The 144,179-nt window shown below is 39.8% G+C and overlaps 1 protein-coding gene across 7 annotated transcripts; it reads right to left on the bottom strand.

Annotated features, from left to right (window-relative positions):
- Positions 1-22,582: 22,582 nt before the first annotated feature.
- On the bottom strand, positions 22,583-122,950 carry mtss1lb (MTSS I-BAR domain containing 2b). Of its 7 annotated transcripts, none has more exons than XM_051941237.1 (16): positions 122,235-122,950; positions 95,495-95,556; positions 94,870-94,943; positions 50,541-50,625; positions 49,525-49,616; positions 48,367-48,441; positions 45,934-45,942; positions 41,969-42,126; positions 40,527-40,634; positions 40,332-40,429; positions 38,973-39,246; positions 37,985-38,059; positions 34,769-34,924; positions 34,100-34,282; positions 32,254-32,434; positions 22,583-31,729 (listed from the first exon to the last, which is right to left on the bottom strand). In XM_051941237.1, exons 1-16 carry the CDS (start codon positions 122,319-122,321, stop codon positions 30,858-30,860), a joined length of 2,589 nt encoding a protein of 862 aa, XP_051797197.1. In that variant the 5' UTR covers positions 122,322-122,950; the 3' UTR covers positions 22,583-30,857. The 7 variants fall into 7 exon arrangements, with proteins under 7 accessions (XP_051797197.1, XP_051797209.1, XP_051797203.1 ...); XM_051941249.1 differs by having other exon boundaries at positions 38,973-39,120; XM_051941243.1 differs by having other exon boundaries at positions 32,254-32,419; positions 122,235-122,949.
- Positions 122,951-144,179: the final 21,229 nt, after the last annotated feature.

Raw genomic sequence — 144,179 nt, 5'->3', positions numbered from 1 at the left:
TCTTTGCATTTTCCATGCCTCATGAGCAGCCAAATGCCTGACAATTCTTTTTCACTGGTTTATTACCCTGTAAGCACTTTGAATTGCTTCTGTGGAACTGTGCTCCACAGATGACTTGCAGCAACAAATCTGTTTCCAGATAGGGCAGGATTTGGATGCTGTCAGTTTTATGCATCTCTTCTGTCAAAAACTTCATTTGTATAACAGCATCCAATGGCCATTTACTGATCTAAAATATTTTCTTTAAGACACCAGTGTACCTGTATGTTCAAGACCCTTTAAAGAGTTCAAAGAGGTGTTGATAAACCTGAACAACAGTTGCACCAAGAGTGTGACAGAAATGTGTGTCCCAGCACTGATAAGGAGCCTTGTTCAGTGTTCAAACCACACCATGGCTCCAACTTTTTTTGACTGATCTTTTAGTTAAAGTGAGTGAAGTTTACAAAACTGTGGCTGCCACACTTCAACAGACACATGGAACAACAGATTGAGAAATTCAGCAAGCACAGCATGCATGTCTTTACTCAATTAATTTGCAATTAATCACCCTAATTTATTAATTTCATGCATGATCCACGATGATGATGAATAGGAAAAGCACAAATGCATGGTAAAAATAGCATCTGGTCAACCTTTTAAGAAGAACCCTGCCCCTCACCCCACCCTTCTCTTGCACCCTATACACTGTACTGAAAAAACAAACAAACATTATGCTTCTGAAATAAATTTTTCACAGGTATTAAAGGTGTTGTGTATAACATTCAGAACCATGGATGTCTCTGGAGTATTTCTAATGAAAAACAAACAGGCATGTCAGTTACTCTCCCCAACCTTCCTTCATGTTTCATTTACAACCAGAGAGCCTACAAAAGCTCAACCGTAACCATCAGTCCACACTAGCCATGTAAAATGCTGTAAATAGCTGTAGCAAGTTGTTGATAATATCTTCATTTGACCTGTCTTTCTTTAATCTCTCTCTTGTTGTGGAATTTCATCGATGCCGACAGAATGAGGAAGCAGACTCAGAGAGAGACTCGGATGGCGTAGGTTAAGAGTGAGGTTTACTGACGTCAGGAGAAATGACACCAACAAAGCAGCAAGCAGTGTAAGCAGTGCCAGCATCAGTTGTGAGGATTCTCTCTGACCTTTGAGTAGATATTGTAGTTGTCTGTGTGTGTGTGTGTGTGTGTCTGTGTGTGTGTGTGTGTGTGTGTGTCTGTGTGTGTTTTGTTTTTTTTGACACACGTTCATTGTGTGTGCACAGAAGCAGACGCGTGGAAACAGAAACGCACACAACAAAGCACGAAAAACAAAGGAGGAGAAGAAACAGAGAGCTGCAAATGGATACATTTATGTTCAAAATCGTACACCTTTAAACACATCTCACAGTACTGACCACCTTTGTAATACACTAAAATGTCCTTCTTGTTCTAACAGTCAGCTTCTCACCTCAGATTCAACTTGGTAATTTGGGTTGTTGCCGTTGTTCTGAACGACCATTTCTAATTTTACAGTGGAATCAAAGTTCCCCTTGGCAAGATCTTGGTATTTTGTCTGCCTGATAGCCGATTCCTTTACTTCCTAATTCCTTCACTATCAAGAAGTTATATAGGTTTGATGATAGTTAGAAAACTGAAATAGTTACAAATCACAGGTAGGACTCAAACACAGGAGCAGAGAGTAGAGTTGATAGGATCGATAACAGAGAAATTAACTGGAAAGGGATAGTGGGAGAAAGGGTTTATACTGGGGAATCCTGCAGCAGCAGGGAGGAGAGAGGATAATGGATGGAGCTGGAGTTGATGAGGAATGGTGGAAAAGCATGGCAGACTGAGGTTGCTTGGTGGTTAGAAAGCTGTTTTGTTTTCAGGTAGGGAGAATAGCACCAAGATGGGCAGGCAGGAGCTGATCCTGGGACACGAGAAGCCGGTCAGGAACAGGAAGCACTGTAGAGCAGAATCATTTGAAACAAGCTGTAGTTAGTCGTCAAGGTGTTACTGTTGCTGTGGTTAAAATAACAGTCTGGTGAAGAATGGTTTGAGAGCGGAGAAAGTGCAATCTGATAAAATGGGACTTAATATAAATAGAACTTCAGATACATTTTACATGTAATGTCTGCTCATTTGAAGATTTTCACCTGTTATGTGGCAGTGAAATGAAACAGTGTGAAAGTCATTAAAAATGCATTGTGATGAGACTTGTTGTGACATTATATGTTGTATACTGTATGTTATTTCTTCATGACATCAGGCTGTTACTGTACACAGATGAGCCACAGACAGCCACACACAAACAGACGAGACCCAGGGATAATTGATAACGAAAGAAAATATTTGCTAACCTTGACCATGACAGATATGATTTCTTGAAGATAGACAACTTAGGTTTGATTCTTTTACCTGAGGATTATGGTTAAGGTCAGAGGTTAAAGCTCGTGTCCGGAGTTTGAATCGGCAGTGTCTCCCAGAACACTGTTGGTCCACCCTCCTCTGATTTCGCCCCTTTATTTGTGCATGCCGCGCAGTACCTGAGAGAAGTGCCCCGGAGTGCTGCAGCATCTTGCCTGTTTTTGCCGTTTTCCACTCTTCTACATTTAGTACATTTAGTAAATAATAAAGGAATTACGTTAGAATGCTGTATTGAGTCTAACTTGTCCTAATACCAAAATAACATGAATCTGCTAGGACGAACGAGTAAAGTTTCATATGTGATTACACTCGTGTATCCCTCTCGATGACGTTGTTTATCAAACTTAGTGCATTTACACGTGTATATGGTTACATTGTTTATTTATTTTTATCTAGAGTTTCAGAATTGCATGACTCTCTGACGAAGAGTATGTCCCAGACGCCCCAAATCTTCCTCCAGAGGTCGGGCATCTAAACGAAGCGTCAGGCGGGCTATGGAGGCCGTGGTCGGGGAGCGACGCGAGCACCCCGAGCCAAAAACGTCCTGCAGTCTCTTGCCTGACAAGCCGTGGATTGGTAACTTTTCTGGAAGTTGCTGATCCCTGATGCTCTCTCTTCCACAAGCAAAACAAATGTGCGCGCGGTTGAGTAGTGCGTAGCTCGCCCACCTCTGCATGGGCTTGCTTGCTGTGCGTGTAACCGTTGATTGACAGCATGACAAAGCCTGAAGTTCGAACTTGATTGGTCGGCAGCGACCGGCGCTTTTTGGACTAACATGGGGGTCTATGAGAGGAAGGCGGAGCTCAGGAATAAATTTTCATATCGCGTCATACTAACATATTATAGTATCGAACTAGACTACCCACATTTAAGCTTTGTTAACAATGATACATAATTTGAAAACAAATGAAACTCCGGCTTTAATGTTCTGGTTGGTCAACTATGTGAGAGGCGGTTTTGTTTATCATCAGAATACTGCATCCATTTCTATCCATCATTTTTTCCACTGAACATCAACCAACAGTTCCCAGCAACTATTTTCCAGTTCTGTCTAGGGCAGGGGTCAGCAGCCTCCAGCTTCAGAGCCGCATGCAGCTCTTTCATCCTCTGTGGTTCTTGTAGTTTAGAAAATAAATGAGTGTTTATTTCAAATTTATTTTATTTTAGTTTGTTGGTTTTTAAAAGGTAATTCTAAATTTGAACATTATGATGATCTCGTAACATGAAAATAAAAACGTTTTAATTTTTTGTCAGTCCAAAATTTGCTTTACAACTGCTAATGTGTGACACCCGCCGACATGCAGTATGCATTTGGAGTTCTGTTGATCTTCGGATCCACACATGTATGTGAGCAGGTCTTCTCCAACATGAACTGCATTAAACAAAGACATTGCTTACAGTCCTGTGTGAAGATGAAGGTGATGTCTTAGAGCCCAGATGTGCAGACTCTATGTGCTGAGGTTCAGGAGCAAAAATCACATTAACCAAGTAAGATAAATATTAGTGGTGGGACATTTAAAATAATTATCTAATTAATTACAGGCATTGTAATTAATTAATCACATTTTTGTCAAATAGCAATATTTGACAAAATAAGAAAAAATTTTCAATTCAAATAAATTTTGGCTGATGACTGACTTGATGAATAGACATACGTCAACTTAAACAACAAAAATGTTTGTTTCATTTCTATTCATCTGGAATTTCATGTCTACTACTTTCACAGATTACTGCATACTCAAGTCCAATTATAGCTCTTATATTAAACATTTTATAACTTTTTGTAACTCAGACACTTTCAATCTATATATAACAGAAAGAAAGTAAACACTGTATTAAAGAAATGTCAGATTCAAACTGAAAAGTGAAAAATACTCTGCTAACAGCATTCAGAACCAAGTGGTTTGTATTCAGATCAGCTTAAGACAGAAATATTGCCAAGTGTCCTGACAGGATGGTGGTAATATAGCAGAAAGGTGAACAAACAACATTAGAGCGGCCATTGGAGCCGAACATCTATTAGACCGAGGTCTATCAAGCCAAACAACTGCTGATCAAATTCACAATTCAGTCGACAATGGTCTTTCCTCAACTTTTCTGGGCCTGCCTTAGCGACCAGCAACTCCAGATAAAATCATTTACAACTTTAAGCATGGAACATATTCTGCTCTACTGTTTACCACCAAATGTCAGTTAATTTGTGCTGTAAAAGCCCTACACATTGTTAATGTCTATCCATAGGTGATTTTTCTTATCTTTCCATTCAGATTTGTTCTCATGTAATGATTACACAAAGCTCCATCCAACTTCTATTTGACTGCAGTCTCATCAGTAGGTTAAAATGCATGTGTAAGTGCTTTAATAAATATGTTGATCTGAATTATTTAATACCATAGCAAGGAAATGCTCAGAATTGTCATTATTAGTTATGTAAAAAATAACTTCTTTATATATTGTAATAGTTCCACACTATTTTTGCAGATTATTAATTTCCATACAAGTAAGTTTTGTATATACACGTATACACACTGTATAAGCACACGCAAAGTTTTAGGCACTTTTGAGAAAATGCCCTTGGCCTTTTTTTAAATTAAGCAGTTTCGTTAACCTCAAACAAAGTGCAATAAACGAAACAAAACAAAAAACAAGAAAAAAAGAAAAGAAACAAATCAAGTCATTTGGTATGAGCATTGCCCTTAAGCTGTATGGGCCCGAATATGGGTCCGCTGGGGCCCGCTGAAGTTTACGGCAAAAGCATTTTTAGCTGCAAACGCGATCATAGAAACACTATACATCCATGAAAGCTTAGAGTCTCATGAATCGCCGGTATAAACCACTTTCAGATGTCATTACACAGCGGGTAATATAAACACATTTCTCCAAACAAGCAACAAAAATTTAAAGGACGCTTCTCACCTTTGGACGCTCTTTTACTGGTCAAAGATGAATATAATCCACAAAAACCGGCCAGAATCCAAGCTTCGGCATCCAGAGAATACTAGCAAGTATAATATTTTGTCCAAACATGTTTGAAATAAAGTAAATAATCCACAATAGCTCGGCTCTGTAGTGAGCAGCAGTGCGGGCATGGCGGCGCTGTGGCGTTTCACTGTATTCACTGTATTTATGTCCATATTTTTATTCAACATGCAGAGATCCATGTGGTCTTGGATGTAAAATGGCGACTGAAGTCTTTCCTTTATGTTTACACCGCGTTTCAACCAATCACGTGACTCTGGCCGCCTACGAGCCCGAAACGGCCAACCGTAGCCGAGACCGACCGATCTGGACCTACCTATTTTCGTCAGTAAATTCTGAGCAAATCACGTCGGAGAAAACATTTGACTGACAGGGCTGATAGCCAATGAGCCTGCTGAATAGCAGAATATAAATAGAGCCTCTGGCAGCGGGGGTTGTGTGACATTTCACACGTTGACTCTGGCTGCAGAAGGAGCATCTCTGTCTCCCTCTCTGTCTCCCTCCCAGTATCTGCGTCCAATCCACACAGAAGTGCCTTTTTTGAGTTCTTTATCAGTTTTTGGAGTGAAAATAATGTGGAAACGGGCTATAAAATGAACATATACCATTTTTGCCCAGGGTGTACAGAGGGGTGTCCAAAATTGACAGCGCCGGGCCATAAAAGTACACAATACATGTGTGAAACACTCATTTCTTGTAAGTATGCTCTGAAATTTTGACCTGAACTATGTAAGACCCCGCGGCTCTTGCCTTTTTGTGTTTCAAGCTGTCACAGTGCTGCCACACTTATTTTCAGGTGTTTTATTAGGGAAAAAATTTAGGCGAGAATAAAATTCATCCTAATTCAGTGTGTTTTCCAACATAAAATACTCTGTGCCAGTAGCACCTAGAGTAATTCTGACTGCACTGGGTGAAAATTCAGGTTGTCAGCTTTCAAAGGAGACCACAACCATGCATGTACTCCAAACAGTTCAAGAACAGCATTCAATTTACTTTCTGTACATCTTCAGTAGAAATTTCAGGCGAAAATTGACAGAAGCTTATTAAAGCAGGACCACCTCTCCAATGCACACATTGCATGTACATGTACATTTTATTTCAAAGCACCTAACTGGTCGCTTTTTCCAAGCTGCAGAATGAAATTGGAACTGATTAGGCTCATCTCTGATGGAATGTAGTGACATAAGAATCTAACAGCTATAGTGTCTAAAGCTTTGCACCAGTACTATATTTAATCGGGTTAATTTGTTTTCATTGATTTACAGTGAACTTCCCAGCAAGACAGAAAAGTTTCATTGAACTTAAAAGCAGTTATAATTTCAGATTTATTTTTTTAAGGGAATTTGATTCATAACTGATCAGCCTAAAGTTCTCATTCTAAAAATCTGCCAGTTTTAGTGTTTTCATTATTTGCTGAACCAGAAGTTAGGGTGACACTGGAAGTGTGACACTGCATAAATGAAAGGGAACTATTTTATTAGCAAAAGCTGAAACAGAATCATTATGCAGATAGTAGCTATTCAGACCAAAAGTGAAGGCTATTCATACTTATGAATGTTCAATGAGGAGAAACCTAACTCCAGCGTAACAGCAAAAGACTTGAAGGAACTTTTACAGTGGTCTCAACACCTCTGTTCATAAGTCTACTATTTTCAAATCATTGTTCATGGTGATGCAGGCCTCTGTGATGCCCCACAATGATTGTGTGGGAAAAAAAGCCATTCAGACTGAAATGAAACCTGCATGATAACAGTGAATAGGGTTGTACTGGTGGGACATACTGATATGGATCCAGTATCCAGTGAAACAATGAAATTCAGTCAGGAAGTCCAGTTTGGATAACAGAATCTGAAGCCTTCTCAAATACAAAATCACTGCAAGTGGATCATAATACTTAGTTTACAACTCTAGAAAATATTAGTCAGTTGTGAAATTTCTTCTTTTCTTTGAAAATGAAGGCTATATAATCTTGAAGTCAGACTGATCAGCCAAAGATTTCTGTTTCTTCCGAAGTTGAGCTTGAGTCGATTTCTTGTTTGATTTCTCATGAAGTTGGGTCCCCATGGTTAGATTTCGATGGTAGTGTATCCTCCTCTTGTGCAGCATATTTTGGCTACACTTTCTACTTCTATATTTATCCGTCCATTATCTATACACCACTTAATCCTCATTAAGGTGGGCTGGAGTCTATTCCAGTTGACTTAGGGCAAAGGCAGGGGACACCCTGGACAGGTTGTCAGTCTATCACAGGGATACTTCTGCATTTATGTGCTGGATAAAAGATGAAGCTAGCTACCCTTTGCAGAGACAACACATCAAAACTATCAGCTAGACCTTTGAAATACTGACTACCAACTGAAAAGGTCAACAAATCAGAAACAAAACTAAGCCATTTCAATTTCTTTTGTAAAAAAGACAGTTTTGAGGAGGGGAATGGTCAAAAAGCTAAGACGACATCTCCTTAACACAGTGATTCATGTGTGCTTGGTCTTAAATAACTGGCCAGTTCAGTGCCTTGCTCTGCTTTTTGTAAGGGTTCAGTTCAGTTCAACTTATTTTCCAGATCAGCCCTGATCATGTTGTATGTATATTTTAAAAGTCAAAAGCCTCTAAAGCATTATTCATTACAACAGCAGAGTGCTTTTCTCCAGTTTCATCCACACTGTCGTGCATTTTGTCAGATATGGAGATGTCTTTAAACCTTCTTTGATCTTTCAGAAGACAAAACGGACATCATTAATGCTTACTGTCACTTTCTTGTTTTTCCACCATTCCTCCCTCATGCTTCTTATGTCCTCCCCCGGGCTTCCTGTGACTCCCTTATGTCTTCCTCTGTCTATGTCTGCTTTCCTCGTAGATATTTCCTCTTGTATTTTGAAGTCACTCAAGGTTTCTCTTCCTCCCTTTTTGTCTGCTGTTATTAATTTCACCTGTGTCTTGTCCCCCTACCAGTTTGCTATGCTTTTAATCCAGCCCTTCTCCTTGTCAATTTCCAGTTTGTCTGCTTTTGTTCTTGAGTCCTGTGTATTTTCCTGTGTCTCCAGAGGCCAGTATGTCAAAGCAGGATTTGTGGTTAAGGCAGTAACTTCAGCTTTAACTCTAGATTTCAAGACAATGATGGTGATTCACTTCTTTCAAGGGCACATCACAAGGGCCATTTATGCTGAACACCTAACTACCTACTGACTATCAGTTCCCTTGGGAAAGTGGTTTGTCAAGTTGCAAGTGTTTTCAAAGCCATTTAATTGTTTGTTATATCTGTATATAGTGATATAGTCCTAAAACAGAAACTAATTAAGATACTAAAGCCTTATAGCCTATTTGTTGACATTTACAGGAAACCTAATTATCAATGTGAATGTTTATATTTGTTCTTGCTCCCAAAATGATTAAACACTGCTGGTGTTGCAGGTAAGTGTGGTTAATTAGAACTGAATTCATTCTCCACATCACCATTAAAATTGTTTTTATTAATTCACTGACATAATTTGTTTATTTCTGCGAGCAGCATAAAGGGGTTACATCTCTAATTTTGTTATACAATCTTGTGATACATGACTGTAATTAAACTAAATATTTCATTTTGAATAAGAAGTCTACATCAAGCTATTTAGAACTGATATGAATAAGCCTTTTATTTAGGCATTCACACAGTCCACACAGTCCGTGTTTTTTCTTTCTTTTTCAGCTTTCATTCCTGCCTTGGCTGCAGTAGCTGTGTTGCTTCGAGTCTGTTTTAAATTTTTTAAACGTCTCATTGACTGAGGATTGTAATCTGTTTTGCTAGTAAGAAAAATGCAGTTCTACATCTTACCATTTTTGGTTCATCAGCTATTACCAACACCAGCCCTTTCATAAAAAAAATAAAATAAAATTTGCTCTTACCCAGGTTTGGAAACTCTCTGTTGACTTGCTGAGTTGATAACCAGGTTTGTGTTACTGGGTAGTGGGATGGGATCGCAGTTTTTAGGTTCAGTAAAGCCAGAACAACACATACTCCATGTATGTTGAATCTAACACCCTCCTGGTGTCACAGGGTTTCAAATATTCAGTCAATCTTGTGTGTTTTTTTTTTAATTAGTTTTTTTTTTCTTGTTGCTTTTCTGGAATTGCTTCTCTGGACTTTTTGTTACGTCTTCCTGTAAGTTTATTGAAGTGGCATTTTTGTTCACTCCTCCTGCCCTTGTGTCCTGTGTTCGGGTCTGCTTTCTTAAACTAACACTAACTGTACTAACTGTTCGAGCTGACTACTATATAGACCCTGGACAGAGTGAATCTGCAGAGCCCTCACTTGTTCAGGTGCCCCACAATAGAAACCTGAAAAGGTCATTTGAATTTTAAAAGTTTGGCCTCTGGTTTTAAATGTCCCATGGACTTTCAGCACCAGCTTAAATGCCTAATCAGATTGGAGAGCACACTCTTATCTAGACCCTGGCCTCTGGCATTTCCAGGCAATGCTAAATGATTATGTGACTGAGAGCCCTAACAGCTTACAGGTCATCCTGTATTCACCCAGTTAGCTTAGTATGAGGCCTCCTGGCTCTCAGCCCGCCATTTCAAGCCAACCTCAAAGGCTGTTTAACAGCTAGTCGGAAAGTCTTCACAGTGCTCCTGAACACCCCTCTCTATATTGGACCAGTCTGCCAGTTCCAGCTAAGTCAGCTAACTGCCAGCTTCCTATCAAATCTGCTGACCTCCTACCTGGCTCTGCCCCTAAATTGCATGTGAGACTAACTTTTCACACTGGCTACACTACTGCGCTTAACTTTTGAACCAGCACATAATTTTGTGCACTGAAGATTTTCCACCACACCCTTTGGTGCCACAATCGTAAGCACAAGTTGTGGTGGTATGAAGAGAATGCCATGAGACATAGATCTTCACTTATTTCTACTTATTTAATTTTTCTGACAAAAACCAATGAAGGAAAACCACAATGTAATCTGCCCTCAGTTGTTTTTCCATAGCAGCAAAGTCAGGCAGGTGAACTGGAGCTACAGATAAAGTGGCAAAAAGACAGCCAGAGAAACACTCACACAGAGGGCTGATTAATGATACACAGTTAAAACCAACAAGGGAGGAGCAGACGATCAAAGGAGGCAAAACACTCAAAGGGAGGAAGTAAAACAAGTTTAGACCATAGACTGTATATATAGTGGACATAGCATCTGGCTCCAGAACTGAAGCCAACCCGGAAGTGTCAAAAACTTGCAATATCCTGCCGTCCGCTAGGGTTGGCTCCAAAAAGCTTTTTCTCCATAGACCCCAATTCATTTTTGGAAAAAATAAAATTTGATAGACTGATTTTCTACAGCTCAGGATTTTTTTTCCCGTTAGTTTTCATGGTCAAAATGAGAGATCAGGTGGCCGATCTTAAAATAAATCAATACTGAATTTTAAATAAATCATTAAAGTTGGCGGAGCCAGGGGGCGTGGCTATACTTGATAGACAGCAACAGAAGCCTCTGCGGTAAAACGTGGGCGGGATAAGAGAGTCCTCAGCCAATCCTGCACCTAGTTGCTCTCCAGTCCAGTCTGTTTGATGACGCTTTTTACGTCACTGGCTCCAAAAAATCCAAAATGGCGACCAGGAAATAGCAAAATCCGGGCTTCATTTTCTCGGCGTTGAAAACCAACGGGTGACGTCACGGTTAGTTTACACATGGTTTAGACACATACATGGATCATTTCAAAATAAAACAGGAAGCCAACTGCAACCAAACCAAAGACCACAACACTGCCTGTCTGTCTGCACTATCCCTGGGCTGTGTCTGTTTCTAGCTCCCTTGCTGTCATTTGGCTGTCCACTTGTGCCTAACTTATGTGCTCTCACTTAGCTGGTCTTTGGTCCCTCCTCTCTGACACCATCCATCCAATCAGCTAACCAGTCATGGTCTTGACTATGTCTGTTTCAGCCCACCTTTGTGTCTTTGCCTCGTTTTTGGTCTACTCTGTGAACTAAGACTGTTAGTCCAAATTTTGGAACCCAATACAAGTTTTATTTTTTGTTTTTTTAAATGTATGCATATTTCACACATTGTGCATTTCAAAGTGCACAGTCAAAACAGATGAAAAAGTACACAATGCAGAATAGAGGGCAATACTAAAAACATCGGCTGAATTAGTTGTAAAACGGAGCAGTAAGTTTAACATTTCTGTGTTTGTTTGTTTTTTAAAAAAGGAGCATAGTGTCAGGTTTGGTTCTACTTTTTCTTATTAAATGCTTGTTCACTCTGTTTGATCTCAGAAGCAACAAGTCAGTCGTGATGGGTGGCTTATTGTAAAGGCAACTATGGGATGTATTTTCACTTTAAATCAGTGGGTAAATGAGCAGGACTATTTTAAAACCAGTTCAGTGGCACAGTGGGAGCACAACTGGAGGGTGGTGTTCAGCTTTCATGGTCTTTGTCAGAACTCTCGCAGCAGTTTTCTTTAGGAGTTGTCTAACAGGCACAGGCTTTTTGGGAGGAATAAACTTTTTGGAGATAAAAGCATGAATGTTTCTGAAAGGACTTATTTAATCATGCAAGTCCTACTATATTTAACTTATAAATGATTTGTAATGGTATCTTTTTTTTCCCACCCATTGAAAAGATAAAAACAAGATATATTTCTGAAAATATATTTTTTTGTGTGTTGTATTTTTTGCACAGTGATCTGTGAGCATCCCTTCTGCTGTTCTACTGCTGTGTGCAGTCATGAATGTGATCATATTTGCATGAAATGTGCATTGTGTGTGGGGTAAGTCATCTATGGGAAAAGTAGACAAAGCTGAACATGTCCCTTTGTTTAAACAAGAATTGTATGTCTTTTCATTGTCCAACAAACAGGTTTCTCTGATTATCCATGTGTTTTTGAAGGACATAGCAGCTGAAGTGTCGGGATCTGAGATAAATTCCATTTACCAATACATCATTCATCAACAAGAGTCATTCTATAGTCAGCATAGACACAGACCTTGATGTTTTGATATTTTGTGGTTTACGTAACAAGATCTGAAGATGCACACATGTTTGTAAATGTCTGCAAACCATTCATGATGCTAAGGGCTCAAGCCTGCAGAGGTTGTTGACAGCACTCTTACTGGGCTCTCTTTGCTTTTATGATGTCCTAGGCCTCAATAATGTATCTTTTTCTTGTATGTTATTATTATTATCTGTACTGTTAGCAAAGGGAAGTTATTTGGTAATTTACCAGACAGACCAGTGAGCCAAATATTAATGAGGAGGCACCCATGTTTAAAATTTCAAGAGTTCTGTGTAACAAGTGTGTAACCACCATAACCACCTTAATGTCTCTCTGGTATAGAGCCCCATTGCCATCCAAGAGGTTGAAACACATGATGTCATGTAGTAATAAAGTACAAGTCAGCTGTTTCAATTGCTATTGCTGACGTTGAAACAATATTATTGGTACTTAGTCAAGAGTATTTTGCCATTTTTGTTGTTGTTGTTGTTGTTATTGATTTTCCTTACAGACAGCACGTAGAATTTCATAGTGAATAGTGCTATGAATACCTGTAAAGCAGTTGCACCCACTAGCCTAAAAGAACACCCATTTCATGAAATGATGATTTAAAGGCAAAAAATTATTAGGCCACCCTTGTTTTCTTCCATTTCTTGTTCAGTTCAATGCCTGGTACCACTGAAGGTATATTACCTGAAGAATACAATGAACACGCAAAAAATGCAGCTGATTACATAATACTTTATGTCCTATTTGGCATGATTAAGCTTGACAGTCATTTATAATACCAAGAAAAAAACAAGCTGAACATCGTACTACCAAATTGCTAGCCGGTTGCAGCAGCACACATCTTTCTACCCCACCAGATGACCATGCACTCATCCGTTCCTGTGTCAGGAATCGTTGTCAGACCTCCAGGGACCTTTAAAAGGAGTAGGCACGGTCAAGAAATGTGAATTGTTCGACAAGAACAGTTGGAAACCAACTTCTTGAAGCTCGTCTGAAGTCGCACAGGGCACAGAAGGAGCCCTTCATCAACAAAAGGCACTATCTTGCACATACAGACAAAATAGAAAACATGTAATGCCTAAAAGCACTGTTTTTGGCAGTACAATGTCATACCTGTTGATGTAAGAACTTAAGTGATTTTGGTTATTATCAAGAAAAGCATGGAAAATGGCTCAATATCAGCTCTTAAACTCTTCTGAGTTATTTTTGTTATCATTATATTTGTCCAAACAAATGCGAGAGAATACAATTGCAAAGAGTCATAAAAGCTAAAGAACTATGCTGTGGGCCCTCAGGAAAAAGCCCAGGCCTGTTCCAACCACTGAAGATCCACGATCTGTTTTTGGAGCAAGTGGAGAGTTTTAAATATCTTGGGACAGAGATTGACACCTGCCTGTCCTTTGGTCAACATGCAGAAGGCACAACAGTGTCTCCACCTGCTCAGGAAGCTCAGTTCTTTTAACATCAGCAAAGACATTTTAACCCTCGTTTATAAATCACTCATCGAATCCATCCTCACCTATAACATCTGAACCTGGTTCAGCTTCCTCACCATCAAACACAAAACAAAATTCTACCAAATAATAAATCAGGCCAGTAAAATCACTCAAGCAGCCCAACCCCACCGTATGAACTGTAGGAACGCTCAGTGATGAGGAAAGCCACCCTCATCACTAAGGACAACTAGCATCCCCTCCACCACTCCTACATGCTGCTGCCACCCCCCTGGCCACAAAAAAACATTTACAAAAACTTTCATCCCCTCTGCAATAGCTGCTCTTAACATAAAATAGACTGCACTGTGTTTTTAGCGGTTTTCGTTATTTTATGTGCTTTACTTGTTTTTAATGTGTGAGGGCGTTTTCAATGTTTGCATTTTTTTTAATTTTGTCTTCCAGGCTGTGACAAAAGACGAATTTCTGTTTTTACTTGGAACAAACAATAAAGTTATCTTTTCTATTCTATTCTATGCAGGATAAGAACCTCAAAAGAGTCCAGCCACTGACACAGGAACATACTTGTTGAATCATCGTGAGGCTGAGTCAGTCCTGGAGGCTTGAGCATTGCTGTCAAACATGTTTAATCCAAAAACGATCCCAGAGAAACACGAAAAAGAAACCAAGGTGTTCTGAGCGTGTTGTGACTTTGATGAATTAACGCTGAGAACTATTTTATCGCGCGTTAATGCAATTTTTCAAAAAAAATATTGTTTTAACACACTGATATTGTTGTTAATGTTGAGGTTTTGATGCTTATTGTTCAGAGTCAGATTTAACAAATGCCACTGAACATGCTATGTTTTGTTAGCCCACCTCTGATTGGTTCAGAGTCACCAGTAGTGAGTGTGTGTTGGTCTGTGCTGGTACTCCATACACTACTTTTAAATTCATTATTTAATTTTCCACATAGCAATGAAATTTATCACAATGAAAGACACAGCGCTAAATGCAGGTTGGAATTATCACTAAAGGACAAACTGTACAGTTTTATTATACATGTGCTACACCTCACTGTATTAAATATTTTGAGGGAATGCAAAGGATTTGAATTTTGATGCAAAGTTTTTCCATCCAGTTCTAGGGGTTAAACCTAGTCATTTGGTTGTATCAGTAAACAGAGACATTGCATAAAGTATTTACATAGCATTTTATCATGAAAGAAATACATATGGTGTAAATGTACACAGTTATACCTAAATTTGTCTTGAAATATCTATTTAACGCATAATACACAAATCACTGTTTTGTTCTTATTAGAAAAAGAATATCAGTGACATCAACAAAAGCTGATTGGAGTCAGAAATTAGCAAAAGCTCAAGTACAATCAATGAATGAATGAGATTGGAGGTGAGGGTTAGACTTACCACCACTAATGAAAAACATTCACTCTTTTACACCACCTCGTAAAATAGAGGTCTCATAAGGCTTAAAATCAAACTGCATAAAGGATTTTGCACTAATCTCAACAAGTTAAGTTATTCGTCACTCCACAGCAAGACAAAGTGTATATGTTTGGAAGCAATTTAGCGCTGTGGCTACTCTCACTAGGAGTGGGATGCCCAGCAAAGAAAAAAAAGCACTACACAGAATGCTCAATGAGGTAGGAAAAAGATAGATTAACAGTCAGTGCTTGAAGGAATTATTGAAGCTGGTTAACGTCTCTGTTCATGAGTCTAACATATCAAATTGCATGGTGCTGCATGCCTGAAGTTTGAAAAGGAACATCACTGAGACAAGGGTAGAGGTGATTCAGTGCAGGTGCCCAACTCAAGAGTAGGAAAAACATAACATGTTTATGGCGGGTTAACTCCACTCTATCGTTCTGTCTCCTGTTTGTCTCCATACATACCCAAATGTAAGAGGCACAGATATCTAGCTTAGATTTATTAGTAAATTAGACTTCCTTTCATCATCAACTGAGAAATGCTGGTATGTTTATCTCACCCCAAGCATTTGACCTTGCTTCCCCTCGTGAAAAATGGTTTAGAGGTCATTATCCATCCTCTCATACTACGAGGTAGCTTCTTTTTGACAGTGTTTTTTTTCCTGATCAGAGTCTTGCGTTCTTTATTTAGCAAATTCTGTATCTTTGATGAAATTGCTTTTCTATCTCTCAGTGAACAAATCTTGATGTATTGATCTTCTGATGGTGCTCACTTGTGGTCTGTCTGATCGTGCTTTGGCTGCAACTGATCTAGTTTCTGCAAAGTGTTTTAGCGTGTCACTCGCTGCCCTTTTGACACCTTCAGTCTAGTCATGAATTGATGTGAAGAGCACCCTCTGCTGCTTCGAATAATTAATTAATTTGTGCAATGGGGAGAACAAACCCTGACCAACTGCCTCAGTGAAATAAAAACATGGATGCAAAATAACTTTCGACAACTGAACTACAATAAATTAGACATAATAATCATCGGCCCCAAATCCCTCACAAAAAACACTGACAACTTCACCCTGATCATCGACAACTCCACTCTGTCCCCGTCACCTCACATCCCTAATCTGGGACTCATTCTTGACAGCAACCTCACCTTCGAAAAAGACATTAACCAGATCACCCAGACCGCCCTCTTTCACCTCAAGAACATCGCACGCCTCTGCAACTCACTCTCCTTCCCTGCTACTGAAACCCTCATCCATGCATTTATCACATCCTGAAGTGACTACTGCAACAGTATTCTTTAGGGTTCATCTTCAAAAGTCCTCAGTAAACTTCATTATATCCAGAACTCTGCTGCTCACCCTTTACCCACTCCCACTCCCGTGAACACATCACCCCTGTCCTCTAAAACATCCACTGGCTCCCTGTCCCATAATGCATTCAGTTCAAAGTCCTCCTGCTGACCCACAATGCTCTCCATAACCAAGCCCCTTCATACTTCAGAGATCTGCTCCACCGCCACACTCCTTTCCGCAGCCTTCGTTCATCTGATGCAAACCTCTCCCTCCTGCTCAGAACCAAGCACTGAACCTGGGGGGACAGATCCTTCTCCATATCTGCCCCCATACTCTGGAATTCCCTGCCACATTACGTCCGTGACTGCACCTGACGACCTTCAAATCACTCCTCGAAACTCACCTGTTCAGGACTGCTTTTAATACATAATACAAACTTATTTTTATGATGTATTTTGTGATTAGTTTTTATGATGTTCTTCTATTTTAATGTTTATTGATTTTATATGTAAAGTGTCTTTGAGTGTTTTGAAAAACGCTATACAAATCAAATGTATTATTATTACTTTTATTATTATCATCATTAACTGGTTTTGATTTGCTTGTTGACGGGATTGCAGCTGGAGGTACTGTGGGAATAAGGCACATTTTGTGTGAAAGCTATGGTCCTGCATTCATGTGGATGTTAATTTGACACCCCTTCACTCCAACAGTATTTCCCAATGGCAGTGGCCCGTTTCAGCAGGATAATGTGCTCCAGCCACAGTGTCAAAATTGTTCAGAGACTATTTCAGGAACATGAAAAAGAGTTTGAGGTGTTGACTTGGCCTTCAGATTCCCCAGATATTAATCAGAGCAAGCATCTGCTAGATGGGGTAAAGGAAAAACAAGTCCGATCCATGGAGGCCAAACCTCACAATTTGCTGAAAATGAAGGTTCCACATTGTGTTCCTTTTCTACAAAATTATACAATTAATATCTCCAATTTTGTTTTTTCATCTCAACATGTTGCAAAAAATGTTTCATTGTATAACTGCTGGTTTTAAGCCTGTCTTAAATGGGCTGTTTCACTCTGGAAACCAATTCGCCACTGCTGTCCTCACCCCCTCCAGGAAGAAAACTCTCTCTGCAGTTGACCACACGGCTGCTGACGCTCAGAAACTGGGACTTTCTGTTGCTTCCAATTTTCTCTCTAAGTAATCATTTGAGATGAAAATTGGCAAATTCACAGTTGTTTTTAACTTATGTGCTTGCTGAGTTTGTCAGACAACATCTGGTTCTAAAATCTGTAGTACAGCTGTGCAGAGCTGCTACTTGGGAAAGAGCTCTGAAGTGACTGCTGGCTAACATACACTTCTAATAGTCAGATTTTCAGTTACTCGTTTATACTCAAAACAGAAAAATATGTAAATGACAGTAGCTTATATTGAGAATCTGGCTGTATTAAAATGCAGTTTATGTGAGCACAGGGGGCAGGAGAGAAGCAAACAGATGGAAGCTGAGTTTAGGTTGTACCGTGTTGCACATCAAACAACAGGAACACCTCAGGAACCCATACTACATTTGCATAAAGTTTTCAACATATCTTAGACCCTGTCCACACGTATCCGGATAAGTCTGAAAACGCATATATTTTTCTCTGATTCGGCCTGTCATTCACACGTAACCGGAGGTTTTTGGTTCTGAAAACGGAGGTTTTGAAAACTCCGGCCAAAGTGGAGATTTGGGAAAAACCCCGGGTATGTGTTTACGTGTGGACAGACATAACCGGAGTTTTAGGAGCGCAGACGACACTGCCTGCGACAAAACTGCTGTGACGTCAGACATGCGACCTTTGTAGACAATCGGAGCAGAATGGACGCGCTCAAAAGTGTACTGGTTTCAACAATACTACAGGTGCTTTTTGCTTGTTTGATCTTAAAAGCTCATTTACTGCTTCACTTCGAAGAGCATCGGAGAAGGAGGACTGCTGTGACTTCCGCTATTTTGCACCTGACAACCATTCCACGTCCTCGGCATGTTCGACGCGAGAGAATCCGCCGCCGCTCCGGATACGTGTAGACGGAGATTTTTGTAGAAAACGGAGACGTGTGGCTGCAGATTTTTTCCTAAACGGAGGGGGGCGGATATTCGGTTTTAAAAATATCCGGATACATGTGGACATGGCCTGAATGTCTCTCAGCTTTACAGTTTACACAGAGGTCTGGCCTGTGAATATAACATCAAAGCTAATGGTATCATCAGCCAGATCAGCCACACAACGCACGAACACTAAAGATTTTCTGTTTGTTGTAGTGAAAATAAGAGTTATCCTCTGGGTCTTCAGTTCTTTGGGTCCTTGTGTTCACTTTTGCAGTCAACAGCGGATTCTTGGTGAGCTTTGCTAGTGGCTGAGACATTTCAGAGTTAGCAGAAGCAGATGTGGAAAGTGAACAAATCTAGTAAATGGCCAGTCAGCTACTTCTTTCTGAAAGACTCACTTAAAAGCAGGGGTCATAGAGGGGCATAATTATCCAAAGTTTCCCAGGTGTAAAGTCTCATCTGGGTTTAAAGCTGGGAGACTATCAAGCTGTGGGGGGCCTTCAGGAATACATAAACATCTTTTTATCTTTACAGCTTTTACATTACACCTCTAAGATTATAACAAGCACAAAGCAAGATACAAATGGATTTTCACCACATGGAAAAGTTAAAACATTTGCTGCTAACATCTTGGTGTATGATATAAAAGGACACCTTCAATGATCTGATGGAGTCCATGACTTCTTTTTGTTTGTTTGTTTTGGTGGCACGAAGGGGACCTACACAGTATTAGGCTGTTTCAATTACTATAGATTAATTTTTCTGTAATTTAAGGATATGTTTGCACATTCAGTGCAAATGTCAGCAGCGTAGGTACATTTAATTGTATGTGTCTGTAAAACTTGCAGTCATGAAAGTATGTAAAGGATGAATTCAAATGATTTGCAACTTAAATTTAAACTTGAGTCAAGGATAATTTAAAAACAAACTATAAAAGTAATAGCAAAATTGGACACAGATGTATCAGTTATCCTCAGTCTCTGTGCTGCTTTCTGTGAACAAAACACAGTGTCACAAAGTCTTTTCAATGTGTCATGCAGCAGTTCACTATTAGTGCTGCTAACACTGAACCACACCATTTAAACATTTAATTAGACGTCCCAGTATTAGGACAGAGCAGCAGAGACACACTCCCACTCACTTCACTCATGCTTCAGCTGATGCACACACACACACACACACACACACACATGCACGCGCGCACACACACACACACACACACGCACACAAGCACACAAAAGACAGTATATCAGGCTTACAGTCTCAAGCTGCTGTGAGTTTGAATGAAGCATGTCTCCCTCAGATTAATTGTGGCCCACTTATTTTTAATTAAAGTTCTTTGTGTGATTCCATGTGGGTAATGTGGGAGTAGGTGTTAAGTAAAAGAAGTCTGTCCTTGTTCTGTCAATGCGCTTTAATCAAGACCGGCTGACAAGATTTGGCTCAGTTAACCAATATACCATTCACTGACTCTCAGAAGATGATGGTCTGAAGCAGCAGCTTTTTCATGCTTTTGTTGGAAATTGAACATCCATCTCCAGAAAACCACAATAAAGAATAAAGAAAAATGTTTTGTCCGTTTTTTGAATCTACAACTCATTTTGCGTTTGATCGACACATTTGATTTTGTAGAATTTACTGTATTCACAGAAATAAATGGATTTTGTTTATTCTTTAAGCAACTTAAAAATGCACAAATTTCTAAGATATTTAAGCCACCTGAGGATGTCGTAAAGCTTGCTGAGGAAAGTGTTCCCTGTCTGCCCGTTTGACTTCCTCCGCAATAGCTCAGGTGTCTGACATACTTGCATGCATGTAGGCAGGTATCACCACTGCTCCATCTGCCTCAGACTCGCTTCTGTACGAGTGAGTTAAAGGTCTTGGGCGCCCCCTACCCACATGCGATAAAACACATCTATTTTTGTTTTTTGTCACCTTCTTTCCTCCTTCATTAGAGATATCCTACTCTTCGTCAGAGGCAATATTCCATTAGTAAATTTTCTTCCACTGAGGTGTGGTGAGGATCTGGTTAGGTTTCCTTAATTTCTGCAACCTACTCAGTGTTTGTGCTTCAAGATAAAACTGTGCAGGCTATTTCCAACACATTTGTTTTTTCAATATGACAAATACATTTTATTTGTTAATCATGTAAGCATTTCCTGTCCTACATCTGAACTATTTCTTGCTTTTACTACCCTTAGCTCTCCAAAGTAAACTGTGTTCAGTTAATTCTTTAATTACTTAAACCTGATATGTAAGTATACTGGTAACTGAACACTGCTAACACCAGCGGTTGCCAAACTTCTTGACTTTTAAATATTTAAAGTAAAGCTTGCAACTTCATCTCAGTTCCAGAATTGTCTTTAAGTTACCACCAATTTAACCAGAGTCACTTTTGACATAGTTTTGCAGACACCTGGACATAAAAAAATAGAGCAGAAATGTTCTTGCAGTATTTCCACTATATACAGCGCAGGTTTCTCTTCAGTGGAAACAGATCTATATCTTGACAAACTACAGACTTTAAAAGCACCCACTTGCTTATGCAGTTAGTTGTAGTATCTCTTTTCTTTTTTCCAGCTGAGGCTACAGTATTGGATGGCAAACATTTTCCAGGAGAATAAAGCATCATGAGATTTTCTAGCTTCCCAAGTTGGATTTTATTTTATTATTTGCTTTAATCTGGTAAATTATTTGTGTTTATTGAATCAGGATTCAGGGAGTGGAGCAAACAAAGTGAATTTCTTCTCTTCCTAACTTCTCTAGGGGAATGTTTTTCATGTTCTTGTTCTAGTTCTGCTTTTGCATGATCTGACTCATGCGTATCACAAAAATTTGAATCATCATTATTAGTAGCAGCAAGTGCATTTTTAATGGCAAAGTTGTTCTTATGATAATCCTTCAATATCAAAAACATGCTGCTCTGAACCAAACATCTAATCCAGCTGCAGTTCCATCCTGCCATTGTGAACACATGCTTTGGTAAAATGGTGAAAAAAACTGTCCATAGAGCATGTAGGTTGTACTCTGTCTCCCACTCACTGTCAGCTGAAATAAGCTCCATCCCCCATTAACCTGCACAGGATGAAGTGTGTATAGCTGATGGATGGATGAAGATTGTTGTAAAAATGTTCTTTTGTGGTATGTACAGTAATATTCAAACCAATCAAAGTAATGACTGATTCATAAACACGTCATAGGGATAATGGAGAGGTAACTTAAAACATCAGGAGACATTAATCAAGTTTTTCAATATTGTAAAATGGTGTCGCTTGTTTTCATTTTGATATCCATAATATTTGCTTTCTTTGGTTGTTATACTAAGTCAGACACATACACACACACACACATATATATCCATCCAGTATCTATACACCGCTTAATCCTCTGTAGGCTCGCGAGGGGGCTGGAGTCTATCCCAGCTGACTTAGCCAGAAGGCAGGGGACACCCTGGACAGGTCATCAGTCTATCATAGGGCTACATATAGTATACAGACAATCACACTCATATTCACACCTCAACGCAATTTAGAATCACCAATTAACCTCAGCATGTTTTTAGACGGTGGAGAACTTGGAGAAAACCCACATTGCACAGGGAGAACATACAAACTCCACACAGAAAGATCCCAGACCCAGGCCGCGACGCGAACCGGGGATCTTCTAGCTGCAAGGCGAAAGTGCTAACCACCATGCCGGTGTGTAGCCCCACATATCCCAGTAACACTGAAATGAAATCTCTGCCTCACCATTAATAGCAAATAGAATCTGCACAGTAAAAGTATCAATGTCTCACTGTTCATAAGTGAAGTTAGCCTCTCTGTCTCTAAGTGGCCTTTAGAAGGCATACAGACAGTTCACTGACCCATACTCAGTCATGTCTCAGTGTACACTTTACTGTGTGGATAGCTGAGGACCTTGACCATCTCTTAGGAGAAATATGACCCACTTTACACAGGAGCACACAGTTTAAGTACAACTTTTATTAATACTGGAATCATCACAGTGCGTTTTGTTACATTAGCAGTGACTAAACTTAACAAAAAAGGATCAATCTTACAAAAAGGAAGACAGAAAAGAAAACTTTACCTTCAGCGACAAAGGCAAAACAACCTTGGAAATCCATTCACAATAAATTAAAGAGCATAAGTGGGGGAGAGAAAGAAGAGAGAAAGACAAGACCACAGAGCCTGCAGGACTACTCAGGAGGGAAGAGAGAAGCAGAAGATTGTACAGTTTGTACAGAGAGATGAAACAAGTGTTGACTCTGTCACAATGTTATTCTGTGAACATAATAGCCCCATAGAAAATGCCTCTGTGGTAAGTTTTGAAGCGATTTCATTGTGGAGTTCAGATGCTGGCTGTCGAGAAAGAAGATGAGAGCAATCGAGCAATACCAAGAAGTGGAGTACAGACAGTAAGACATTCAATTTAGTTTCAGTGACAGTGGCACCAGGAGGCCACTTCGGCCACTCTGTTCAGCATGGTTGTATGACAGGAAGTTGCAATGTGTTACATCAGTGAACTCTCATGTGGCTTCGGAGAATCTACCTTGGTCATATTAGCTTTGGATGAGCGTGTGGACGTGTGTGTGTGTGCATTGTGAATGTGTAGTGGATTCCTTCAGTATTAGACAGCAGGAAGGATTGACAGATTGTGTGTGGGAGGAGGGAGGAGGAACAGTAGGGGTCTTAGCCACGTGTCTTTGTGCACACATGCTCACACAAATACACACACACAAGGACAAAATTCAATATAACTTGGGCAGATGGCTAAAAGAGTGGGTTGTATAAGCAGCAAATGCATGATGCTTCTTTTGGTCTGATCATAAATACAAAACAACCTGTCCTTCAATGGCCAGCACTTTAATTTTCCCTGGATTAATTTTGATAACTTTAAAAAGCCGACATTCAAAAGTCTTACTTAGGACAATTGAAAGTTTGTGGTGCGTATGTGTATGTATATATATATATATATATATATATATATATATATGTGTGTGTGTGTGTATATTGAATGTACCAAATTTATAGGGGAGACTTCCACCACACAAGCACAAGGGTTGTACACAAAATGTCCACATACGTTTCTATATGGTGTATTCATGCTGCAAGGAAAAGCTCGCAGTAGTGGGAGTCTTCCAACCTCCTATACATTTCAGTAATCAGGAAAACTGATGTCTATTTAGTCAAGAAGTTTACTGGCTAAATGAAATTCTCCATAACTGAATGTTTCATCCATGTTTAAAAGGCAGTCAGATGTCCTTTCATATCCTACTTTTAATTCCTTCATGCTGCAGCTGGAAACAATAAAATGGCAGTCAATTGACTGCTGCTTCTTCTTCAGTCTTTACAACATTGATTTAAAAAGCTACAGAGGGAGTATATCAAGCAGTCACTGGAGAGTAGCTGATTACTGATTACTTCCTATGCTGAAAACTAAAGTCTTGACATTCTGAGCCTGTTTTAGTTATGTGCTTCAAATGAAGCTTTGTAACTTTTGAAAGACTAAGATTTTTTCCTCTTGAACTGAAATGTTGAATTCATGGGCAACAAAACAAAGCCTTGCAGAGGATTTTGCCATTGCAGTCTTGCATGTTCTGGTTTTACAGAGAGATGAATATGTGTTATTGGCAGCAGCTGTAACCACATTAAGCCCTGGGATATTTTTTTTAGATTACATTTTCAGATAGTCAGAAATATCTCTCTGAGGACAAAATAAAGAACCCTGGACTTATAGATTTCAAATTGGAATTTTGACTCACTACCTCACATAATTTCAGAATCACCAAAAAACTTTAAGGTGATTATCAATCATTGCTATATATTATGGACTCTAATGTAGATGCCAGTGCTTCTTTATCATTTACATACAGTTTTCTAAAGATCCTACAGATCAGCAGGTTTGTTGCAGAGGCAAAGAAAAAAAGGCCCACTGATACTTAGACATTGTAGGCTTCTTTGACAGTTCACTGATAAACCATCAAAGTAATGCAGGCAGCCTTTGAGATGATGCCATAAAGATGTCTTAAAAATCTGATCAAAATTAATTAAAATGTAATCTAGCATTCAGATGAAGCGTTAGGCATCCATCTGCTACCTTTGAAATCAGCTACTGCGTACGCGAGGGGAGAAGTTTACCCCAGCTAACTGTCCCAATGCTTTGAACAACCCACCCAGGACCCAAAGTGATACCGCCCATTAGCCATTACCACACACACATTTGGACTGTTTCACTCATGCACACTGACACACAGCTTACTGACACACAGAGAGTAGGGAGGGAAGAGAATGAAGAGGAGTCGAATCATACACAGAGCTAAGTGTGTGTTCACTGATGACTGTGGTGAAAAGAAAGACTTCATCAGAATTATTTTTCATTAGCTTTGATGGGCTGCGAGGCACAGAGAGAGAGACCAGCCAATGGTACTCCCACCATGACAAGCATTGTTTTATTTTTTGTCAGCTGCACAGTACCCCTGGGTGTATGATCAGTGGAAGCGGATGGAGGCTGAGGGGCAACGTAAGCAAAGAAAGAAGGAGATAATCGAAAATGAGAGGGACATAGAGGTGTAAAAAACAAACAAACAAAAACATGTGGATTAGGGCAACATTTAAATTCATTTTGCCAACTGGTCAAAGAGTGTTGAAAGGCGAATTACATAGCTGTTAAACTGGCAGTTTTCATATACCTCCAAGCTGTTCACACAGTGGTGCTTTTGAGTGTTCACATCTCAGTCCTTTTGCAGTTATAATTAAGTCAAAATTAAAGGAATAGCTCAAGGTTTTGGAAAATGTTTTTTTTTAAAGATTCTTGTCACTTTCTGACAGTGCACCCCACCCCCAGCTTTACACCACTGCTTGTAATTTTTACACTTTAATTTCCACAAAATCCAACAAAGACAAACAAAGTGAAAGGTGTCATTGAACTTAAGAGGTCTAAAGTTTAGATTTCCCTTTGCCTTTTACAAGTTTTATACAAAGCTAAGCTAACCAGCTGCTGGCTGTGGCTTCACACTTAACGTACAGATTTGTGAGTCACGTCAATATCCTCATCTAAGTCTCAGGTAGAACATGAACAAGAGTATCTCCCAAAATTTCAAACTATTCCTCTAAAATTTGAAAGTCTGTGCAAGCTCATAATAGTCAGATAGATAAATAGCTCCATGAAAAAAATGTGCTATGTTCCATTTGTGTATTAATGAAGATGTCTGGATCACACACCACCCTTGTTTGGCAACAAGATATCTAACAGTAAAAAAAAAAAATGCAGTAATGTCACTGAAAGCTCAGTTTTTCACTCTTTGATTAGACCAAATTATAAAATTATTGTCATAATACCACTTTCTACAACGTGTTATCCACTCCAAGCCTTAGTGAGAACTTTGCAGTTGAGGAAGAAGGGGTTGCTTTGTGTGTATCCCATGTGAATGTGCATGTAAATCTGTCTATGTGCCTGTGTACGTTACTACAGAAGCCAGCTGCCCCCACTAGCTGGCAGGCCTACTTTTAAACACATACACTCATAAAATGGTACATATTGACACTGTAGCAGAGTTGTTATTTCAGCTTGTTCAGACAGTTAGTTCAGTACACAGTTAATTCAGCATGTTAAAAAAAAACATTGGTTAGATTTTTTGTGCTGTTAACTGGGTATTTTAAAGGAAAATAGTGTCACACTCTTCCTATAGCCATTCATCCTCTTGCATGACAGGACATGTGCAGTTAAGATTGTGTAGACTAACTTGATGTCACTCAACGTGAAAAGCCTACAACTTTAGAATCATTGTCTAGTCCTGAGTTGTTATCCATCATCTGGAATTAAGCAGCAGTGTCTGTTCTGCAGGGCTTTAAAAAAAAACCTAATTCAAGCATTCACTTACTGTAAATAACTGGCAGTGAATTCAATTGTTTTAATTTGCTCTTCAGTCAATAAAATGCAGCACATGCACATTCAGACGAGTGGCATCAGCTCTAGCTATACAGATCTCTAAAACTCCAAATGGTACCATCAGAGCTGTGAAATGTGGACTAGCTTCTAGATGGAGAACTCAAGCATCCAACAGCAGACAAAACAGTGGTATTTTCCTTTATAATACCCACAATGGAACATCATTAAGAATGTACATACATGCACACTACCCCAGTATTGCTTTCTGACAGTTTAAACGGGAAACTTCATTCAGGTGTACAAGAACAAAGTTCTGACATTGCAACAGTTCAAGCAAATCAAACATGTACAGTTGGATGCCCACCTTCACCTTGTAGTACATTCAGCATATGCATGTAGATTTATGAACAGTGTGACCTTGACAGGTGGTCCTAGACAAACTTTTCAGGTGAGCATTTTCTCACCCAAAATATGTTTTTTGGGGGGGACTGAAGTCCAAGCCCACTGCTCTCCTCTTCCACCCTCTCATCCAGTCAGATTCAGCACACAGCAGCATGTAGCAACACACATACAGTAGTATCCCCCTAGACAAACAAACATAATACAGCCCCTTGCTGAAGCAATATTTCAACAAAAAAATTGTGCTCACAGAGGGTGACATTGTTAAAAATAAATTGCAAAAATTCTCCTCTCTATCTCTTTCACTTAAATCATCCTAATGTTCTCCTTAAACAGCCAAAATGTGTCTAAAACAATGCTCTATTCAAGGCAAAAAAAATAAATAAGTTGACAAAAAGAGCATGTAAGAGAGCTGATGTCACTGGCTATGTTCAAGTCACTGCTAGAAGAGCGTACAGACATGTTGATGAAGAGTTCACTAGCCTACAGATCAACAGCCAAACAAAGACACACTCACTCTCGGCTCACACATCCTATATCCATATGTTACACAGCTTAGTAATTTGTGTTACAACTGGATTATTTTTTTTTTGTTCTTTTTACAGTAATTAAAAGTAAGACTAAATATTCAAACAGTACTGTAGAAGGGGAAAAAACAAACTGAATATTCCATGTAATATTTTCTAACAAACCTTTATACCAAATCTGTGCGCCTGATTCTCTTTTACAAGTACAGCACATACAGTACATAGTATGAACAGGCAGTGAAATGCTTATTCCACACCTCATTTCCTCTCTCTGCCAACTTCTGAAGTCTGATTCAATATCTCTTGCATTGTCATCAGTGAGCACATCAAACCGGCCTCACCTTTCCTCACATCTTAGTGTTCATAAATAATCCTTTCATACAGCCTATGCTGTGTCCTGCGCTGAACTGGGTTATTTGCACTGAACTGAGCCGAACTATACCGCGGTGGTCTGGTGATATTTTATTGTTTAGGCAGCAATGTTGTGTTTACACTATAAAATAAAAGAACCCGGTCACTGTATATACATTCATTTTCTGTGACTGGATCAAATGCTGGTCTTATTTTTTTTATGTGACACAGCTCATTTATAAGCAGTGTTGGGCAAATGACTTGGAATCTACAGTAAGTTATTCATTACAGATTACTCAGCAGTAGTTACATCGCTTGTTACAGTCTGTGTTGTACATAATCTGGCTCAAAGGTGCCTTTCAATAACTTCAAAGGTTCCACAGCAACACCTCACATCTGTACACTGAAGGCTTGGACAAAGGCAAAGCTTCCAGAAGCTAGCTGGGAGATAAGAAAAGGAAGTAAGACAACTTTGGAGATACCATAAAGTGCAGACTATCCACTCCGCAGCAACTTAAATCGTCCCACCATTGTCTGTCCTCTAACTTGTAGACAGGACATTGATGTCAAGCCCCCATCCAACCTCTGCTAAGACTGCAAACATGTTGACTTCCAAATTGTTGATCAGTAACCGCAATGTAAACGTTGAAACTGCAATCCCTTATTCTTATTACTCAGCAATGTGTTTCTGCCCAACACTGTTCTCTCCATGTGTTGTATATGTTTTCTGTCTGTGCTGTTTTAGTATGATGATGAAAACTAATGTGTAAAAAGAGTTAATATGGAACAAATGACATTGATTCTTCTCCAATTTGCTTGCCTGTAATGCAAAACTGTACAGAATTTAAAGGTAAGATTATATTTTCAGATAGGCTGGTCTGCTTCTCTTTGCAAATGAACATGAAGACTCCAGAGTATTAAACAGAATTTGGGGCATTGGAAAATATTGTCCCACAGCATTCATTGTTGAAAAGCACATAAATCCCACTCAAATGTAAGTATCATAAGACCAAATAACAACTGAACAGATTTTATAACTCACTGTACCTCTAGAGCTATTTTAAAAGTTTTGGTGGTATTTTTTTTGTAGGTTCTGACATTTCTGCCTCCAGCCCAATGCAGCAGAGCTGAATAGAATTCCATTTGTTGCAATCACAGTATTGAAAAATGAAATTCTGGAATCCACTAGTAATGTGTCTCGGCTTTAACAGCGTTCCTATTACTCTCTGCCACCCATAGAATGTGCTCAGCAGTTTTTGAAGGTCTATTACATTTACCTCCATTGTCGTGACGTTGAGGCAAAAATCTCAGAGGCAGATATTTTAGGTTGGACAAATAAAACTAAAAGTATTTGCATGACTGGTGAAAAATGTATTTCATTTGTCATTTGAGTAAGCCACCCTTTGAAGCATGCATCAAAAAAATAGTCTGACCCATTGGTATGGGGTATTTTTGCATTATGTGTTCAGTCCTTCAGTGCAAACACATCATAAAAAGCTTTAGCGCTATTCACAATCCACAGCAGGCCACGGCTTGTAAGCCTTGACACCTAACTCATTTTCAGATAAATATTTTTGCTCTACTTTCAAATTCCACCTCTCATTTGACCCTTTACTACAGTTCAAACAGCCTTTATCACTTCCTCTTAGTCCCTCCCCAGCGTCTTCCTCTTTCACAAATGAAATCATTTCCACAGGACACAGTCTTAGGCAGCCATCTCTCTCACTTTCACTCTCCTTATCATACAGTATGACTACAGCAACATCTACTGGCTATTGTACATACTCTACCCCCTATCAAAGTGCTTACAGTTTTCCTTCTTATTTTTTAAATTTTTGTAATCCATTCACCAGAAAGAGACAGGGACAGAGAGAGACACACGCCGAAACCGGCTAGGCATGAATTCACAGTCGATGTGTAATTTAGCATTCCTGATGATTGCCTGAATGAAACAAGGGAGAACCTACAATCCTCCATCAATCCGCTTCTTCGAAACAAGAAAATAAAACACATTTATTGCTCCATTTCTGATTTTACATTTTCTCTCTGGTTCTAGAAAATATATATGAATATATCTATACGCCTGGATTACGTCTCGTAACTTCTCGTACAGTGGTAACAAGGTAAATGACGTCACAATATAAACAAGAAAATACACACACAACACACAGCAGAAAAGCCCTGCCCTCATTGGGTAACCAGCTGTCCTGCAGCAGAGCTCTACCCACCCCCCTCGCACACATACACACAATCAATCACATGTACCCACACGCTCACATTTTACATTTGCCCACATGCATACACATGAATGCACGCACACGCTATGCAGAGAGAGAGAGAGGGGAAGGGGACACTAGCACGGCTCAATGCCAACAGTATTTTTTTTAAAGACTCTTTTACATGAGGATGAACCAGAGATGCCCTCTGGCTTGTTAGCTCCCCGTGCTAATACCAAAACTTCAGTTCAGTGGGCTAATAAGTACAGTGTATGGCTGCTAAGGCAGCCTGGGTTCAAATCCAGCTGGTCACATGGCATTCTGACCCCCCTCTCTCTTTTGCCCCCACCAGCCCCTCCTTCGGAATCAGTCTTTCATCTGGGATCAGACAGTCGAGTGAGTTGGAGAAGAGGATAGGGAAGGGTGTATGTTGGCAAACAGAACAGAACCCAGTGTTTCTCTCTTTCTTTGCCTCTTTTTTATATTATCTGTTTTTCCCACAAGTCTTTCCATCCCTGGGTGAGGGTGTATAGAAGACAAACATGCGTCCAACACACACTAGTTATAGTGGCCTGCTAGGAGCCTGTCAATATTCAGTATTTAACTTTTTATTGTCAGCATGGGTTAACATTATTAATGTTATTATTATCATTATATTATATATCATTTACTCTAATGGTGTCTTTAAACATCTTTTTTTGTGTATGTTTTTGTTTTCATTCATCTTCTGTTATATTATAGCTTTCCCTACATGGTTAAGTTTTTGTGTATGTACTAGGCGGTTGGGTTGCACCACACCAACACCTGACTCCCTATTGGTTGACAAGCATCATCCTCTTTCTGCTTTTTCCCCATTCACAATATGCGTGGAGCTGAACGGTCATTCGAGACAGTTTTGCGGAGGCGGACTCCTCTCCTGATGGTGGTCAGCATGTCACCAGACCCCTCTGCCCCCTCTGTCCCTGTCTGAGAGTCAGTGGGGCCAGTTGGTGGCGGGGCTGGGTCATCTGGGAGGGCAGGGAAAGGAAACTGCCCCTCTCCCAGGGCATGTGCACTGGCTACTAACTCGCCTATCTTCTCCACTAGACTGTGTCGATTGGCTGCGATCATCTGATCCTCCTCTGATCCAGCTCCTGAGCCTGTTCCCATTGCTAGGCCCCCGTGCTGCTGGGCATAGACCTCTAATGCAGCCCCTGATCCCCAGGCGGTGTTAGGCAGACTGAGGCGCTTTGGTGATGCCTTCACAAAATCAAGCGCTCCCTGTGCATCCTCGACTCCAGCGAAGAACACGCATTCCTCGCTGCCCACGCGGACAGGCACGCCCCCTCCATGTCCTCCACCAGCATACCCAGGAGAGTGGGAGTCTCCAGGAACAGTGGGTGTCTTCACAGGCACAATGGGTGGTCGGATGGGGATGGGCCCTGCATTGGACAATGTGCGTCTTACTCCTGGTTTTGTAGACGGCGTCCGACGGATGGTGGCAGTGCCTGGTGTCCCTGATCCACCCCCACCAGATCCGCCAGGTTGTCCTGGTATCCCATGAGCCCCTGGACCAAGAACCCCACTGGGCAGTCCGGCTGTGCTGGCTGGCCTCTTGGTCTGGATCATACGCCTGTAGTTCTGGGCGATGTTAGAGTGGCGAGGAATTGTGGAGGACTTGTCAAACTCTGTTTGTCCATCTGGACCTTCAGCATCACCATTCACTGAGTAGCAGTCATAATCTGAACCTAATGTGAGAATAAAGAGGTTACAAAAAACAGATAAGCAGGTAAGAAACAAAATATATGTATATAGTGATAACTATAATGGATTAATACAGGAATAGTTCAATTATTTTGGGTAGAGGAAGCCATTAGTTGAGAGGCAGCAACACATTAATATTTTTCAGTTTTATCTTTATATTGTCATCCTCCTGCTGCTGCCAAGAAAACTGTCAAAATACATCTGTCATAAACTGTCACTGCTGCCTGGGTGAATAAATGGATAATTTGCATTATCTGATTTGGGTAACACTACACATTAAGGACAGCAGTGCTAGTGGAAGTGATGGCAATAAAGCATAAAACTATGGAGAGACTGTAAATATCAATTTAAAAAAATCATGATGCCTTCCCTTAATAGCTTGCTTTTCTTGAGGTGATGTCAAAAATAAGATGATGAATGTGACCAGGTGACATGTAACAAAAATGTGCATCCTGGGGTGAACGTGAATAAAAACTGGTGTGATAAGTATAGCAGACTGGAATTTCACCTTGTGAAGGAATCGTGTCCTCAGAACAGGATGGGGTTGTGGTCTCTGTGCTATATCCACTGGAGTACTGCAGGGAGTCTCTGCTGCTTTTCTGCTGCTCCATACTCAGTCCCCTGGTCAGGACCATGGCCAGGTCACTGGCTGCTGGGGAGACCTCCTCTCCATGCTGTAGACACACAGACTGCATTGGAATGATGTTTGATTTACTGTTTGTTTGAAAACTTGGGATTACTGACTAAAGATGATATATTTATTGATTATATTCATGATTATACACTGCCTGTCCAAAAAAGTTGCCACCTAGATTTAACTAAGCAAATAGGTAAGAGCCTTTCATTGAATAATTAATGCAGTGATGAATGTGTCTCAGCTGGCAAAAACTTATTTAACCCTAGCTGATGCAGTGAAGAGCTTCTCCTTTCTTAAACAACCATGTTGTAAGACATATCTTGTGGTCATAGAAAGGATGTTCATCTGTGTGAGAAGGCTGAAATTATTGGCCTGCATCAAACAAAGAGAAAACAACTAAAAAGACTGCAAATGCTACTGTAACTGGGTTAAGAATTGTCTAATGCATCATTAAAACCTGGAAGGATAGTCATGAACCATTATCTTCAAGGAACAAATGTGGTCGGTCATGTGATCTGATAAGTCCAGATCTACCCTGTTCCAAAGTGATGGGCACATCAGGGTAAGAAGAGAGGCAGCTGAAATGATGTATTTATCATGCCTTGTGCGTACTGTACAAGTCTGTGGAGGTTAGGGTTATGATCTGGGATTGTTGCAGTCGGTCAGGTCCAGGTTCAGCAATGTTTTGCGCCCAAAGAATGAAGTCAGCTGACTACCTAAGTATATTAAAAAGTACCAGATCTTTCCATCAGTGGAGTTTTTCTTCCTGATGGCTTCGACATGTTCCAAGATGACAATTCCAGGATTCATGGAGCTCACATTCTTAATGAGTGCATCCGGGAGCATCAGACATTATTTTCACACATGGATTGTCCTCCACAGAGTCCAGACCTCAGCTCCACTGAGAATCTTTGGGATGTTCTGGAGAGGACTTTGTGCAGCAATCTGATTCTTCCATCATCAATATAAGATCTCTCTAGAAAAGTAATGCAACTCTGGACAGAAATAAATGTTGTGACACTGCAGAAGCTTATTGAAACAATGTCACAGCGAATGTGTGTCGTTCTCAGAGCTAAAGGTGGTCCAACAAAATAATAGTGTGTGCTATGTCTTGTTTTTGTTTTTTGTTTTTTTTTTTTGGGGGGGGGGGGGGGGGGGGGGGCAGGCATTGTATTTAGTTTTAAACACAATGGGATTATGCTGGAAACAAGGAGAAACATGCTGAGATGTTCAATTAAAGTGCTGTCTGTCTGAAACCAACATTGAATTTCTTAACCCCTTGATGCACAACATGGGTCAAGAGACACCCATTTTCCATTGTATATGGTTCACTGTTGACCCGTGTTGTGCAACAAAGGGTTTAAGTTTGGATTTTGTCATAACTTCAGTGGCAAAATATACACAAACCATTCTTGGGTTGATTTAATGCTGTTATTTCGTGTCATATTTATTAAAGTTATTTTCTTTAAGGTATTTTTAACTGTCCACCTAAATCACCAGAACCACTTGTGATTGTATCTTTCCTTCTTTATAACCTTATAATTATTTTTTGACATACTCTGTAACAGTTGGAAAATGCGTTGCTGTGCCAGCAGTTGATTACAACGACTAGCAAAGGCTGTGACTGCATAATCCATACTTTGCATATATTCATGCATTGCTGTACAACACTCTCAGAGATTTGCTGTTCTCAGCCTGCTTGTCAGTCTAACACTACCTTGGCAGCGATAGTAGCTGGTGTCATCCTGTTTCTCTGGCCATCATCAGGGTGTGATGGCCCAGCATAGCCTTGGGAGCCTGGGGATGCTTCGCTCTCCCTCAGCCTGTCAAGAGGTTCCTTTCTCCTTTGGACTGCCGCTGCAGCGACGGGCTGCTCATACTGACCTGCTTTGGACCAATCCTGAGGAGGTGAGTGCAATTAATAAACAGGAAGAAGCGGGTAGGATTAACATGAAACTTGTCCAGTATCCAGCAGTTTGAAGCCCTTCATCTGAGTGCAGAGACAGGGGGCCTTTCTGGGTGGGCAGAGCCTGGGTGCTTGGAAAAGTGTGTGCAAGTCAGTGTGTGTGGGCTGGGGCCTTTTAGAGCGTTTGAATGTGATCATGATGATGACTTCGACCCTTCACGGTTTTGGCCAATCACCAATTGGCAGATTGCAAAACCAGTCAAACAGGGGAAGCCAAAAATAATAATAAATATTAAAAAATGCATGCACACACAGCAAGTGGGATGAATATTTTAGGGAAGCAAAGCAATGTGGTTATGAATGAGTTAATCAGGTGATGAAAATTAAAAGAAAATAAACCCTATGCATTAACTGAAATTTATTAAACAGAAACAGAAGAAAAAGTGCAACTGAAGAAATGGAAGCCAATGGAGAACAAACCTTCCACATAGGAACCTTTGATGTGGGAGAGGAGGAGCTGGATCCAGAGGGGCGTTTATAGGGTGGGGACGCAGGTACAGGAAGAATGACAGAGAGAGGCCTGGTGGAGCCAGAGTGAGAAAGAGCGGGGCGGAAGGTAGCGAAGGACGAGCCAAACTGCGGGACGAGAGACATAGTCATGTCATCAGACAATGAAAAAGCCACAGAGAGAGAGAGGCAGCCAGCTATGGGACCACTGGGCCAAACACATGAGAGTAAAAGCCACACATGTAAACACACACCTACAATAGACACACACAAAGTCCTCAGCGTGAAAGTGAAGACCAGGAACATGACACTATGCAAACTAAGAGTGATTAGTGTGAGAACTAAGTCAGTGCATCTGGAGAGCCTACATTTAACAGCTACCTGATATGTTTATGTTAGAACGATCATGGAATGAGTTAAAGCAGACCCAATCATGCATTTTAAACTGTGAGTGATTTGATTTGACAGTTTGTGTGATGCATTAACATTTTTATTTATTTCTTTATTTTTTTGTACTTGGTAATTTTGTGTCTGTTTTCCAAAGCCTGCTTCTAATGTGCTGGTGTAAAACTGTGAATCATAACAGGTTTTAGTACTGGTGTAACCCTGTTGCAGCTGTCTCATCCATTTGGTGTAAGGGAATCATGTGTAGATCCCATGGAGGTGGGGAAGGTATGGGTAATACAGAAATAGGTGAGACATCTCTAGTGGAAGCTGGTATTGATACTGGCAACTGTATGAACAGTGCATTTCTAAATCAAGGTGCAGAGAGCCGTGCCATTTAAATGTATTAAAGAAGCGGTGGTGTAGTATTGGTGTTTATGTCAGCAGTCAACTACAAACCAGCTTTGACGACATTTTCAGTTAAAGTTAAGTTACAGAATCCAGTTTTACTCACGGTGCACGGACAACCTGGAATAACCTGCAGAACTGTCAAAGGTCTAACAGCAATTCAGATTTCTAATTTCATCCTATTTTACCTGCAGCTGCTCTTGTTTTAGCGGATTCGTCAATTGTTGCATTTTAAATGCTCGAAATAAAGTTTTACTCAAAGCAGTCAAACAATAGTTTAGTGAAATTTCCATTTTGCTCTCCACTGTCATCAGGAGAGAGCATTGCAAATAAAATTTATATGTTTCAGCAAAACAAAACAAAAGTGTATTAAGTTGTTAAAAACGGTTTAAATTTGAAAACTGTTGAGTTTGACTTTTGGGTAGATGATCAAACTTAGTGCAGAACAGATGGCGGTATCTTCTGATGCAGAAATATCTGCAAGTTTAAACTTTCTAAGGACATTGACAGTTTTTATTATTTTACTAACTTTGCCTTTTCATAACGATAATGTCGTTGTTATCCAACTTTCAGATTTGTGCGCCTGCATCTTTGACCTGTCTTAGAATATTTCTGGGAACACCATATGTCTCTTATGCACCCTAAATTTAAATAAATTTAGCCCGATATAACAAAAATATGTGATGCACAGAAGAGAATAAAAGTTTCCATGATTGTTTTGCAGCTCCCTTGTGGTAGTTGTGCCAGATTTTGCCAACCAATTGAAGTGAGATGCAAAATCTGTCTTGACATTGTCACTCAAATTAGAGAAGGATCACAGATGGCTGTGTTCACTGTAACTGAAAAGGAAGGCTGTCATATATGCAAGCTGCTGTAGATGACAGATGCTGCTTAAAATAAGAAATGAATATTTATTTTGCCTTGCGAGCATCATTTATAGAGTTTTATTTCTGCAAACAGATGTGCATACCGGTCAAAGAAAGCGCGATGAAAGAGAAAGAGAATAGCTCTAAAACATAATTAAAAGGGATTTCTAATTTCGGAGGCATTCGTGTGGGTGCGTCTCCACCAACTAACGACACACAAAAAGCGCAGGATACAAGCTTTCCATGCTTAGTGGCTGACCTGATGTGAGGGAAGATGCAAATGGCTGTAAATCTTAAAAAAAACAATGCACCATTTGCCATTGAACTGAGGAGGTGATTCATGATTTGGAGCATACAGCTGTTTCCATGTGTCCTCGTAGATTAATTGTTGCATTAAATGCTGTTTGTTTGTTTTTAAATCTGAAAAGCATTACAATGCATTAACAGAACAAATACTCATGTCTGATTGGTGTTTTTCTCACTGCTCTCTTGTTAAGTGAGTTGATGGTGTTGGATCTGATATTGACTGATACTACCAAAAAGCATTCTCTGCTGGAGGGCCCATTAAACATTCTGAGAGCTACTAATGTCAATTTTGTTGCAGCTTTGTCTCAGCATTCAGAAGTCAATGTCTCCTCCTGTTTTCAGAATTCAATGAAACTATCCCAACTCCTGCTACCTTGGTGAATGCTTTTTTTTTTTTTTTTAAACAGCATGTGTTCTATAATTCCATTCTGACAATGACTTTATGCCATCACTATATTCACAAAAGTTAAATTTTACCAGAAATGTATTTTTTTTAGTTTTCCTTCTTAGGAGTTTCAGAAATCTACTAAAGGAGACAGCAGTCTCCTCTAGTGGATTTCTGAAACTCCTAAGAGACAGATTTTTGGGTATATAAGCAAACTTTCTGCAGAACAGATGGCACTATCTTCTGTGACAAAACTATCAGCAAGTTTCTGTGGACACTGATAGATAGAGGATTAACTGCTATTAACCTTAAAGTCACAGTGTCAGGCATCAGCAGAGCTGCTTTTCTCACTTCAACTCATCAATTTATCTTTTTTGCACAGATGACAGACCCGACAGACTTGACGGCCCAAACCAAGAGAGCAAAATCAAAACTTGAGAATAAAACAGAGGTATTGGAGACATTCATTTTAGAGATCACTGACATCATCAAATTGTTTTACAGCATTAATATCTCAGATTAATGAATCGGAGCCTGCTGTGTACAATTTACTGATCTTCAGTTTTAGTTATGTCTTTCTATTTTGCTGATCCTGTATGCACTTTATAATAAAATTTGACTATACCTGGGCTGTTTAGATGTCTAAATGTTAACATTCATGATAAATTAATAGCAATTATTTAACTCTCAGTTAACTCATTTTAGAATTGCGTTTATACATTATTAAATAGGTCTGATTATAAAGGTCAATTGATAACCTATTTTATTTGATGTAGAATTCTCATTTGGTTTCATGTTTCACATTGTTGAGGACCTATGTTGTACAGTGTGGATACTTACAGTGGTGGGAGAACTGCATTCACTGACTGACTGGCATGTTTCTGAGGCCTCTGATGATGCTGAGCTGGATGATTTCTACAACAGGGAAGAAGAAAAAACTCAGTTTTTAGCAATTTGTTTCTCTAAAGCAACCTAAAATGCTTTCCAATTAAAAGAAATCCATTTAGAAATTTATTTCTGTCTTCTTCTTTTGCTTCTTTTTTTATACTTCTTCAGAGGTGTCACTTGGCACATGGCAGGTTCATTGAACTGTTCAGGAGTTTATGGTGTCTACAGCATCTGGAGGGTGTTTTATGATTGCATACCTGTCACTGAAAGACAATCTATCATTTCTTTCAATACTGAAGATGCACAGGTTCCTGCCATGACAGCTCTGCTTCACCTGCAACATGTAACTGAAACAGCGACACACACAGCAGATTCTGTGTCTGCTGTGTCTTTCAGTCTGAATTTCTTCTATCTTGGGCCTTTTTTTAAACTCAGTGTACAGTTGTTGATCATTAGACCATGGCCCCTGTGAAAAAACTTGTTAAGCAGGATTTTCACACACAGTTTGTGAATTTGTGTACATAAACCCAATGCATATACATATGGAAGTACACTACTGTCCAAAAGTTTGGGATCATCCAGACAATTTCATGTTTTCCATGAGCACTCAAGCTTTTATCCATGTGCTAACATAACTGCACAAGAGTTTTCTAATCATCACTTCAATTGCTTTTCAACACGATTTGCTGACACAATGTAGAAATAGAACACAGGAGTGATGGTTGCTGGAAATGTTCCTCTGTACCCCTATGTAGATATTCCATTAAAATCAGAGAATAGTCATTTACCACATTAACAATGTCTAGACTATTTCTGATTAATATGTCATCTTCATTGTAAAAAAACAGGTTTTCTTTCAAAAATAAGGACATTTCTAAGTGACCCCAAACTTTTTGACTGGCAGTATACATGTGGAAGTATTTAATTAAAGTATTTGTACCTGACTTGTGATGTCTGAGGGCATAGGTGAGGGAGGCTTGGAGTAGATGTTAGCATCCTGGGACACGAAGCCTGAATCGTGGGAGGAGACGCTGCTGAGGCGGTGAGCAGCGATGCCCCCCGGTGGTGGAGGCTGGTGTGGCAGGCTGCTGCGGTAGTGATAGGAGGAGGAGGTGGGTGAGTGAGGCTGCGAGCCTCCACCGCCGCCACCAATACCAATACTACCACCTCCCCCTGACGAGCGGGAGGCACTACTGTGGGCGCTGTTCACACTGCTGTTGGGGGGAGGGAGGTGTAGAGGAGCAGGGGGAGGGCAGAGTGATGTAGGCGTGAAGAAATGTGAAGGAAGGATGAAAGTGTTGATCCCCAGTGTGGAGTGAAGACAGCATTTAGGGAGAGACAGCATGATTACAGGGATGTGTCAAAGTAATGGTTTGATTCCAGAAGAAGTTAAAACAAACGACAGGAGGTGTTGGTGATGGTTAAAGGTAATAAATTGGTGATTGGAGGAAGCATTGAAAGTGAAAGATTTACATGACGGGTTGAAGTTCAGGAGCAGTTGACAACAAGTCGTTGGTTCATCAGGTTAGCAAAAACCCACAATGCAATGATGCAATAAAGTCACACAGCAGTCACAGTTAAAAATAGAGACCCCGAAAATGAAAGGAAACCAGGTGAGCAAACACCCAGCGCCAGAGAAAGAGGGCAAATCACATGAGTGCACACAAACAAGATACAAAAAATAGAATAAAGACAAAAGAAGAAGATCCAAGTGCACAGTATGGTGGTTGTGATGAGGGAGAAAGGGAGGACGAGAAAAGGGAAGAAGGGAGTAGACAGAGAGTGTGTAAACTCATGAAAATCCAGGGCACATCCACACACAAAACACAATAAGCACTGGAGACAAAAGGTTGTAAAGTTGCATGCTTTACATGCACCCTCTTACACAAAATGATTGATGCACATAAGTGTTTTCTTTCAAGACAAAGAACCACAGAAATCATTTTTTTGTATTCGTCTCGTAGCATTCATTTTGTTATCCATAGACTCCAAATTCGAGGATGTGTGTATTTAAAGATATATGCTGCAGAGACATCAGTATATCCCAAAATTGCATATTTTGTTTAATCTTTTATTTAGTGCATGTTTTCTCTTTGAAAGCTGTGGTTCAATATCAGAGGATTCTACTGAGCTGAAGATGACTGATCAAGCAGTAATGATGGACGGAGACGCTGACATCACAGTGGAACATAAACATCAAGGAAGGCTCCTCTTTCTGATACTCCATATATGAATCACTGCAGAGCAGGCAGAAGGTGCTGGTTGTGTCTTGCACATGTGTGTATTTGTGTGTGAGTACCTGCACATGCTGCTCTTACGAGAGCCAGAGCTGCTGGGGGATGATGGAGGGGTCTGATAGGACCAGCTGTAATCTGAGCCCTTCAGATCCTTAATCACCTGAGTGAATGGCAGCAGAGCGCAGTCAATTGACTTTGTTTATTATTTGTTAGTTTCTTTATGAGATCTGCATATTGTGGGTGTGCATGCTTTGCACCTGTTCACTAGCAGGGGGCAGTTTGTGAGGATCAGTTGTCAGCACAGTGAGGTCATCAATGATGGCCTGGAGGTGGGTGATCTCGCCCAGCATGGCAATCTCTCCATTCTAGAAGAACAGGATTGAAAAAAATGCATTTAATTGGTAAATTTAACTCCCGGTCTTCCTGCTTCTTTTTTCACCTCAAAGTCTACAACACACAAGCAAGGACTCAAGGACACAGCACAAACATGGCTACAAGTAGAGAGGATTAAAAAAAAAACATTTTGTTCAGTATGACACAGTTAGAATGGTACAATTCATAAAAAGACTGAAAATAAAATGTTTACAAAAACTGAACGAAATAAATAAAATAAAACATGTTTAATTTTCCCAAGACTCTGTGCATGTCGCCAAGACCTTAAAAAATTATAGTTCTACATATTACAGATATTTTTTACTTCCATTTTAAATTTGTCTCCATATTTGTCTCCAATCTGCTCTGTTTCAACACAGAACTGCAGTTCAGCTGCGTATTCCCTGACTTATGGTCATATGAATGGTTCCTTGGTAGTGCATAGGAATGCAGATGTTTTGGGTTTTATTTTTGGTTTGTTTGTTTGTTTTTTAAAATAATCTAGTTATTGCAAGGGCTTGACGGCGGCTTGGTGGTGAGCACTTTCACCTTGCACCTCGAGGATCCCTGGTTTGCGTCCCGTCTTCCCGGGATCTTTCTGCATAGAGTTTGCATGTTCTCCCTGTGCATGCATGGTTTCCTCCCACAAACCTTCCAAAGACATGCTGAGTTTAATTGCTAACTCTAAATTGTCTGTAGGTGTGAATGTGAGTGTTCCTCTATATGTAGCCCTGTGATAGACTGCTGTCCTGTCCAGAGTGTCCCCTACCTTCACCCTAAGCTGAGACAGACTCCAGCACCCCCACCACCTTAATGAGGACTAAGCAGTGTATAGATTATGGATGGATGGATAGGTACTGCAAATGGGGATTTTTTGGCAGTTTTTTATGAAACATAAAACAAAGCAATTTTGATGAAATATTGCAATTTCTGCATTGAATTTGATTAACTTTCCCAACAAAACTCCATATCACACATCATTTATTGAAAATCTGACAAATAGTTGTGCTTTGTTTTTTCAGTTTCTGGCTGTGATAAACTATATAATTTGGGTGTTGTATTTTTTAAAGTTTTTTAAAGAAAGATTGTTGATGAAATATCACAAAAATACCACTTACTGACATTCTTTGCCATAATAATAAGAGCAAGAAAATCTTTCCCTGGTACATCTCTTGTTTAAATGTCAGACTAAGACACACCTATGGTAAACTTTAATTTTGTTGCAGAGCAGCTCCAATAATAAACTGCCACAGGTCAAACTTTGCTTCCTCCGTTATCTAAACATCTGTCCCTCCTCCCGTCTCTCCATTTCACTACATGTCCTCACCACAACCGGCTGAAGGAAACCAATGAAGGTGCAGAAGCGACCTCTCTCCTCCACCAGGGCACGGCGCACTGCCTGCTTCTCTGTTTCCTCCATCAACAGGCACATGTCGGTCACATCCTGCATGGCGCTGTCGAGCTGGGGCTGCAGGTCCCCTCGTCCTGGGATGGCAACGGTACAGTCGTGATGAGACATTTAAAGAACTGAGACAGCAGCAGCATTTAAATGTTCTCATCAGAGTAGGCAAATGAAAAGAAAAGGAGAAATAAAGACGGAAGTGTAGATACAGTATGTTTATAAAAACACAGGCATTAAAACATAATTTGACTTGATTGGATATCTGTCCATCAATCTTTGCTTTTTTAAATACACTGCTCCATCAAACCACTGGCATAGATTATGGAACTCCAACACCAAACAAACAGCAACACCTTGTTCGATGTTTCTGCTCTGTACAAGCTGTCCCTAAAGTCTGTACACATGGCTAATCTTCTTAACTATATTTTTTTGCTCCACAGATTAAATATGGTTTTGTCAAAAAAAAAGAAAGAGTTCAACTTGTACTTATCAGTGGACATGAAGGATGGACATATTGAAAGACAGGTTTGGGGTTAGGGAAGTGATTTTTTTTTTTTTGGCTAGCATGAACTTTAGCCACGATCAATTCTTTTGTTTCGGCTAATACATTTGTTTGTCCAGAACGAGGTTTGTCCGTTACATTGCCCGTTTCTTTAAACCTTTCAACCACCTTTGCCACCGTGGAAAAGCCAAGTGGAATCCTCTTGGATGATGTATACTATACTACATCTCATATTGGATAAATAGCAGTCAAATTGGAATTCAGAGATCATTATGTCTTTTGAAATTTGACAACAAGATGATTCCAACTAACGTGTACATATTTATGTGTACAACAGCATGTGTCTTTTGTGTGGATGTACCGTATTTTCACGACCAAAAGGCGCACTGTACCAAAAGGCGCAGTCTCAGTTATGTGTGCCATTACTGTATTTAAAACACACATAAGGTGCACCTGATTATATGGCGAGGGTTTTATATACAATCCACGCCCACACTTCCCCCTTTAACGTTCTCATGGTGTCCTCTACTACGTCGGCCTTACAACAACACACACAAGCATACAAGTGTGCGTATTTAAAAATAGAGCGGGAGTAAAACTGAGTTTGGTATTCACATATTTTTTTTTTTACCGGTAATCGTCATCAATCAAACCCATGGAAGTCCTCATCCTCTGTTTCTGAATTGAACAGCTGCGCTAAACCTCCATCAAACATGCCAGGTTCACTTTCTTCACTGTCAGAGTCACTTTCCGTGCCGTGCGGCGCCTCTGAAATGATGCCGGCTTTTGCGAAAGCTCGAACAACAGTGCCAGCAGACACGTTAGCCCAAGCATTTACAATCCATTCGCAAATTGTGGCGTAACTCGCCCGGCGCTGCCTTCCACTCTTAGTGAAACTGTGGTCTCCATCGGTCATCCATCGCTCCCACTCCGCTCGCAGCCTTACTTTGAACGGCCGGTTCACACCGATGTCCAGCGGTTGGAGTTCCTTTGTCAGGCCTCCCGGAATGACAGCAAGCTCAGAGTTCATTTGCTTCACTTGTTTTTTCACATCGGCTGTGAGATGGGCACGCATAGAGTCACAGATCAACAGCGATGGTGATGCGTGGAAAAAACCACCTGGTCTACGTCCGCCTTACAACAACAACAACACACACAGGACGCACTGCACCATAGGGCGCGCCGCACAATTTGAAGAAAATCTAAGACTTTTATGTGCGCCTTATAGTCGTGAAAATACGGTAGCTTTATTACAGCAGCAATTTATGGGGTGAACATGTAAACTGTAACTTCTCTGTGGCCTCTCTTTGCATCAATGAAAATTTTGTCTAAAAAGGATGCATAAAAAACTGATCATGATGTGTGAGTACATCCAATTTTCCTTCTCTTTCGTTATGTCAGTCCACACCCAACATAAGGACAGTACAGAGCCAAAACACAAATAACGTGTTTCTGTCTTTAAAACACTACTTGCTGTAACTGCACAGCGATCACATGATGACAAAAGGTAAGACATAGATACATAAGTATGGGGTAGAAATCTGCATATGATCTACAGCCTAGGGAAAAAAAAAAACATGAAATACGGTGAATAGAAAGCAAAACATGAAATAACTCTTTGTAGTATTACAGCATGCAAAAAGTCAGCGGAGATGTCAGCAGTACCGGGGTTAGAATGAAAGAGAATAAGGGAGGAGGGGGAGCATGAGAGTAGAATGAAAGCCTGCGGCATCACTACGAAGTTAATAGTAGCAGCTACAGAAGTCATGCAGGAGTCAAGAAAGAAGTTAAACTACATCATGCATTGTTGAGAGTGAAACCACATGACAGCTAACTATGAAACTGGATAAAACTCTAAAATCTGTCACCAGGAGACAAAACCTGAGCTGAAGCTTGTTCAGGGAATATTTCAGCTCATTTCCTAAAAAGTCATGGTAGCTGGTTTCATTTAGTTTTTAATTGACATACCTATTACATGACCTCCAGTTAGGGATTATAAAACCAACAAAAAGCTGAAATTTTGTTGGTGTAGAAAACTGAGCTACTGTGTTTGTTGGTAGAATATGTCTATTAGAAGCAAGGCTGGATCCCCCACTGGGCACAGTGTGCAGCTCTTCAGGAGCCCAAAAGCAACAGGTTCATCATGTAGCAATTAGTTTGTTGTAAAATGATTAATTACGTTGTTAGTACATCTACCACAAAAGCACATTTTAACCTTTAAATGTGGAATTTTAATAAGTGCCAAACATTCCTACAAACCCTGTTTGATCACTGGGCTCATAAATAGAATTCTCATCATCCGTTGCTTCAAGCATGTCTTCATTTTAGGAGTAACTGACATCAAAACCTCCCAACATCAAAGACAGTGCTGCTCTACTTGAAACACCAGCACTGTAGAAAGCAAACATAATGATACTTTATCCTTTTGATTGTTGCAATTTACAATATGCCTCGCTCAAAATGAGGCCAAATAGTGTTGTCATTTGCAACCTGCATATTTTTGTCTAACTATGTTGGATTTCTAATAATAAATAAATGAATAAATAAATAAATAACAAATTTTCATCAATTTATATACCACAGATCAATAAAAAAATGTGCTTCAAAGATTTAGATGAGTAAGATGAAGGATTCGGGCAGGATATAATGTAGTCCTCGAGTCTCTGAAAATCACATAGAGTATGTGTCTGATGGCTTAAGTTAAATGGCAGCAGCCCTTATGCTCTCATTATTCTGGCAAGGAGGAAGAGCCTCGGCGGGGTTATACATGACCATCAGCATATGTTTGTCTGTTTGTCTGTCTGTCTCAAAAATGAACAAATCAACAAATCTGTGTTTGGATCTACAGATTTGTTGAAAATTTCTGTATCACTGCAAGATAGCGGCACAACGTCACTAACTTTGACAACAACTGAATACTATGTCAGGTGCCTGCTGACGATCCTGATTGCGATACAAACTACTAATCGAACACTGCAGACTTATCGGGACTTATCTGTTGGAAATCATACAACGACTGAGCAGCCTTGGTGGAGTACTGCACTCTCTGAGTGCTTTTTCTTGCCATTTATGTTTTTTATTGTGTTATTGTGTTTCAAAAAAATAAATGTAGGCTATTTTAGTTACCACAGATCAATAACTCATTACAAATGACTGCAATGAATGCACAAAGAGGTTAATCCAGCCCTCATCAAGTTCACTTTGTTTCCCTCAATTCTATTTTCATGATTGTTTCATTACATAAAATGGTTTCTTAATTTCACCCCCAAAACCTTTTCCATGACCTTTATTTGACAAATTTAATAATATCTACTGTTTGCAGGCAAAGGTTTGGACATTTGAGTTAAAAAAGGAAGGTGATTAGGTAGAGCGACAGGCTGATACTTACCCTGGATCTCTATTACAGGGGGACAGAGAGACGGTGGCGGTGAGGAGGGGGAGACAGCAAAAAAAGGAGCAAAATAAGGAGAAAGAAAGAAAGAGGGGGACAGCGAGAGACAGGGAGGGAGAGAGCAGAAATAGCAGAACTCATTGTCAAGGTTAGTACAAAGAAGCCATCTCAAGACAGCCACAGTGCCACAGGTTAGAGCAAAATAACACTGCTGCAACCAAAAATTCAACCAATAATACTACCAAGCATCAACTGCAACAGGGCTGACCAGACACTCATAACATAAGAGCAAAGTAATCACACTGATTCACTGTCAACTACTTATATAAGTACATTCCCATATTTTTTCACCATAACATTTGCTGCATTATTCGTGTTTCACAAAATATTCTGATAACTGTAATTATTTCATATGTATTCAGGCCTACAGTCATAGAGTTTGGACATATGTAGTCACTCAAGGGTTTTCTTTTCCTCTTGTTCTTTCGTACATTACAGAATAACACTGCAGACATCAACACTATGAAATAATAGAAAATAAAAGATTTAGAATTAGACTGTAACTGCACCTTATAAACTAAGCAGGGGTTATTTTTATGGACCTTTTCAGTTCGTATTAGATATGAAAATGAAATAACAAGAAAAAAAAGGTATGTTTTATGACTTTTTATTGTCTGTGAACACAATTCGAGGTATGTCGTGTGTGTGTGTGTGTGTGTTCCTAAATGTTAAGGTGACAACGTGCAGTTCACACTTGTGCTGTAATGGAAGTGATGTGAAATGTTCCTGGGTCTGAGCAATTATTTTTAAACTTCAACAGCATGCACAATCAGATATGAAGCTGATGTTTTCAAATACTGTCAAATTAATGGAATGGAGTGCATGTATGAAAAGGGCTAAGCTCACAATTCATGTGGTGTAAAAGAAAATAGGAAAAAAAAATGCATATACATATATACACTACCATTCAAACGTTTGGGGTCACCCAGGCAATTTCATGTTTTCCATGAACACTCATAATTTTATAACATCAACAATATTAACAGCAACAGTTCCTTAGTTTGTAATAAAAACGAGTACACAGCAGTTTTTGCTTCTGTCATCTATATGGGTGCACACATTGAATCCAATGTCGCCACGAGCAAATGGCTCTGTTTGACTCTGTTTGACATAATCTATGCTATGGAAAGAACCGCTCAGTTACGTATAGACAAATAAAGGTGCAGGATTACTTTAAGTCATGAAGGTCAGTCATGAAAGTCAGTCTGTTTCAAGCCCACTGAAAGTTTCGTCAAGTGCAGTCGCAAAACCATCACATGCTGCAATGAAACTGGCTCTGATGACGACCGCCCCAGGAAAGGAAGAGCAAAAATTACCTCTGCTGTGGAGGATAATTTGTTTTTTAACAGGACAATAACCCACAAAACATCCTCAGGCTGCGTGAGTGCTGTCAGACCGGTAAGCAGAGTGATGGAGTGCTGCATCAGATGACATGACCTCCACAATCACCCAACCTGAAGTCATCTGAGCAGGTTTGGAATGAGATCATTTCCTGAGTGAAGACTAAGTAGCCAGCACATGCGTGAAATTTTTTTGGGGAAAAATCCAGGTGATGACCTCACGAAACTGCTTGAGAGGATGCTAAGAGTTTGCAAAGCTTTCATAGCAGCAAGCAGTCAGTGTGTTTTGAGGACAATTCAAACAGTTTGAAAAAAAATTACATTATTTACACTATTTTGTGCTTTTTATATAAATATCCATGTTTTATTTTATAGTTCCCATGTCTTTATTTATGTTCTGCAATGTAGACAACAGAAAACATGAAAAAAAAAACCTTAAACTGTATTACAAAGTATTTAAATATCATTTATTATTAAAATTAATTTGAAAATTACTTAACAGACATTTTGTATTTTTGCATCCATCTGCCTGGCAACTGGATGAAAGCTGTTCCAGGAAGAAAGCAACAATTATTGGTTGCTGCCTCCCTCAGTAAAGTGGTTCAGGACAAATGAAAAATGGGCTGCAGTACCACTGATAACCACTAGATGGCAATGGAAACTTACAATTCATCTGAAGTCTTAACACATCTGTCAGTGACTCAAGGTCCTGCGTGTGTGAGCTGATAATGTAATCACTGTACTGTGCGACTTTTATCATGGATGACAATCAGAAACAGGCCACAAATGTGAAACTGTTCCTGTTTCAGGTGGTTTTGTTTATAGTATTGTTGTTTATTCACTTGCACTACCACCGACATTGGTAAGGTCATAGAAATAACAGCTACAGCTCAAGATACAAAATAAACACCAGTAATACCAGTAGAACTGATGACGTCTGAGCAACCTTTCATACAAAAATCTGACTTTCTGTTTGTTCTGTCTAAAGTGCAAGGAGTCTAAGCTTGACTGTTTGACTGCTCACTGTTACCTTTACGAGCCTTCTTCTGCAGCTTCATGGTGTCAGATGACTTCTTCTTGATCTCATGGCGTGACCTCTTGTACTCTTGAAAGAGGATGAAGAGAGATACTTTAGCAAGAGGAAGGTAAAGCACTCGGTGTGAACTCCTATCATCTTGCATTTCCAATACAAACTGAAATAGAAAGTCTTCCAGGAGCTGCTACATTGGTTAAGACTTTACATTACTTGGACAGAAACACAGAGTATTATTGAAATATTTAATTTCAGATCAATCCTCCCTGTCAGTCCTTAACTATGGAGAAGCCACATTCTGCATCATCTGGGAGCAATGTAAATCTTTATGCAATGTTATCTAGTAATAATAGTCACACAAATGCATCAGAATGTAACAAGATGGATTTTTCCTTGTCAAGTAAACAGCAAAACAAGTTAAATTGAAGTTTTATGAAGGTTATGGCCCACTCTAATTAGTTTAACAGTTAACAGTTAAACAAGTGAAATCTAGCATGAACACTTGTAACATTAGCATGTAAGATACCACTTGTCACCCTGCTTGTATCCTATAGCTGCTTTTCATGACATGTGGTTCAGTCATCATGTTTCAATAAATAATTATGTGATAATAAGAACACAAACACAACAACATTAGTTAAGTGCTCAGCCTTTCCAGTGTTATCCAGTCTGTGTCAAATGATGGCATTAAATATACTTGCAAGTGCAGATTCCTTGCAGTTTACTTTGTAACATAAACCTCTACAGTTCATCTCAAGATTGTTGTGACAGTAACATTTAACAGCTATAAATCCTGTATCACAGTATTAGAAGAAGCTGTTCATGGTGTAAGAGTCCAGTGTAATGTTCTTGTATTCTTCAGTGCAGTGCTTTTTTATAGAGTGAATAGATAATGGGTCATGATGGAAGTAGTTCTTTCGAGATTAGAACATGATTGTTCTGACTAATTGACTATTAGTTTTTCAGCAAGATTATACTGATCAAAGAGGAGTCCCCTCTTATCTTATGTCAGACCTTTACAGTGGTCACAGAGCAGAACGGTAGCTACTCTTTATGTGTATTAAAGCTACTTCGGGAAGGAGGATGTAGGGCTAAAACCTGCAGTTTTCGCTGTGGCTTCATGAATTAAACTCATAACCTGTGATGTGTGTGTACCTTTGGCATGATCCTTATCCAGCTGGTTGGCTGTCTTCTTCCAGTCTTCAATCTTGTCCTGGAGAGGAGTGATCAGACTCTCCATCAAAGCACTGGAGAAAAGACAGAGATTCAAGAGTGAGACACATGACTTATAAAGCAGGCAAGACATGATGCCAACAACAGAGAAAGAGAAAATGGATAAATAAATCAGTCTCATTGAAAATCACTCCTATGGTGCATATTTCCTCTGTGTGATGTCTTGATGAGACTGATTTAGTCTGAACAGAAGCGACCCCAATATTCTGACCTCCGAGCCCCACTGAAAATGAGACACAGTACAGATACAGTATATTTCTGGACTGAGATTGTTATATAAATTCCCTTCATGTATTGTTCCACTTCATAATTTTAGTATCTGGATCACTGTCCGTCTCCCTATGCACACATGTGCGATGTACATGGTCACATGTAAGATAAATGCAGGATTATTGGAGTATGTATGCATACCGTATGCACACAAACACCAGAGCTCTAAGCTTGATTCAGTCTTCAAAAACCCTTTGTCATTATCACGACTTTAGATCATCATCATCATTTTCATCATCATAAATGTAATAGCTTTTGCTATAATAGCTTCTGCTGTGGAAAAGTCATTAGAAAGTATGAAGAATGAAGGAAAAGGCAAACAATGGTTGAAAACAGACTCTTGGTGAGGTTTCCGGAGTGGTCTGTGTTGCGTGCCAATGCTTGTATTTATTTACAGTCATTTCAATATGTACAGACAGAGTAGTGTTCCTAATGGAATCCATACAGCTGAAAGGAAAACCTCACCAAACATGTGTCCCATCATATTTCATAAAACAGGGTCAGCCTTAGATGGAAACAGTCATGAGGTTTACCATCTTATGACTCATGAGAAACCCTGATGAATTGCAGTGTAAGATCAGCAAAAGAAGTAAACCAGGCAAAGGAAGGAGTTTACAGACAAAAGGAGTGTGAGGAAAGGGATTGAAAGTTGAAATTAAGTATCTTACTTGGTGAACTGGCGAAGTTTGGCCTCAATGCTGCGATGTCTCATGCACATCCTGGTCAGAGCTGAACCGATATCTCTAGTTGCCCCTTGAAACACAAAACAGTCAGAATCATAATGTGAAACATGCACACACATACAGATGCCTCACATTCACCACAAAAGGCTCTTTTCTGTTCCACATACATGCAGATCACCAAGCTGTGATCAATATTTACATTAAAGCTGTTAGTGTTCTCTATAAAGTAAAAGCGTTTTGTCTTTCAAACAGTTGAGCAACTACAGAGGCTTTTGTATTAGTTTACATTCAGCCTGTATTTACACAAGACCCCGATTTACTTCTTGCAGACGTTACACACACTCCCAGTTTCATCCAAATAAAGTAGTGTCTCGTGAGTGTGTGTTTGTGTGAGAGCCAGAGCTCAGAGACCCAGTTTCGTGAGCAGCTAACCTGCTGCTGTAAACACCCATCTATTTTAAGGTAGTAGGTCTGTGTGGAAAAAGCTGACCCCAGAGTTTAAATCAGTTTAAGTGAAGGCAGACACCGCTAACTTCCAAACAAGGTGCTCAGAGCTGCTGCCACCACAGTACAGGTGGAAAGCAAACATAAGAAACGCGATTATAGATTCACTCGCATGCTATGTACTTAGAGACATTCTAGCAGAAGTGAGGCTGACACAGTATACAGTGCCCTGAGAATACCATAATCACTACTGCCACTGAAATGTACACACTGGAAAATTCAGATTAAACAGCAGCCAAATGGGATTTCCTCGAGAGACACTGTTTATCATGAGGGCTTACACAGGCTTACACAGGAAAACGTGCGGAGTGCAGAGGGAGGAGGGGCGTTATTCCAAAATGTTATGCTCCAGATTAATATTTTCATCCAAAACTGATTCAGAGTATGAAAAGTGACTTATATAAGAATTTCAGAATGAATAGGATGTCATTTTAAAGGAGAAAAAGCCACGATCAATTTGCTTTGACAACCTAAAAATTTTGAATTTGCCATAAAAGTACTTTATAACTAAATAAAAGTGGACATTTATTTAAATGGGAAAATTTTGTATTTATGCTCCCACTTTGGGGGTTATCACATAAATGCACATACAGAAGATGTGCATGGATTTTCCAGGTCACCAGCGGATGTATCATATAATAACTGATCATGCTCTAACCATTCCTTTAGTTAATGTCGGTCTCATGTGTTCCAAGTTTCTGCTAAAAAAAAACTGCACAGATTGTTACTCAGTCAATGAATGTGGCAGAGTTATGGAATGAACAGCTTACATACTTCTGTCTGTCTGTTCGAAAAATTATTCAAAAACAGGCTAATGGATTTGGATAAAGTTTTCAGGGAAGGTCAGAAGTGACACAAGGACCAACTGATTTGACTTTGACAGTGATATGGCTTATAGTCTGGATCCTCGGATTTGTTAAAGATTTCTGTATCATTGTAAGATAGCAGCATGGCGTAACTATGACAACACATGAATGCTCTGTCAGCTACGCGTTGACAACCACATGATTGTGATCCTACTACAAATCGACTATTGCGGACTTATCCAGATGTATCTATTGGAAATTATCCAAGGAACAACTGAATAAATTGTGGAGGTGTTTCCGCAACCTATCAGTTCCCACCACCCACAACATAGTTAGGTCACGCGATTCGGTATCCATACACTATGTACACATGCATAACACACGCCTGTGTTTAGCCCGAGGTCATTTTGTTCGTGGGTACATTCATATTAAATAACCACATTCTGAGTTTCCGTGATTTCTGATCATCAATAACTAATTAACAAATGTTGCATTTCTACAAAAAAGCAGCATTTCTGACAATGCCATAGGGGGAATGAACAACCTTGGCAAAGTATTGTGCTCTCTGAGTGCTTTTCCTGTTCAAATTGTCATGCCTATGAAACATCTGGAACATTGTTTTAGACACTAATGATCCTTGAATGATCGATCGAGAACTGCGGTGATCCTCCACTTTCACCTAGTGCTAAAATCTGTTATTTCTGATCAAATACTTGCTAAGTGGCATTCCAGTCAGCATCTGCTGTGCTTACCATTTAGTGATGATAAGCAAATGATAGCACACTAAAATGCTACCTACGTAGGGGAGCACAAACGCCACCTGCTGAATATCAGCATGTTAGCACCATTATAATGAGCAAGTTAGCATGCTGACATTGGCATTTAGCTCCAGCAACTGCTGTCTCTAAGCACAGCCTCTCAGAGCCACTGGCATTGCTGCAGTTGTTCAGTCACCTGATATGAACTTTGTAAAAACCAACAGAACATGTAACAAAAAGAATTCCAGTCACTGTGACAGGGCAGCAGAAAACTGAAATGACCTTAATTTATGATATTCTATCATCACAGTAAATGCAGTTAGGTGCTCGAACAAGAGGAGTGAATCATTATGCTCAACCCTGGATCAAGTTCAATATAAATTCTCACTCAGAAATGAAAATTGAATGAAATTATTAATATTTAGCTATGATCAGGAAGCTATGGTTTGGGAGAGGTTTGAATTACAGGTATAAAAAAATGTAAAAAAAAAAAAAAAATAATGATGAAACACAATCTCTAGATTCCTGGATCAAGTAAGACAACCTACTCAGCCTTTATTTCCTGCCTAAATTGCTACTTTAAAGTACAAACTAATACCTGCTCTGGTACACAGCATTGTAATTGCTAAAACTATTGACTACAAATGGCTGTATTTGATAGAACAACATAGCTTTTTGAATGCACAATTATTGGTTGACAAAGACAGAGACAGTGACAGTGTTGTATGTAGTGTGTTGGTAAACTATGCATTATCTCTTAAAGTGGATTTCATGAAACGCAGCTCTGTGTGGGATTTATTCTGTTGTAAATTTAAATGGAGCAGCCCTGTGCTGCCTGGACTGATCGCTCTGGAACGCCTTGCTCATGAGAACCTCAGTGGTAATTAGTATTGCTCATTTAATTTTCCTCATCAGCCAGTCTGCAGATTAAAATTAGCAACTTTTTGATTAAAATTATCATAAGACATATACTCCCATATGCAGCCACATACCGATGCACTCACAGATACACATACACTTCCACTGTGCTGTTCACATCGAGAGAGAAGTCCTCCATTCATAATTAACAAATTCCTCCCTCACGCCTCCTGTTCTACCCGGCAACCATTCATTAAAGCAGAGCCACCCTCCCCCAAACACACACAGTCATAGACACAAACACACATACTTAGAATATACAAGTGTACTCCATGCATGCCGATCAGCTGTACAACTGAAGCAGTATCTTCAACTGTGTGTGCTGACAGTGTAATCTATTCTCAAATCAGGGAGTGGATCTTGAAACTGACAGAAGGAGAGAGTAAAGCTAATGAAGAGAGTGTGATATTTTCGGTGGAAGGGAAAGGATGATTTGGGAAAGAAATGAGAGAGGAAGAGATGGAAGATAGATGAGAGAGCATGAGGACGAGAGGGGTCGCCTTGCTCATTTTAATGAGTTCACTGCTGGAGAGAGAACCATGGGACTGGAGTTACAGCCAAGTCTGTGCATGTGTGTGTGTGTGTGTGTGTGTGTGTGTGTGTGTGTGTGTGTGTGTGTGTGTGTGTGCGTGCGTGTGCGTGTGCGTGTGTGTGTTTGATCTCTGCATTTATGATCTTCTCTTCCTGTTTGTCTGTTATTACCAGACTTCCAAGACTCCATAGGACATCAACAAGTAGATGAGAGCACAAACTACTTACATCTGGAATACAGCTACTGTGTGTGTGTGTGTGTGTGTGTGTGTGTGTGTGTGTGTGTGTGTGTGTGTGTGTGTGTGTGTGTGTGTGTGTGTGTGTGTGTGTGTGTGCCCATGTTTTTGCTATATTGTGGGGACCAAATGTCCCCACCACTGTAGGAAAACCGAAAACTATGTCACTTGTGGGGACCTCATTTTGGTCCCCACAAGTTTAAACAGTGTTTTCTTGGCCATGTTGTTGTTACTGAAAAAAGTAAAAGTGCAAAAACGTTTCTTTAGGGTTAGCCATTGTTTTGGTTAGGGTTAGGGTTTGGTCAACTTTAGGGTTAGGGTAAGGGTTAGGGGGTAGATATGAATGGGAGTCAATGGTAAGTCCCCACAATGATAGAAAAACATAGTATGTGTGTGCGTGCATGCATGCGTGTGTGTGCCTCCAAAACAAATCACCATTTTTTTAGCACTTTGCTTGAACTAAAAGAGGCCCAGCAACCCTCAAACCACGCTCAGCCTTGTTTGAAGGCCATGGTTCAGTTAAGGCTGATTAAAATAGTACAAATACAGTATGTCTGTGATGCTGCAATGATATGGCATAAAGAAACAAAATCTAGGACCTGAGAAAGGTGAAACAGATCGAGTTGACAGGCCAACAAAAATGTGAAATTCAACAGCAATTCTTAGTCTCCTGGAACCTGAACATTGCAGCAACCACTTCACACGTGCAACTGTCAGGTTAAGCAAGTCCCAGTCATGAGACTGTGATGTAAATCTGTTTTAGAAATGTCAAAATTAAATCTGTAATGAGCTTTTCTTAGCTAAAACATAATATCAGTATGTGGTTGTTGATGCTTAAAGCTGCAATCATCTACAAAAAATGTATAATAACACTTGATCATGTGACTAAATATAATGTCAACCCACAGAGAAACTTCATCATCTCTGATTTTGGAGTCAGCAGCATTATATTTTTGATACACAGTCATGACTCTCATCAGCACTATTTCCAGACAAAGCAGGCAGCTGTTTTCTGTCAATGTGCTGAAATGAACTCCCTATTAGCCTCTACAGAAGGCAGACCAAGTCAATTATTAGGTGGTTAAAAGAGTGGAGCACTTAGCAGCTCTACATCTAAAAAGTTCCCTCAGGAAAGTGAATATTGGACTTGATTTCATCAAGTTGTCACACTAATGTTGCACTAATGTGTCTGCTGGATGGGTAAAAAGGTAACTGTTTGCCAACAAGCTCACTACAGTAACTTGATGATATGTCAGTGTTTTCTTTACATCTTTTATGTTTACTGATCCTAAAGTGATCAGATTAGACAAGATATTTGGCACAATGACGGAAATTTATTTTGAGCATAACAAGACAAACAAACTGATAACATTCATACAGTAATGTCATTCATACTAGAGTTCATCATCTTCTACTTATCCCTTGGAGTCACTAACCAGACAGGAGTAGCTAATATAGGAGGTCCTCAGTTTACGACATCCTCAGCCTATGGTGTTTCGTTGCTATGTCGGAAATGGTTACGGGTGGGTCACCGATGTACTACGTACGGCGTTTTGTCATTCCTGGTTACATGGAACTAGTTGACAAGCGGAGCGGGCAAAAATGTCATCACGTGGCGAGTGGAGTGGACAAATACGTCATCATACGGCACTATAGGACAGCTGTGTTTACATTCGCCAGTTGTACGTTACCTTGAATTGTGCTACATTCTCTAACTTTTTGCCCTTCATTATGGCTCCCAAGGACAAGTCAGACTCTTCTGATGGAGATGGCTTATGGCGAAAATCGATTGATGTCGGCCAAGGACTCCTGTAATTCTAGATGGACCATGTGAGATGAGTCCAGAGTCATGTTCCTTTTCAGTTTGAGAACAGTTTGACCAAAACTCAAGTTAAAACATCCATCTATCCTTTATCTATACACCATTTAATCCTCAATAAGGTCACAGGGGGCTGGAGCCTATCCCAGCTGACTTAACGTGAAGGCAGAGGACACCCCAGACAGGAAGCCAGACAAACAGTCACACTTGCATTCACACCTAAGGACAATTTAGAAGTACTAATGTATGATTTTGGACTGTGGGATTAAGCTGGAGTATATGGAGAACATGCAGACTCCATGCAGAAAGATCCCGTGATGGTCAGAACGCGAAACAAGGATCTTCTAGCTGCAAGGCAAAAGTGCTAATCTCCAAACTTCTGTGCAGACCCAAAGTTCAAACAGGTTTACCCAAAACACTGTAAAAACAGCTAGAAATTCCCTAAGTAGTTGGTGTCTACTAACATGTAAAATGTAAAGTGTCATTTATATTTATTGACAGAGTATTTATTGTAGCATCCCACAAAAGTCCTAAAAAAAATTTTTCAAAATCGCTTTTCTGTAGTTTCTTTCTGTGGTGTAGAGACATGAAAATAATATGACGCAAAGAGGGCAGAGCTTAAAGGAATTTCTGTTTTCTTCAGATCAAATAAACACATGCATATTTTTTGGCCTTATATTTTTTTGCTTATTGTTATTTACATTTTTTATTTTATTATAGTTGGTTTATCTTTCACTACTACATTTACAGTATTCAAAGACAAACCCACCGTTTTCCACTTCCTTTCTGTCTGCCATGCAGAGAGGAGGGACTCCCTCCTGTGAAACATGGGTTTACATTGTTTCCTTCCTCTGCCCTTCATGCGTGCTCCCTTTTCCGTTTTTTATCTGTTTCCTCAATGCAAAGCTCCCTGTGAACATAAACATCCATGTGTAAGAGAATCCAACCCAGAAAAGTAACTATGTAGCAGTTTTAAATATTTTTGAATTTTGTATCATACGAAAATTGTAAAACTCATTCTTTCATTTCAAACACTAGTATGGCATCCAGTTTGGTCAAACTAAAAAATAATTTCAGTATGGAAATAATAATACTAACCTTTGTAACTTAGAATGACCAAAATGGAAATGTAAAAATGACAGTGAAGCAACTACCCAAAAAAGTTGTTAGGGCATACACTATATAGATGCAAATGCACCTAAAGTATGATTCCCTTGCTGCATGTTATTCTACTACTGTCTTCCCCTACTTTTTCTGTGTCTCTACGGTCAAAAATAAAAAGACAGAATTCCCATAAAAAATACTTGTGCCTGCAAAATAACGTGTGAAATTCAGAAGCAACTCTCGTAGTCTGTTTAAGTATGCCATATATATTGTGCCGTATAAAATCCTGAGCAGATATGATCATGCTTAGTCATAGACCAGGCAGAGTGTGAGCCCGCCAAGTGAATGATAAAGTAACTATTCTTCTTCATCACCTAGCAACTGACTTAACTGACAGGTTTGCTACGGTTTCCATGACAGCGCAGATCTTAGCCTGTTGCTAAGGTGAGAATTCGAATGTTTGTTGCTAAGGTCAAATTGTCTACTGCTACGGAAACGAATGTCTGAACTGTGAGAGAGATAGACGGAGAGAGATTGAAGGACGGAGAGGGAATACCACACACATCTACCGCGTGCAGACACTCACTCACACACAGTAACCTCAACCGGAAGAGGTTTCAGAGAGCGGTGGGAACAGGAACACATAAACCAGCACACACACACACACACACACACACACACACACACACACACACACACACACACACACACACACACACACACACACACACACTATGTTTTTCTATCATTGTGGGGACTTACCATTGACTCCCATTCATATCTAACCCCTAACCCTTACCCTAACCCTAACCTTAACCAAACCCTAACCCTAACCAAAATAATGGCTAACCCTAAAGAAACGTTTTTGCACTTTTACTTTTTTCAGTAACAACAACATGGCCAAGAAAACACTGTTTAAACTTGTGGGGCCCGAAATGAGGTCCCCACAAGTGACATAGTTTTCAGTTTTCCGACAGTTATGGGGACATTTGGTCCCCTCAATGTAGCAAAAGCTAAAACACACACACACACATGCACAGCTTATACAGATTAATTATCAAAAATATCACTGTGTCATTTAATGTGCAATGTGCCATTCAACATATAATTAAATATAATACAAAAATGCAACAACTACTTCTAAAAATGGATTTAGTCTCTCTGGTTAAAAAGTTTTTGGGGAGCTCTTCTAATACTCCGTATATCTCCTTCCTGAAGTAATTACGAGTACTTTATCATTACAGCTACAGTCGCATATGCCTAATATATGCTGTGGTATACTGGTGCATTCCCAGGAAATTCACTGAGCCTCTTCTGCTCTCTAATGATAGCATCTCACTCTCCCTCTCTCTGTTTCCTTGCCTGGGGCATCTCTGGCCTTCCCACCAGTGCATCTCCATGGCAACTATTATCTGTAATGTTGCAGAAAGATTCGCCAGCCTCTGGCTTTCATTTTGCTGTGCAATGCCAGCAAACATGTAACTGAAAAAGTGAATGGCAGTGATGGCCACACACTTATTCTACTTGAATAACCTCATCCAGCATGTGTCTGAATGCCGTTCTCTCTCTCTGTGTGTGTGTGTGTGTGTGTGTGTGTGTGTGTGTGTGTGTGTGTGTGTGTGTGTGTGTGTGTGTGTGTGTGGTGTGCTTAGTCCTCTTTTTATTAAGTAACAGGGAAAAAATTACAGTAGTCATGTTTTCTAGCTTTGCTTGTACAGAGACAAACACATGGAACACGCACATGCATCTTTATTTGGCAAACTTTAACATATTTTCACAGAGAAAGTGTAGACAGAGAAAGTAGGTTGTGAGTTATGCTTGAAGATGACACAGTGCAGCATCGCTGCATGTCTTATTCTGCTCTGCACAACCTTTATTGGCCATCCCAACATGACACTACATCTGCATTTGGAGCTGGCCAGAGAAGTTAGATGGAAAACTAACTTGACTGTGCCTTGAAGGCAGAGTCCAAATGTGGCTACTGCCAATGACTGCAAAGATGCTGCCAAGCTTTCAACCTTTGTTTATCTTTCACATTGCTGACATCTCCACTCTTATCATCACCAACCTTATGAAAGAGATTTTTTTTTGGCCAACACTGATTTTGGTACTTCTCAGAGTTTATTGGCAAAAAATCATTTTAATTTAAACATTTAAAATAAATAAATGGTAGAGAACCTGAGCTAGATTCTATAAAGAGCTTTACAATGTGTTTATCATTTACGCCTTTATACACATACAAAACAAAAGATGGGAGAGCTGCCGTGTAAGATGCTGCCATTAGGAGTAACTTAAGATTTAGCGTTCTACCTAGGGCTGGGCGATATGGCCAAAAAATAAAATCTCGATTTTTTTAGTCATCTTGGACGATTACGATTTTAATCGATTTTTGTTGTTTCTTTGCGGTCTGTTTGCTATGGCTAGTGCTAGCCATAGGGTTGCCACCTTTCAGAAACGAAAATAAAGGACACCCACCACGACTCCTCGGGGCCATAGTTCAGTAAAATTGAAAAGACATTCACAGATTCAGACTTCCGGCAGTGATTCTGTTGACACTACAGTGTATCAGAGTGAGGTTATTGAATATTTGTGTCTCTCTTCGCTGTTGCAGCAGTTTTGCAATTTGCAGGCGGTCCCTGTTCACAGCCGGCTGCTCATAGACACCAATGTTATTTCTGCAACTTGAAAGACAGCTACTTTTGATAAAACTGGGCTTGTAGCACAACATCTGCCTTACAACGATAGGAAAGAGACATCGTTTATGTTTTGACAACCTATATCTAATGAGTTATTGATGCTGGAACTCTGAATCTGTGAATATCTTTCCAACTTTACCAAACGTGGGGCCACAACCACCCAAGGAGTGGTTTATTTAATTTTGAAAAAAAACATTTAGTCATACTTAAAGCTTTAAGTGCTTTATTAACACAAAACTAAGAGTTCTGTATTGTTTTATGATCACAGGTTCTGTCTAAAAAGATGTGGCATCATTTTAAACAGTGAAACCATACTAAGAAAATGTAATGGCCAATACTGGATTCTGCAAAAACATAAACAACTGAATGCAGAATACTGTACAAAGAAATTCTCTACAAATAATTTTCCCATCTAAATCTTTTCTTAACACAATGAATGTATTAACTTATTTATGTGTGTATGAATGTATTTACTGACTTATTTATTTAGTACCGTTAACATATCAGAGTTCTGAGTGAGTTTTTCTTTAGATAGGCAAAGGCCATTTATTGATCACATATAGGCTATTAAATAAATGATATTTAAAAAAATAAAAAGCATTTAAAATACTATTAAACAACTTAGGCATTTATTGAGAACCTAAAATACTATAGAGTTTACAGCCACATTAGTCTGACTATAATCATCATCTGGTAAATTCACAACCATGTACTGATGTCTCTTACCAAAGGGACTTCAGGAGATGATTAGATGATCATAAACTGTGACCTGCTGGTTGGGTTCTCTCAGCTCTCATGTTTCTTACATGTTGTCTCCTGATGCTGCTACTTCAGCCAGTCTATGAGCAACAGAAACCACAGTTTGCCCTGTACCTATTGCCAGGGTTCCAGTCTTCCCACTCACGCCTGTGCTTTTGAAAATGTTTTTGCTTCTTTGCATGTGGTGGAGTTTCGGGTGTAGAAATTTTTAAACATGCGGCGGGAGCAGCAGCGTCTGTAACCAGGAAACCCACGGCAGAACCGGCAAACAGACCTGCTGGACCTCGCATCGGGTCCTCGCTACATAGGTCTAAGCAAGGGCGTCAGTTTGTTTTTAAAAGTGTGTGTGTGTGTGTGTGTGTGTGTGTGTGGGGGGGGGGGTGGGGGGGTGGAGACCACAGCCATTGTCAGATGGAAATGCACACCCTGGGTGGCGTGCTGGGTAATCGGGAACACCAGGGATATCCCCGGTGGGCCGCTTTATTGTTGGGCCGCTCCAGTCATAAAATAATAATAATAATAATAATAATAATAATAATAATAATAATAATGCTTTAAATCATGGGTCTCAAACTCGCGGGCCAACTGCAGCCCGTGGGATGATATTCTGTGGCCCAGTACTTGAGATCAAAGTTTAGCATTGGTGCGGCACGCCTGCTTTTCTCATATGCTTCCGTGTCGTTGGTAAGACAGCACTTTGAGAAAATGTCGAAGAACGACGGCAAAATGCCACAAGCTGGGCTTGAACTCACAACCACCGCACTAAAGGCGGATGATCAACCTGTTGCGGTATCGGTACACGCGGGTAAAGGGGTCTGTGGGCCGCTATAATACTAATTCTCCCGGGCCGAAATTTTGCCCTTGCACGCCTCTGGTCGGAGCTTCCACTTGGCACAGGCGCAAATTTAGCATCTGCACATTTTTTTTTTTTAATCTCATGAAGGTGTGCTGCATGTCTGTGCAACTCTCAGCCGATTTCGGATGGTGCATTCAGGAGCGTCGGAATTTTCTATACTGCTGAAAATAACTGGGTTTACAACGGCTTACATGTGAAGAATTTGAATGTGTTGGAGACAAAATGACCCCTGACAATAAGTGGGGGGGCACATCCCCACCGTCCCCCCCTAAACTGACGCCTGTGGGTCTAAGGAAGATGAAACTGGCTGCCCTTAATATTTCCTGTGTTTTATTTTGTTTATTATGCAGTTTTCATGCGTGTGTGACAGACGTGTATGGGACATTTATGAAAATATGGAACAATTAGCGTCCCGTATTGAATCAATACGGGAAAAGTGCCCGCAGCTACGGGAGTGCGGCATAGGGTTGCCATCCGTTCCTTAAAATACGGAATCGGCCCGTATTAATCCTATGCCGCACTCCCGTAGCTGCAGCACTTTTCCCATTCTTTAGGATACCTCCGCCGGAGGTGCTGAAAGAGGTTAGTTGTGCTGCTACTCTTTGTTTTCACAGTACTTTTGCAAACCTTGCACATGACTGTAGTTTGCTCTGTATCATTCTTGTCAAAGCCGAACCACTTCCATATAATCGATGTAACATGAGGCCCTTTTCTCGCGACCAACTCTTCGTCTGCTGTTCAGTCCGCCATGACGGGGGTGGGGGTGTGAGTGTTTTGGCGGAAGGAGATGAGAGGCGGAAGCAAACGCCAGTGCACAAGTCGTGAAAGGCAGAAGAAGAATCTGTATTGTTATATATTTAAGCTCTCCTCGATTTTACGATTTAGCAAATCTTCAAATCGTCAGGTTTTAAAAGTGCGAATTAATCAAATTAATTTGATTTATCGCCCAGCCCGAGTTCTGCCTAAAGACACTTTAGCACAATGAGGTGGCAGAGACGGAACAGCTCACCTTGTGATCAGTGGACAGCCTGTGTTAGGACATTTTACCATATTGAATAAGAAAAGCGCTCAGAGAGTGCAATACTCCACCAAGGCTGCTCAGTCATATCATTTCTGATGACTGAAATCTTGGCAGAAATCACAGCACCATAGAATGTGGCCATGTGATATAAATGCACCCACAAACAAAATGACCTTGCGCTGAGCACAGGTGTGTGTTATGAATGTGTATAAGATGTCTGAATTTAATCAATTGTTCCTTGATTTCCGACAGGTAAGTCCCGACAAGTCTGCAAAGGTCTATTTGTAGTAGGATCGCAATCATGTGACTGTCAGAACGCAGCTCGTGTTCACATAGTTACAGTGATGCTGTGCCGCTATCTCGCAATGATCAGACTATAAGTTGCATCACAGTCAAAATGTAATCAGTCGGTCCTTGTATAATTTCTGACATTCCCTGAAAATTTCATTCAAATCCATTTTTGAGTAATGTTGCTAACAGACAGACAGACACACAAATGTATGTCGATCGTCACATAATCCTGCCATGTTCTTTGGCAGAGTAATTATTGTAACTATAACATGATACCAAATCGAATTATCAGTGTTCTCTGGTGGACAAACTACATAATGAAGACACTACTAATTTATATTCATATTTCTGAATTGCATTTATTTTTTCAGTTGCCATTTATACTAGTACTGATGTTTACAATGCTACACTCCTCAAGCAATCTATTAGGAGCACCACAGTATTATACTGGTCTCTAACCAGCCTCTGTTCTTCATGCCATAGATTCCACACAGTCTTGGAAATCTTCCTGTGAGATTCTGTTTCACGGTGACATGACTGCATCTTTTCTGCAGATTTGTCAAATGCCCAGTCATAAAGCAAATCTTCGATTGCAACACATCCTCAAGGTACTTTACTGGCTTCAGTTCTGTTGAAGGAGATCACTGAAGTACAGTGAACTCATTGTCATGTTCAGGAAGTTGTACACTCTTAAATCTAATCCAGTCAGATATTATTGCTTATGTTGCAAATCAGCTAGAAGCCTCTGTGCATTAGCAGTGGCTGATGTTAACAGATATTCAGTAACCTTGTCTGTGACTGGCACCTACATACTGTAGATGATGACCTCAAGATGGTGCCGCTCTAGTGGCAGCTAGTTACAGCAGTTCCTGCTCAAAAACTTCCCCGCTGTGGGATCAATAAAGGTTTAATCTATCTATCTATCTATCTATCTATCTATCTATCTATCTATCTATCTATCTATCTATCAATCAAAAGAAGAATGAAGGAGACATACAAGAGAGAAGAGAACAATGTCATAGGTGATACAAGGAAGAAGAGGAGCATGGAGTCAGAGATGACAGAGCTTTTGTGTCTTGGGTGGCATAACAAGGAGGGAGGGTTAATGCCAAAGCAGGTGAGGCTGCGGTTGCCAAGGTTACAGACGTCTGCAGCAACCGCCCATCTGTTCCCCTGACACCAGCATCTCTGCGGTGACACAGCAACAAAAAGAGGATAGGAGAGAGTTAGACCAAAAGAAAGACAGGGAAGAGGAGACAAAGAGAAGAGTAGAAGGAGGTGATGAGGAGGGAGACAGATTAAAGACGAGAAGGCAGGCAAAGGCAGAGACTGCAGTTGTAGCAGATAAAGCAGAATTATTCATGAGGCCTAGATTCTCGTCTCACCATGAAACTAAGTCTGAGATTGTGCTTTCCAGACAACCAGGCAGCCAGTCACCCCGGCCAAAACAAGCCATCAGTCTGATACAACAGCATCTACAGTACACATACTGAACTGTGTTCCAGTGTAAACCCTGCGCAGCAAACCTCCAACACCGCATGCTGAAGGAATGCATTACAGCATGAAACATTATACTCAAGCAACAAGCCACAAGAGGCCGTGGTTTGGAAGGATTTTGATTAAGGAGAAAACTAGTGGTAACGGTGTAAAGGCTCATTAAATGTGCTCATCAATAATGTAGCTAATTGAGTGGTGAATAATGTGTGTGAACTGATGTTATTTGGTAATGAGGTGACACCCAGATGAGAAAGAACACTGTATAACAGTCGTGTTGTTTCCACACCTTACCTGAACCCCATTGCAACGCATCGCAGGGAGACTGTTACTGTAGAGTTGGATGTTTTTACAGCCAGTACATCAATTTCAAATGAGCTCATGGTGAGCATGTTTACCTGTCTGCCTTCTGTTTAGATGAGAGGCAGGAGGAGGAAAGGTTTCAAGAATTAAGGCCAAGCTACTTTGCAGAAACAAACACATTTATTGCAAACAAAATATTAAAGTACCTCTTATGTCTACCTATTTTTTTCAGTAGCTAACAAACTAATTTTATTATTATACTGCATTGTTTCTATGACATTATTATAACACAATATGTGAATTCTAATCCTTATCTTGTATTTTTAATGGCTTTTTAGGTACACGTCAAGAAAAAACACTTAGCAATAAAAATGAATACAATTCTATCTCTTCTCTCGGACGTGCTTCTTTGGTAGTGTTGTCTTCATGTCATCATTGTTGGGTGCTGTTTCTGAATTCCCTTTATTCACTCCATTTCACAGTAATATGTAGAGTAGATCACTAGATACTGAGTAACCAAAACAAAGTCACTATTGTCTCTTTAAATTACTTTTTAAGTCATTGGGCTGCAATGTGGAAAACAACCTCCGACACCACTGTAGTTTCTAATATAGCTGCAACGGGTTGTGAACTTATATTTGTAAAAATGAATATCTCTTGAGAAAGTGATGGTCCCAGTTTAATGGAATTCTAGTACACTTCTCAAATAATGTGGCTATTATAGTTCTGACTGTCATGATAGCTTTACACTCTCCACCTCCATTGCAGAGATTCAGGAAAACAATATTTAGCAGGGGACAATTAGCATGAGCTCTGTGCAGCTTTCCAAAGACAGCTGATACGTACATGAATTATTTTAAGCATTTGTTTTGAGTCTGACTGAAAGTAAACACTTAGTTTAGTCATCCAGAACTAAGATTTTGGCACCTGTATTTGCTTATACTTACCACAGGGAGCCTAATATTTGGGGACTATTGCTGCTTTTATAGAGTTGATTTTTGTGGAGATGAAACACTATCTGCAGGATGCCAATGTTTATCAAAGATGTAGCATCATTAGCTATAATTCCACAGCTGTAATTAACCTGTTTAATCCCAGGTCCAACTCTTTGCACAGTTGTCCTCCTCAGCCAGTTTCCCAAAGTAAGCGATCTTTCAGAACATCCTGTTTTGATGCTAACTCCATCCCGACAGTGAAAGTCAACCTTACACATGCAAACGAACCAGCATGCACAGACAAATATGTTGGTGATTAGAGGGGCAATCAAGTCTCCGAGTGGAGATCCTTCATGCAGATACCAAAATGTCTGCTCCAGGTGGCAGATTTCAACTTTGGTCAGAGTGAAAACCACACGAAAATCATTTTAACTCCCCCCCACCCCTCCACCCCAGAGAAAACCCACACATATACAGGGAGAACATACAGACTCCATGTAGAAAGATCTCAGGAAGACTGGGACGCGAACCAGGGATCTTCGAGGTGCAAAGCAAAAGTGCAAACTACCACTGTGCAGTACTAATGGAAAATATGTCAGTGTAAAAAACACATCATTCTCTTTTAACTCCAAATTGTTTTCTTCAAACTCACAGTGTGTGCCACAAAAAAAATATGTCAAGCTTCATCAGAACTGTAACTACAAGTTATGCGGTCAGTCAGAAATTGTTCCGGACAACACAAACACACAAACACACAAAACAACATGCCAGCTTTGACCTCTGACCCCTCATTGGTCCTATGACATCAGTCAGAAGGTCATGCCGAGGTCACTTCCTGTCAAAACATCCCTCTCCACCCCAATTCCTGTTGCCATGGTGACAGGAGGTTAAGACTGGCAATGACAGCTGAAGTGACATACGTTTCTCAAGGCTAAAAAAGGTTGTAACACATTTACTGTTTCCACACAACTGTCTTGTAAACTGAGAGTCTCTCATTTTGGCATATACATTATTCACATCTACGTTTTTAAGACGTGTTTTGTTTTTAACTTTGCTGTCCCAAAGGGATATGCCAAATTTGATTTGACAACAGAATTCTTATCTTCCTAGTGGTTTGCACCTTCCTCAGAAATCATCCATCCATCCATTCTCTATACACCGCTTTATCCTCACTAGTGTCCCAGGGGGCGCTGGAGCCTATCCCAGCTGACTCGGGCGAAGGTAGGGGACACCCTGGACAGGTCGCCAGTCTGTCGCAGGGCCTCAGAAATCATTCAATTTTGAATTTGTTTTCCTATTTGACATCTATCTATCATATTTTGCATATATTGTCTTGGAAGTAAGCCCTGTTGCAGTTTAATGCTGATGCTGCTGGTTATCAGACATTGTCCTCAGCAACCCATCACGCTGGAGAGTGTGACCCAGATGAGTGCCTGCTGTGATGAACCTGAACAATCAATGTTCTGGTCCAGTCTGGTTGATTTTCACAGGCAGACAGTTCTCCCCCAGCTTATTCACACACATTTGTAAATCTTGATGAAGCAGTGTGGCCACAGCAAAGAGAAGAAGACGCTTCTCCATCTGTCCAGTCTATTTTTATTCATGCTATGGAATAAGTAAGAACACTGTCCAGTGTTCAGTCTACTGGGATCATCTGCTGCTTTCACAAAACAGAAGATTTAGGACATCTTACTGATGTCATACATAAACTGATTTCAGTAATGGAGAGGAAGAGGCCGTCTATAACTGGTGTGGAAATTCACACTTGGTACAAAACTCTTGGCCAATGACATCTGAAAAGACAAATGAAAAAGAAAATGCAGTACACAGCCTACTGAGCAGGCCAGAACTATTGTTTACTTGTTTCACAGGGTATCTACATTTTTTAAAGGTAATTTCAGTCACACTCTTGTTGGCTCATCTATAAAATAAAACTATAAATGTGAATATTTAAATTTGAAGATACACTCATCAGCCACAATATTAAAGCCCCAACCCTAACCCTAACAATTCTTGCCTTCAAAAAATTGGACTTGTTTTTCAACCCCATCTCACAGATCATGATTGGATTGAGATCTGGGGAACTTGGAGCCCAAGTCATCACCTTCAACTATTTCTCAGATTTGCTAAGTCATTCCTAAGATATTTTTGCAGTGTGGCAGAGAGCACTGTCCTGCTGAAAGAAGCCACTGCCATGAGGAAGTACTGTTGGTAAGGGGCATGTGTGGTCTACAACAATGAAGGATGTGCTCTGCGTCAGCATTACAACCACATTAATACCAGGACCCAAGGATACTCAGCAGAACATTGGCCAGAGCATCACACTGCCTCCACTAACCTGGCGTCTTCCAATAGTGCATCCTGAGCCATCTCTTTCCCAGGTAAGTGACACACACACCTAGCTGCTCTGCCATTGTAGGTGCTTTTGGCAGTAGACAGGAGTCAGCATGGGTAGTCTGACTGGTCTGTGGCTACACAGCTCTATATACAGCAAGTTGTGATGCACTGTGTGTTCTTACACTCTTCTGTCAGAGCATTAATTTTGTCATCAATTTGTGGTAATGAGCCTTGGGTTCCCATAACCCTGTTGCTTGTTCACCGTCTTTCCTTGGACCAGTTTTGGTATATACTAACCACTACATACTGGGAACAACCTACAAGATAATCTGCTTTGGAGATCCTCTGATCCAGTCATCTCACTACCACAGCTAGACCTTGTCAAAGTTGCTGAAGTCCTGATGCTTGCTCATTTGCCCTGATTCCATTACATTCATTTTAACTACTGAGGGCCGTCCAGCCAGTTTCAATGTTGTTAAGTTTATACTCAGGGACTGGTATCTGTTTCATAATTCTAACTTGTTCAGCCTTGATTCTCAACTATTGATGTCTCAGAGTACTTTACTTACCATTGATGGTAATTAGCACTTTAAACTTACATGCTGTTTTTGATTTGGATTTGGAAAATGAAGTGACATCTTGACACAAGCTTAATATTTTAAGTTGACCCCTTTGAATGCTGAAAATCCGTCAGTACAGGGAAACTTTCTGTCATGTTACTTGTGACAAATTCACATCAGCAGACAACATTGGGCTTTTTACACGTTATAGCAGTGATGTTACTTCACATGGCATACTGGTAATAGGATAAATTATACAAATAAATGGCATATTATAGTATGTATAAAGCAAATTCTAGCATACAAAGGAAAAGCTAAAAGCTTCTTAATCCATCCTAATACTGACCATTTAAACTGTGACAGCACAATATGAACTAGCAGACAGACATCAAAAAATAGAATAAAGACCTGTTCTCTTGGCAGCAGGCAGCATGCCTCTTCTGTACTGTTGGTCCAAAACAAGACTGTTGCTGAAAAATGTATGTATGGATCCACAATAGGCGGACAAAATAACAGGGATAATAGTAAATTCAACCCAGCTGAACAGTCCTTTAGAAGAAGCATTATATTGAACTATTGAGCTGCAGTATCATATAGTCAGACCTATCTCCACAGCACTGTGTCAGTGTGTTGACTTCTGCCATGTGGGAATAAGAATGCAAACAATCTGACAAGTCAAAGCCTAGTCTTGAAGAAGCAACAAAACAGCATGCATAATAAGAGTTTTTGTACCCTCAGGTTGCACAGCATTCCTCTTCTTTCTCACACACAACTTAGCATGCATCAACTCACTGGCAATGCACTGAACTTGTGTTAATTTTCTCTCCTATGACATTTTAAGAGCTGATAAAATGTACTATTGCATGCAATAAAACAATGTATATATGGTTTTGTCTAGCGGAATGAATGTAATTTCACTAACATTCACCAAAACCTGAGATTCAGAACATCCAACCTGAATGCAGAAGTATATGCAGGAAAAACATCACTGCTTCAGGATTACAAAGACCAGTTGGCAAACAGCTTTGACATCAAAGACCTCACTTTAACACCATAGAGGAAGTCCACTACCGGACTGCTTCCTTGTTCACCAAACAGACAAGCACAGATGTTCACAAACCATGCACCCCAAAGCCTGGAGCCTCTGACTCGTTAAGATGCAGGATACTGTAGAACAGTGAGTGTGCTGGTGTAATGGTTTAGAGTGGAGTCAGCTGGGCCTGGGAAAGCATGCACATTCTCTGGCTTTGATTACAGAGGCTTTAAATCACACTTACACACACACACACACACACACACACACACACACACACACACACACACACACACACACACACACACACACACACACACACACACACACACACACACACACACACACACACACACACAAAGTCACACATGAATATACAAACTGAAACACAGATACACACTCATTCCCTGGAGACCCAAGACAGGGCTAAACTCCAGGCCTCCAGACAGGGCATTTTACTCAAAAATGGACGATTGTTGCCAAAGGACAGCTTCTGATGCTAAAAATACCTACAGAGAAAGTGAAAGCAGCTGGGCCAGCTTGCACCTACATCACACAAGAATCTTGGACACATGTAAAAAGAAAAAAAAAAACAGGAGTTCAGTGGAACTTAAAAAGCTCCCTGCTGGATTAGACTTTCCTGTCGCTGTTTACCAGTATGTCGAAAAAAGCTACACTTTTCAAAGGCTATAAAGAGATCTGACCTGATCTTACCTGTTGTAGCCTCTAACCTGTTGCACAGCTACCATACAGTGTTTCTATTCTATGGTGTTAAAAATGCCAGTAGTCACTGTTTTAATCCCCCAACTACTTGAAGACAATGATGTCTGTAAACTGTTGTAAAATTTGATCAGATAAATCAAAGATATATAACTGAATATGTGAATTAATGAAACTAAAGCCACCTGCCATGTTAGGTAGTGTGCTATAATACTTATAGCTACCTAAGACGATAAGAATTGTTAATTAACTGACTGGTGGCATTTCCCAATGAAAGTTATCCTCAGTTGGGCAACTGAGTAAACATTGCCCAGCTAAGGATAACTTCAGTTATTAAACTGATGTTAAAAAATTAAGCCAAAATGTTGCTGTCTCAAATGGCCATTTGAGGCTTGCTCCAAAACAAAATCCACCCCATAGTCCACAGCAGGTTTACAGCCTGGTACAAAACACAGTTTTGGTCTCTATAATTAATTTCACTGTTCATAACAACTGTTTTTGCATGATTTTTTTATATGACACACTTGTTTAAATTGTATTAAGGACTAAAGTTATTTATAATTAAGCACATGACTACTTTGAGTGACAAGTGTATACCGTCAAAGGCCAGTCCAGGATCCAATTCTTTTACATGGCCTGTCTCAGCTCAACTCATGCTTCACGTCTTTGCTCAATTTTGGATTATCCAGGAGTTAGCAGGAGTCAGGCACTGCCAAAATGGCGGTGGCCACAACCACATACTGAGCATTAAAACCTCTGTTCAGGGAACCTGGAGTCATGGAGGATTCATCCATCTTCACGTCTAATGTGGTTCAAGTTAAATTGGGGAAACTATAACCATAAAAATATTTTTGGTTTATATGATCAACCTATTGGCGGGTAAGGTGAAAGTACAGCTTTACATGTACTACCGTTCAAAAGTTCGGGTCACCCAGGCAATTCCATGTTTTTCCATGAAAACTCACACTGTTGTTCATGTGCTAATGTAATTTCACAGGGGTTTTCTAACCATAAATTAGCCTTTCAACATGATTAGAGATGTACTATTAGAACACAGGAGTGATGTTTGCTGGAAAACCCCTATGTAGATAATCCATTAAAAATCAGCTGTTTCCAGCTGGAATAGTCATTTACCACATTAACAATATCTAGACTGTATTTTTGATTAATTTAATTTTATCTTCATTGAAAAAAACTGCTTTTCTTTCAAAAATAAGGACATTTCTAAGTGACCTCAAGCTTTTGAAAGGTAGTGTATCTGTTTAGACTCAATTTTAATAATTTAACTAGCTGTCAAATAATTACTTATTTATATAGTTAAAAAACCTACATTTTGAATATATTTTGCTAATTTTAAGGCTACATGCAGTGTACGTGGGTGGCTTTGGTAAGCCACAGAGTGCAAAGATAAGGATGACCTTAACATTATAGCAAAATGCATTAAAAGTTGAACTATAGAGTCATATTGTAAAGGATAACTTTGCTCAGGAAGAGGAATATGGAGAAGCAGCTATGCTGTCAAATTGATTTTGTTTAAAAATCTGAATCTCTATCAGTTCCAAGGCTGAAGACTTCAGTGATACATTTAAAAACACCGTTTGTCATGGAAAAGCAATATCACAACATTATCTTGCAGTACACTATTGTTACACACTCACTTTACTTTCAAACAGAAACCTGACACTGAGCTGTTATCACTGAGAAAGAAAATCAATGGAAGCTACACACACACACAGCGTAATGCATTTCCTAGAGCCTTACCCTAACCTTAACTATCACAACTGATTGCCTAAACTTAATCCTTACCCTAACCCTAACCAAACCTCAATTCATACCTGTTCTCTAAAAACAAGTCTTCACCCTCAAACATGGCTGTTTCAAAGTGAGGACCGGCCAAAATGTCCTCACTTTGTAAAAATGTCCTCACTTTGATAGTTAAATGCAAAAAATGGTCCTCACAATGTAGCAAGTACAAGAACACAGACAGACAGACAGACAGACAGACAGACAGACAGACAGACAGACAGACAGACAGACAGACAGACAGACAGACAGACAGACAGACAGACAGACAGACAGACAGACAGACAGACAGACAGATAGATAGATAGATAGATAGATAGATAGATAGATAGATAGATAGATAGATAGATAGATAGATAGATAGATAGATAGATAGATAATCAAACTGTAGACTCCCCGCAAGGAAAAGGAATTTGCATGCACATGATATCCACCCGAACCATTTGGTTGGTCGGGAGATCCCAATACACTGTAAATGTTGGAGCTTGAGTTTCAATTTCAACTCAAGTATCAGTACTACACTGCATGCTTTTGCAGCTGGAATCTTACATCCAGATGTGAGAACCTTGTCCACAGATCCTAATCTAGAAAGAATGCTGAACTGTTTAAACAAAGCTGCTGTTTGATGGCAGTGTAGGCGGCGGTGCTTCTCTCAGTACTGGCAGTTGAGTGGCTGATTTTCTGAGCTGTCTGCTCTCTTGAGGCTACATGACACATGATCTTAAAGAGCTCCCACTGCTCTGGCAAATAGTTAGGAAGCCACTCTGTATTAGGTTCAAGTGAAAGCTTATCCCTGTAACATATTTTTGTCACTCTCTTGGTGTGCATGGATTCTCCAGTGTCATGTGTTGAGATAATCAGCTGAACATTACTTAGGGCGCTGGGCAATTTTCTCACTTTGCACTTTATTAAGGATCAAACATTCAGAAACAAAGAATGGAGAGTTAACACTAGAGGCCTCTACACAGCTGAAGATTAGCAGTCTTATTACTCTGCCAAGGAATGCATCGGAGTTGTCTGATTGCTAATCAGTCTGTTTATCTGTCTGTGTGCAACATTACTCAAAAACGGACAAACGGATTTAAATGCAATTTTTGGGTAAGGTCAGAAAGGATACAAGGACCCAGGGATTAGATTTTGGCAGTGATGTGGCTTACAGTATGGGTCCATGGATTTGTTAAAGATTTCTGTATCATTGCGAGATAGCGGCACGGCGTCACTGTAACTATGACTACAAGTGAATGCTATGTCAGCTGCCTGCTGACAATCACATGATTGCAATCCTACTACAAATCCACCGCTGTGGACTTACTGGATACGATACAAGGAACAACTGATTAAATTGAGGGGTTGTTTCTAAGTCTAATCAATTCCCACCACCTACTATATATTTTTAGGTCATGTGATTCGATATTCATACATAATGTACACATGAACAACACGCCTGTGCTCAGCGTAAGGTATTTTTGTTTGTTTGTACATCTATTTTAAATGGCTACATTCTATGTTGCTGTGATTTCTGTTAATCAATAACTAACAAAAAAATGCTGCTCTTCTGACAATGTTATATGAGGTAATGAGCAGCCTTGGCAGAGTGAATGCTTTTCTTGTTAAAATAACTGTCAAATAAGTCATGCAATATATTCTTGTCTGCTTGCTCTTCGAAATATTGGACATGATAATCAGGTTTGTTCTTTGTACATTTTATCATAGAAAATTGCACAAAACAGTTTTGAACAAAGATTGCTCTATTTGTATCAATACAAACTTGTATATTTTCAAGACAATCACATTAAAGCAATAATTCAAATTCCCATAATAATTAAACATGTTGCTGCCAAGGATGACGCAAATGTCCATATTGTTGATTACAACCACAAAAGAACATAAGAAATCACCCTTTCCAAGGAGATCAGCTCTGGATGTCATATTTGATCACTGTCTTGCAGGGATACCTCTACTATATAAAGCTGCCACTCTCACAAATAAGAAACAGTATTCGTGTGTTCATGATGGATCTATTGATATTTCCTAACGCAATCTCACACACTCATTACACAAACCCTCAAGGAGACTGCTCATTGTAATTTCCTAACATGCTAATTTGCATGTAGCGCACATACAGAGGCTTGAAAACATGACTAACACATGATTGTGCCCTACATGTTAAAGTGTTTGGAATCCACTGCCCATCTGCACTTCACCCATTGCAAACTGCATTCATAGTCCTCTGCACACTGCTGCAGCACATCTCATTATGTTCATGTGCATTCACAATGTGAACACAGATTCTCACACAATTTCATAGACATTCAACATGCACAACATGGCAACATGCATTCTGCAGATGGTATCCACTGTAACATGCAGCATGCCATCTGCATGAATGCATCATATAAGCTCCTTAAGAGCAAGAGAGGTGGTCTGTGTGTGTCAGAATTCCAGAAATGAACACAAGCATGCTTAAATATGGACATTTCCCAAATTTCTTATTGGAACGGCTTTATGTTAGCCTAGCCGCGCTAGACCCAGCTCTTAAGACACAAGGGTCTAGGAACGCTTGACAGGGAGGGAGGCGGGCTAAAAGGTTGTCTTTCAAATCACTCTGCAGCAATTGGGTAGGTATACAACCAATCAGTGCAATGAATAGGCTGACGTAGTTCCTAGAGCGCCGGATTGTGGCTAAGTCCCATTAGCTTCCCAACCAGCGGAGCCAACTGGTATATTAAGGATTTGCCATATCCCGTCGGCATAAGTCCAAATACGTCTTTCTTCTCAATGAAACACTTCAGTGCTGTCCTTTGTTTATCTTTCAAGTTGAATTTTAGCTTCAAATCTTTAAGGGCTGTGGCCAAAGCCGAATCGAAAGATAACTGTTTATTGTGCGCTGGTTGTTTCTATCAGAATCGTCGCGCCTCTGTCGTCACTGAGTTACGCCCGCCTTCTGACTCTACACTTCATGGTGATTAGTCCGGCCAGTTTTAGGAGCATCCAACCTCGAGGCTTATGGAGGGTAACTAGACCCACCCTGGCAGAGAATTAAATTTGTTTCCGTGGGTTGTCTAGTGCGGCTAGGCTAGCTTTATGTCTGACAAACCAAACTATACACACAAATTAGTTGCAGATAGTTATAATTGTTGATTAGCTTGCAAATGTATTGTGTGTTTTGTGCTGGATTGGAATGCTTGGACATGTAGGAATTACTGAGTTAGGGAGCATGTTCACCTGCCCAGTGTGAGTTCTGCATGTTTTCACTCTACTAAAAATACTGGAAGCATGTCAAGGTGCTGAGTGTTTTTTTCTGGTCACCAAAAGTTGAAAAATATTTAACTATGGACAACATGTGGTGCTCATGACTGTCACTCTTTATCCAACTATCCAATCACAGAGAACAAGGGGAGGAACCGATACTACATCAACCAGCCATCTCATTCTACCTGTACAAGGGCTGTACCACTGAACAACAGTGGAGGAAAAGTTGATAAACATTCTCTGAGTAACCATGTCTGAATTTCTATGAAAATTAATGCCGTGGGTCTACCGGTAAGCAGCAGCTGGTTGAGGCAGCCAGTCGATCGATACTTGCAACACATTACTTCAATGGGTTTTCCTTATTACAACAACAATGCAGCCATGATTGTTGGATATCACTGGTGACCTTTCCAGTCATTAAGTATGTAAATATAATTGAAAAGACAAATTTTACTTGAGCTTGCAGTGGACTCCCTGACACTGGACTATATTAAATCATAGACCTTCTTCTTTCATTCTAAGGACTGTGCTGCAAATGGACTGAGTTTGCTGAAAGATCACTATATAAACAAACAAGAAAAGCACTCAGAGGGCACAGTTCTCTGCCAAGGCTACTCAGTCATTGTATCATTTCCAAAGTCTGAAATCGTGAAAAATTTGAGACAGAAATCACGGCACCACAGAATGTGTTTAATGTAGATGTACCCACAAACAAAATTACCTTGCGCTGAGCACAGGTGTGTGCTATGCATGTGTTTGTTTTGTATGGATACCGAATTGTGTGACCTAAATATGTAGCGGATAGTTTGAATTGATGGGACTCAGAAACACCCCCACAATTTTATCAATTGCTCCTTGTATCATTTCCGACAGAGAAATCCTGATAAGTCCACAGCAGTCGATTTGTATTACGACAACAATCATGTGATCATCAGCAGGCAGCTGCCGTAGTGTTCACTTGTAGTCTTTTTACAATGATGCCTTGCCACTATCTCGCAATGATTCTGAAATTTTTACCAAACCTGTGGATCCAGAATGCAAGCCACATCACTGCCGAAATGTAATCAGGTGGTCCTTGTGTCATTTTTGACTTTCCATGAAAATTTCGTCTAAATCCATTAGACCATTTTTGAGTAATGTTGCTAACGAACAAACAGACGGAAGAATGTACACCAGTTGCATTATATTTACTCCTCCTTTCTTTAGCAGAGTAAATATAACAACCTCTGTCTTCATTCATATGATAATAATACTGAGTATTGTACATTGCATTATTATAGCAATAAAAGAGCACGATGAGGATCTTTAATGTTTTTAATGTTAATTAGCACATGTCTAAAACAAACTTAAGATAAATCTAAAATAGCTAAATAACAGGTTTTGTGGGAACTGTGTGATAATGCTTTGTTATCTTTCTTGTTTTAATGTTTTGACAGTACATTTTTTGTTTTGGGTTGGAGTTTTTGCTTATCAAAACACGGGGTTAAAGGATAGAAGATGCCATATGGTGTGCAGATTGTAAAACATTTTGTGATAAGTTTGTGATTTTGGGTTGAATAACTAAACCTGCTGAATAAACCTGATCATGTGGTGCCCAGCAGGCGTAGTTGTCATAATGCTACTTTGTGATTTCGTCTAAATTAAACATGCATGTAAGCGTCCATGTAATGTAGTAGCATAACCAGTCAGAGCTGTGGCATCAGACCAGAGGTAGGCTTGTCTGTGCTGAGTCACACACTGCAGTGGTCTAAATATAGCATTGTGGGTAATGTAGTCTGGGCATCATGTATGCTCATCTGCTGCTCTGCGCACACCTGACCCCCAAATGAAAAACATTGCAGAGAACTGGATTTGAAGAAAAGGAAATGAAAGAACAATGAGTAGTGACTCCTCCAGTAACAAAACATTTTGCAGGTACTAATATATTAAGACACATGCCCCAAATAAACCACAAGCCACAACTTCACTGTTATTGAGATATTCTGACAAACTACTGAATGATCTTTCATCTTCTTTCCATCTAAAAGTAATGCAACTGGTAATTTTTTTTAAACGGTGTGCACGAATCAAAGGCTAAACAGAGAACCCCCAAAAAATAAAACTGACATCTGTGTGTGCCACTGTTGCCATGGCAATGCACCCAGTGGGAGAGCCGCAGAGCAGAGAAACAGGGATGAAGGGTATGCAAAAAATGAACGGATGAGGAAGATAAATACACCTACCTGCACAGAGACACTGTGTGCATCGTGACAGACAAAAGTTATTTGGTACACATTGTATGTAACAAACATCATGAAAGCAGGCTGGGATACAGCTCATTCATTCATCACTAGTCACTACATTTGGCAGGTTCAATAATGACAGAAAAGAGCAAAGTCCCACAGTAATCATCTTGACTAGTGCTAGTATTCAAATTTAGTGCTCCGATTGAATTCAAACAGGCAGCAGTTCTTCTCTTCTTCTCTATAAAGATCCAGAGTACAGATTTTTAAGCCCTATTCAGACAGTCATCATTCATTTGAATTCGACCACTTCAGAAAAACAGGTGAACGTAGTTCAAATTTGCGGAGAGGCAGTGGAACATCACTAAATAATTGGCATTCTCTGCTATTAAAAATAAAATGATCGTGGCAGTGACAATTTTCTGAAGCAATAAAATTCTTCCTTAGTTTTATAGACCACTAAACAGTGTCTCAGCTTGTAATAAATCTTGTTGTATTTCATAATCGCACTAGTACCTGAAGCAACATGCCGTCACCACAACAGCATCAGCTAGAGAATGAGTGATGGTCGAATGATGGAGAATCCCTCTAAGGTTAGAGAAAGGCACAGTCCCGATCATTACATTAGTGTTTCAGAAGAATGTAGTGTAATGTAGGCACCAGATAGCAGTAAAGGGGTGTGCGTAAGTGTGTGTACAGCTGAGCCAGCAGCAGCCACACCAGTTATCACGCCTGGCTGATGGTTGTTAATGCTGTGGATTAACACCTAACTCTCACTAACTCTGAGCACACACATGCGCTCACACTAATACACAAGGTCCTCTCTAAATGCTACGTTGCTTTTGATTAACTCAATTAATTACTGTATCTTACATGACAAAAAAAACTTCATGATGCAGAAAATATTTAGGAAAAACTATCACTGACTATCCTCCCAGCACACACACACACACACACACACACACACACACACACACACACACACACACACACACACACACACACACACACACACACACACACACACACAAACATAGACACTCTTTCTCACATGCATACCACTCCTCAACACAGCCTCCTGTCTGATTAAACAGGACTGGCCTTGGAGCAGCAAGACTCACTGAGCTCAGCTTCCCATGCTTAGTGAGTGATTGCAGTGCTTGTGTATGTGTGTGTGTCCAACAGAGCGTGTCTTGTGTTGTTGACCTCTGGGACAATACAGCACTGTGACATCAGGAAATGTCCATGGAGCTGCCAGAGTCAGAGAGAGGGATGGAGGGAAGGAAAATGCCAAAGGAGGAACAGGAATTGTGGGAGAACGGATTTTAAGGAGGGAAGAGGAAAGCAGAATGTGGATTGAATGAGGAGGAGAGAGAAAAGGGACAGGGCTGCAGGGAGGGAAATAGATGCACAGTGTGGCTGAGGCTTAATTAAAGACAATAATGTTGTTTTGTAGCCCTCCACAACAACAGGCCTCTCAACCATGGCCTAGTTACGAGGGGAAAAGGGAGGGTGGAAAAGAAAGAAAGAAAGAAAGAAAGAAAGAAAGAAAGAAAGAAAGAAAGAAAGCACATGGACAAATGGATGGTACCATTGCCCCCTCAAAGGTAGAGATTTTACAGATCTTTGGGTTTTGGACTGTTGGTTCAATAAAACAACCACAGATCTGCTTTGTCTATATGACAGCTATTTTATGAACAAAATAAAGAATCAATGATTTGTAAAAATAAATAAAAATGTATCACTTTTTTTTTTAAAATGGCCCAACTCCATCCAAGGTGCATATGAACATTTCAAAAATAATCCATGCACATCACCATCATTACATCTACTGTATTTACAAGGTGTCATACAAAGAAAACGAGACGCTGTGGTTTTAACGAGTAGCCTGTCTATGACAATGAGGTTTTAACCTGTATTCTTTCAGCCCAAAGGGGGCGACTTCTCTGGTACGAAAAATAAGTATGACTATACAGAAGTCTTTGAGAAAATGAAGCCATATTGAGTTCCCCATAAAAGAGTTTCCAAATAGGTTCATGGTCTCAGTGGCTAGTTTCAGATGTCATTCAATGCAACAAGGTGTTCAGTGTGTAAACTATGGTCCCATTTAGGTAAAAATTCACAATCCAATTGGGGAGGGTAGGGTTAACTTGTGATTGACAAGTCACTACTGTATCGGTGTGTGTCAGGTTAATAAAACGCAAGCAATAACTAAAATGCCACACTCGAGACATTACAATGGTAATCCACAAACCAATTGGAGATGTTACTTTGGCTATCATCATTATTTCTGTAGCATGTAGCACTTCAGAAAACAAGCATGTGTGTGTGTCTCTGTGTGTATGTGTTCTGTTTAGTGTAGTAATGTCAGAACATGGTGGATTAGGCTGAAACACAAGGGGTAGAAGAAGCTGGAATCAAAAACAGTTGCTTGCCAACTATTAAAAAGCCTCAAAGAAGGAGACAAAACAAACAAAACTTTGTCTGCAAGATACAAATGGAATGCAGTCTAAAAGAGTTGTTTTAAATCAGGAAAGTTGTAATCACTCTTTCATGTCAGCTGGTGCTGATCATGTTTCATGGTGTCCCAAGGCAAAGTCAATGAAAGAAGTGAAGGCAGCTGATCGGTCATAAATGTTTGCTACAGCAGAACTTATTCGAAAAAGGTGTTTCCATCTCCTGTGAAGCTCATTAACTCTCAAGGCCTTCTCAAGTGAGCATAAATACTTTCTATTTTTCCAATTTTATTGTTTCCATTAACTTTTTCGAATGCAACACTTCAAAATGTGCATAAAGACCTGTTATGGAAATGTGGCTTGTGTGTTTGTGCCTCAGTCTCAGTTTGAACTCAGATGCCGCTCCAAACTTAATTATTTACATTATTTTTCCACTAGACTCCTTTTTTGCAGACACAGTTATACTCATCATTACTGAAAACAATAGCCTAGTAATGCGTTAATAACCAACACTGGCACCAGCTTTTATCATCCTTAAATCATGTGCTTCAAATAACTGCGCCAAACTGCTGGCTTTTTTCAAATGGTCTGATCATCTGTCTACTACTAGACATCAGAAAGAGACAAACCTGCAGAAAGGGAGACAATTAAATAGTGATTATAAGTCAGAATGTATTTAGTTACCTCAGTAGGGTTAAGGTAAGGTCAGTAGCTGACTAATCCTCATGCTAACCCAGTTATGTATGGTACAAAACCCCTCTTCAGCCACTTCGGTTGCATGACCAACTATATCAGATGGAGTATATCTCCAGCTGACCGTGAATGGCATGCTATCTGTGAAAGGCAATTAAACCATCTTGCTCAGATTTCTCCTCTCCTCTTGGCAACAACATGGCTATTTTTTCTCTGCCACCACTTCCCTCTCTTTCTCACACACTCACTCTCTCTCTCTCGTTTTCTCTCTTCTTGTTGCCTGGCAACCGTGCTCGTAAATGTGATCCCACTTGTGTGCGATTGGCTGAAGGGATGGTTGATCCATGTCAGCGTGAGAGAGAGAAAATGGGGAGGTACGCATGCATCACAAGCAGGAGTTATGAACTTAGAAATATCAAACAACCGAAATGCAATAAACAGTTTTTTGCTACACTGTTTATTGTTCCCATCGCATGTCACATCAGCAGGCTGAGCCATGCCAGTGTGTTGGTGCGTGCGTGTGGTCACAATTACATGGCATGCTCTGTACAGTGCCGGCATGTTTACACACACATGCCTGTGAGCTAATGTGCATGCATGCCAGAATTGCATGTGTAAGTGTGTGTGTGTGTGTGTGTGTAGGGGCGGGGGGTTGTATGTGTACGAGTAGTTGCATTAACTTGCAGGTGTTCCTTGGAGGGGGTGCCATATCGAGAGCTGAATAAGGGAAACCGCTCTTGCTGAGTTGCATGTGTGCGTGTTTGCATGCACTATTTGTGTGTACATGTGGCCGTATTCACTTACGTGGCCTCACATCTGTGTATTATCTCTCTTCCTCCCACCCAGGGAGTTATCAGTGCAGATAGCATGGAGTGCCCTGCCATGCAACCAGTGAGTTAATGAGAAAGCGTTGAATAGTTGTTATTATACTGAATGGTATGGGAGCCACTGACTTAGCTGATGTGCGTATCCACAGTGACGGCACAGGCCTGTCGTTGAACTCTTCCTCGAATTTCCCCACAGCAGTCCTCTGTCCATTCTCTGTCTTTATTGCTTGCTACATTCACTATTTCTGTCTAGACCAGTGTCTAGAACAATCCTCAACTGTTGGTCTGCAGCATTTCACTACTATTTTACACACATTCACGTCCACACATCATCACTGTGCTTCAAATCTAAGACTCTTTATTTACAGGAAATCAATGCACCCCTGTTGTTTTTATCAAGTTTTAAAAGTGCTGTGTCGTACTTGTAAACACCAATAAACCGCTCTCTAATTAAAATCCCTACCTTAGTACAATTACTGTAAATGAATGAGACCACGGCCAAGCTCACTGGCAGCCTGTATGTCACACTAGTGGTATATAAGTGATAATGCCTCTCAAAATCAAGACCACATTTCCCATAAACTTCATTGCTTCCTGCCCCCCAGCTCCCTTCTTTTGGCTTCACAGTAGAAGATAAACATATTGGAAATGAGTTTTCCAGCCTGTTTTCTTTCCTTTCCACCATCTGCAGTTGAGATAAACCTTAGTCTTGTCCCTACTCCTTACTTGTTTAGTAGAAAAAATAAATCACTCTTGCTCCTTTCATATACAGTTAAAGATCATTTTCCAGTGTGTAGATTGACAGAACCAACCATTAAGAAAATGTGTGTCTGTATGGCCTCCAGTTTTACACACTTTTCAGTGTCACAATATGCATGTCGTGACAATAACAGTGATATTATGATCATGAAACATCGACATACAGTCAACACACATATGATAATATCATAAATAATGCAGCAATACAAACTATCTGGATGACATTTCAACACGGAAACAACATAAAGCACAGCTGTGGTTACACACTGTCTCCAACTCCCTACAGTTGAGTGTACTTTGAGTGTGATTAATTTGATATAAAAAGACAAAACACACTCTAAACACTATTAAAGAAAATAATGACTGCATAATTTTTTTCTTAGCTGTTTTATAGATATGGTGACATATTGGATGAGTGTGTGTACTGCTCTAACCAAAGAAGTAACAGAAGCAACTCAGACAGCGCAGATTCATTCAGTGCACATGTGAAGTAATGTTTATTGTTAAATGGTCATGTTTTATATTGTTGTTGTTTTTGTTCTGATCAAGTGAAAAATCTCATTTGAAATGCAATCCAACCTGCATCAGAGAACATACTCTAACCCATTGTTATTCCACCAAGGAATGCAGCAGACTAATAATGAGCTAGAGTTGGCTTTGGTTTGTTTGTCTGTCTCAGCATTACTCAAAAACGGACTAATGGATATAGATAATAATTTCAGGGAAGGTCAAATAATAATAAAGCTATCATGGCATTTTGGTATCAGTTTCTCCCCCTCAGTTGCGCATGGATCTTGGATTGTTACTCCGCCAAGGAGGCCTCGGCAGAGTTATGTGACAATCGGCGTTGGTTTGTCTGTTTGTCTGTTAGCAACATTACTCAAAAATAGAGTAATGGATTTGGATGAAATTTTCAGGAAAGGTTAGAAATGACACAAGGACCAACTGATTAGATCTTGGCAGTGATGTGGCTTATACTCCGGATTCACGGATTTGTTAAAGATTTCTGTGTCATTGCAAGATAGCGAAATGGCATCACTGTAACTATGACTGCAAGTGAACACTACGTCAGCTGCCTGCTGATGATCACATGATTACAAACTTATCAGGACTTATCCGTTGGAAATGACACAAGGAACAATTGATTAAATTGTAGGGTTGTTTCTGAGTCCCATCAATTCCCACTGCCTGCTATATATTTAGGTGATGCAATTCGGTATCCATACATGGCATACACATGCATAAGACACGACTGTGCTCAGTGCAAGGTTATTTTATTTGTGAGCACTGTTCCCTCTAAGCTCCATGCATGTGTAATTGCGCACTCCGGACACAGTCTCAGTGCACAGAAAATCTGCGCTGCGCACAAAAAAAACCCAACCTAAATTGAAAATAAAATAAATTTATAACAATTCATTCTGTGCTATTTTTCAGTGTGAGTCAGTGAGTGACCCGTGACTGGCTGCTCCAGCCAGTGATGTGATTCACATAGGTATTTATGCAGCTAATCAATGTCATTTACAGAGTCCTTATGTGCAGCCATATTAGCCGGCTGCTACAGCACGCTAGCGTATCTAGTCTTCTATATATATCTATGCTTCTCTGTGTGCCCAGTCCTGGTCCTGTCATGGGTTGCCTGGTTACAGACGCTGCTGCGCACTGCTCTGCGCATTTAAAAATGTCTACACCCGTAACTCCACCACGTCCAAAGAAGCAAAAACGTTTGAGTGGGAAGACTCGAACTCCTGGCAATAGGTACAAGAAAAACTGTGTTTTCTGTTGCTCATGGACTGGCTGAAGTAAGGCAGCATCAGGAGACAAACACGTAAGAAACATGAGAATCGAGAGGACCCAACCAGCAGGTCACAGTTTATCATCCCCAATCATCTCCTGAAGTCCATATGGTAAGGGACATCATGATGAGATAAACTGGATTTCCTACAGTATATGTCTGTGAATTTACCAGATTATGCTTATAATCATGCTGATGTGGCCGTAGACTCTACAGTATTTTAATGACTCAATAAATTCCCAAGTTTTATTTAAATGCTTTTTACTTTTTGTAATATAATTTATTTAATAGCCTATATGTGATCAATAAATGGCCTTTGTCTATCTAAAGAAAAACTCACTCAAAACTCTGATATGTTAACAGTACTAAATAAACAAATACGTGCATATACACATAAATGAGTTAATACATTACCTGTGTTAAGATAAGATTTAGATATAGATGAGAAAATATCTGTGATAATTTCTTTGTACAGTATTCCGCATTCAGTTGTTTATGTTTTTGCAGAATCCAGTATTGCACACTGGTTGGTCATTACATTTTATTTCATTAGTATGGTTTCACTTTTTAAAATGATACCACTTCTTTTCAGACCTGTTATCATAAAAGAATGCAAAATTCTTAGTTCCGTGTTAATAAAGCACTTAAAGCTTTAAGTATGGCTAAATGCTTTTTTCAAAATTAAATACGCCACTCCTTGGGTGATAGTGGCCCCACGTTCAGTAAAGTTGGAAAGATATTCACAGATTCAGAGTTCCAGCATCTATAACTCGTGAGATATAAGTTGTCAAAAACATAAACGATGTCTCTTTCCCATCACTCTAAGGCACACAATGTGCTACAAGCCCAGTTTTATCAAAAGTAGCTGTCCTTCAAGCTGCAGAAATAGCACGGGTGTCTATGGAGTGAACAGGGACCATCTGCAACAGCAAAGAGAGACAAAAATATTCAATAACTTCACTATTATACATTGTAGTGTCACCAAAATCACTGCAGCCTTCAACTGGCTACTGCTGACAAAGTGTTTTAACAGAAGTGTAAATGCTGTAATTTGGTTCTTTTAACAAACCATGTAACTTGGATGCGATGCTGGCGTGACCACAGTGCACACGTCTGATGTTGCTCACAGTGGTCCAAGGGTCTGCTCAGTGAGTTTGTGTGTTTGCTCAGACTCATGAAAAATTAGAGGGAACATTGTTTGTGAGTACATCTATATTATATATTGTCATGATTTCTGATCATCAACAACTAATAGACAAAAGCTGCATTTCTAAAACAAAATGCTGCATTTTTGACAATGCCATATGGGGGAATGAACAGTCTTGGCGGAGTACTGCACTTCCTGAGTGCTTTTCTTGTTCTTCATTTTGTTAACAGCTACTGGCGCCAAAGAATAAAGGGGGAGATTTAGCTTGGAGTCTACAGTATGGATGAGTGCATTCACACATGTATGTGTGTGTGTGTGTGTGTGTGTGTGTGTGTGTGTGTGTGTGTGTGTGTGTGTGTGTGTGTGTGTGTGTGTGTGTGTGTATATTAATAAGATTTATGATATTCATTATGAAACCTTGTATTTGGATGCAGGCAGCTTAGCAATAAACAACCAGGCAATATGTAGCATCAGATCATTGTCCTCATCAGCACTCACACTCTCTCTCTCTCTCTCTCTCTCTCTCTCTCTCTCTCTCTCTCTCTCTCTCTCTCTCTCTCTCTCTCTCTCTCTCTCTCTCTCTCTCTCTCTCTCTCTCTCTCTCTCTCTCTCTCTCTCTCTCTCACTCACTCACTCACTCACTCACTCACACACAAACACATGGAGACACACACATGGAGACACACATGGGGGCACTTTATTGCTGTGTGCTATGCAGTCCTAAGATTGACCCAGGTTTTACTGCTGCCACTGCAGTGACAGTGTAAAAAAGACGGAGAGAGAGAGTGTCAATAGAAAGATGCATCAGTGTCATTATGATTACCAAAAGAGTTGTGGAACTTATTTTCCCCCTAAGCATTAAACAACAAAATCTCTGAAGTTCAGTGTGTATAATGAACGTACAGCATAATGAGTGCTTCAACACTGTTTACCTAGCCTAGCCGCGCTAGACAACCCACGGCAACGAATTTAATTCTCTGCCAGGGAGGGTCTAGTTACCCTCCATAAGGCTCGAGGCTGGATGCTCCTAAAACTGGCCGGACGAATCACCATGAAGTGCAGAGTCAGAAGGCGGGCGTAACGAAGTGACGACAGAGGCGCGACGATTCTGACAGAAACAACCAGCGCACAGTAAACAGTTATCTTTCGACTCGGCTTTGGCCACAGCCCTTAAAGATTTGAAGCTAAAATTCAACTTGAAAGATAAACAAAGGACGGCACTGAAGTGTTTCATTGAGAAGAAAGACGTATTTGGACTTATGCCGACGGGATATGGCAAATCCTTAATATACCAGTTGGCTCCGCTGGTTGGGAAGCTAATGGGACTTAGCCACAATCCGCCGGTGCTCTCGGAACTACGTCAGCCTATTTGTTGCGTTGATTGGTTGTATACCTACCCAATTGCTGCAGAGGGATTTGATAGACAACCTTTTAGCCCGCCTCCCTCCCTGTCGAGCTTCCCTAGACCCTTGTGCCGTCAGAAACATGGGTGTAGCATGGCTAGGCTACTGTTTACCCACAATTGTACAAGATGTGGTGGACATTTTAATTGTATGCATTTAAAGCAAAAATTAAAAGTTTTTACTGGCTGCCAACAGTCTGTTCAAACACACAAAGTAACTGAAAACATCACTGACTTAAGTTCCCACCAACTTTACCTTCAATTCATGTTAATACCAGTGACACATGGATTTGAAGAACACATGATAGCAAATAAGGGCGTATGAAAACGTGCAAAAGTTTAAAAAGTTGCCATTGAAAATAAAATCAAGCTATTGCATGCACAGCCACAATGTCTAACCTTCAATGATGCTAAAATGGCTGACAATGAAGGAAGAATGATGTGTTGTGGTACTCGTCATGAAAGATTTGCTGGATATCATCGCCATATCTGGGCGATGCCACGTTTGTATGAATGAAGAGGAAGAGGGTGGTGACAGAGGCAGACAGATATAATCAGCAAAAGAATCCAATATTTACATAGATTTTATTGATAATAAAAACTGCTGCCAATGATAGTTTCCCTTTTTTCATACTTCTGCAGGTCTATTTCTGGGAAATCTTTGAGGGCATTGTAAAAGACACATAAAAAGTAATTTGTGATTTGTGTACTTTGGTTGCATCACAGTTGGGTCATGTTGCCCCATCAAACAAAGTTCTGGAGTTGGTTAGCAACCTAAGAAAAGCCAAAACTATAAGATCTTACTGTGACCACTGCGTTATGAGTAAGATCATCTAAACAGAGACAGAACAGAGTCTGTGGTCTAAACCTGTGTTAGTAATCTCAGTAAACCACGGCTGCTTAAAGTTGCTAATGTAACAGTAGCTGAATTTGGGCACCTCCTATTTCATGCAGTTTTGGTCTTTTCATCAAGCATTTCTCAAACATTTTCCCACTTACAGAAAAGAGGCAAGAAAGTTTAAAAAGTCTCAAATGAGACCAAAGGGAAGATATGATACAGTGGCAAAAGTGCAGATTATCAAATAAGGAAAACACACCACACACACACAAGCCCTGACCACCCCACGCCAAGGCAGCAAGCGCTCTATGTATTTGTTAATGTGCTTCCATCTCACGGAGCTTTTCTGTCCCACACACACACACACACACACACACACACACACACACACACACACAAACACACACGCAAAACACATAGTTTGCCCTTGGGAAACTTGAGAAAAGTGAATGTTTGGGCTATGACAGGGGAGTGGAGAGTACATCTGAAAGTGCACTTGCAGTCACCCCACACTAGGGAATTCACAAACACTTGTGCACTTTCCACTGCTGGATTTCACCCGCTTGCTAAATCTCTTTCCTACAGACACACACATGCACACACAAGAAAAACTGTTTCTCTCACCCTCTATGCAGCCCTCCTTATCTTTATCAGCTCGAGAGGAAAACTGAATACATCTGATGGCTAAACATTAGGGACTAAGCAAAGCACATGGCCTGACTGTGACCTAAGCCTGAAAAATTCACTAGTTGCACTTTTGTGGCACTTTTTCCACTGGTCACCATATGTATGATATGATGCAATGTACAGCTTTGTTCAGTTTTCTTCAATGTGCATTAAGACTGACCTATTTGGGGACAATTTTTAATTGCAATTTTTCTTACAGACATTGTGATTTGATTTGGAATTTATTTTTTAAAGTCAAGCTTCATCTTATTATTTACTGTGTAATTGATTCAAAACATGTGATGGAGCATTATCACATGAGACATGAGTGTGACTGGGAGGCAGCACGGACTTGTAAAACTATATAAACAACAGCTAAGCTCTCAAAAACCCTGTAAAATGTTTGAGATGTGGCTATTAAATAATAAGACTGAACATAAGTTAGTCAAACTACAGCATTCATATCTGAATTAGATGGTATACATTCATCAGATACCATAATTATTTAATAACCACACCTCGTATATCTAAACTGCAGCATTTGTGACTGGCTATGTGCATGTTACCAAGTTAGTGTTCTACAGTAATTACTTTAACATCACAGCCAGGGTATTTTGTTTTTTAATTCCCACATTTTACATGCAGTTCTTTCTATTTCGTAATCTGATTTATGGGGTTATAAGAGAACCAGTGTGCACAAACTACTGAAACCTGGTTTAAGGACAAATACACCTCCAACTTTTGTCATATAAAGTCATAACACAAGAGTCTGCAGCTATGCTATTGGTTCACTAAGGCTAATCAGTGTTTTTAAATTCCAATGGCGGCATGCCCACTATAACATTACTAGCATGCCTATATTGGCAGGTATGCTATTTACAATGTAGCACCATAGTTTAGCATGGGACTGAAGACACGACTTTGGATCTTCAGATGTTTATCAGTCATAAACCAAATAATTTGCACCCAAAAATGCCAGTAGATAAATATTTCAGAAATGACAAAACTTATTGCAATTATTCCTGAGAGAAACATGTTTTTGTGCATCACATTTTATGGTAATGCATCCAGTAGTTCTGACAACAGTCAAACTAGCAGATGCCAGTTTTGTTGTAGAATTCATCATGTAGTGATCATGTACACTATCATTCAAAAGTTTGGGGTCACTTAGAAATGTCCTTATTTTTGAAAGAAAATCAGTTTTTCAATTAAGACAATATAAAATTAATCAAAAATCCGTGTTTCCTCTACATTCATTCAGGAGTGCCGGGCCACCATTCCTAAATACTTTTTTTGTGTGTGGTTTTCATTGTCACAAATACACCACTGCTGCATGTCTCCACCTTCACAGCAGAGACTTCTACTGTATCGGCTACTCGTGAGTACGAAGGTAAACTACAGAAAACTATCTTGCTCAGTACCTACGCTTTGATACGTCAAGTTTATATGGCGTTAATTACTCGAGCACAGCCTTGAAAGTGACATCATGTCAAGCACCCAGGCACCAGGTCAGAGTCAGCGGAGCGTTGTCTTGGAAAATAGGGCAGCGACTTACCAGAGAAAAGTTATTAGCTTAAGATAGCTCATAATAGATTTTACAAGTTAAACAGACATCCGCAAAATATTGACGGCCAGCTATTTTCAACTGGCCATTCAATAAACAGGTTGTACAAGTAAAATCTGCAGTCAAGTGCCATTTGTGTACGTCACCATGGCTCCCAGAGAGCCTGCCGCTGCCTCTGAAAAAAACCTAGAGGAAGTACTGAGGAATGCACTCCAGACATCGTTAATGTGAAAAATGACTATTCTAGCTGGCAACCACTCATTTTTAATGAAATATCTACATAGGGGTACAGAGACCCATTCCCAGCAACCATCACTGCTGTGTTCTAATGGTACATTGTGTTAGCCAATCGTGTTGAAAGGCCAGTAGATGATTAGAAAACCCTTGTGTAATTATGTTAGTGCATGAATAAAAGTGTGAGTTTTCATGGAAAACATGTGACTGTCTGTGTGACCTCAAACTTTTGAAGGGTAGTGTAGCATGTCTGTGTCAAATCTCAAAATCCATTATTACAGTTTGGACTAAGGCAATGGGCCAGCTGCCATCTCCATCTCAGGATCCATTATACCCATTATATATAAGTGAAAAACCTGAAGAGTAACTTCCTATCTGATGAAATCTTCCCAAATATATCACAGTATCAGTGTGGAAGAATGGAAATGAATTCATGTAACAATATTGATATATTTAGATATATAGGTATATATAGATTAAGGATCAGTATGATTATTAGTTTTTTGCTGTTATGTTTGGACAGCAAAAATCTGAAATATTCCATTAATAATAAGAACCCACTTTTCTATTGCATCCAGCTCATGAAAATATTCTGCAGTGTTTCACTTCACATAAAATTAGTTTAACAGCAGAATGGAAACGTTGCCAGTTGTGGCTCATAAATGAGACCGTTGGTACAAAAGCCTAGCACGGGATCTTCAGTACCCTTTGGGCATGATTCACACACTCTGCAAAAGTGGCACATTGATAAAGCAAATAACAGGAAGACAGAGAGCATCATTATTACTGCCATCTCCTGCCTCCATCCATTTAACAAATCTATTAGAGAGCATCACATCATGAGAAAGAGCTGCTGTTGTATAGCGATCTGACAAATGGACTCCAACAGCAATGACTCATCAGTACAGAAAGTACAAACAGCCTCTGATCAACAGTCTGAATCGTCATGACGGCATCATTTATGTTATATTTTTGTGTGTGTGTGTGTGTGTGTGTGTGTGTGCGTGTGCGTGTGCGTGTGCGTGTGCGTGTGCGTGTGCGTGTGCGTGTGCGTGTGCGTGTGCGCGTGCGCGTGTGTGTGTGTGTGTGTGTGTGTGTGGCAGAGGTAGCAGCATATATAATGAGCTGACAAAGCTTAGTGACTTCCTGACTGGCCTGTAAAAGCAGCATGAGCCTCTTCCTGCATCCTCTGCTACAGGAGCCCACCTGGGGCTGCACACACACATCATAATCACACGCACTGTCTGGCAGCTGCCCTTAATAAGTCAAAAAAGGAAGAGAAATTCCCTGTATTACCGCCACAGTTATGCTCCTCCTTTCCCTCTCTTCTCTTGTGGTAACATAGTATTCAAATGGCCTTTAGTGGGCAGTGAGTGTTTGTCTGACCTTCTGAGCTCTCAGCCCACACTTTATTAAAACTAGCGCCAAGTTTTAAGCCTACGCATGGAATATCAAGCATGTCAAGAGTGTTAAGCCAAAAACATAAAATAACAACCCACAAGCCATAGTCTATGAAGTTCAGCAGGTTTTGTCAGAGTATAGTGCAGGGAAAAGGTCTGCATTCAAAAATGTGATTTCCCATTTACAAACAAGAAAAGCACTAAAAGAGTGCAGTACTCTTCAAAAGGCTGCTCAGTCATATCTGTGTAGCCGTTTCCGACGGCTAAAATCTTGAAATAAATTGTGGCCGAAGTTACGACACCACAGAATGTGGCCATTTAATACAGATGTACCCACAAACAAAATGACCTTGCGCTGAACAGAGACCTGTGTTATGCATGTGTACGTTATGTATGAATACCGGATATGGAATTGATGGGACTCAGAAGCACCCTCATAATTTAATCAATTGTTCCTTGTATCATTTCCAATGGATAAGTCCTGATAAGTCCGCAGCGGTTGATTTGTAGTAGGATCGCAATCGTGATTGTCAGCACGCAACTGACGAAGTGTTCACTTGTAGTCATAGTTACACTGACGCTGTGACGCTATCTCTCAATGACCCAGAAATCTTTAACAAATCTGTGGATCCAAACTACCGTATTTTCACGACCAAAAGGCGCACTGTAACAAAAGGCGCAGTCTCAGTTATGTGTGCCATTACTGTATTTAAAACACACATAAGGCGCACCTGATTATATGGCGAGGGTTTTATATACAATCCACGCCCACACTTCCCCCTTTAACGTTCTCATGGTGTCCTCTACTACGTCGGCCTTACAACAACACCACACACACAAGCATACAAGTGTGCGTATTTAAAAATAGAGCCGGAGCAAAACTGAGTTTGGTTGTGCTTTATTTAAGTATTGATTACAAAGTACTAACATTTTTTTAATCATCAATAGGCGCGGGCATGGTAAAACACAGATAAAACAAGCACACAAGTGTGCGTATTTAAAAATAGAGCGGGAGCAAAACTGAGTTTGGTATTCACATTTTTTTTTTTTACCGGTAATCGTCATCAATCAAACCCATGGAAGTCCTCATCCTCTGTTTCTGAATTGAACAGCGGCGCTAAACCTCCATCAAACATGCCAGGTTCACTTTCTTCACTGTCAGAGTCACTTTCCGTGCCGTGCGGCGCCTCGGAAATGATGCCGGCTTTTGCGAAAGCTCGAACAACAGTGCCAGCAGACACGTTAGCCCAAGCATTTACAATCCATTCGCAAATTGTGGCGTAACTCGCCCGGCGCTGCCTTCCACTCTTAGTGAAACTGTGGTCTCCATCGGTCATCCATCGCTCCCATGCCGCTCGCAGCCTTACTTTGAACGGCCGGTTCACACCGATGTCCAGCGGTTGGAGTTCCTTTGTCAGGCCTCCCGGAATGACAGCAAGCTCAGAGTTCATTTGCTTCACTTGTTTTTTCACATCGGCGGTGAGATGGGCACGCATAGAGTCACAGATCAACAGCGATGGTGATGCGTGGAAAAAACCACCTGGTCTACGTCCGCCTTACAACAACAACAACACACACAGGACGCACTGCACCATAGGGCGCGCCGCACAATTTGAAGAAAATCGAAGACTTTTATGTGCGCCTTATAGTCGTGAAAATACGGTATAAGCCGCACTATAAGCCACATCACTGCCAAAATCTAATCAACTGGTCCTTGTGTCAATTCTGACCTTATCTGAAAATTTCATCCAAATCCGTTTTTGAGTAATGTAGCAAACAGATGGACAGACCAAAAAAAACAATGCTGATCATCACATAATTCCACTGAGGCCTTCTACACCATGTTTCATGGTGTGTGGGAGCAAATACAATGAAAGACAGAAAAAGCTGATCAGCCCATAGTTAAATGGCCACTACTTGAAGCCTCAAGCAAATGAAATTTTTTTTTTTTTACAGAATTACAGAGATTGTGTTCAAATTTTGTCATTTCCATTCATTTTTCTAATGCAACACTTCAAACCACACCCAAACAACACAGCAGAAACAGAATTCTTCCTGTAAAATGCAACTGAAACAGACACTTCTCTGCTCAAGGACAGCAAATATCCAGAATACAAAAAGGGTTCTGAAGCACACTGCTTAATTCACAGCCTTTCACTGTGCAAACAGACCAACATTTCAACCCTTCTGTGTCTTCATCCATTCATCTTTTGTACTCATTGTGCAAAATAATGCATTGTGGAAACATGGCTTGTGAAAGTCTCAAAACATCCAACAGTTAAAAGCACAGAAATCCATTTGTTCGCAAATAATACATGTGTAATGTATGACAGTCCTTCATGCACACATTAAGAACACACAACTTTCTTCAGTCTGATTTGTAGAAAAAGGTAAGAAACATAAAGCAAACATTTAACAGACATTAGATAATACCAGATGTGACCAAAAGTCTCATCTTACTGCAGTGCATAAAACGACTGTTCACTCAAGAGAAACCCATGTCAGTACAGGATTGAAGAACTGAAGCTATGAATAATATTGTGATTTTCCATTCCAAGCTATCAGTCTGCATCTCAGTGCTACCACCTCCCACACTGAGTATCTGAACACATCAACATTCGACATACAACTTTTCACCTTTACCTTTCAGTACTTCATTAAAAACTAATGGCTGTGTCTTTTGCTTGAACTACTACCTAATTCTGCACACTAAAGCAAACTCTGAACCTATATTTTACACCAATCACATTAGTAATTTGTGTAGTTTAAGGCACAAAAACTTAATTATCACGTTGATACACTCACAAGTCTTCAAGCATCATGTGTTGGTTTACTGTGTTGATGTTTTACAATTTTACAACACTGAGCAATGTGTGCTCTCCTCCACCATCAAAACACCAAATAAAGGAAGGTGTTTTGGATGAATACTGTTCCTCCAATTAAGTAAGTGTAAATAATCTGCAGATTTGTGGGGACCCAGCATGTTATAGCACGCTTCTACTGGTGCAACTCAGGGGACCAATGAACTTGAAGTCAGACACTTAGTAGTTAGTTTGGTGTTTCAAAAAAGACTCAGTATCCCAGTTGCTATTAAAATAATAACCTGTTTTTTAATTGTCTGCATGTTCTATGGGTTTTTCTATCTATATTCTGGCGGTAAGACAGAACATTAAAATTGAAGATTCCAACCCAAAACACTGGTATCAGCCTATAAAAGCCCAGGTTGGTGCAACACAAAAGAATGACTGTCCTCCAGAACTTCTCTTATTACCATGGTAGGTCTAACAAAATCCTGCTACAAAAATAACTTACACTGACCTCTCTCTGAGATACTTACGTAATTTTTCTGTCTTGGTAAACAATGCAGTGTACATGCTTTGAAGTTAGAGACAAAGTGTACCTCCAGGCTGCTGGAAACACTTTCATCAGTAAAAGGAGAATTTAGGAAATTGGCTGATAAAATCTCAACAACATGATAATAGTCCTAAGAGTGCTGCAATGTGGAGGGCACCACACAAGAGCAGCAACACTTTCAAACACACACACACAGATACACACACACACTGGTATTGTCCTACCTCTGGTGTTAGTAGCCATGTCCGCCACCTTCTGAAAGGCATCGAGGAAGGCCACAGCAGCCAGGACAGTGGTTCTACAAAGACAGGAATTAAAAATGACTTAGCATAAAATAGCATCATGAGTAAACTTCAGTTTAATTTTGACATAAAGAGATTACTGTTTTTGCACTGGTATTGTAGCAATGGTTTGGGCAATGAGTATGAAAGAAGTAGATTTGTTGTTGTCATTCATTTCAATAAATCTGTGTTTTGTAAATAAAATCAAGTCACATGTCCTAGAATATTGGTGTAATTAAAAGAGCAGCAACTCCATACTCAGTTACTGTATTTAGATGAAGTTAAGACTACAGACAAAAATAAAATTCAATTTGAGTAATTGTATCAATCAATAAGTGCCTGAATTCTTGTCAATTCAAAGGATAGAAGGTTTAGTCTAAAAAATACTGGATCAGTCATCAAAAATGAAAAAAAAAGGAAAACTCACAAAAATACAGTTTTTGAAGTCTATCTTTTTCCAAAATTCTTTGATCCTCTGTTGCATTAAAGATTCTCTTGATATTTTTGCTCAATATTCAGTTCCAAAGACCATTCATGTGTTTGTTATTCTATTCTCAGTGGAGCTTACCGGAGCTGGGAATGCAGCTTGGTGGCCTTGGCACTGAAGTCCTCCCACACAGGATAGGAACACTGGAAACACAGACAACAGAGCATGTTAGCGTTGACGAATATAAGTTAATAAAAAGCATTTGTGACTAATGAAGCTTACAAATTTCACTTTGGGATTTGAGAAAATATTCAGATCCACAATAATAGATGACATAAAGAGAACGGTTTTACTTCTGAAAATTCAGAGACATTCTGCTCAGAATATTTTTGCATTTTTACATGATGAATTATACAAAATATATTCTAGTTCAAATGAATAATAATATTAAAAATAATAATCTGTCATCTACTGTAGTTTTTAAAAGTCTCTTTTCATTTAACCTGCTTTTTTTTTAAATAAAACATTTTAGTGAAGATTTTGTGTACTTCGTACTCTTTGTTCTCCCCTGTACCACCGTAACTCTCTACCTTTTTCAGCTTCTGTTACCAACTCAATTCCCTATTCTCTTCCACAAAAGCACACACACACCCTATCCCAGTTTCTCCTCTATTGGTACCCTGCACCCCCTACTATTTTCACCCTCCCTTCACCTCTTCCTTCATCCCCAAAACCGCCTCTTCTCCTCCCTATGCAGGCATCTAATCCATCTACCCAAACACCCCCCCCCCCCCCCACACACACACACACACACACACACATATACAGAACACTTGGCAGCCACTGGCATCATGCAGCATCAAAGGGTTTGACTAGAACAGCCTGTGTCTCTAATGGATGCTGCTTCCCCATCCTCCCAGCACATCTTCAGACTGGATGACTGCTCTATCACACACCCCCAGCCTCAGCACATATTACATTATACTTGATCCAGGTTAATGCTTGCAAATTGTGTGCATGGGGGTTGGTGGGTGTATTTATATCAGCAGGGGGTCAGACTATCCTTGCAGGAATGGTGAGATGTGGAAAATCTGCTGGTGTGAAAAACGAAACTTAAGGAAATGCAGGGAGCAACAAAAAAAGGAAGGAGTAGAAGAGCAGGAGGAAGGAAATGTGTGTGTGTGTGTGTGTGTGTGTGTGTGTGTGTGTGTGTGTGTGTGTGTGTGTGTGTGTGTGTGTGTGTGTGCGCGCGCGCGCGCGCTGGGGGGTGGGGCATCCTGTCGTGATGTCAGACTGGCACAGACAGTAAGGGCTGTATACTCTTTGATCTGGCCTGTTTGATGTGGCTTAATTTGGTCTGAAATCACAGTCCTATTTCCCCTTGGTACCGAAAGCTACCCCCTCCACCACCCCACACACACACCCACTCACCCTGCTCCCTCCCCTTGCTGCCTGTTTGAAGTGGCCTACGGAGCTTAAGTAGTGTGGATGGGAGATAACGGAAAGTGACGCTCTCCTCTTTGCACACTCACTCGTACAACCATGCACTTCATTAGCATATTTCTGGCAATTCAATCTAATAAAAGAGCCTGGTGGCAAGTGACCAAGCGTTGACTGAGTGTGTGCATGTATGTGATTGGTTTCTGTTTCTTAACAAGCCGGTCTTTCCCCCTTTTGCATATTGCTGCGAGATACTTTCAGTAGTGGAGAAAGGAACAACACTGATCTATTTTCTAACTTCTGCCAAACCAAGTTAGTAGTCACCTGAAGCAGAACTCTACAGCATGTTAAACATGCAGTATTTAATGTGTCTAGCTACTGCTGGTTGTGCTGTACAGTAAGTGTACACTAATGTTCTACTGGAAAATGCAAGTCTGGCCCTGCAGGACAGTGTGCTGCTGCTACACTGTCAAAACTGCAAAGGAATGGCTGAAGGAACATGACAAACAGCCCAAGGCATTGCCCTGGTCTCCAATCTCCCCATATCCCCACCCTCAACTGATCAACTATTTTGACGAGCAGTAAAAGCTAAATCCATAGATCCTGCAACTAATGGAACCCAGAGGTATCTCAGTGCAAGATTCCACACAACATACCATATCCATGCTACAGCAGAGTCAGGGCTGTTTTGGTTGCATGAGGGTGAGGGACACAAGATTCATTTTTGACGTAGCATCCACTAGGACAAGTATTTCATGTTTATTCAAGCAGACAGTAGTTAGTTCAGTTGACAATGTGGGATTTCTGAAGCTAGTAATGGACCTGCTCAAGACGCTTTACAGAACCCATATGCCTGACTCCCAGAACAAGCCCCAAGGCGACAGTGGCAAGGATAACACCCTTTTAACAGGGAAAAAAACCTTGAGCAGAACCTGGCTCTTTATATGGGGGGACCCATCTGCCTGCTCACCAGGTGAGTTGAGAGGGACAGAAGAGGTAGAGAGGTAGAGGGATAGACACAGAGGGGTAGAGGTAGAGGGGGAGGGATAGGAGAAGAGAAGGGTGGGGAACAAGGCACTTTTTGAATATTCCTTATGAATACTTTATTAAATAAAGCAAGAAAGACAGGAATAAAGACATAAATACATAACTATGATGAATTCTCCGATCACACCTGCATGCATCTTTTCATTGCGTTTGTATCAAAAGTTTGCCTTGTATACCTTTTAACTTTTCAAGTGCTCAGAATGGACATAGAGGGCCATTTTTCTTAGACAGCAGTACTAGAAAGGTAGAAATGATGGAATACAAAATGAAAAGATGGCATTAGAAGAGAGTGCTAATGGCCATCAAAGATAAGGCAGGAGCTGTTACTGTAGGATGATGACTTGTTACACTCTCCGATGCAATGGAAGAATTTATGGATTGCTATAGTTTCCCAAATCATAGAAGGTTAAACTCACAAATTACAAAGCATGTTTTATCAGATGTAGTATGTTTAATAAATCCCATGAACGACTTCCTTAGAATGACAGATCAAGGAAACTGTCATTGAGAGCCTGTACGTATTTCTGGGTGTTTTTTTCTCCAAAATGCCACCAAGACTTTAGTATAGTCCTTAAGAGTATGTTCTTTCCTGAAAGCAACACATTCAGTACTTTCTTTTAATTCACTTGGAAATAACCTCACAAAGAGAGCCGCTATCAGTCAGGGTCAGAGATCTGTTATGTGCATTCTTCTCAAAATAAGTTTCACACTGTATGACTCAGCTGGCAAGCTCCATAAATGTGTCTGTGAACGTGTGTTTGTCTCAATCCAAAGGCTCAAAGACCGTGACCATAACCACGTCTCTCACATGGTTGTAGAACTTGGGATATCGTGGTTGCCGAAAGGCAAATACAACAGCGTGTGAGAGACACAGGACGGGAGACAGTGAGTATGTGAAAAAGCCTTTGGATTGTATACTATTACATCACCGCTTCCTGTGTCACAAAGAAAAAAAAACCCCAGTGGGGCACGCATCACTACCTCTGGAGCAAATACTACCCCACCCATCTGAGAGTGAACATATCACAACTAAACATTGGCTGAGCCTCCCTGTTTTACAAGGCACTGGTGAAAAACTGAAATAGATCTAAACACTCATTGCATTGCGTACCCTCCATTCTTATGCAGTCAGAATGTTGATGTGTGCGTTATTTGAAGTAAAATGACGGAAACTTCCATCTTTCTGCATTTCACCTTGATAACTTTTCCTTTCTGTCCTCCCTTCCTTCCTCCTCTCTTCCGCCATCTTCACAATAAAGCCACACTGACATGAACAGCAAAAGTAGCAAAACATAGTTCAGATTTATAGTTCTTTGAAAATTACAATGATAATCAATTAATATTGCAATATCTTAAAAAAAATTGAAACAACAATTGAGACACAGCTACCGTATCAATCTATTTTGCTAAAAATCTAAAATTTCAACAAGCAGCTACCTGCTTTTGGACTGACTGGATCAACCCACGACATGTTCAGTTCAGTTCAGTTCAAGTTTATTTGCCATTTGCAGTATAAAACCACACTGGGAAGAGGTGCAAGAAGCTCAAAGTGCACTGTCAACATCTAAAAACAACAAATACAGGAGAAAAATAGGACAGTAAAAGGAACAGAGAACAAATGCCACAAAAAATACTTAAAAAATTAAGTACTAAGAGACGTGGTATGTTGGAAGGGTATGGCAGCATAAGGACTTTTGGTCTGGCTGTAACTGTAATCTAACCCAAGAAACTCTTTGAGACTCCTTCCTCTGTCCCTTTCCACTTTCCAGTGACAGTTACTAAAGTTCACTGAACTTCAGTATGTTCATTACTTTTATTTCCTTTTCTATATCCCTCATCATCCTTCAACTCCTCCCGCCTCGTTCCATCATTAGCAGAGTCTGGTAAAAAGGTTCATATTCTTCTTTGACTTCCAGCTAATGATCACTAGCAGGATCAGAACCAGTAAGTGTATTCATACTGAACTGTGTAGGACACAATGTAACGTTTCATATGAAATTTCTCAGGTTTGGTACATCCTGTCAGCTAGTTATTGCAAGTAGTGTGTTTTTGACTACATGCCTGTGCACACAGATCATAAATTCTAGAGTGTGAACTCCAACCACAACGTTTTAGCAAGTGCACCAGTCGTTGTTCATCAGTACACTAACAAGGTCGGCAACATGTACAGCGTGTTAACTTACACTACATGTTGAGTCTCAACTGTAACCAAAATCTGACTTTTTTTCTTACACTTTACGGGTCGATAACCGGCCAACGTGTGGAGTTCACACTGAGTGCAAATATCATGCCCCAGTATCTTTTGTTCAGTGACAGTTCCAGTAAGGTTTTTTCAGCCAAGATGACTGTGTCTGGTGCTGACAAACAGATATAAAGGCAGTGTTACTATATGCAATCTATAAATATTTTTGAATATTATGGACTTGCTTTATTGGACTATATACAGTATAAAAGAATATATACAGTGCTGTGACAGAAATCTTCTATTTTTGCATATTTCTCACAGTTGAATGTTCCAGATCATTAAACTGTTATTTATATTTTTTGAATATTAGACAGCAATAACCCACAAAACACAAAATGTAGTTTTTAAATTAGTGCTTATTAAAGATTTATTGAAAACACTGATCGCTCAATAACTGGTTGGTCCTTTGGCAACAACAATTGCAATTAAACATTTGCCATAGCTTGTGAGCACTCGTTTGCATCACAATAGAGGAATTTTGGATCACTCTTCTCTGCAGAATAGTTTTAATTTGGCCATATTAGATGGTTTCAATCATGAACTGCCCTTTTAACATCTTCCCCCAGCATCTCAATTAGATTGAAGCCTGGACTTTGACTTGGCTACTCCAAAACCTTAATTTTGTTCTTTTTGAGCAATTCGGAGACAGATTTGGTTGTTCTTTGGGTCGTTGTCATACTGCATAAACCATTTGTGTTGAGCTTAGGTTATGAACTGATGGTGGATATTCTCTAGGAAGATTTTGTGACAGACAGCAGAATCTATGGCTCCATCAATTATGACAAGTCATCCAGATCCTGTGGAAGCAAAGCAGCCCCAAACCACCACCATGTTTCACTGTTGGTATGATGTTCTTCTTGTGGAATGCAGCATAAGCTTTACACCAGATGTAATGGGCCCATGTCTTCCAAAAAGTTCTACCTTTGACTCATCAGTCCACAGGATGTTATCCCAAAAATCTTGGGGCTCATCCATATTTTTTTTTGGCTTTTTTTTTTTTTTTTTTTTTTTTGCAAATGCCAGATGAGCCTTTATGTTCTTTTGATCAGGAGTGGTTTACGCCTTTCCCATAATGCCATTTTCACACAGTGACTTCCTTATTGTGGAATCATGTACACTGATCTTGTGTGCACTGGACGGTCACTCCTGGGAAGGTTCACCACTGTTCCAAGTTTTACCATTTGTGGATAATGTCTCTCACTGTGGTTCTATGGAGACCCAGAGCCTTAGCTGGCTTTTTAACCTTCCAGATTGACAAATGTCAACAACTTTCGCATCCGTTCTTGAATCTCCATAGAAGGTGACATCATGTGCTGTTTTTTGAGAACCTTTAGATACTTCACAGTGCTAGACAGACTCTGTTTAGTGATGTTTACGTTCAACAAGCCTGGCAATAGTCATACATGAATGCCAAATGATTTTGGTTATTTGGTAGATTGGTTGCCAAGAGGGCAATTATTTTCTCACATAGGGCCAGACGGGCTGAACACTATTTTTCCTTCAAAAAATAAAATCATTGTCTAATAACTGCTTTATGTATTTTTGGGGGGTTATCGTTGTCTTATATGGAAATAATTTTGATAATGTGAATGACTAAAAATGAGAAGATTTCTGTGCAAATATTTTTCATTGCAATGTAGTTGGTACAGGAAAAAAAATTATCCAATTTGAAATTATTTGGTGTTTTCACTGTAGTTCTGAGTTTTTACATGGAAATAAGTATACATACATGTTCTGGTAAGATACAGTAAGATCCAACCTCATGGGACATTCTGAGCTTCAAAAAAGTTCAAAAGTGGAATTGATCAAGTCAAACTAAAAACGGTCAAACAGATTTATTTTTTAACTCCATTTTGTCACTAGGGAATCATGGCACGTTTGATGTTCTAAACAGGAACTAAAATGTTGTTATAGTGACTTTAAGCACGCTATGGTCTACACCTGAGCCCCATATATTTGCTTAGTGATTCAAATAGGTCTGGTGATGTGTCCACTGACTTCTGCTTCTGTACATTGCAAAACCACTCAACGAAACACATCTGGATTTAGACTGTGACACCATCTTCATAGAGGTGGCTCCATATAGTGGAAGATCAAAAAGTTCAGAGACTGTTACATGGAGTGGGTCATGAGATTGCAACATGTGTAAGCAGTATGCATGACACCACAGTCATTATCGACAGCAGGAGAGGTGCTACACACATTTTTGAACCACTGGTACATATGCAGTTGCAATTTCTCCATGGACTGCAAACTGGAGCGGAGAAGAAACCATAAAATTTTGTGTTAATCAGCAGCCAGGATGGGGCACCCTTCAGGTTAAGGATCATCATTGGTGACGAAGGGAAGGTATGCGGCTACTACCAAGAGAAGAAACTGCGCTTTTCACAGCAGAAGAGCCAACAGTGTCCAAAATTAACATACACTACGTTAATGTTCTGAGGTCATTTAGAAAGCACAAGTAAACAGCTCTCTGTTGCAACAGCATGTAGATGCTCCAGTGGACTGTACACTGGTCACGCATAAGTTTTTGTTGTTTTGGGTTTTTTTGGCCACAACTCTCTTCACTCTGCTCACTGGATTTGGCTTCCTGTGCTGTCTTCCTCTTCCCCAAAATGAAATTCAAGTTGAAGGGCCCCCATTTTGACACAGATTTGGAGATTCAGCGCTCGACGCAGATGGTGTTTGACATGTTTGCATAATGGGGACTTCCAGGGAGCGTTGCAAATGTTGGAGGAGCACTGACAACACTGTAGTAGACTATTTCGATGGGTACTGCAGATATATTCAAATCAGGTATGGTTTTGAAGTTTTATAGGCACAATCTCACATCTTCTTTGATTGACCGTGCAGGTAAATGCCTGACAAGTAAGAGAGACAAATAGCATTTATTGTGAAAACAAGAGTACTGCTTGCACCATAACCCATAATTTATGGGTTTGATTTTGAATTGCTTCAATCAGACTTGCTCTTTTATGTGTATGTACAACAATTGGAGGTAGACAAACTGTGCTTTCCCCTCCATTTGATCTCCACTGTAAATCCAACAATCTATATGGAACAGCTCCACCAATAATAATCTCTGATACAAAGCGATATATTGGCTTTTTTTTTTATCACTTTTCCCTTTACACTCTTTTTTTTCCCGATAATCCTTCATTTCATCTTGTCCTGACTGTAGACTCTGGGGTGTTGTCAATAGTCCTCTGGCCTAGTTCTCATAGCACCAGTCCACCCAGTCTGCCCAGCATTCTATTGAGAGCTCCACTCCACCACTCACTACAGTGGACGAGAAGCTTACTGTCTCCTCTCTGTCTTTTGTTCCCTTTGTTTCCCCCTCAGCAAGACAGAAAAACAGAGGAAATCCAGCAAGAGAGACAGGGGGAGAGAGAGAATGGGTGGAGGCAGGCAAAGAGGGATGTAAGGATTAGCTCGATTTTTTGTTGTATAATTGAGCCAATTCACACTTTAATGTGTGAATTGAGAAATGCAAGGACCAAACAAAAGAGGCTAATTTCACAGTGCTTCATATGCATAATCGGCTGGCTGGGAGTTTCCATAAAGAGGATCAAACTCATTTTTATCAAGGTTGGGGATGGATGTATAACCCACAGAGAAAAATACTACATATTATCTGTCTCCACTTCTCCCAGGAAGAATGGTGGTGTGTTGTTCTACTACACTGACTGATATTTACTTACACAGGTCAAGTTTACTGTTTTGCTCATAGTAAAAAGAACTGGATGCTGCCATTCTTATATTATCCAATCTGGTTGTTCCAAAATGATGGATCTGACTGACAAAGCCATCTTGTTACTTATTACTGTCATTTTTTCCTATAGTTTATAGTTTTCTTGATCAAGCCAACATCTCCATGATATTGAGAAGATAAATACATAAATAGTCCTGATTTTGATCATCAGTGAAATATCATCAATCATTCATTCCCTGTCTGGTGCCAGAATTCATCAAAATACATTCACACGTTTGTTTAGATTTCAGCTGTCAGATAAAACTGTCCTAAAATGACAGGAGGTCATTGGTCATTTAGAAAGTCTTGCATTTTTTCTGAGTTTTTTTTTTTTTTTTAAATACAACGTTCTGCACGAGGCACAGAAGAAGCCATCCATTTTACAAGTGCAGTGATTGTTTAAAGCTGTCATCAACTAACTATGTTATAATGATGATGATGAAATGCATCTGGATTTGTATGTTTTTTCCTGACACATGATTGATTCTTCGCATGCCGTGTTCATTCTGCTGCTGTGATCATATGCTACTTTGTGGCGTAGGTTGGAAGAGCTGCAGGACACAAAATAGATGAACTAACAATGGTGCAATTGTAACTTGAATTTCTTTGATATCTGCTGCAAACGTTCTTGAACATACCCATTTTTCATCTGTCCACGATTCCACCTCAGTAAAACACCAGCAGTTTGTTTCAAAGAGAAAAGAGTGAGCATGTTGAGGATGAGACAGAGGCTGCTTCACTGCATAATTGATGAAGTGCAGCAGTTAATTCCAATCTAAACGCAGTGATAAGGGGAAAGAGGAAACCATCTGTGTGTTGTTGTGTCACTGCACTGCAAGGCCAGAGATCACAGACACATATCAGTGAACATCTGGGTTGTCTCCACCATGTTTTGGCTAAAGCAATACTGATGAATGTCATGTACTATGCCAAACAGTGCTAGCCATGATTGTACACAGTTTATCCATCTCATGCTACTGTATCATAGCAGGCATGGAAGATGAGATATGAGGATTGAAGAAAGGTAGGCATTAGTTTCAGGCACAGAAACTACTATTTGGAGATGCTGGTAAAACATTGCTATCAGTTTTAACAACAGAAAGATTTTCTTTCGTTTTAGTTCATTTATAGCAATAAAAAATCCACACCTGCCAAAGATTTCAAGGAGAAAAAAAATGTCACAACATAGCTTAAACTTAATTATTCTAAATAATGACATGTAGTCCTTTAAATAACATTAAACAACAATATAATACAAGGCACAAAATATGAGTCTGTGCTCTAAATGACCCATCAAAATCAACTCCGCAGCCGAAAGGAGTACTTTACAGGAAGAAGTTCAACATTTTACACAGCACTGCCATTAAATACATGGACTTTTCAAATGCCCAGTCAAACACCCCAAATCTTTTTCACAGCCTGAATAATGCTAAACAGCAAACAAGCAAATTGATTTGTACCTGGAGCTCCAATTTCAGTTCTATTTGGTTTCAAACATCACCATAAATATTCAGTCACGAATCATGAAATGCAGAGAGTGATTTACATGCTGAACAGACAGCTCACTGATAAAAGTCAAGACAGAGATGCATTATCTTTCACTGGGTGGTATATTCACAAGCAGCTATCAATCAGCCAGGCTCTTAGCTGTGTCTTCTCTCCTTCACTGGGTTGAAAGGCATTATTTTCTGCACTGCTCCAATCATATGAAAGGGCTGTCGATGCACGCTGAAGGTACGTCTGTCAGACCACTTAACGTAAGTGAGAGCAACTGTTACTGTGACCCGAAGCACTTAAAGAGATGTGTATGCAGAGATAAGGGGAGGAACTTGACTTTGATGGGTAAGTCAGACGATACCCACCGTTGAGACTCACTGGGATATGCACTGGTTAGAAAAAGTAACGAAGTAATGGAACAGTAGTGGAGACAGCAGGGATGCCCAAAACAACTTAACACTAATGTTGTTCCATATCTGATGAATAGGTAGCTGACAAAGTGTTGCCTACTAGATAAGCCAGAATTCAAGTCTTCTTCAATAGCTCTGTGTCACAAAAGGTATTTCCCTATACAACTAAACTGTCATTGTCATTAACATTTCAATGAAAACTTATTTCCCAGTGTGTTGCATCTATTGGTGATGCATCACAAATGTGTTTCAAATCCATATATCTCTGAAATGTATTTTATTGCCTTACTGTCGCTCCATTTCAGCCAACCAATCATATATTAGCTGGGGCAGGATTCGTCCTCTTGGTAACCTAGAAAATGAAGGATAAGCTCCAAACATGTTGTGAAAGGATTATATTTGAACCTAAGCAATGATATTTTCATAAACCTAAACATGTGGCTTTAGTGCCTAAACCTAAACAGACAGTAAGTGAAATGTGAAAGAAAACAACAAACGAAAACAAAACTTGGGTTAAGGGCCAGTTGCTGACTTGTGGCCCCATTCTCAATGGAATTCTTGCTTTCTCTACTATGTCACATTCTTACTTTATAGGGAGAGAACATGTTTACTTCAGAATGTAAATCAAAATGGAGTTTAGTTGTATAGGAACATAATTCTTTGGGAACAAGGCTGCTTCAAACAGTTGATTTTGGGATATTTCTGCCAGCTGCACTGTAGAAAGAACTGACATGGGCTGTTGACTGGCAAAGTCTTCGGTTATTGACTTCAATGAGCTTTTCCTCTGTAGCAGAGGTTTGTTTTGGTCTTCATTTCCTGGTTCAGTCCTTATGAGAGCCAGTTTCAATATAATATTTGATGGTTTTTGAAATTGTACTTGAAGAATCATGAAATGTTTTCTTGATTAACTGACCAGTAATGATGCAGTGTAATTTCTGTTTACTTGGTCGAGTTGTTCTTGCCATAATATAGATTATTACAGTAGCTGCTGTGTACAAACACCAACTCATCTGAAAATAATATTTTGGGTGATGACCTCTTAAATCTGTCTGACATATCGTTTTTTGGTATAACACACTACATAATTACTCCACCAAGGAACACGGTGGAGTTGTGTGATGATCGGCATATGTTTGTCTGTCTGTCTGTTAATCTGTGTGTGTGCACCATTACTCAAAAATGGAATAACGGATCGAGATGAAATTTTCAGGGAATGTCAGAAATGACATGAGGACCACCTCATCAAGTTTTGACAGTGATGTGGCTCCACGGATCTGGCTCCCCAGATTTGCTAAGAACTTCTGTTTCATTGTGAGATAGCAGCACGGTGTCACTGTAACTATGACAACAAATGAACACAAAATCAGCTGCCTGCTGACGATCACATGATTGCGATCTTACTAGAAATTGACCGCTGCAGATTTATTGTGACTTATCTGTTGGAAATCATACAAGGAATTGTTGATTAAATTCTGGAAGTGTTTCCTAGTCCCATCAATTTCCGCTACATGTTTAAGTCATGCGATTCGATATCTGTACATAATGTACACATTTATAACACATGCCTGTGCTCAGCATGGGGTCATTTTGTTTGTGAATACATCTATATTAAATGGTCACATTCTATAGTGCCGTGATTTCTGATCATCAATAACTATTAAACAAATGCTGCATTTCTAAAACAAAAAAAATGCATTATTTCTGACAATGCCATGTGGGAATGAACAACATTGTCGGAGTACTGCGCTTTTCTTGTTCCATATGTGTTTTGATGTCCTAAGTATTGTTCAAAACTGTAGAAAATATTACAATTAAGCACTTGCAAACTTTTCACTGACACTGCATATTTGGCTTTTCTTTGCTTACATTCCTTGTAACTTATCAGTCGACACATCAGTCGAACTCACCGGATGTGAGCTGCGCCTATAAGCCTGTCATTGGTCATTCATGTCAGACTGCTTACTCCTCTCCTGCTATCTGCATGTTACCATTTTTTAAATCCATTTTCTATTTTGGGAAACAAAAACAAGCAACTCCAGGCTAGCCAACCACACTAAAAAGTTTGGCTGAGGATTTTGATCATGCAGTGAAGCAGCCCTGCAAGTTTACCTCTGGTGAATTGTCCATTTCAATGACACTCCTTATTTCTCATGTGCAAATGTTCCACCACAACAATTCCATTCGTCACTATTTTGAGGGAACACTGACACAGCATCCTTCATTTAGCTCCACCCACAATGACTGTAATTTGTTTAAAGGAATACAAACATCCCAGAACTCCCCCTTTCACTCCCTTCCCCCTCCTTATCAGAATGATCATGTAGTACAGCCACACCATTGTGTACTGCAGAATGGTCTGGCTAAGTGAGACTGTTTATAAGTCAACATTCACATCAGTAACAATATACTGTATCTAAAAATGCTGATGGGTTCATTTATTTTGAAACATGTTTACCATGAACTTACTGTTGCATGAAGTCATTATGTATCACATTTTGCTGTCCTTGGCCACCAAGTGATGCACTGGATGATGTACTCATGTAAAGTAATTCAAACACAGGGAGCAAAGCAGGACTTCACAGGAGGTTATGAGAGCCAGAGGCTGAGGGATGAGTTTTATGACTGAATGCAGATGCTTCATCGGAATTTTTCTCCTCTCAGTTTCTCTACATGTTTACAGAGTGAACAAAAAAAAGCACTCAGAGAGCCCAATACTCCGCCATTGCTGTTCAGTCTTTGTATCATTTCCGAAGGCTGAAATCTTGAAAAAATTTATGGCAGAAATAACGGTACCATAGAATGTGGTCATTTTATATAGATGTCATTTAATAAATGACCTTGTGCTGAGCACAGGTGTGTGTTATGCATATGTACGTTATGTACGGATACCAAAATGTAAATATGTAGTGGGTGGTGGGAATTGACAGGACTCGGAAACACCCCCACAATGTAATCAATTGTTCCTTGCATAATTTCTGACGGATAAGTCCCCACAAGTTTGCAACAGTCAATATGCAGTAGGATCACAATCATGTGATCATCAGCAGGCAGCTGACGTAGTGTTCGCTTGTGGTCATAGTTACAGTGACAGTGCACCGCTATCTCGCAATGACACAAAAATCTTTAGAATATCCATGGATACAGACTATAAGGCACATCACTGCCAAAATCTAATCAGTTGGTCCTTCTGTCATTTCTGACCTTCTTTGAAAATTCATCCCAATCTGTTAGTCCATTTTTTAGCAATGTTGCTAACAGACAGACAGACAAACGTAACTAACTCCATCATTCCTTGGCGGAATAAAAAGGAAAAAAACATTGATTTTCATATACCACAGAATTATTTACCTCACACTCAAACTGTAGTCTGGCACCGTAATCATGCGAGCACATCCAGAGTTCAATCCAATACATATCATACTAAAACTTACATGATATATAGAGCATGAAAAGAGCTTTCTTTTCATCCAGTGGTTTCTCTTTGAAATGAGAATATTGATTTGCCACATTAGTTGTTGTTCTCTGTGTCTGTCTCTGGTCTCTTCATAATGATCAGTGTGTTTTACAGTGAACAGAGTGTGATGAGAAAGCTTTGACAGGCCTGACAAAGGGTTCACTGAGTGAGGCTGTCTTGGCTGGCTCCCAAGCAGCCTCCACGCCTCCCACGACCAGTTTTCCCTATTCATCTCTACCGGCCCTAACGAGCCTCAGGGCCCTGACGACCTCAGAGATTTTAACAAGCTCTAATGAGGGAGATGCTCCTTTACATGTCCTATGATTCTACCGGCACGTTGGCATCTTCTGCTTCTGGTTAACTAGGTTTTTACATGGTTGTTGTTGCCGTTAGAAAGGTCAAAACCTACTGTATCATTTAAGAACTAAACTATGAGTCTTCATATGAGGGTAATTTCTCTTTGGTTGCAAGGTACAAAAGATGTGCCTTCAGCATGCCCTGCTTCTTTTCTTTTTCAAAATCTTTTTTTCTCTAAACACCAGATTGCTTTTATACCTTGTCTTGCATATTTATCATCCAACTTTCACCTTTGATTTAATTTGCTTGATGAGAACATTAAGCAATCTCAGAATTTCCAGAAACTTCTGCATCTATAGGAGCAAAATCAAACAATTTTATCATACATTCCAAAAAGCATATTTAGTATAAAGGGTTGAAGTACGAGGGCACTTCAAAAAGCTTCACCTGGGAACAGGGGCATAACTCCCCTAAAAACTGACCATATTTGTCCATTTTTTGGTGACCCTCTCACATACTGATTTTCAAAGGGTGTCCCCATGTGAGACCTTTTGAATTACCTTATATATTGTTTATATCATAAGATTCAAAATTGCATCACCAAACAGTAATTGCATTACTTGTAAGTTGAACAACAGGATAAATGTTCTTATGTCATATTCAAATCTTGCATTTTTTTTTCAATGCTTCGTATGGCCACCTTTATTTCTAAGGACAGACTGGAGGCTATCCATCTTTCTCAGTGATTTTTTCAGCTGCTCTTTGCTGGAGAGGTTGTGCTAATCTACCTCTCTCTTTAAGATATGTCAAAGGTGTTTCACTGGGTTCAAGTCATAGCTTTCTCTTTATTCTTCTTGTAAATGTCTTGTGTGATTCTGGGCTGTGTGCTTTGCTCATCATCATGCTAAAATATTTATTTTCTGCCAAGCTTCTGCAGATTGGGAGTCATCTTGCCAGTTAGTATTTTGGTATGTCCACAGGCATTAATGGTGCTATCTGTAAATGTCAAATCTCAAATACATCTTGCACTCATGCATCTCCACATCGTCACAGTCCCACCTCCCTGATTTAGTGTCAGGACTATGCAGTCACTGTGCTTGTCATGACCAGGTAACCGTCAAATATGCTGGACAGCAAATGAGCTGCACAAATTTTTCTTGTCCTATCCGACTCAAGAATGTGCTCCGTGTATTCATCAGGCTTCTATTCGAGCAAGCAAAGTTTCCTCTTGCAGTTTGTGCATTTGATTTTTAGTTGATCAATAAGTAGTTGTAAATTATATTTGAAAGTTTTGTGGTTACATTCCCTGTCCTTCCATGTGTTGAAGTGTGCTTATGCAAAATATTAAATCTGAAGTTGCTCCATCTTGCATGGCAGTTAGTTGCATTTGCTGTGTGAATGTCCATCCCTACAGTCAGATTTTTTTTTTTTAAATTCATCTGGCAACTCTTTTCAATGTGGAGCAATGATGCGACATGCAGATAGACACAGCCCATAGTTACAAAATTCAGGAAGCTGTAGTGTAATTTTATAACCTTGTTCATGCATCTTTTCTCATTGTAAAACACAAAAGTAGTACATTTTATAATCACAGGTTTTCTAACTTGCAGGTCAGTGATCACAAGTGAATTCCCTTTTGTTGCGCTTAGTTTTGACTCTGAGAACTATTATCAATATGATGTTTCTTAAGTATTTGTTTTCGATTGTGCATAAGAGGCAATAGTCTACTTGTCAATATGGAAATAATGCATTTTTTGAGAGGTGACATGAATTTGAATCAGTTCACATTTCAGTGACATGGCACAGGGATGTACCGATTTCTGTTTCATGCCAAAATAAAATGAATGATAGCTGAATTGGGACATTATGTTATTATGACAAGTCAAAATGTCTGCTCTGAGGAAGACTTATTGGTCTGCTGGAACCAACACTACATGGACACAAAGGAGTCACAAGGATGAGAGATCTGTCTCTGTCTTTTTCCTCCCTCTTTCTGTTGACACGCACCCAGGCCTCTGTTTTAAACAACCGCTCTGCGGTGGGAAGTCCCCTGGACCACACAGACACAAACACACCACAGATTGGACTAATGATATGCTTCCACAGAGCATCTTCAGTTCTGCATCATGGCCCAGAGTCATGGGACATAATTGTCACTGGCTTTTAAAGGGATGGACAACAATGGGCAGTCTCTGTGAGGATACTGACCAGTTTACTTCCAGTTCTCCTGGTTTGTTGATGGTCCTATTTTTCCAGTTTACTAATTTAATGAGGCAGGCCCCTGTCCACTCTCCACTCAACTCGGTCAAGTTGCAAAGAAAAACATAAATACTAGTAGCTCAGTGTGGCATGAGTTTCACCATCTGCCCATTATGGTCTATGCATATCATATGGCACACATGGACAGAAGGACCTAGATACTGAAGTGAAATCTGAAGATACTGAGCCGCCCCATGCACATGTGGCTGATAATTTATGGCTGCACAGCTTGTACATACTGACCAAAATGTACGTGCACGAACACATTTGACTTGGCAGACAGAACCATGTGCACAAGCACTACCCAAGTAGATGTCCTACCAGTTAGGGATTGTGGTCTGCAAATATGTAAAAATGCAATCCTAAGGATACATTTTCAGTTTTCCAATACAAGGCCAAAAGCAAAGATAGACAGTCTTAACTACACATGCTTTACGACAACCAAGGACCAGTGGTTTAATGGGAAAAGTGGCCTATAATTCATTCACTCTATTTTTCTGTTCCTTTTTGGAATAAAACTTGACCTATACAGTAACTGCAAAACCAATATCTATCATAAGTCATGCCATAGGGCAGTCTTCTACATGACAGCACTGCTACAGGTCCAGGATGTAACAATGGATAAACTGGAATTACAGGGAGAGTAACCCACATGCATAAGTACAGTTGAGTGTATGCTTTGTGTTATACTGTGAATGTTTCACAATGCGTAACATACATGGCCAACAAATATAAGCAAAGCAGATGGTTGGCTAACACAAGCCGCAGTTACTGCCTGGTTCCCACCAAAAATTTACACTGAGTAGGTATCTCTGTACAAGCAGATGTTTATAATATATATTTTTATAGATGCCCTTGGTATGAATCAATAAGTGAATAATATTATAAAACTGCATCTGCTGGATTCCAGAACAGAAGCAAAAAGTATTTAGTGTGGATCTTTGAAATCTAGTTTAGAGACCCTCTTTGTCTGCTATTTTGGAAAACCAAGAGCTTTTCAGAAAGAAAGAAGATTTGCATATTTAACATGTTTAATACTAAGAAGACCAATTATTTTACATTTGTTTACTGATTTAGTTCATTAATATTACATGCCCTGCATACATTCCTGCCACTAAATATAATACCTTATTTAACCTGAATGGCACTCTACGAAGTCAAATGGACTCCATTTACAATATGAAATATGGAGCAGCATAATTATATCATTACAATATGTATTTGTATGGAAATGTATGCCCCCTCTACAGTGAGTGTTATAGTTTAATGTATGTATCATACAGATGGGTTACAAGCTGAAGGAAATACCTGACCCCTTGACCCCTACAGTGAGGGGATCAGAACAGAGTTTTTTCCAAGTGATCTACTTCATGCGATGATGAAAGTTTTCTATCCTGATGGGAGTGGGTCTTGGATGACAATATTCCTATCCACAAAGCACAAATGGTCACTGAATAGTTTGTTGGCAAAGAAATTGGTCACAGTCACCACATCGAAACTTAATTGAACAAGATGGCCGAGCACTTATCCGTTCCTGTGTCAGGAATCATTGTTAGACCTCAAGGGACTTCAAAAATAAGTGGGCACTGTCAAGAAATATGATTTGTTCGACAAGGACAGTTGGAAACCAACTTCTTGAAGCTAATCTGAAGTCACACAGGACATGGAAGAAGCCCTTTATCAACAAAAGGCAGAGGAAAGCTCGGTTACTCTTTGCTGGGGATCACAAGGATTGGACTGTTGATGATTGGGCTAAGGGTCTCTTCAGTTATGAATCACAGACTGTATATAAAGTGGACGTAGCATCTGGCTCCAAAATTGAAGCCCACCCGGATGTCAAAAACTTGCAATATCACGCCGTCCGCTAGGGTTGGCTCCAAAAAGCTTTTGCTCCATAGACCCCAATTCATTTTTGGAAAAAATAAAATTTGATAGACTAATTTTCTACAGCTCAGGATTTTTTTCCCGTTAGTTTTCATGGTCAAAATGAGAGATCAGGTGGCCAATTTTAAAATAAATCAATACTGAATTTTAAATAAATCGTTAAAGTTGGCGGAGCCAGGGGGTGTGGCTATACTTGATTGACAGTCCCATTGACTGGTCCTGCCCTGAGTTTCTCTCCGGTCCAGCCTGTTTGATGACGTCACTGGCTCCAAAAAATCCAAAATGGCGACCAGGAAGTAGCAAAATCCGGGCTTCATTTTCTCGGTGTTAAAACCAACTGGTGACGTCACGGTTAGTTTACACCTGTTATGAATCCAATTTCCGGTTGATGCCCACTCAAGCCAACTTACTGGAAGCGTGGAGAAGCCTACAAACCAGACTGTCTGCCCCTACAGTAAATCATAGGGGTGGATCAGTGATGACCTGCGGTCGTTTCAGTAGGTGTGGAACTGGGCAGATGCAATTGTGTGAAGTGTGAATGAACCAGGTCATGTACGGGGCTACTCTTGAAAACAGCTTTCTTTCATCAAATGGAAAACTCTTTCCTGTCTTGAATAACTGGGTTTTCCAACAAGACAAAGCCCCTTACCACACGGCAAGGTCAGTTAAAGCCTGGATGGAGAACCAGAACATTCAAACCATGCCTTGGCCTGCTCAATCACCAGATCTAAATCCAATTGAAAACTTGTGGAAAATCATCAAACTCAAAATGGAGAACCACAAACCCAAAAACAGAGCAAATTTGTTTGAATTGGTGCAACAGGAATGGGCTGCTGTGACAGCAGAGCATCAGAAGCTGGTGGAGAGCATGTCGAGGCACATGGCTGCAGTCATCAAAAACAATGGTTATGCAATCAAGTACTAACTCCTGTGTGTATCATGTGACTAAAACAGACAGGAAAGAAAACATGGAATGCCTAAAAGCACTGTTGTTGGCAGTACTATGTCACAGCTATTGATGTAAGAAACTAAGTGATTTTGGTTATTATCAAGAAAACCATGGAAAATGGCTAGATCTCAGCTTTTAAATCAAACTGTTTTGAGCTTTTTTTTGTTATCATTATATTTGTCCAAACAAATTCACCTTTAGTTGTACTAGGCATTAAAATGAACAAGAAATTGAAGAAAACAAGGGTGATTTAACATTTTTTTTCCCATGACTGGATATATACAGTAAATACAGTCATTTTTTGGGAGTGTAAAGCCTGTAAATACGTTCAGTTTGCTGATAATGTCAGATGTTTTCAGCTCCTCTATTTGATCGGATGATGTCAGCGCTACAGTTTTAGAAAATGGTCCAGCGAGTTCAGTTCAGTGTCAAAGTTTCCCAAGATCTAAGGCTTAGAAAGTATGGGAGTACCTCAGATGATCAAGTATGAAGGTGATCTGTACACTGTGCAAAGTTTCAGTGATAACAACAGTGCAGCACAAAGCAAAGGCTGCTACAGAGGAAAAATACTGACATAACTACCGTTATGTGATCTTTATTCATTGGAAGGAGGAGGTTTTTATTATCTTTTGTCCAGGCAGAGCATTTTAATATTTTTTTTTGTCGTGGTAGCTGCTAAATACACTTATCAAGCTCAACGATTTTAGTCACAAAATGAACTGAAAACAAATAATTGATTTGTTGTTTCTTTTTGTAGCAAAATCAATCATTTTGACCAATGAACTAAAAGTCGATGGGTTAATCGACATAAAACAGTCTTTAGTAGCCATCCTCAAACACAAACAATGATTTCCTAAAAATAGTCAATTAACAAATTGATCACTAAAGTTTTTAATCATATCAAATATAAGTTTTTAGTGCTATGATATTAAAGTTACTCCAATGGTGCTGACAACAGAAAAAGACACAAAGGAAGCCGATCATGAACTGGAACTGCATCACTCTGTTCTGTTTTGCTGCAAAAATGCTCTATGAAAGGGCAATGTAAACAAGAGCGACAGCACCAATGCAGGAAGTTATTTTAACATCTGGGACAGAGTATAGCATATTTATGCTTATCTTATTAACTACATCCTTCTTCAGGAATGCCCATTGATATTTCCTGCAGCAATTTAGATCTGGGTTCTGTCAGCACAATATGCAGATAATAGAAATACAACTTTGACCAGGAAACTATGATTTCCTATACTCCATCTTACTGCCACTGTCAAGAAAACAGTAGCCTGTATTCAGTAACTGGTCTATTTAGTCAGCTGACCGTGAACATGACCTCTACATATTATCCTAATGCCCCTCTGTGACCTGCGGATGTGTAATTCACTAGAAAGTTGTGAGACACAGCCTCAAGGGATACACATTGGCAGAAACTACTTAGTGCCCTTGTACACACACGCATATACACAATACACATCCCCAGAGACGACGAGGAGTGTGCATGAACAAATGGGACTGTTTAATATGTACAAGCTGGATATTTTAATTTTAAAAACATTATGAAATTATATTAACATATCACAAACTGTGAGGTTATTACTTTATAACTGATGCTTTAATATCACAACTTTCTTCTCAGCTCCCACTGCTGCATTATTAATTATTTGCTCTCATTCCTAATCATTTTACGCAACACGAAACAGACCAAAGCCAACTTGATCTCACTGGGTGGAGGACATGCTGTGGAGAGAAAGAGGAAGGGAGAAGCAGGAGGAGGAAGAGGAAGATGAAGGAAAGAGGAAGAAAAAGTGCTTTCTACACAGCATGGATCCAATCTGCTGACGTTGGCATCCAACGGCATTCAGTTTGGCTCTTGTTGTGAACTCATGAGTGTGCGTAAAAGCGTCAGGTAAAAATTCCACTGGCAAAAGATGAAAACATAATGAACTTGGCATGACAGGATAGCACAATGGCTTCAGAGGATGTCCACAAAGTAAAAGTGAGTTTCAACTCCAGCCAAAACATAGAAGATTTTTCACTTGGCATATCTCATACAGGTCCTCGTATTAGAATATTGATCATTTCTATTAGGGGATGTAGTTTCTGCTGTTAAACAATATGCAAAGTCATTTAACCCTCCTGTCGTCTTGCAGGCCAAATTGACCCGTTTTAAAATTTTAAAAATGTGGAAAAAATATATATATATTCACAGTGAAAACTTCCACATTTTCAATTTTTTTTAGGAAATTTTGGAACATTTTTTTGGTGGGAAAAACCAAATAATAAAAATGTTTAAGAACATTCAGAAAAAAAATCAACCAAAATCCAGTGAATTTCGCTGTCAAATTTGGGCATTTTTTATTTAAAAAAATAAAACTTTTGATGGAAACTTTTCGAGAATTTTCTTCCTGAAGATTTTGCAAATTTATACTAATTTGGGGAAATTTTTTCTGAAGTTTTGCACTTTTTTCAGACAAGGCAACAACATTTTTTTGGTAAGGACAACACAAGGGTTAAGATGAACTGCTTTCTAGAACGTGTAAATCAATAGCTAAGATAATTTCAGATCTATTATATATTATATATCACAATATACCATTCAACATCCACCAAGTAATTTCTGAGGAGGTTCCATATCAGATAAGCAGACTTACTGTGCTCACCAGGAACTGCAGAACAATTCTACAGCAAGTCAAACCATTTACCATATTCATTTCTTTATTTTTAGGGCTGCAGATCACAATTATTTTCACTTCTTTTTTTGATTGTGATTGTTTTTTTTTAAATTAATAATTGTAATTTGATATGTTGTAACATCTGAGTAAATAGAACTACAATTATAACAGCTTCATAATTAGTTTTGTCATCCTACTTAATGGTTCTTAGAATAATAATCTAATATATTAGGATGTTTTGTCAGAATGTCAAAATGTCGGTGTTCCTTCTAATTTACATTAAATGTGCATCTCAATTCAAGTTATTTCAACTATTTAATATATGGTTTACAGCTTAGTAGTATTTTCTGATATTTTAGATGTGAAGTTAAGAGTTAAATCCAAAATTGTAGTGGAAACTCCGAAAAGGTTTCCAAATCTTTTGAATCAGATTGGATTTGTAGGGAAATAGAAAACTGTGAGACTCTGGGAATCACAGCAGGAGCTGGTTTACAAAGCTTGACAGAGTGGCTTCATATGTACACCAAATGAGATAAATGATAATAATATATTTTAAAATTGGCTAAATATTTGACATATCAATGGAAAAGAGATTGTTGCTTTCATAATCCGTCCGTCCGTCCATCCATCCAGTATCTATACTTGCTTTATACTATGGAGGGTCACATGACCTGGAGCCTATCCCAGCCGACCCTGGACAGGTCACCAGTCCATCACAAGGCCATGTTCAATTGCAAACTTGCATATGATAAAAAATACAAGTACAGGACTAAGCAATTAGATAATTTGGAGGTTAATAATATTCAGTCAATATTTGATGTATTTAAAGAATTCAGTGTCATTAGGCAACAATATGGATTAGGCTGCCTTTAGAACCAATGAATTTGTGTATTTTCCTTTTTTCTATTTTTAGAAAAGTTTATTCCACAAATACGAATAAATAATTCAGCTATATATTAACTTATGGATTTCCTCTGTAAAGTATCTCTGTACTTAATGCATTTGAAAGAGAACTATGTGGACTTCAGCGATTCGAGCAGAACAGCTGAACTGGTATTTTAAAAATGTCTTCTCTCGAGTCACTATTTGGTTGCGCAAGTCTTGCATCAACGAGATCACCAAGCCAGCCTGTTTCTGAGAACTAATGAAGAAAAACTATTAATCCCTTTGTTTCATTTGACAAATGGCTTCTTCTTTGGTGAGCATTAAAACTGATTAAAGACACATTGCTTCGAGTCAGAGAGAGTTTAAGGGTTATGACTCAGTGACTCTCATCCACTCACTGACAGCTATTCATTGCCTCATTGAAGCTGGTGGAGTTCATCCATTCCAGATTAGGGCAGTATAGTTTTTAACCCAATTTATTGACCCACTTCATAGTGAGCTGGTAACATAAACAGGATGACCATTAGAAAAGTAATGAATAATGGATGAAACAGAGATAAACAGAGATGGCGAGAAGCAGGGAGAAGCTTTTATAGTGATATTCCTTGAACAGTGATTCTGCTTGTTTGTATCTAAGCAGCAGCACTTGAGAGAACAAGTTGATTCTGATGTATGGCAGAGACGCAAAGCATTTCCTCTACCTGTTAAATTGATACCTACATCCTGTAGTCTGTTACAGAGCAGTACATGCTGCACTTTTCAAAGGGATGAGCACTCTGTAGTCCGTTTTCATCTCAAAATGGTTGTATTTGGCAGAATAGTGATTTTCCATTAGTATAGAACCTTTGAAACTGCCCTGATTTATGATCCGTGTGGTCGATGCATTCCATTATACAGCTGTCAAAAGAAACTCCTCTATGTTTATCAGAGTGCAAATTAATAATCCGTGTAGCTGCAGCTAATCTCCAATCACAAAGCAAGCTCAGATAAATATTTTTAATACTATCATGTGTGCAGTCTGGGATTTACAGACATACAGTGGGACTCACACGTATGTGTTGCATGACATCACTCCATTTAAACTGAATGAGACTTGAGACGATTGACTCATGAAGCACGTACATGTGAATCCTGTCTGAGTGTGACATTCATGCCATTGATTTTGATGGACGCCCCGCGAGCCAAAACTGGCCCACCAGAGGGTCCAATCTGCTCCGTGGGATGACTTTGCAAAGTCTAAAAATTACAGAGGTGAAAATGACTGCTTACTTTCAAAATATTTAAAGACATTGATCATTGTGCAATATAATGTCAGTCTGCAGCTTCAGTATGACTGAGTTTGTTTTCGTGGAACCCTATGGGTGATGCACTGCCACAATTTTTATGTGTTCTTCATGTATAAATGTAATATATTTACAAGGGAGGGAGATAACTAAACCTTTTCCTTAATAGCTCCCACTTTATATTCTTTGGTATGGTGAGTCAGTTGAGGTGGTCAGGATTGCTACAGAGATGTGGAAATGAATGCAAATTTTAAATAATTTCTAGAGCTTGACAAGTTGTTTTGACGATAAAGTAATAAAAAACAAACCTCTATTGTTCAGGTCCTGATACCTGTCACTAAATGTTTTGTTTCTTTGTAGATACACTGTGATCTGTAAATTGTAATGATAAATTGAGGCGTAATGTTGTTGAAATTTCACTTATTTTTCTTTAGAAATTTCAGGTTATTCATAATGCTTTGTAAAAAAAAAAAAAAGAGTTCATTAAATGTGAACAGTTTCAGAAAATACTTCTTTTGCACAAAAGAGTTCTCGTTATATATAGATTATTATGCTCAGATCAAACTGGGCTGAATGTGGCCTCTGAATTAAGATGAGTTTGACATCTCTGCTATAGGATTACCACAGCATATGAAATATAGTAAATGTCCAAAGGCAGAACTAAAATAATCTTTATCTTGCAAATGAGAGTTATAAGCCCAGGCATACTGCCTATGGCACACTATCTATACTGCTTTGTATTTTTCTTTGCACAAGGCAGCTTGTCTAACATGTACTTCATGCACCTTGATCATCCCATTGATTAATAGAGAATATTTACACTCTGAAACTAAAATATTCATGCTATTAAACTAAAATGCAATGCTGTAATTCCTGATTTCAGTTTGGAATATATGGTATTTCCTTCAGTATTTGACCTCAATTTGTTGGTTACAAGTTTTACCCTTGTGTGAAAGCAGTTGTATCATGTGTACTTTAGCTGTACAGAGAGATACAGTTGGAAAGCCATGTGAGCCATACGATGTCCTTGGGGTTGTCTGAGTTCAGAGCTGCAGACTAAACATTTTGAATGCAGTTTAAGGACGAGTTGATGGCCTGAGGAAAGATGTTAGTAGCAGCATAGTCTATACATAGTGTAGGATCCAGTGTGTTGTAGAGCCTGACCTGCACTTGGGACTAATAGTCAGAATAGGTCTGCCTCTGCTGCTTCAATGTTCATTGTTTTTCAACTCTATCTAAAGAATGCTTCTTTTACTTGCTCACAGTGCTTTTGGTTTGGATATTTTTTATTCAGTTATTTCATTATACACCTTTGTGCTGTGTAATATTGATTAATATTGAATACTGAAATTAATCTAATCCATATTTACTATCGGACAGAGTTACTAATCATGGATTAGTATTGATATCTGGGATCATGTTTGTGTATCCCTTTCTCCTGCATGTCTCACTGACAGCAGAAAGCCAATAATCTGTCCTTACAGCACAGTGAGAGTGTAGCATTTGCTGTGACCTCTAGATTCTAGGGTCATACAGAAAGCAATGTAATATGAAAGTGAATAGTAGACTATTATTTCCAAAGAAGTGGGGTAATTGTTAAAGTTACATCTCCTTTTACAAACCATGTGCATATATTACATCTGCAGATACAGGGACGTATTAACAACATTTAAAATGGCAGAGACAAAGAGAGGTAAGACATGGAATGACAGAAAAGCATGCAGGGCTGCTGGGCGTCTGACAGGCAGATTCACAGACTGTATTTTAAATCATTTCATGGAGGCTTTCATCTGAAGCATCTTCCAGCAGCACAAGAGCTCACAGTGCATTTAGCCTGGGTGGGTACTGAACCACTAAAGCCTGGCAGTGGCCGCTGTTAGTGCCATGCTGGAGCCATCATGCTGCAGAATCACTGACTGATCAGACAGACAGGCGGGCAAAAGGAACAGACAGACGGACGGAGAGACAGGGAGACTGGCTGTCTGACGGCTGCACGGCTTCTCACGCCTTCATGTTTTCCTGCCAGATCAGCCTGACAGAAAATCAATGACGCTGCACTCTCACGGAGACGCACACTGGGCCAGCCATTGAAAAAAAGGAGCGAGGCTGAACATACAACAGTGCAGCGTGCACCTTTTTCTGGAAAACAAGACGATGGCGATGAAACCCAGGCAGTTATCCACCCTGGTTCACACGTGTATGAAGGCCAGAGGAATGTGTCAAACACGGCACGGACGCAGATCTGATTGGGTTTTTATAGACCTCTCTAATATGAAACCGTGCTTCATAAAGCCATCGACATGAATTGGCTAATATAGGCTCACAGAGGGCTTTGATATGCGCATGTTCATACTGACACACAACCCCGAATTCTGCGCGTCTCACCGCAAAATGCCAGATGAACCTGAATGAAAACAGCAGGCTGGTTGATCTGTGAGGGTCGGGGACCCTTTCTTTCTTTTACGCGGATTTCATGATAATCTCAAGTGCGTGAGAAAATGGATGCATTGACGTTTGCATGCGCAGCCAATATTGTGGGGATGGTGGCGGAGGAGGGGGCCGGGTTTCGCACCAACAACCCACCGGGCCGCAGCATCTCTGTCGGCAAAACGGTACCGTCATTCATCCATCTTCATGTCACATACAACCAAAATCAACGCATCCGAATTTTAAACGAGTACCTGAGAACGACCCCTGCTCCATTATGGTGAAGCTGTGGCTGTTCTCAGGGATGGAGCACATGTGTGGAACCATGATCACAGATCTGACTAAATATTGGGAAAAGGAAACAAAACAGCAACTTTTATTTACCTTCATGTCGTTGACAATCGCCTGGAACAGACCCCCGAGGGCCCCGCATTCCTTCTCCACGGTCTCCATGTTTGCCAAATCCACCATTCACCGGAATTTGCAGAAGCGCGCACCAACTGCGCGCTACCAACACCCAGCAGGGAAAAAAATACAAAAATGTATTTCCACAAAATTGCGATGGGGCTCTCCGGTTTCTCCTTTAAACCGGGAGACCGACAATAACGAAGGGATGCAGAAAGAACAGGAGGAGGAGGGGTGAAAAAGAAAGATGCCGAAACAAGCTGGCGCTGCGGTCTCTTCCAGGCGAAGGTAAGATGGGTTTTGAGGGAGGAAAGATGGTCTCTCTCACTCTCTCTCTGTGTTTCTCTCACTCTCTCTCTCTCTCTCTCTCTCTCTCTCTCTCTCTCTGACTCTGACTCAGTCAGGCGACGGGATGGTACCGTTCAGATGGTACCGGGGCGACCACGCTCATCTTGGCGCAGCCAGCGCAACGCGGAGTCGGTGCAGACGCATGTGAAGGCAGCGGAGAACCGGAGCGATGTGTCGCCTTGAGTGCGTGCGTGTGCGTGTGTGCGTGTGTGTGTGTGTGTCAGAGTCTGTGCGATCGTGCATGCATGTGTTCGTGAGAAAAGACAGGCTGTGATTGGTGCAGAGGCGGTGGGCTCAGCGGTGCGGGGAGACCAGCCAGTAATACGATCCTTGCAACTGCAAGCGAGTCAAAAAAAGGAGGCTGGACAACTCCGGACGGTCTGTCACATGGCCGCATGCAGGCGCGCGCGCGCGCGCACTCGCGCGCGCGCGCACACACACACACACACACACACACACACACGCACACACACGCACACACACACGCACACAGCTATCGAAGACCACTCGCCTAGAATAAAAAAATCAGCAGGGGGTAAATGTCAGATACATTTACATACCAGTAGAGTAGCGTGCGTTTGGAGGAATGCCTCTTCACAATCCAGATTTATCACTTTAGCATTCCATGACCTGGATGGACAGTTATTTGTGTCAGGATTTCTAAAATTCCTAATGCTTTCAAGTGTGACACGAGTCTGTTGGTTTATGAAAGAAAAATCATACAATTCAACCATTAATCTCTCCATTCCTCTTAGTTTTCTGAGAAGTACTGTTATATGTTGGTACGTTCAGCTCAGACTGATTTCACATACTCACCTGCTGTATCTGACATAGTGGGCTTGGTTTCTTTTTTTCATTCTACTGCTTAGAGTCTGATCTATTACAACATGGTGCATATAATTCTTCATATTATCTGCCAGCCAGTAAATGTTTTGAATTTAGAAAGCAATTTGACATCTTTTTTAATGTGAAAAGAAGCATTTCTTGCCTTAAAACGACTTAGATGTAACTCTGCCCTGCTGCTTCTTCTAGAATGTACAGATCCATTAAATTCCTCCTGACAACCACCTCTGCACTGCTCACTGCAGTCAGGCACACCAGCTCAGCTATGACTCTGCTCAGACACTGTACACTATACAGTGGCAAGTTATAGAATTGGAATAACTTAGCCATATGTCAGAACTGGAACAGGGTTCTGACGGAGAATAACGGAAAGCTCCCTTCTACAAGCTGATAGAACTGGTTCTTCAGGCTTGTTAAATATTAACCTACCCAAGTCTGTGTAAAGATGTAGCTGTTGTAAGAGCGTATAGTATGGCCGGCTAGCTCAGTTGGTTAGAGTGTGGTGCTAATAACGCTGAGGTTATGGGTTCGATCCCCATACGGGCCACTTCCTACTTATTATGTAGCATAAGTGGTTTACCAGTAAAGACCAGGGTTTACTGCTTTGGATGGTTAGGGATTAAGCCCCAGTCTTGCTAGGCTGTCAGAGATCCCTCACTGTAGCTGGTCATGTTCTCTGACCCCAGGCTGTGGAAAGACAATTTCCCTATGAGTATATAAAGCTTTTAGCCTAGCCGCGCGAGACAACCCACGGCAACGAATTTAATTCTCTGCCAGGGTGGGTCTAGTTACCCTCCATAAGGTTCGAGGCTGGATTCTCCTAAAACTGGCCGGACGAATCACCATGAAGTGTAGAGTCAGAAGGCGGGCGTAACGAAGTGACGACAGAGGCGTGACGATTCTGACAGAAACAACCGGCGCACAATAAACAGTTATCTTTCGACTCGGCTTTGGCCACAGCCCTTAAAGATTTGAAGCTAAAATTCAACTTGAAAGATAAACAAAGGACGGCACTGAAGTGTTTCACTGAGAAGAAAGACGTATTTGGACTTATGCCGACGGGATATGGCAAATCCTTAATATACCAGTTGACTCCGCTGGTTGGGAAGCTAATGGGACTTAGCCACAATCCGCCGGTGCTCTCGGAACTACGTCAGCCTATTCGTTGCACTGATTGGTTGTATACCTACCCAATTGCTGCAGAGTGATTTGAAAGACAACCTTTTAGCCCGCCTCCCTCCCTGTCGAGCGGCCCTAGACCCTTGTGCCTTCAGAAACATGGGGCTAGCGCGGCTAGGCTATAAAGCTTTCACATACTAAGGTAAATAATTTGATTTCTTGCAGAAGTGCAAAAATCCTCTACTCCACTTTCAGCTCAAGTGATTATTGAGTTCTGGTGAGATATCCGTTTTCTCAATTTCTGTATTAATATGCTACCAGAAAGTAGAGCACCTCTACATTTCCCTCAAAAAAGCAGGATGTACTTTACAGAAGTATAATTTGACAGATTATTTTAAAAAATTTTACTATGATTATTATCATCATCATCATATTAATGTAAAAGAGTTATGTCACTACATTTTTCATGTAATAAAAATGCATTATTTGAATGTCCACTCTAATGTAGAGCACAAAGTGCATATAAAGAACATCAAGTAACTCTATTCATACTTCTGACCACTCGAATAATGAACAGTGATAATTAGTTGCAATTCCAACGTCTGTAGACAGGTGCTTTCAATTTTCTAAGAAAATGTTAAATGTTAAGCTAGGTTTTACCTTTAAACTAGTGTGTTTAGCTTATCAATCCAGCTGATATGAGCCAAGCCCTTTTTGTACTTTCTACACCAGTGCTGATTGAATTCCAGAGTTCTTGTGTGCGTGTGTAACTACACAACTACCGACGGATTCTGTTTTGGGTGACAAACAAACTTCCCCCATGAGAGACATGAATCAAACAGAAAATTACTGCTACTCTTCCAGATTAATAATAGCACATATTACATAAATTACATGCTTTTGATTCTGTTATATTTAAACAAACATAGATAGTTTTTATTATAAAATTACCAGTAACACTATTATCACCTGGAGTGGCACGCTTTAGTTCCAACAGCCTCTGCTTGTGGGTTAACCAATGACGCTGAAGTCACTTTAAATAGCTCTTTCTTCTTATTGTTCTCTTGGCATGAGTTGAGATTGGGTATTAACACAGTTACCAATAAGTCGGTAGCTGATGGCTTCCTCAGTGACACCGATACAGCTCTGTCTTCCGTAAATAACATTCCAATTCAACTGAATTCCTCAGTTACATTCTGAGATTGATGAAATGTATATCTTGTTGGTTTTTGATGTGACACAAATATGTTCCTAATCAACAATATCTTTACCACTTATTTTACTGATTTACTGTTCCTTCTCAGACATCCAGTCATATATTGCACAGTTCGCCAGCTTTAACCAACGATAGAACCTAAACAATGAGTAAGATCTGTAAATACCAGACACAAATGAAAGTCACCTTTGCTTAAAATTTCTTGACTCCCTCCAGCAAAAAGCAAATTTTTTAACCTTGTTAGCATACCCATATAATATATATATTTTTAATAAACGAGAAGATATATCATGAGCAAAATAAGCAGTCAGCACCATGGCTCCCCACTGACTGCTCATTTAACCTTGAAACTGCAGTTTGTTGTAACTGATGTGACAAACACATGGTTTCAGACTCCCAGGGTTTAATAAGTTTGTAACAAACCTAAGGAACCAACAACATTCAGCACTGCACACTATGGCTGGCAAATGCTGGTACTGTAAGTAAGCTGGTAGATGTACTGGTTAATGTCAGAAACAGAGAATCAAAATAACCTTGAAGAGTTAAATTAGCACTTCATGGTGTGATCACCCATAGACACTTAAAAATGAGGAAATTACTTTGCCTATTTGTTTATTTGTTTGTTGTTGTTTTTTAGGACTTTTATGATTAGTAAGTCTAAGAATATGTAACTGTGGTCACAAGTTTTATCTTAATACTGTTAATATCACTGTGCCACTTGTGTATGACTCCTTTAAAGCCACAACTCATGACAAAAATGTATGCTGAGGCACTTATTGTGTAGAAATTCTCTCACTGGCGTGTTGTTATCTAATGTGTATCCATTTCTATTTTTGAAGTGAAAAAAGTTTCTGAGCTAAACATTATAGTTTGATGTTATTTGTGTATTGTTGCAAGCTAGGACAAAATACAGGTGAGGAAATGACGAAAATGTAATGCATATTTGTATACTGGAATAAATGTGAAGTAAAAGCTGTGTGTAAAATGTACTGTGCTCATAGAGTATCGAAGTATAATGATGCCTTCAAAAACCAAAATCATGGTTCAAAGGTCAGAGTGGCCTGAATGATCCTGCAACTGCAAATGTATCATGTCAGAGAAATGCTTGGAAACAAAACAACAATGGACCAACCTCAAGATGGCTTCAGGATGCAGTGTCTACATATTGCATTTAATTTGGTACAGCTTTTGCGTTCAGTAGGGATGTGCGTCTCTACCTTAAGAGGTGATCCGATAAGAATCTAGATACATGGGTATGATATACTTCACTAATGATCCATTTTATTACATTACAATGCGATTCCATACAATGCAATTGAATGCAGCTGGAATCTATTTGTATGGTCTTTCTTGCAGCAAGAAGATCCCCGGTTCAAATCCCAGCCTGGGCCTGGGATCTTTCTGCATGGAGTTTGCATGTTCTCCCTATGCATGCGTGGGCTTCGGCTTCCTCCCATAGTCCAAAAATATGCTGAGGTAACTGGTTACTCTAAATTGTCCGTAGGTGTGAATGCGAGTGTGATTGTTTGTCTGTATATGTAGCCCTGCGACAGACTGGCGATCTGTCCAGGGTGTCCCCTGCCTTCGCCCGAGTCAGCTGGGATAGACTCCAGCACCCCTCGCGACCCTAGTGAGGATAAAGCGGTGTATAGAGAATGAATGGATGGATGGATGTATTCGGTCAGAACAATGTCATTGTGTTTATTTTTCAAATAAACACAGACAACACAGACTGTTGCTGTATTAAATATGCCAAAAATAATAACATTAACCCCTTTAGTTTGTTGCAATTCATAAACTTTGCAAAAAAACTTTTCAGCATTAACACATTTCAATGGCATATTTCATGGCACAAAATAGAGAAAAAAACATAAAAGAGGATGAGCTAGCTTTGCTAGCACTAGTATCCACATATCCCTTGTCGCCCACGTTGGTGTTTCTGTGCCGTCTCAACAGGTGAATGCTCAGATTAGTTGTGCTACCACTGTACTTAATCGCAGCTTTACACACTGTATAAATGGACCTTTATTCACCTTTCCATAATTCTTTTAAAATTCAAAAGTCTTCAGCACTTTGAATTTAAGATTTGAGGGTACATTGTAAAGTGCCGGTGCTGTCGGCCATGCTATTGTGTTGTTGTTGTGAGCAAACACATAAAGCGAATGTTACTCTTGTAATACATCGCAGCAGGAGTCTCAAAGGACTGGAGTGGCCATATTTAGTAGCAGAGCTCCAATCAACTGATTCATAACTTTACAACCGAACATCAACGCTTCACGGTAAATATATATCGATCCAGAGGTCCGCAGATCGATGTATTCATATCTTTAAAATTAAAATCGATTTCCAGTTCATATCGGTGAATCTTTGCACCCTAGTGTAAAGCTTTAAAAACCAAAGAGGCCATGAACTCTACTCATAAACAGGATTTCAAACATGGGATTGCAATTAAACTAGGACATCTCTGATATTTAAGTTGAAATATTGACTCTGGCTGTACTAGCAAAGTCCTTGTACCCATAGAGAGCAGGTGAGAAAGACATGACACTCCATGTTCTGCATATAGAGACAAGCTATGTACACACATATGCTCAGTTCTAAGCTCATGCCAAATCTTCAGCATTATGACAGAGACCTCCTAAGGGTGCAGGAGAAGACACACTCATGCATCTTCTGTGTGGCTGTATGTATGTATTGTATATGTATACGTTTGTTAGCATTCCTGTGGCTACAGTGGTCCTTTGTGATGACCTTGACGGAAGGATGTAATGTATATCACACAGCCAATGCTTTTCAACTCGTTATCTAACCCTCCCTTTATGTTTATTTGCATCCATAAATCCACGCATCGTCTTGTCTTTCCTGCACACAGTCAACCTTGCAACACCCATCAAAATTTACTGGCTCACTTGGACCTTGCAGAAAATGAAATAGTACGTGTTCAGGCACTGCAAAAACCCTCCTTTGGTTCTCATTATCTCCCATGAGGCTTTTCCTGAAAATGATCAGACCTATGTAGAAAATAAACATACTTCAAAGAGTCATGAAAACAGTGTGGGTGTATTAACAGCTGTGCATGGTAGAGCGACAGATTCCAGCCAGGTTAAATCAATTTGACAAGGTTTTACTGCATTCCTAACTGGGGAGCTGATTTCTATTTAAAGATGCCTCACACTGAGATAGTGGAGGGCCAGAAAGACTTGTTCATATAAATTCATACACATGCAAACCCTGAATAAGTTTTCTCACCTGTTATCTTCTTAGAATTAAGTCTTTTGTTCACTGTTGTACATAAAGATCCTAACATTTACAATATGATAATAATGTTCAGACATCTTTGGCCAGATGCATAGAAATGCCATTTCATACACTATTTAAGCAACTTTATATTTTCATTACTTTGAGAAAATTTTTTTAGAACAACAAATTTTGTAATGGGATGAAACATGAAGGGAGACCACATCAGAATGTTTCTCTGACAGTGCACTGTATGCAGAATTATTAGGCGATTATGTTTTTTAGACCAACTTTAATACATAAATTACCGTTCAAAAATTTGGAGTCACTTAGAAATGTCCTTATTTTTGAAAGAAAAGCATTTTTTTTCGATTAAGATAGCTTTAAATTATTTAAAAATACAGTCTAGAGATTGTTAATGTGGTAAATGACTATTCTAGCTGGAAATGTCTGATTTTTAATGGAATATCTCCATAGGGGTACAGAGGAACATTTCCAGCAACCATCACTCCTGTGTTCTAATGCTACATTGCCTGAGCAAATCCTGTTGAAAGTCAAATTGATGACTAGAAAACCCTTGTGCAATTATGTTTGCAATTGAGTTTTCATGGAAACCATGAAATTGCCTGGGTGACCCCAAACTTTTCACCAGTAGTTACAAATAAATAGCATTTTTAATTTTTAATATATGTTCACTGACCAAACCAGTTGAAGGAGCATCAACAGCCTCCCAAATGATGTGTTGTCTCCTTTCATTGCAAGTGACATGCTTGAGAAGAAGTTTTTAGCGGGAGTTAAATCAGGTAAGGACAGGGTCAGGTCATTATTTGATCATCTTTGAGGCTTTTCCAAGCAGTGAAGTGCTTAGACGCAAGTGATGGATCTGCATAAACTTCATGGCCTTCTTGAATGCTGCAGAAAATCTCTTAGTAGTATCTGCTTCCTTGTCTAACCAGCAATCTCTTTGTGCCTCAGGTCCAAGTCTCCTCTGGTCATCTACTCATCAACTCAGTCCTTTTACAAAGCCTCAGCCTGTACATCACTTAGGATAATTTATTTTGATGCCACAACCATCTCCTCTATCTTCAAACATCTCTGGATTGCTTCCCGTGGTTTTACCCTTCGTCAGACAAACAGTTCTGTAATACACCTTTGTAAACTGCATCATCTTTGTGTTCTGCATTTGGGTCCAGTAAATTTGTTCACCATAACATTTCAGAAGTGATATATCTGCCTGAAAGGCACTTTACAATTTATGACTCTTAAGTGTCCAGTTAATTTTTTAAATCATTTTTCCCGAGGTGATAAAGCTGCCTAGTAATGATGTAATGAAGTCACTTTAGACCACACCCTCCCTTGTTACAAAATTACATAGCTCAAAAAAATGATTTAAATCCAAAAAGCATTCAAAGTCATTGTTTTGAGTTGTGAAAACGAGCTTAGAAAAATACTACTTTTGGAATAATACTTTTGCAACAAAAATTAATCGATTGTCAGAATAGCTGTCCATGAGGCTGTGAGCAACTCCAGCTCTTTGCCTGTAATGCAAAGCAGCTGGCAGAGGCCCTCCAGAGACTCTTTGTTGTGATTGTTGGAAAGTCTCTGGACACATGACAGCCAGAGTTCCCAGTACAATAAATGTAAGTGAGTAGATTCGACTCCGTCCTCAGGGGTTTGAACTTTTCCACATGATGACAAATAAGCGTACATATCTGTCTGTCAGCATCAACATACATTACTCATTACATTTACTGGTATTATAAAAAAGATTTAAAACACCATATTTTACCCAGTCATAGATGCACTACCTTTGTAGTCCATAGAGCATAAAACGCCTGTTCTCATGCCAGCTCTTTGAGCTGTGTCATCAGCTCCTGAAGCTGTCTACAGATGAATGATGCAGGGATGCTGAGGTCCACAAAAAGTTTCTCCAAGGGGACAATAAAGTATTTCCTATCTTATCAGGATTCAAGATGGTCTTCGCAGCTTAAGAGTTTGGTCTGTTCATCTCTTTTCAGTCCTTGGGGTAGCTTTGCAAATGCATCAGAGGGAGCTTTACCTTTAGGATTCTCTTTGATGGGGGCTAAACACTCTTAACAAACAACACACTCCCTGTGAATGTGCCCCGACACCTTTGGTTGGATGCTCAGAGAGGTTCTTCATCTCTTTAAGGAGCTTGATTGGTCTACAAAAATAACATGCTCTCACTGACTTAGCCTTGTGTTTTCTCCTCCTCAGGCTCAATGCTGCTTTTATCACTCTCCAACTAGTTTAAACTGCAGTTGTTGCAAGAGGAATGTGTTCTTAAATCATGCCCAGTGCTCAATATTTTAGTCTTACAATTGCTTTCAGAACATACATTACAAATCCAAAACAGTATGGCATGTTACCTTCTTCTGCTGCTACTGTATGTGTTTACTGTTTAAACCTTTTGGTCGTGGTAACAGAAACTTAAACAATTAGCATATGCTTCTGTTGATAGTCACACAGGTCATAGCATACCTGAGCCTGATTAGTTCTCTGGCTTCTTAGATTTGGACCATTTATAGCAGATCAAATCATTTTGACTCCTTGAGCAGGCACTACAGTGAAGACAGAGCTACACAAAGAGACAAAGGAAGCTTTTTCATTGTTACTTAATAGCTATCGTCTTTGAAATGCTGGTAAAATCGGAACATTAGTCAGTGAATTTTAAAATGACCTGAAAAGAACAGGATGATTCAGACTCTGCAGTGAATTACATATGACAAGCCTGTAAGCCTGTAAGTGAAGGAAGTAGGGCTGTTTAAAATGAACATGTTTCGTTTTCAAGAGACGGATGCCTAATAAAAGAGGCTGAGTCACATCTAGTATCAAGAGAAATGCACAGTTTAAAATGAACGACTGCTGACTGTAGTTGTCTTAAATAAGAATAGAGCAGATTTTTTTCAAATCCAGATATCTTTATATGTGCTATATTCATAGTTCTCTGTGTTAGAATCATAAAATAAGAATTTTATCAGCAGTCATATGTTGGGAATGGCTTCTGGTTAACATGTCGTTTGTGATTTAATAATAGCTTCATACTCATTCAGCTGTCTGACAACAAAAATGGAACATGTACCCTACCATTCAAAAGTTTGTAGTCATTTAGAAATGTCCTTGTTTTTGAAAGAAACCAAGAAAACATTAAATTAATCAGAGATACAGCTCAGACATTGTTAATGTGGTAAATGACTATTGTAGCTGGAAACAGCTGATTTTTAATGAAAGCTCTACATAGGAGTACAGAGGCCCATTTCCATCAATTATCACTCCTGTGTTCTAATGGTACATAGTGTTGGCTAGTTGAAAGGTTAATTGATGATGAGAAAACCCTTGTGCAATTATGCTCGCACATAAATAAAAGTGTGAGTTTTCATGGAAAATGTGAAATTGCCTGAGTGATCCCAAACTTTTCACTGGTAGTGTATGTTCTGTTTGACACTGCATTTATTTCTCTGTTAAGTCTGAATTGAAAATATATATATACATAAACAACAAAACCATTCTATAAAAATAACCAGTAGAGTATTAAAATAAGTAATTGTTAGTCTATATATTTGTATAGTTTTTTTGTAAGCCACAACGAAGTACATTTTGGAGTGATCACTTCAGTTACACACGTGGACAAAATTGTTGGTACCCCTCAGTTAAAGAAGGAAAAACCCACAATTCTCACTGAAATCACTTGAAACTCACAAAAGTAACAATAAATAAAAATTTATTGAAAATTAAATAATCAAAATCAGCCATCACTTTTGAATTGTTGATTAACATAATTATTTTAAAAAACAAACTAATGAAATAGGGCTGGACAAAAATGATGGTACCCATAACTTAATATTTTGTTGCACAACCTTTTGAGGCAATCACTGCAATTAAACGATTTCTGTATTTGTCAATGAGCGTTCTGCAGCTGTCAACAGGTATTTTGGCCCACTCCTCATGAGCAAACAGCTCCAGTTGTCTCAGGTTTGATGGGTGTCTTCTCCAAATGGCATGTTTCAGCTCCTTCCACATATGTTCAATGGGATTCAGATCTGGGCTCATAGAAGGCCACTTTAGAATAGTCCAACGCTTTTCTCTCAGCCATTCTTGGGTGTTTTTGGCTGTGTGTTTTGGATCGTTGTCCTGTTGGAAGACCCATGACCTGCGACTGAGACCAAGCTTTCTGACACTAGGCAGCACATTTCTCTCCAGAATGCCTTGATAGTCTTCAGATTTCATCGTACCTTGCACACTTTCAAGACACCCTGTGCCAGATGCAGCAAAGCAGCCCCAAAACATTACTGAGCCTCCTCCATGTTTCACCGTAGGGACAGTGTTCTTTTCTTCATATGCTTGGTTTTTGAGTCTATGAACATAGAGTTGATGTGCCTTACCAAAAAGCTCCAGTTTGGTCTCATCTGTCCAAAGGACATTCTCCCAGAAGCTTTGTGGCTTGTCAACATGCATTTTTTGCAAATTCCAGTCTCGCTTTTTTATGAGCTTTTTTCAGCAGTGGTGTCCTCCTTGGTCGTCTCCCATGAAGTCCACTTTGGCTCAAACAACGACGAATGGTGCGATCTGACACTGATGTACCTTGGCCTTGGAGTTCACCTTTAATTTCTTTGGAGGTTGCTCTGGGCTCTTTGGATACAATTCGAACGATCCATCTCTTCAATTTGTCATCAATTTTCCTCTTGCGGCCACGTCCAGGGAGGTTGGCTACTGTCCCGTGGGTCTTGAACTTCTGAATAATATGAGCCACTGTTGTCACAGGAACTTCAAGCTGTTTAGAGATGGTCTTATAGCCTTTACCTTTAAGATGTTTGTCTATAATTTTTTTTTCGGATGTCCTGGGACAATTCTCTCCTTCGCTTTCTGTTGTCCATGTTCAGTGTGGTACACACCTTTTCACCAAACAGCAGGGTGACTACTTGTCTCCCTTTAAATAGGCAGACTGACTGATTATGAGTTTGGAAACACCTGTGATGTCAATTAAATGACACACCTGAGTTAGTCATGTCACTCTGGTCAAATAGTTTTCAATCTTTTATAGAGGTACCATCATTTTTGTCCAGGCCTGTTTCATTAGTTTGTTTTTTTAAAATAATTATGTTAATCAACAATTCAAAAGTAATGGCTGTTTTTGATTATTTAATTTTCAATAAATTTTTATTTATTGTTACTTTTGTGAGTTTCAAGTGATTTCAGTGAGAATTGTGGGTTTTTCCTTCTTTAACTGAGGGGTACCAACAATTTTGTCCACATGTGTATGTGTGGTGATGGACTCTGCAGATGTCCACATACACATGTAAAGCAGAATGTGCTCTGAGCAGTGTGCCTGGGTGGGGTCAGGGGTCAGCTGACCTTAAAAGCAGATGACTCTGCATTTCTTAAGAGAGGAAGCAGCAGAACTTGAGCAAAACTGATACTGCATACTAAAAGCAGATGTGAGCTGTTCTTAACACAACAGTGTTATCAGTGTCTTGCAATAGATCAGCTTAAATTGCTGTCATCTGGTTAATTGTCATCATTTTAAGAGAGTGATTTATCGTCAGCTGGAAGTTCTATCAGAGAGCGGTAACAAGAACTTTCTGTTTTGTTTTGGTGTAAAAGGAAATAAAACCAGCAGTAGCTTTTGCTGCTGCAGAATTTGTCACCAGTGTCCAGAATACAGAATGAGGGTACTAGATAAGTCATTTATAGAGCTGAAAACCAAGGTGGTTAAAGCAAAAACAAAACACATAAAAATAAAAAATAGTCACTTCATGAGAGATACAGAAGATGGACACGGTGACAGGAACACAGTACCATCTCATAATGTTCCTGTTGATTATGTCACAGAGATGTTGATTTAACATCTTCACAAAGACGTCAGCAGCAGCTTCAAACAGAAGCAGCTGGTGTTTCTGTTTCCAGCTCAGTATCCCTAAAATGACATCCATATTAGATGACTCTGCTCATGATTTAAATGAGTCATTCATTTAGAGCTAACATAGCAAGTAATGACTTGTTTATTATTTATTCTTATTTATGAACCATGACATGATCTTTCTGTAACCTCAACAGTGTCTTCGTTGAGAATCCTAACTACACCTTAGTTCTTTTGTTTGTTTGTTGTTTTGTTGCCATAACCAGTATATTCTTCTTATTTCATTATACCCTAGTTGCAAGGACCACATTTTGTACAAATCCAGAAAATGAGTAACATTAGCAATAAGCTTTAAAAAATACACTGACACTGAATGCATTCCAGTGTTTTTACAGTCTTGTCGAGCAATAGGATTGGAGAGGATTCATCAGTCAACATCTACAGACACTAAGAGAGAACACTGTGTCTTCGAGGACTGCCAAGCAGCACGGTGGCTGGTGCTTGAAGCGAGGTGTGAAGTATAAAATTGTGAATTTGAGAAAGCTCAAAGGGGTCTAGCATGTCAGGTTCAGTATGAGTTTGGGTCCCGGTTTTCAAATAATACATGGGTCTGGTTTAGTTTCTGGTAGTACATTTGTAGGTCTTTGGGTTCAGACACAGAAGATCACTGGTTACCTTTCTGCATGGAGTTTGTATGTTCTCCCTTGGGTTTTCTCCAGGTACTCTGGTTTCCTCCCGCAGTTCAAAAATATTCTGAGGTTAATTGGCAACTCTAAACTGTTTGTAGGTGTCAGTGTGCTTGTTTGTCTCCCTGTGATAGATGGTAAATGGACTTGCTCTTATATAGTGCTTTTCTACTCATCAGAGTACTCAAAGCGCTTTTACAACAATTGCTCCCATTCACCCAGACACACACATTCACACACCAATGTGCAGGTTGCTAATCAACCTGCAACATCAGTCAGTATACATTCATACACCAGTCACTGGTAGGGGTTCAGAATCTTGCCCAAGGAAACTTCGGCATGCAGCACATGACTAGGCGAGAGCGGGAATCGAACCGCCGACCCTTCGATCATTGGACGACCCGCTCCACCACCTGATCCACAGCCACCCCTGTGACTGGTGACCTGTCCAGGGTGTCCCCTGCTTTCACCCTAAGTGAGTTGGGACAGACTTCAGCCCCCCGCGACCCTAATGAGGAATAAGTGGTGTATAGAAAATGGATGGATGAATGAGTTCAGGCACTAATTTTTGGACCCATGGAAACCTCTACTGTTGACTTAGTGTTCTAACTCGAGGCTTAATGTGCATTTTTTCTTCATGGCTTCATAGCTCAGAGAATGTGAGAATGTAAGTCTCCTTTGACTACAAATAGTGTTTACTGAAAGCAAAGACACTGCAGAAATGAATGTTTGTTATTGTGGTATTCTCTCTAGTTGTGTGAATCCACGCAACATGCCGAGCATGAGTGTGACGCTACCAGAGAAGGACCCACAGAATGTCATTACAGTGATTGCACACTAATTTGTCAGACCTCCTGACAATCATCTTTACATGAATGCACAAGGACACTGGCAACTGATTCAAAGCGGGGAAGCAGTGCTTCAAAACCTGAGACAAAAGGTCAGTTGACTAACAGGAAAAAACAGATTACATCTATTGAAATCTATCAAGCTAAAAAGCACAGATTTGATGTGCATCATGTCATTTTAAATTGATTCACTGTCTGTTCGGCTTACTGTGTCAGATTTTTAGTTTGTGATACACAGCAACATATACAATAAATCAATTATTAAATTTGATAGAATGGTGCGGTTTGAATCGACAAGTGTAGTTTTTTGCTTTTGCGATTTTTTTTAAACAATAAACACTGCTTCTGCCTAAATGAAAAAACAAAACAAAAAACCTGTCACTGCAGTTCACCATGTTTGATGGAGAAGTCAGCAGCTAAAGAATGTTGTGTGGTACCCAACAAACATGCCACTAGCAAGTGGCTTCCAAAGCAACACATTTTCAACTAAACTGCACTCTCAGTTATGTTTTGAAAGAAATTTAATTACTCATGACAGGGTAAGACTGTGATGTCTTAGAGGAGGCTTCTAGTTTGAAAGAGCCGCAAAGTCCACATAAGTGAAGGAAATTGTGCTGTTCAAAATGATATGTGATTGGCTGGCTAAAAACAAGAGATAGTAAAGCAATAAAATAAAGGGCGAAAACATGTTGATTTGGAATGTATTCATGAAAAGTTCCAAACAAACAGACCAGCAACTGAAAATGTGTTTTAGTTACATAGGAACAGATTTTTGGAAGTGTGACAGAGTTGTGATGGTCATATTTAAGTTTTACTTGAGCAGAGCAGTTTTTCCAAAGCAAACCAAGTTATAACCTCAACAAAACTAAATCCAACAACAAGAAAAGCACTCAGAGAGCACAGTACTACACCAAGACTGCACAGTCATTGCATCATTTCCGACGGATGCAATCTTGAAAAGATTTGTGGCAGAAGTCACGGCACTATAGAATGTGGCCAGTTAGAATAGATGTTACCCACAAACAAAATTACCTTGCGCAGAGCACAGTCCTGTGTTATGAATGTGTACATTATACACAGATACTGAATTGCATGACTTAGATATTTTTGATAGGACTCAGAAACACCACCAGAATTTAATCGATTGTTCCTAGTATGATTTCCGATGAATAAGTCCCGATAAGTCTGCATTGGTGGATTTGTAGTGGGTTCACAATCATGTGATCGTCAGCAGGCAGCTGATATAGTGTTCACTTGTAGTCATAGTTACAGTGATGGCATGCTGCAATCTCGCAATGATACACAAATCTTTAACAAATCCGTGGATCCAGAATATAAACTGCATAACTTTCAAAATCTAATCAATTGGTTCTTGTGTCATTTTTGACCTTCCCTGAAAATTTCATCCAAATCCATGTTTGAGTAATGTTGCTAACAGGCAGACAGACAGACTAACAGACAGACAAATGTACGCTGATTGTCACATAACTCATCTTCAAAAGTATAAGTATATAGAACACACTGCCAAATCAGGAAACTTCTCTTGGAAATTATTAGGGACCAGTAAAGCATTACTGTTACAGTGCCAAACATTTTTACTATGGGCTGAGCTAAAAAATAATAGTGTCGACAATATTACAATCTTCCTCTTAAAACATACTTTGTAACTATAAAACGGTAACTCCCTCACAGTCCTTTACAAGCCCAAATTGCCTCATAAAATACAAAGGAGCTCTGTGTAATCAGTGGTAGCTGTGTCTGTGTAGCTACAGTAAGCAACTGCTGACAGAATGATGATGCTCAGTATTGTGTCTTTAATGCACTGAATTCCTCATTCTGTATGTCATGTGTTTATGAATCTGCATTTTGAGCAGTGTGTCTCTAGCCTGGAAACCAGTTAAGCTGTATTGAGGCATTTTATCCAGTGTCATCTCTCTTTTCTTCAGTCTTTTTCCTCCTCCTTCTATCGAGAGTCCCTCCCTTTCTGTGCTGAGTAAGACCCCATGTCTGTCAAGTGTCAAGCCACACTAAATGAAAGGATGTAGGAAGGGCAGAGGAGAGAGTAGAAAACGAAAGACCGAAAAGCCCAACAAGAGCAGTATGGGAGGTTGTCATACACTATGACTGGAGATGGGTACAGGGAGGGAGATGAGTACAGGAGAGACCCCAATTTTTATTACCTCGTGCACCCCTCCTCCTCCTCTGTATGGCAGAGCAGAATGTAGGTCTGCGTTTGCCTACAGCCATCAGCAACAATCAGTTCTGCCCCAGTTACTGACGCATTTCACAGACTAAACACACACACATACGTTACAACATGCAGAAATGCACACAGACAGATGAACATGGACACATTTACAATATGGTTACACACACACACACACACACACACACACATATTATGTTTTTCTATCATTGTGGGGACTTACCATTGACTCCCATTCATATCTAACCCCTAACCTTAACCAAACCCTAACCCTAACCAAAACAATGGCTAACCCTAAAGAAACGTTTTTGCATTTTTACTTTTTTCAGTAACAACAACATGGCCAAGAAAACACTGTTTAAACTTGTGGGGCCCGAAATGAGGTCCCCACAAGTGACATAGTTTTCGGTTTTCCTACCGTTGTGGGGACATTTGGTCCCCCACAATGTAGCAAAAGCTAGAACACACACACACACACACACACACACACACACACACACACACACACACACACACACACACACACACACACACACACACACACACACACACACACACACACACACACACACACACACACACACAGTCGGCAGTCTCAGAAGAACCCACATGCTGGCATACAGCAGCATGATGTGCAACATGCCTGCACAGATGTATGCAAACATTTGATGGTGATCTTATTAACAGAGGGAGGATTTGGATGAACAACTCGGACATTTCTAATTACAATGCAGCCATTGTTGTGCTTGCATGTACAGTATACACATCAATCTGGTCAAACCTAGTAGCACCACTGCAGCTTCGAACCCAAGTCTTGAAATACATTTACAGTTTTTTTCAATTGCTAACATGCATTGGTCCAAACCAGGCGTAAACTCGTCACCCGTTGGTTTCAACGCCAAGAAAATGAAGCCCGGATTTTGCTACTTCCTGGTCGCCGTTTTGGATTTTTTGGAGCCAGTGATGTAAAAAGCGTCATCAAACAGACTGGACCGGAGAGCAACTAGGGGTAGGATTGGCTGAGGACTCTCTTATCCCGCCCACGTTTTACCGCAGAGGCTTCTGTTGCTGTCTATCAAGTATAGCCACGCCCCCTGGCTCCGCCAACTTTAATGATTTATTTAAAATTCAGTATTGATTTATTTTAAGATCGGCCACCTGATCTCTCATTTTGACCATGAAAACTAACGGGAAAAAAATCCTGAGCTGTAGAAAATCAGTCTATCAGATTTTATTTTTTCCAAAAATGAATTGGGGTCTATGGAGCAAAAGCTTTTTGGAGCCAACCCTAGCGGACGGCGTGATATTGCAAGTTTTTGACACTTCCGGGTTGGCTTCAATTCTGGAGCCAGATGCTACGTCCACTTTATATACAGTCTATGGTCCAAACTGAAGTGACATGTTCAAAACTCTTAACACAGCCTGCATTTCCATCATGTATCTCAGCTAAACAGTAAATCTCATCCCCAAAACTGTTTCTCATCAACAAAACACTTCATACATGTCTCAAAATAAGCTCATTCAACCACAACACTAGCAAATAGTCTCACTTTGGAAACAAATGCTGTCAGTCTTAGGACACTGAACTGCAAAATACTAACAACAGAGAGCATTACATGAAATAAATTGTAATCTTTCAAGTTTGAATGATTTCTTTTTAGATAAATCAGTATTTTATCATAAAATAAGATCTTTGCACTTTGAATGTTCTAAATTATTGTAATATATTGCACCAAGAATGAATCGGGAATGCAGCAGTTTACTTCAACAGCACTGACGTATGTTCTCTGTGCCTTTGCATCGGTACTTTGGGACCTTCAAAAAATAAAAAGTTTACTGTAAACAAAAAAAAGCAGAATCTCAGAATTCAGGGGGCAGAATAGAAATCAAGAGATAAAAGTCAAAAACCAATAACATGTACATGTATACTGTAACAATCACAATCTGTCGTCTGCATTTGGACTCATGTTTCCATCCATTACATCTGATGTCTTCTCTCGCGATGCACTGTGGGTAGAACCTTTTTGAGTGTCTCCTTCTCTATGGTTTCTGATGAGGCCAAACACAGATCACCTGAATCGGTTTTCGGCTGACAACTACACTCAGCTGTGTTTGAAATTACATAATTTTTTAAATTTATTTTTATTGTCAATATTTTGATCTGATTTTCAACAGATTTCAACGTGGCTGCAGCAGAAATTCCTCATGTTTTTTCCCCAGTCATTCTGTTTTGATTGTGGTTTTAACTGTTTTGAACAAAGTGTGTTAGCATTTGAACAATGTGCTGTAAAAGTCTAGTGTTTTGCAGGTGGTTAACTAGTAACTGAGAAAGTGTTCATGAATTTTGGTGACTGTGGTCACTGAATGCATTTTGTGTGAAAGCAATGGAAAGTGATTCACAGTTCAGTCCACATGGACTGCTGTTTTGCAGACTGTGTTAAGAGTTTTGAACATGTGACTTCAGTTTTGACCAGTGCGTGTTAGCAATCGAAAAAAACTGTAGGTTCAGTTGTTCAAATGTGGGGATTTCAGAATCAGGAGTTCACAGATTTATTTATTTATTCATTTATTACTGTTTTGAATTTGCCCACATTTAACTTAAAAAAAATCTTTTCCAGTCTGTTTCTGGATATATGAAAGGAGGTTCTGCAAACTGACAAACTGAAATGGGATGTCTATAAATGACAAATGAAACATTTTAGTGTTTCAACTGCAGTCTCTTCATGTGTCATTTTATCACCATTCCTTATTCAATCAATTAAAAAGTGTTGTTTATCCAGATATTGGGCTTAACTTTCCTGCATCAAGCTGGGGCTCAACACTGGGCCTACTAAAAGATGAAAGAGGTCCCTACTGGCCCATTTGTATAGGAAGTAGACATGGTGATGACGCTTATTGAATGGTACGATAACATTTGAAATGGACGGTATGACTAACATGTAATGAAGTGACAAGCAGTTAAAAGGGCAATAAATATTCTTCTTTGTAGTATCATTTTGCTGGTCTTCTATTCAATTCAATTCAATTCTAGAACTTCCATGTGTCCTCATCGGTTGATAGTATGTCAAACTTAATACCTTACAATAAATGATGCATTTTAAATTTCTGTCTTTGCCAGCAGGATTACAGTATCAGTGATTTTACACTGCTATCCACACAATTACAGTAGCTCAGAATAACATGATATTTCTTACTGGCTGTATATACATTTTTTCCATATTTACATTGCTGTGCTGTAACTAGGACTGAAGGAGCTGACCTTTCATAATGAAACAAGACCACAACCGGACATTTATGTTTGTATTTTTCTCAAAAACTGAAATTAATGTACATTGAGAATTTATAGTGGTTGCTAATTTTTAAATAGAAACAGACTTTGATGTTGTTTTGAGAGTCTCCTTCTGTTTGGTGAGAAAAGTGGCAGGTTAAATAAACTGCCCCTCTGAGCTCTTGGGTGGTGACTGTTTGCTTTTCTGATTCAAGCGACTGTGGCTCAGGTGGTAGAGCGAGCTTTCCATGAACTGCAAGGTGGGTGTCCACTCTGCATGCTGAAGTGTCTTTAGGCCAAACACTGAACATGAAATCACACTTTGCATGGAAGATCTGCTGCCATAGTATACATGCAGAAGAGGTATAGTAAATAATAACCAGCCACAGCTGCTCAAGGTTCCTCCCTGCAGTGAGTCGGCCAATCATATCTGGAGCACTGTGGTCTTAACAGTGTATAAAAAAGTAATATGTTTCACTGCTTGTGTTCAATATGTTGTATTAACTTCAGTTTAACTTCAATGAAAATCCCCTGCCTTGCTGGAGAAAGTCCTGTAAATGCCATGTGATTGTTAACATTTTGAGATACTGTTGGATTAAACTGACATGATTCATCTTAGATCAAGGCAATTTATACAACAAAGCCTTTTTCAGACACGGGAATCGTAACATTGTTGACCATCAGTCTATTTCTTACAGAAAAATTTACGTATACACACGCACCACAGTGACAAAAAAGTGCCATATTTGTCCTACATGTGAGGTTGAACACCACACTAAAGGGTGCATGATAGATAATTATTATGGCTCCAGAGATATGGTCCTGTCTACTGTCTCCTGCAGGTCTCATTCTGGGCAGACCTTGAAATCGCTATCATCTCATTACACTTGGCCACAGTAACAATTTTATTTAGACCTGCCTGTTGAGTCACTAGTTGTATGTTCATGTTTTTTGTCTTAGTTTGCTTTGCCCTACACTGACAACATGCACTAAGCACCGTCATACCACATTCTCATACACCACTGATTCTGAATGGTACTACATCTCATTGCTTTTCTTTAATGCATTTGCGTGCTTATCTGTAATAAGTTTGAGTATATCTCTTGGTTTATTTCTGTTCTCTGCTGCAGGTTGAGAGCTGGTCACAGTAATAATGAAAGACTTCTAGATGTTGTTAATGTGATAAATGACTATTCTAGCTGGAAACAGATGATTTTTAATAAAATATCTACAGAGGGGTACAGAGGTCCATTTCCAGCAACCATACACTCTTGTATTCTAATGGTGCACTGTGTTAGCCAATCGTGTTGAAAGGCCAATTGATGATTAGAAAACTCTTGTGGAAGTATGTTCGCACATGAACGAAAGTGTAAGTTTTCATGGAAGCAATGAAATTGTCTGGGTGGCCCCAAAGTTTTGAACAGTAGTGTATATAGAACTTGCTACTGTGACTCCTGCAAACAGCTGGAATCAACAAACTAAGCTTCAGGTGTTGTTGTTAGTGTTTTGTCAAACCCTGGATTACATTTTGTTAAAATGACCTTTTGGCTCTTCACTGCAGTAAGGTTTCATTTTCATTGGAATTTCAGTTCAGGGAAATGAATAAGAAAGGGACTCAGACTGTGCATTTTGCTCTGTGATCTCTTTCAACCTTTTTCGAAAAAAAAAAAAAAAAGCAACCAGGACGCTCATTCAGACGCCATCAGACACCATCAGACGCCATCAGACGCCATCAGATTGACGTAAAGAAGTGCATGTCTAAAAGGTGCTTTAAAGATGAGGAGGGTTGGCTGGTGGTAAGCTTTCATAAGGCAGCAAAAGGAAATGTATTGCATGAGAAAACTGAGCTTGAGACCAATAATGTATTGCTGATGGACATACTTTGCTTTGTTAGGGTCTTTTTGGTTGTTTTATAAGATTCCGGGGGGGGGGGGGGGGGGGCTGTTTACTGTAATAAACTTACAGTATTGTGGTCACACTAAAGTATCCCAAGAGATCAGATAAGTTTTTTTTTTTTTTCAATTATTGTATGTTTTTCCAGTGCAACCCCACAGGGAGCAGCTCTCAGTAGGCCTTATTACCTTTAATGTCATGAATCTATGCAAAGCTAGTTCTTGTGCCTTTGGGGTACTCATGAGGAGAATTTGTAGCTGAATCAGCACACTATTTTTTTTACTTGGAGCCTGGAAATTGACCAACCAGGAAAGATACACAGCACCAGGTCAGTTCTCAGGCATGGACAACAACTGCACATGGCCCTTCTAACACATTTGAC

The sequence above is a fragment of the Acanthochromis polyacanthus genome, chromosome 2, assembly GCF_021347895.1.
Source record: "Acanthochromis polyacanthus isolate Apoly-LR-REF ecotype Palm Island chromosome 2, KAUST_Apoly_ChrSc, whole genome shotgun sequence".
Lineage (NCBI taxonomy): Eukaryota > Metazoa > Chordata > Actinopteri > Pomacentridae > Acanthochromis > Acanthochromis polyacanthus.
This window is presented reverse-complemented; position numbering and strand designations above follow the sequence as displayed.

Excerpts from the sequence above, each read along its gene's own strand:
- mtss1lb (XM_051941237.1), bottom strand. The coding sequence starts at position 122,321 with ATGGTGGATTTGGCAAACATGGAGACCGTGGAGAAGGAATGCGGGGCC. Across the intron at positions 34,283-34,768 it reads CAAAGGTTCCTATGTGGAAG|GATTGGTCCAAAGCAGGTCA; the intron begins GTTTGTTCTCCA and ends TCACCTCCTCAG. Across the intron at positions 31,730-32,253 it reads GGACACGATTCCTTCACAAG|GTTCAGATTATGACTGCTAC; the intron begins GTGAAATTCCAG and ends TTCTCACATTAG.